Source organism: Cygnus olor, chromosome 3 (assembly GCF_009769625.2).
Source record: "Cygnus olor isolate bCygOlo1 chromosome 3, bCygOlo1.pri.v2, whole genome shotgun sequence".
NCBI lineage: Eukaryota > Metazoa > Chordata > Aves > Anseriformes > Anatidae > Cygnus > Cygnus olor.
Genome location: NC_049171.1, coordinates 15,648,073 through 15,792,251, shown reverse-complemented (window position 1 = coordinate 15,792,251; position 144,179 = coordinate 15,648,073). Strand labels below are relative to the sequence as shown.

The 144,179-nt window shown below is 41.8% G+C and overlaps 3 protein-coding genes and 1 long non-coding RNA gene across 8 annotated transcripts; 1 reads left to right on the top strand and 3 right to left on the bottom strand.

Annotated features, from left to right (window-relative positions):
- Positions 1-30,783: 30,783 nt before the first annotated feature.
- LOC121068819 lies at positions 30,784-37,991 on the bottom strand. The gene is made up of 3 exons (XR_005819101.1): positions 37,561-37,991; positions 33,052-33,147; positions 30,784-32,017 (listed from the first exon to the last, which is right to left on the bottom strand). It is a non-coding gene; the product is annotated as an uncharacterized LOC121068819 (long non-coding RNA).
- A 3,141-nt stretch (positions 37,992-41,132) lies between these two features.
- NOL10 (nucleolar protein 10) lies at positions 41,133-90,101 on the bottom strand. Its single transcript, XM_040554380.1, has 21 exons — positions 89,960-90,101; positions 89,432-89,477; positions 87,970-88,068; positions 87,176-87,253; positions 85,353-85,390; positions 83,498-83,634; positions 82,817-82,882; positions 81,247-81,307; positions 80,652-80,737; positions 80,217-80,295; positions 78,836-78,985; positions 76,471-76,537; positions 71,540-71,592; positions 55,089-55,215; positions 53,507-53,586; positions 53,290-53,388; positions 52,805-52,891; positions 50,359-50,532; positions 49,730-49,977; positions 44,427-44,529; positions 41,133-41,908 (listed from the first exon to the last, which is right to left on the bottom strand). Exons 1-21 carry the CDS (start codon positions 90,023-90,025, stop codon positions 41,789-41,791), a joined length of 2,064 nt encoding a protein of 687 aa, XP_040410314.1. The 5' UTR covers positions 90,026-90,101; the 3' UTR covers positions 41,133-41,788.
- Positions 90,102-90,193: 92 nt separating this feature from the next.
- On the top strand, positions 90,194-116,410 carry ATP6V1C2 (ATPase H+ transporting V1 subunit C2). Of its 5 annotated transcripts, XM_040554382.1 has the most exons (14): positions 95,050-95,154; positions 95,335-95,704; positions 95,860-96,018; positions 97,580-97,647; positions 102,295-102,380; positions 107,206-107,300; positions 108,015-108,106; positions 109,641-109,739; positions 111,493-111,561; positions 112,518-112,610; positions 113,025-113,118; positions 113,436-113,533; positions 113,920-114,049; positions 114,813-116,410. In XM_040554382.1, exons 3-14 carry the CDS (start codon positions 95,890-95,892, stop codon positions 114,906-114,908), a joined length of 1,149 nt encoding a protein of 382 aa, XP_040410316.1. In that variant the 5' UTR covers positions 95,050-95,154; positions 95,335-95,704; positions 95,860-95,889; the 3' UTR covers positions 114,909-116,410. The 5 variants fall into 5 exon arrangements, with proteins under 5 accessions (XP_040410321.1, XP_040410316.1, XP_040410319.1 ...); XM_040554387.1 differs by lacking the exons at positions 95,050-95,154; positions 95,335-95,704 and adding an exon at positions 90,194-90,330; XM_040554385.1 differs by having other exon boundaries at positions 95,058-95,154; positions 95,335-96,018.
- Positions 116,281-130,212, bottom strand: PDIA6 (protein disulfide isomerase family A member 6). The gene is made up of 13 exons (XM_040554381.1): positions 130,074-130,212; positions 127,264-127,405; positions 126,093-126,150; positions 125,273-125,399; positions 124,664-124,770; positions 122,691-122,824; positions 122,156-122,270; positions 121,073-121,213; positions 119,745-119,829; positions 119,581-119,653; positions 118,369-118,527; positions 117,504-117,600; positions 116,281-116,773 (listed from the first exon to the last, which is right to left on the bottom strand). Exons 1-13 carry the CDS (start codon positions 130,105-130,107, stop codon positions 116,705-116,707), a joined length of 1,341 nt encoding a protein of 446 aa, XP_040410315.1. The 5' UTR covers positions 130,108-130,212; the 3' UTR covers positions 116,281-116,704.
- Between the last annotated feature and the right edge of the window lie 13,967 nt (positions 130,213-144,179).

Sequence of the window (144,179 nt, the reverse complement as noted above, 5' to 3'; positions counted from 1 at the left end):
CACTTTGACTTAAAATGGGAAATAGGCCCTCAGCCAGAGTTTAGATCTAAATTCAAATCTACAGAGTGGTGCTCTTTCCATCTTTGTTTGTATTTGGGCCTGTCTGGCTTCCTAGGGTGAAACTCCTCTTCCAGATCTGCACAGCAAATACCAGCTCTGCTATTGTGTTCTCTGCTCCCCCTTTGGCATACGACTTGCTGGAAATCAGCACATCTACGGAGATCAGTCCAAACTGCCATGGGAAACTGGCTATTTTTCTAAAATACATGATACAGATCAACCACAGGTTACTGCCTAGATTACTAGCTTGTGGTACTCATGAGATCAGACTAGGTGATCATAAAGGTGCCTCCTGGCTTTCAAATCTATCAGCCCTAAATAATGCAGTAATGAAGTAACATGGAACAAAGCCACATTTGTTCATGTGCAAGGCATGTTAATGATGTTCCTTTTAAAGATGGGTAGATGGAGCAGCGGATTGATGCACTGAATTTCACCTCTAGGGACTCTGAGTTTGGTTACGAGACAAATGAGTTTGATAGCATCAAGTAAATACTCAATGGATATTCGTCTCCATCCCCAAAACCGCCATGCAATTTGGCAGGAGCAGCAGTCTGTGCTCACGAGACGTCTAGAGGTGCTCAGGGCATTGGCAGTCCTTTGGGAGGAAGCATCTGACTGCGCTGTGCCTGGCCTTAGCCAGCACCCTCACCCTCTTGCTTCCCCACGTGCTGGCAACGGGCTACTCCCCAGAACCTCTGCAAAGAAAGCACGAAATTAGAACTGAAAGAAGGGGGAAAGAGACGTATTTGGGTTCACAAGGTGAGCTAATGCTGGAGACTAGCTGAACTGCATACGGTATCGGCTTTGATGCATTATTAGAATTGTGAAAACTTGCAGTGTTTCAAGGAAAAGATTTTTTCCAGGCGTGAGATCAAAGCAAAAGCTAAATAATATTGGGTTACAGAAGAGGGAACTTTCAAATGGCTGGTCTTGACTGTTTATGTATCTAGAAATGTTGTGATAGGAGCAGCCCTTTTCTATAAGGCCCAGTAACAACAGCGTAAATCAAGCATTAACCAGAAGTAGACAGCAATTTATCTGTTTTTTAAAGAGACTTCCAATGAGCTGCTTTTTAGGGAAGGAGAAAGGGGTTCTGTTTTTAGTAGCAGAAAAACACTCATCCAGGAGGCACCACTGTATCTTTGTCCCAAAGCATAACAATGTAAGATATAAAATAACAGCTCTGAAACAGCTGATAAAACTACAAACGGGCATGTTTTGACACAGAGGCACGAGGACACAGCTCAAAGTGATCTTCTCCCTTGTTTGATGGCTTCACCCTTCTCAATGTCAAAAATGCAATCTGATCTAATTGCACATGTTTCCTCAATAGGTATGGCAGGGACAAACACCTCTGGAGAGCCAGCCATCCCATCCCAAGACAGGTGCTTAAGGCAGGGGATGAACTGCCCAGCAAAGGTGCCTCTTTCCCCTCCACCAGCTCCTGGAGCCAAGGTGCCTCGTGGAGCCAAGACGCATAATTGCCAGGTGGCTAAGACAAAGCAAGATGCATCACCCCCACAGCTAACTTACCTAATCATCATGACTCTTGTTATGTTTCCAGACGGGAAGAACAGCCAAATACTTTCAGTCTTGGATATGTTTATACGAAGGAACACAAGAAAGAACAAAAGTAAGGTCTCCCTCCAGGACACGGCCACAGTTTGTCTCTCTTCTGAAAGGCTTTTGGTGAACAGAGTAAAATGTCTGCTTCCCCAAACTGGGGAGAACTTTGTTTTTCCCTGTGAGGTTAAAAACAAGCTTTTTGTATAGAGTCCACCTTGCCTGGATGGTATCACTGTCTGAACGACACTGTTCAAGCCCATTCATAAAGCCAAGAAAAAGAAACCTGAAGATCTGCTTCCTCCATTAATTGCAGACTACCATACTTCCAGGCCAAATTCAATTGTTGTTGCAGAGAAGAGAATCCAAAAGTAGCATAGACTCTTTCCTTAGCCCATTAAGGAAACACTGGCTGTTCTGAGAGTGACTTTTTCAATGACAAAGACCAAAACCGCAGATGAGGATGAGGAATTTAAAAAAGACATTTAAAAATATCTCCTTAATTCCAACGTCTCTATAAAAAAGATGGTGCAATTTGCATCCCTCTACTTACAGCCAGACTAGTGGGTTTTAAGGAGCAAACATACCAGGCTTGGCCATCAACCTATAATTCCTAACTGTGGCACAAGTGATACCCAGCCACCAAAACTCAACAAACTCACTTGGTAGATGTGGTCATTATGGCTTACTGACAGCGTGTAGCCATTGAGCTCATGGTCAGACCTTTCCTCCTGCACGATGCTCCATCACACTGAATGTCCCAAACCTGCCCTTCTCCCTGGGGAAGGAAGTGCTGAGCCCCTCTGAACGTGGCGTTGAACTCTGCTGAACAGAAGGCCAGCAGCAGAGCTTGTGTCTACAGATGAATGTGCCTTCAGGGTGAGAACAGGTGGATCCTCACGATCATGTTTAGAGGAATACAAGGCTGCATTCAGTTCATTCACAATGAGACGGTGTTTACTTGTTTCTTGACTGACGTCTCGAAATGCAAGTCAAGCAATGCCAAAACATTTCAGAGATCCAGTTTCCATAGCAAGAATGGCGTTGTGAAAATATTTATGCATACATTTATATGATTAGACATATATTTATAAAAGTATATACATGCATACATGTTTGTCTAGAATGAGATTTGTTCATAAGACGAGAGGCCAGAAAGAGTGTACCTCTATGTGCACACATGCATTTGCTTATCTGTATAAATAAACAAAGTAAAAGAAGGAAAATAACATAGGGAAAATCAAGAAAGAGGCAAAACAAAGAACAGTATGAGACAGACAGGAAAGCCATAGAGTAGCTGAAGTTGTAAACCTGTCTTGGCTCATACATCCTGTGTGACTAGGATGCTCCCTCGTCGGAGGAGGGAGCAGCACTGAACACTGCAGGGCCCTGATGTAGATGTAAATCTGCAAGGTGTTACAGCAACACCCAGACATGGTCCTGGAGAGCAGAGACTTGAGTGCTGTTGCTCTCTCTTGCTCAGCCCTAGATCTGGAACAACTTTGTTGGAGTCAGTGGAGTTACTCCAGAATTGTACCTGTGGCAGAGATAAAATCTTCTGTGCGATGGATTAGGATTTATGTATTCCAAGAAAAGGAATCTGTCAAAGGAAGCAAGGAAGAAACAAAGGAGGAATGTGGGCACTCTGCTTCACACTCTTTGAAGTGCTGTGTCTTTTACAAGGGAGTAACCTAACCCACATTTATTCCAGTGTTTTTCTTCCACGATTTACTCCAGAGATTTTCTTTAAACAATAAATAGGAAATACTCTCACATACAGCTGTGCAGGATATCTAGTTTACAAGCCTTTTTTTTCCAGGGTGGGAGCTTGTCTGTTAGGCATCAGAGTCATGGAAAGAAACTACTGAACGTGATGCAGGAAGCAACAATGCTGGCTTTCTAATTTAGCGTCCATTCCATACCAAAGTTCAGTGGAGCAGATATCCCTAGGTGACTACCTGCATGAAAACTAGATGAGCTCCAGCTACAACCATCCAGTGAAAATGCTATCAACCTCCCTGCAGGGGTCTCCTTAATGTTCAAAACAAATTAATCAGTGTAAAATGCAAACCTTCTGAAGTTGCTCTGCAACGGCACGCAGTCTTGCAGACCATTCACTAGAAATATAAGTGATAACTTGGAAATTCCTAAGAGGATGCTCAAAATGTCCTGGTCTGGACAGAGAAGTGGAAAAGACTGGATAAGCTCTCAGATTTAGACACTAGAAGCCCCTAAAATGTATTATGGGTCTGAGTTGGCAGGTGTGCTCAAGCAAAGCCTACCCAGAGGAAGGCTATGTGCAGCCTGGACGGCAAGATTTATCACATCAGAAGGTGACCAGGTAAGAAGCAGCCTTGTCATCAGGGGACTGAGATAGACCAGGCTACGTCCAGAGACTGATCACACTGACTTGGAAACACATTTGATAGAAAGCTGGATGTGCTTCTGAGCTGTGTCCAGCTGGCCTCCATTCAGGCTTACAGGACGGAGGTGAGTCTGAACCAGCTGGGTACCTCCTTCTAGTCTGCAGGTAGCACAGCGTTGCATTTCAGGTACCTGGATGGGCTGTATGTTAGGCAGATTTTTAAAGTGTGATGCTGTTCTGAAAAGCAAGGAGGTTAAAGTGGGATGGTAGGTCTTTGAGCTGATTCCCTCTGTGACTCAGATCAGATACGCCCAGCTTGCAAAGGAAGATGATGAGGAGGTTCTCCCTCACCTTAATCTGGGAGCCAGGTTGGTTATTTTACACTGTAGTCATTAATTCTGCCTGATTTTGCCCAGGGAAAACAGACAGCCATTTATCAAAGAATTATTCAGATGATGCAGTAAAGAGCTAAAATACAGCTTTCTACCCATGAAAACAGGGGCAATCCTCCATGGCGAACATTAACAGAGAGCGAGTAAGTGTGTATTTATATGCTGCGGTGATCAGCGGATAGCAGCCTCAACGCACACAGGATATGGTTTTAAGAAATTATTATTTTCCTCAGCCACTTTTGCAGTCACACTAGGATTGCCCAGTCACTTCGGAAGATCTGCTTCAGCTCCAGACATGGGCTTTCTTCTCCACAAGGCTTTCATTTGTAGCTGTGCAGCATTTCAAGCTTTGTGTGTACCTGTGGCCCCGTGCACCAGGCAGGGGAAGGACTGAGCCCAGATTTAAAGTCCTGAGCCTGGGAATTTGGTAGGAGGCAGGGGAGCTACATTTGAGCCGTAGCGTCTGCAGCCAGCCACATTGTTTTTGAAGTGTTCCCAAACACACTCACAGGAATACCATTAGCTGTCCCTGCTTGGCTGAGACACTCTTGATATATCCCATTAAATTCAGGCAAATTAGTGCTGTTAACTCACCAAGCCGTCCCCGCTTTTGCTTGCAGGAGGCAAACCAGATGAGGTGGCTGACATCCTGCCACACTGCCCAAGTGGCATTGCCACTGCCAGAGTGACAGGGTCGGCACAAGCCACCGTTTGCCGGGTCCAGGTCTGGTTTTGCTCCATGACTACAAAAGGAGAGAAGCTAATTCAGGCAGGAAGAATATTCTGGCACTGGTTCCTGGCAAGCACCAGAGCCTTATTTATTATTTCATGCATTTTCTTTCTTCTGCTCATACAGTCAGTTCAGATCACATTTTGTCTTCCAGAGATAAATTAGAACCCGCAATGGGCTTCAGACCAACCTAGATGGAAGCTGCTTAAACAGAGCATGAATTTGCCCCTCTACCTTTGCTCTGATTTAAGGAAACATGCATGCCCAGATTATTTCACCTGAGGTAGCCAAGCATTAATTAATTACATAAAAGCATTTGTGAACCTGTTAAAACTATCTATTAGATGAGCAGCACTGCTATCTCCACCATCGCTCTAAACGTTTTAATTAATTTGGGGGAATTTACACATGCACGCTGTCTGCCAAATTCAACAAAAACTTGCTTTATAAACTAATAATAGCATTTGCTTTCACTGTGAAGGAGTTATGCAAGCTCTGTATGTGCATGTAAGGGGAGAGGGTGCTGGGTTCTGCACAGAGCCAACCGCTGCTTGGTGATTTACCAGCAAAGCTTGGTGATTTACCAACAAAACCAGCTTTCTCATCAATATCACATTCACGTTAATGTCAGCAGAGGTGCTGACAAATGTGTGCTCAGCATCTGACAGGATCAAGCCAATCAAAATAGTCAAATATATACATATATATTTAACATACTGAGAAAAATAGCAATTTGCTTTTGCAGAGGCATCGGTGAGGCAGCAGTGGCTGATGCTACCCCCTTTTTCTGCTGCAGATTTCACATTGCATGTAGATAACATAATTATAACTGCACATCTGGGCTCAGATGCTGGGAATTTATGGCTGGTGCACGACTTTTAAAAGGAAAAATTACTTCTCAGTTTGACAGAATTTAAGAGGATAACCCATTCATTAGGTAGCCTGGAAAACAAAATAAAATCCTAATCATCTTTGGTGGATTAGCCACACGGGGCAAGAAGCAAGGCCTGGACAGATGTGAGGAAGCTTTGCTAGATGGGGCAATCTCAGCATGAGGAAGGAAGGCGCAGTGCCTGCTCTGGTGGCACTTTCCTCCATGGCCACAGGAGGAGGAGATGGCCTGACAGCCAGGCCGGGTGGCATGGGAACACTTGCTATGGTATTCCCCCATGCCCCAGCACTGCCGCCCATGCTGGCCCCGCTTCTCCATGTGCCCCACCGTCCTCCATCTGGAGGTGGATGTCCTGCAAGCACCCCAAAGATCCCCCTGTCCCCACATGTCCCCACACCGGGGCAGGCCTGGCAGCCTCCAGGCCTGGTTGCCCCTCAGCCTGTCCTCACACAACCTCTGCCCGCTGCTGTCCCGTTCCACAGCATGGAGGCGCAGGTATTTTCGGGAGCACTTAGACGTCGAGATAGGTATCTGGCCCCAGCCCTTCAAAGGTGCCGAGGTGGTGCCGTGCTGCAGATTGGGTTAAACCCACTGCAGCGGGAGCAGGAGTGCCCCTGCGCTTGAGGTTTCTCTCCAGTTTAACTACATCACTCCAAATCCACCTAGATAAACCGATACAACTCTTCTTGTATAGACAAGACCATAATCTCTGCGTTTCATCTCTTCTCGCTATTGTTACTCCTGGCCTGGGCCTCCTGGCAGCCTTGAGCACTAATCACAGTCAGGTACAAGGATTCCTAGGGACGAGCAGAAAACTACCCCGCAAATTCATTTCCACTTGTGCCTGGCACAGGACTGGCGTTCCAGTCCCCTGAGGCAACCTCAGTTTCAACATTTCCAGCCTGCAAGACTCAAATTTAACATTCAAAACGCATCTCCTTAATTTATCTTCTTCCCTGGATATTATCTTCCCCGTGCTTCTCAGTGATTTGTTTGTCATTATACCTACAGTGGTTTTGACGAAGATCCCCCTTCTCCAGCATCCCGGGACTCAGTACACCACATCACACCACTGCTCTGTCAGATTGCATCTCCTCTCTTTGAGGGGCCCTGCAAGTACAATTTTTAGAGAAATGTGGGGAATCCCACCCACCATCAGGCCTGTTACGGTCACCAATGCTGTGCTGCCTGCCCAGCACGTCCTGCTGGTGTGAAGGGGGCCCCAAGATGGTCCTGCTGCCTTGGGCAGCTCTGTCCTTCGTGGTCATCCCACCTCAACTGCTTGTGCACGTCATATTGTGCACAAATGAGAAGTTCCCAGCAATGCCGTGCAAGGACTGTGTTAGTGCCCCTACAGATGTTCACTCTGGCCAGATCCTCTTCATCCCCTGCATACCGGGAGCTCACACCCCGAGCCAGCCTTCACCTGATGCCTCTCACAGCTCTATCCTTTTAATCTTTTGATTAGGCAGATGGCTCTGGATGTATCAAAATGAGGTTGGGGGTGTTGCTCGAGGTGACCACTGAGCTCTCTCCTGCTCTGACCTCAACCTGGGGAAAGCAGAGGAGACAAATGGGAGTCACATCTGACTTGGGTCAGACTCTGGCCTGGTGGAGGTAGAAGTTGTGTTTTGTAGAAACTGCCATAATAGAGGCTCATGACCACATCTTCAGGGCCTAGGTTATTACAAAAAAGTAATCACCAGAACCTTTAAACCAGTCAATATTTATGCAACCCCCGTGCCCTCCTAGCCTCACTTCCCGTGCAATGTTTCCCAACAGTACCTGCAACTCAATGTGCAGCTGATACCCTTGGAAAGACCAACAAAAAGAATGATTTCCGTTTAAACAAGATTCGGAAATCAACTTGGAAATCTTCTGCAGGATGGTTCCCATACCTCAGCAGGCTCCATTCTAACAACAGGCACACATGTGAGGAGATGTCAGGAGACATGCAGCAGCTCTCAGGGCTGTGTGAATATCATTTCTCACTTGCAAAAGCTCTGGGCTCGCAGCAGGGAACCATTTGCAGTTGCTTAGAAAGCTAGGAACAACACATGGCATGCGGTCTGTGGGCGTACATGGGTGCACGGAGTCACATCCCCTTCCTCACGCTGTTTCACGGCCAGTAGTTATTTCACTTACCATTAACTGCACTTGCTCTTCATCCAGGTAAATGTGTGCCTGCGCTTGACGTACCGTGTCAGCGGGAAATACCAGAAGGGAAATTTGAGCAGACACATCTGCAGGATGTGCAAATCAGCACAGAAACGAGGAATTTGGCAAGTCTCTCGGAAATGATGATAGCGGTGTTTTCTTTTTTTACATCTCATGCCTTTTACTCATTCTGCTGGGACGCTATTTCCTATTTCACGACATTTCCACATTGCATATCTACTGGGAATGTAAACACGTTCCAGGATTCAACTGCAGCTTTTTTCGGGAGAGAAGTCACAAACATCTGCTTTCTAGTGTCATGGCCGGGGAGGCACTGCCTGGGTGGAGAAGCGCTCAGCGGAGGAGTGACGCAGACTGAGACAGCCCTGATGGTGAGCCCCGTACCTTGGGGCCAGGCAGTATGAGCTCCACGACCCGTCCAGGGCTCTGCAGCTCCTTGCAAGGAGAGGAGCTGCTCTGGGATCAGCAATGGCAAAGCCAGGGCCTACAAATGGAAAAAGCAGGGGTGCTTGTCGACAGCACGGAGGGGGAAAATAAGTGTCACAACCTAGGATGCTGGAAAAGGTGATGGGTAGAGGCTCAATGGACAGAGATGCATTTTTTTTCCCATAGGAATTAATGTAACTGAAGGGGGAATGAATGCTTGCAGAGGCTTGTAAAATGCACATTGTTTCAGTGCCCAGGGACAGTACTGAGGGTGCAGAGGATGTGGACACGGGGACAGGACCATCAGGACCTTTGAGAGTTTTCAGAGACTGTTTCTGGGGAAAAATGTGGGTGTCCCTAGGCCCTCGTGGCTGTATTCCAGGGAGCAGAAGCACCACTGGAACCACCATCCCTCCCCACTGACTCCTTTGAGGATCAGTGAGCCAGCCAAAGGAGAGCAGGATAATCCCCGTGCCCTCACAGGACAGCACAATATTTCCCTGCAAGGCGTGCTTCCTTCCAAGGACCACAGCCTGTATGGTGTAACACAGGCAGGGCCGTGCACAGGCCTTAGTTTATAGCTTTCCTCATTTATATGATCTCATTTAGTCTCTCCTGCACTCTCCCCAGTTAGGTATGATGCTACCAGAGCACTTTGCTGTCCCCTCCATAGTCGATCTTGCACTTTACACATACACTCCCTTCCCCGATATTAAATTTCGGCTCCATTTTCTGCTTCTGCAGAGACACGTTCTCTTCAAGGCAGTGCAATGCCATCACGTGGCAAATTTTTGAAGGTTTGGCCCTAAAAATCCAGTCAAGAGGGCTTCTGAATTGTTGAGGAATCCAGGATTGCTGTTCCAGCTGACTGCTCTGTCCCCGAGCTCTGCCTGCTGCTGGGCTGTGTGGGCACCTCCTCTGCCTCGTGCTGCCTTTGCTGACGGAGGAGGTCACCCCTTCTCCTGCGGGCCTAATTCTGGCTAATAGTAATGCAAGCTCACTGGATTCTGGCACGGACATGGCTTATAGAAAACATGGAAGAAATGAGAGTGGGTGCTCCGACAAATCACAAAATATCCCAGGTTGGAAGGGACCCACAAGGATCATCGAGTCCAACTCCTGGGTCCCCAAAGGACCACCCAAAAAATCATACCATGTGTCTGAGAGCATTATCCAAATGCTTTTTGAGCTCTGATGGGCTAATACAGGAAATTCATGCCATCTGCTATTTCCTAGCAGACATTACTGTTCCTTGCCACTTTGGCCAAAGCACATTGAGTCTTCAGCCAACAAAGTTTGCAGCCAGGTACCTTAGATTTAAACTGGTATCAATCCCTGCTCCATAAAACATGGCTGGGGATGGTGACCTGTGGCCAACGGAGGACAGCAGCCTCCTGAAGCACCCCACGATTCATGCCAGTCACCAGCTCAGCCACCACCAAATCAGGCAGTTGTGGTCACTGCCACAGGACCTTCTATATGTAGTCTTAAATAAGCTCTGAGGTTAAAAACTGAGCAAAGCATCTCACAGAGAACCCTGATACATCTGCTAATTACCCACACAAGAATTAAGTTGTGATAATTAGAAGATCAGATAATGGTGTCTGGGAAACACCAGAGGAGCAACAGTAGAAATGTTGGTTCAGTAATGAAATGCGTGTTAAGTACCTCATTAATATCTGGGGTGTGATTGCCAGCACCAGCCTCAGTGTGCTAACAGCAATAAGACTCGTTGACCTCCAAACTGAAGTGGACATTTTCTCACTGATTTTTTTTTTTTAATATATATATTTTGGCAAATGAGTCAAATGAAATCATGTGGAAAAACTTGTTTTTCACAGTTTTCAGCATGAACCAGTTTTCACTTTTCAGCACTGTGAACATCACTGAGTTGCACTCCTTGGAGTTGATTAACTTTCTCCTCCCTCCCAAGAGACATGGGGACAACCCAAAGGGACTTGAAAAACCCGGGCAAGAAGATGATGGGAGGATTCAGCATCGCAGTGGGAGAGTCCCTTTAGCCACCAAAGGGAAAGTGTCACAGGAGAGTGATCTCATGCTCTAACTTCACCCCCAACTCAAAAAACTTCAGGAGGAAATAGCACAAGCGAAATACATTAAGTGGGTAGGAGGGAGTGAAATAAATATAAGGTCCAGTACACCTGTAACAGGGTTATGACCAAGTTCTCAAAAAGAGACTAGCTGCTGGAGTAGCCTCTTCTTGTATACCATTTATGGCATCTTAAAGAGACTCCCATTTCAGAAAGTTCTGGAGCAACAGAAGAGGTTGTCCAGAGAGACGGTGGGGTCTCCTCCTTGGAGATATCCAAAAGCCACCTGGATGTGGTCCTGGGCACCCTGCTCTGGGTGGCCCTGATTGAGCTGGGGATGGACCAGATGCTTCCAGAGCTCCCTGCCAACTTCAACCACTCTGTGATCCAGTGATTCTGTGATACATTTGCTTGAAAAGTGAGCTAAATTCAGGCAATTAATGAATCCTTTTTGGAAACTTTGGCCAGCCTACTGTAGGGTATTCAGAAAACAAAGTACTTCATGCCAAACAGTCTGTAGTTGGTAAAAGCAACACTTCAAGTATCTACGATAAAGCCAAAATCAAATAATGAGAATAGCTACATCAGGGGTGTTAAGCCTTCTTAAACCAAACCAAAGGAAAGGGAGGGGTAGAAACACCAGCCACTGAAGTAAGTGGAGAGGTTATCCACCTCTGGAAAACCTACAAAAGAGGGATTCAGCACAAAAGCTGAACCCACCCCTACAGGTGGACTACCATCTTCAGTTTGCTCAAGCTCAGAGCACGTCTGGCCAGAGGTGGGTGAGCTCCTGCTCTGGAGTACCACCTACCCTGCCCAGTTTTGTTTTGCTAGTTATGATGCCATAAAAACTTGTCTGTCAGAGAAGGGACTTCCTTGCTGTCATCTGCTGGCTGTGTGACTGCCCTCTGGCCAGATTTGCCACTGTGGCAATACCAGGTAACTTCCTCTGAAAAACACAGCTCAGTTTTTTATCCAAATACTTTGCAGACTTCTGAATGGATTCAAATACCATACAAGCAAACAAGCTCAGGAAGCTACAGGACACAATTCAGGACAAATTCTTAAGCAATCTATCATCGAAGGAGATGGACCGTGGCAAAGGATTTTCCAGCTGTGCCCACTTAACAACATCCCTCAAAGACAATGCTATTATGAGTGTGCATTTGCAGCCATGTACACAAGACTGTGACGAAGGCCCTTTTATTGTGTTGAATCTTAAAGTCACTCCCTGGAGAAGAATTGGCCTTCCTGTCCAAAGCATGGTTATTAAACTACCAAGCACTTTATAGCTGGGGAAGGGAGTTCATTATGAGTATTCCTCAAAGCTTATGAAGACCCAGAAAATGCTGAAAAGTATTTCTTCAGCAGCTGTAGATATTACTTATAGATTAAAATAGGAGTATATACTACAGAGTCATTTGGGGTTTTTCTTAAATCACTGAAGGATGCTAAATTGCCAAATGCTTGCTCTGCTCCGGACATACTTTGATAGCTAACTGGCAGAACATTAGGATTATGGGATAGGGATCAAGATATTTAATCATTAGAAGCCTGTGTCTCCAGCCCCTGATTCTAAAGGTAACATCAGTCCGTACTTAATTAAAAAGTGATACAACTTCTAACTTGTAAGCCAGTGTTTTGGGTTGGGTGAGATTGCAGAAAGGGTACTTTCCAACTGAAGATTTCTCCTGCTCAGCAGATTTCTGTCCAGAATATTTTGTCTACTCCATGATTTTTATGAGAGGACACTGAACTGAAACCACGATTTGGACAAAACAGAAGCATATATATCTGAGAGTGGTACCTATAAATGGGTCCAACATTATAAACTGTGACCTGGTGGGCTCCCTGGGATTACACAGAGGATCTCTCCATGTACAGATCATGAATTCAGGCTGGTAACATGAAATTGCGATATCAGAGTGTCTTAGCGTCCATGCCAAGGCTGTGTCACCTAGACTGAAGAGAATCTTTAAAAATTAAAACCAAAATGAAATATTATTTTTGGAATAAAACGTATCTAAATAAAAATAAAATGCTAGATCAAATGTTTTCTTCCTGATGTTGCTACAGAATAATGAGGGTTGGCAAGCAATCCCAACAGAGAATGACAAAGCAATTGGATTAGTTCTGCTTTTTAAAAACTGCAGTTCTCAAGAGGGTGCAGGAGACCTCAGAAGGAGCAGGGAGTCCCAGCACGGGCAGGTCATAATATCACAGCAGAAGACCAGCCACATTGATGCAGTCTGTCCCAGAAGAAGGATTTTGTGAGGCAGGGGATGCTGCTCTTCGCTCATTGAATACCCAAGAAGAAACTGAACATGGAGCCACACATGGACATACACACACACATGTTCTATCTAACTGAATTTTCCATGCTAGCTCATTAAACGCTGATTGTCTTGTTATGGTGTTTACAACATCCATTATGGCTTTTTCACGTCCCTGAGCATGTGAAATCTAACCCCAGGACTGGGGCTGTTATAGGCCCAAAGGAGCTAGTCCCACTTCTAGGAAAAGGTGAGTAAGAAATCTGCTGTTTAAAAGGGGGGTTAAGTGGGTGAAGAAAAGGATTGTGTCGTAGCCTTCTCAGAAGAAGGGAAATGGAAGAGAAAAAAGGTCCATCACAGTGCATCCAAACACACGGGCCTGAAGACCTTCTGCCTAAAAGAGCTTTTTGAGAAACCCCAGGAGACGAAATGCTGGCACCCAGTGTTGGTGCCTGCCCTCAGAGAGAGGCTCAAATGCTCCTGCACCCAGGGTTTCACTGTGGCTGGCTCCGGATGGCCTCCACCTCAGCCCTCCTGCTTGCTGCATCGCTCCCCAACCAAACAAAGCTCAGCAGGACAGAGTAGTGCCTACAGCACCAGTGTGAGAGTCCCTGGGGAAGGCCAATTAGAGCTGAACAATGAGTTGGACACCATCAGCCCCTGCACAGAAATAACAGCCCTGCGAGCGGCCTAGCTCACCTCAGGGAAATGTGTAACGCCAAGAGCTGCATCCCTCACCATAACACAGCCATGGGCAGCAGGAGCCACAAAGCACGGACCCAGGGAAGTCATCTCTCCTTGACTTGTGTAACACAGAACAAAATGAGGTCGTTCCCATGAGCAGCACAGCTGTGTAGGACTGGGCTTTAGCACAGTGCTCCTCCAGCATTGTCTTCCTGAAATGAAGCCTACCTCGCCATTCCTCTTGCTGTGTTTGGTAAAAGAGAGGACAAGAAAAGAAATGATGCTCTACCTGATTATCCTTTTGTCAGAAGTGACTGCACCTTTGTGTTATAAAGCCTAAGGCTGCTTTCAAGAAGCTGTCAGCTGCTTTTGGTGCAACTTTTGCTGCTACCGGAGCCTGATGTAGGCTACTGAGTTACCATACAAGCTGGCACAGAAATGTAAAGCAATAAAAAGCTTACCCGTCATAAGGTACTAAGCAGTGGTAGGAAAATTGACTAATTAAAAAGCTTTTTAAGCTGTCCTGTCATGGTTGTTTTATTTGAAAACCATTTACTGAAAATGAGCATTTCCTCTCTAATTTGTGCTCCTTCATAGGGGATTATCATCTCGTTGCCACAGTTTGCACCGCTTGCCTACGTCTGCGTGATGTGGCACGGAATGATTTTCGGGGCTGCATCATCCACCCCAGAGAGGCAAGATGCCAGGCAGGGGGAAGGTGGAAGTTCAGAGCCGAGCTCCCTGCTAGCTTGCATCTTTAGCTCTGCCATAGCCACAACCATCCTGCAAACAAACTGCACCATAGAAAGGAGTGCAACCAGAAAAAGGCCAGGAAATAATGTAGCACAAGAACTAAAAGCTTACTTTTAGCAGATGACCCAGGACTTGTGATGACCCAGGACTTGTGATGGCTTGTTTAATAGTCCTATTCTTCAAAGGCTATTTCATCTGGCCCTTTGGGGAAGGGAATGTGTTTCCGGGCCCTCCTGTTTCATGTCAGACAGTACGTGGGGCATTTCCACACAGCCTTTCACATCAGGCATGAGTGATTTTTGTTCCTGTTCCACGTGGATCCATTATAGACCAGGTGCAGCCAGAGCTATACGGCTGCAGAAAGCTCCAGCACACTGTGCTCCAACTGCCATGGCCTGACTTCCACTTACGGGTTGGTTTGGATGGTGGCAGGAGAACTTTTCCATGTCGCATCAATCTGAAAAAGACTGATATTGCCTCAGACTAAGATCTTCAGGAAAAACAAACAAACAAACAAACAAACAAACAAACTCTATCTTCAAAGAGCCAGGCTCACGTGCCTAGTGGAGGGTTTTCTGATGTGCCAAGCACTTTGGTTTGTGGATGTGTAGGCCTCGGAGAAAGATGAAAGTGCCTCTTTGTGGGTCCAAAAAATAAGAGCCCGCTTTCTAAAATACTTGTGAAGGGATCTTCCACCGAGTGCTCTTCTGGGACAAGTAGGAATAAGTGCAAGTCTAAAGGCCCTGCAGGAAAAGTTCAGTTACTTCTAGTAATTGGATTTTAGGGAAGTCTGCTCCTGAAAAAAAATACTAGTTGTTGACCAGAGTCTTTTAAGTATTCTTAGTCTACGGATTGCAGGGTCACGAGGTAGTGCCTCATGTTACACTAGGCTCATTGCCAAGGCACCAACAGGGGATGAGTTAAGTCTAATTGAAAAGCACTGGCCCAGCTGTTTTTACACTTGCATGGCTTATTCCAGGTCTTGAAGAGCAAGAATCACCCCTCTGAGCACAAATAAATAAATAAATAAAGAGCTATAAGAGTGTGAGGATAAATTAGGGCCCCTCGACATCCCAAACATGCAAAACAGCTATTGTTTTTTTTTTCTGGACATAAATAGCAAACCCGATTAATTGTTACTCCCTCAGTAGGTGCTAATGATACACTTGGCTTTCTGGGCATGTTCTGGAATAAAAAGGAGCATGTTATTAATTAACTGCAATCAAGATATTCATTACGCTATGCGGGACCTGGATGAGTCCGTTGCTCATTTTAAATTTAAACTGTTGCAGAATTTGGCAAATCGAATGGGGTTCTGAGGTAATGTAAGGTAATTAATTGCTCTCTCAAGATTCCTCTCTTCTTGCAGCATCCTCATGGACAGCAAACATGTGGAATTGCTTACATGAGGATGTGGATGAAAGACAGGTCTTTAGCACTCCAGCCAACGGCCCTCCACCTTAAATGACCCATGAGCCTCATTACACTGGACAGATTTATAGGGTGAAGATGCCAAAGTAGCTTGCACATAGCTAGCTAATACCAGGCATGACACTGGAGAAATGCCTCACGTGGTGACTGCTCCAGCTTGCAGCAAGGCAGACCCATGCTTTTCCAGGGTGCAGAATGGTGGTGATCAATCAGAGGGTGACACGGGTTAAGAGAGGGCATCTGCAACTGCACATGCCAAGGTATCAATCCCAAAGGAAATAAAGAAAATGGAATAACGATGGTGCAATTAAATTTTCCTCCAATTACCTACATTGCTTTGAAAAGAGTTGCTGAATATGATTGCTACTAGATAAGGAATGACAGTTCTTCAGCATGTTGGTCCAAATTCTCTTCCAATACAGGCAGAAACACAGAAAACAGTGTGTGTGACAAGTGAGAGAAAAAAAAAAAAAAGGCACCACAGGTTAATTCATTGTAGACATTTTCACAGCAGAATGCAAAATGGCATATAAATCAATAGCTGCACTGAGTGCTGGATGGCTGTGGGGTGAAATTCATATTGCTTTGACTCTTGTCAAGGAAATAAGACATTCCCAGATCAAATACACTCTGCCTCATTCATCACAGAGCTTATAACTGGGGGACTGCCATCACAAAACAAACTCTAAGGTACCATAGTGTAGATAACCTGCAGTCTCTCTCCTATTCACAGGAGCAGGAACCAGAGCCTAAATTTCCCTATCTCCTAGTCATTCAAGGGCTAGAATTGTTCTTTTCTCCTGCGGATTGATCATGATTTAAGTTACCATAGAGAAAGCAGAAGTTCCAACATGAGGGATGAGGGTGCACACTAATTCAGAGCTGGTGGCTTGGGCAATGTCCTTGTGGGCGGGAGGTGCAGTTTCAAATTCCCTCGGCAGAGGACTCAGTCAACCCCAAGGTCTCCCACATCCCAGCCCCAACTACCAACTTACCTACTACAGCTAGTGACCATGTGCTGGGCTGTAGTGTCTGAGCCTAACCTCGCAAAGATCCTTTAACTCCTCAAACAAAGAAGTTCTTTGTGGATGTCAGATCATCTGCTCTTCCTGAAAGGTTAAATAGGGCCTCGACTCCTTCAATTACTTGGCTTGGAGACAATGAGCTTTAGCAGGCTAAGCAAAGTTCTGCGTGTGAAAACAACTGAACTGACATGTATTTAGTATGTTGCTGGCTTCTCCTCCCAGCAGCTTTGATCAATGTTCAGAGAGCAGGTAAAATGTGTGGTGCATGCCCAGAACTAGGATGCCGGTGGCAGTTCCAAGAAGACACCCAGGCAAAAAAACCCTTCATCGGACAAAAAGGGAGGTCTGCGATGCAAATAATGAATACCACACAAACTCTTCCATCTGCTGATCTAAGGAACTCTCTGCTGATGGCTCCTCAATGAGTTTTGCAGTCATCATGGGAGTAAAGTATTTCCTCTATTTTAAATGCCAAGAGACTGAAGCTGGGAGAAATTTGGCTAAAGCCATGCAGCAAATCTGCCACGCCAGAAAAAAAGCTCCAAACTTTAAGCTCCTCTTCATGTTTCAGCTCCTTTGGTCTCGTTAGCTGGGACTCTCGTAAAGCTACTTGTAAATATGACTGGAGACCACACTGCTCCAGCCCTGCTTGTCTAATCCAGTCCATCTCCTTTGGTCCCTTAAAAACACATTGCATAGGGTGACCTCCGGGGTGCAGAAACCACCCAAGAGATGCTGCCTCCCTGGGTACTAAACAACCAGTCTGATTTCAGGTCTCTGCATATTGCCTTTGGATGACAAATATGTCTTTAGGATTCAGAAACTGGGGTGTGGATCTGGGCTCAGACCCGTTATTTAATCCAGAGGTCAGTGGACAACTGGACAGTATCTGCCCAGCTTAGCTTTAAGCAGGGTGGCCGCATCCAGACCTCTCAGAGAGACTGGGTCCAAGCTGATCCCCAAGCCAGGACCTGGGCAAGGAGAAAGTCCAGACAGGACAGATACCTCCAGAGGCTCTCACCATAGCAGTAGGGATCGGGATCAGGTTGAGAGCGGGTTAATTCAGTTGTGGTGGTGATTTCTGACAAATGGGATTCAGTTTAAATGAACAAATCATATCAAACAGACCACTAGAAAGCTACTGAAGAAAAGCATGTTTCAGTCATGACTGATCTGATTCACAGCCAAATTAGCAACTCAGAGGGTGAAAGGCGCCATATCCCACTACCATCCAGCCCAGAAGCTATCTTCAGACACAGTAGAAGCTCTGTCCTGTCTGCAGACCATCCTAAATCTCTGGGGGTGAGTGAGAGGAGGCAAGAACAGGAAATGCACCATGAAAAAGATAAAGGATACTTTTTAGGCTTGTGGACTGGAAGTGGGAAAGAGATCATAAAGGAGCATAGCCAAAGTCCACTGGCAAAAAGGAAACATTGGACCTTGAAAAGATAAATAGATTTAATGGCGTTGTGAAAGTATTTTTAATACTCATAAGCTCTTTGTGTTGCTTTATAGCATATGAAGAAGGGTGGATATTTCTTGGTTGTGCTTCCTTCCTTTTTTAAAGCTTGTCTTCCCAAGATTTTTTTCAGCACATTCTTAAATAAAAAGAACAAGATCTGAGATTTTACCAAATTAATTTTCCAAATGTCAAAGAAGTATTTTGTCTTCCGAACTGAACTGCCCTGTTGTACAAGTAAAAGCTGGTCTAATGCAGTGCAAAGAAACAAGAGAACGTATCTGTACAGATTTCTGCAGCAGTGACATGCTTGAAAGACTGATTTAGAAAATGACTTAAGCAAAACCGTGTTCAAGCCTGACCAATTTGACAATATTAGAAAATGGGCTTTAAATTGCATTTGTTAAATCAGCGCTAAACTACCTGTAGATGATGCTTGAGAGTCTCTACAATGAACTTTGTTGCTGTAAGGCTGGGCATAGAGCAGGATCAGGCTGGGGAACACTGCATGAGCCCGCAGTGTGGGGGAGTGGGGGCTGTGGTCAGTCCCTGACACTTCGTCTCCACTGCTCCTTCACGGTCACTCTCTGCCCCTGCTGCACGTGGGGTCCCTCCCACGGGATGCCGTCCTGCCCGAACTGAGCCTGCGGGGGCTGCCCACAGGCAGCAGCTCTTCAAGAACTGCTCCCACACGGCTCCGTACCACGGGGTCCATCCCCCAGGAGCAAACTGCTCCAGCACGGGTCCCCCACGGGCGGCAGCTCCCCCCAGACCCCCTGCTCCTGCGTGGGCTCCTCTCCACGGGCTGCAGCTCCGGCCCGGGGCCTGCTCCTGCGGGGGCTCTCCATGGGCCGCAGCCTCCTCCAGGCCACATCCACCTGTTCCACTGGGGGCTCCTCCACAGGCTGCAGTGTGGAGATCTGCTCCATGTGGGACCCATGGGCTGCAGGGGGACAGCCTGCTCCACCAGGGGCCTCTCCACGGGCCGCAGGGGAACTTCTGCTGCGTGCCTGGAGCACCTCCTGCCCTCCTGCTGCACTGACCGTGGGGGCTGCAGGGCTGCTTCTCTCACATGTTCTCACTCCTCTCTCCCAGCTGCAGTTGCACAGCAGTTTTTTTTTTTTTTCCTTTCTTCAATCTGCTCTCCCAGAGGCTCACCCAGCGTTGCTCCCTGGTGGCTTGGCTCTGGCCAGCACCAGGTCCCTTTTGGAGCCATCTGGAGCTGGCTCTCATCTGACATGGGGCAGCTGCTGGGCTCTGCTCACAGAGGCCACCCCTGCAGCCCTCCGCTGTACCAAACCGTGCCATGAAGCCCAGCACACCTGGTTTAGAAGCATGTTTCTATCCCTGCGTATAGAAGAGCCTTTGAAAACATGGGCTTAAGCAAACCCAGAGCAGAACTGTTAACAGCTAAAGCAAAGCAACTTAATCATTTTAACCATTAACTGCAGAAACACGTTCTGTTTGGAAATAGGAGGAGCAGTTTGAGAAGCTGGTGCCCCTCACAGCTGGCCACCTCTCTACAAGGAGATCAGTAAGATCAAGCAGAAGCAAGGGCACATTCAATGTGTCGGTGTTGGCAAATTCAACATGTTCATGTTCCTCAAAACACGAAGGAAGCTGTTGTGGCTGAGGCTGCTTGCAGAGGGAGGGCCATCTCAGACGTCAACCTTCCTGCTGGAGCAGCTTGGCGTGCAGCCTGGAGCACTGGCAGAGAGATGGGGCTGATGCCTGGGAAACACAGGCACCTTAAAATGCTCAGTCAAGGTTCACTGGAATACAGCTGTCAGTTGGTTCACATGAGAGGGCCTCCTTCATAAACCACACCAAAGCATCCTCAAGTCCCCTTCTGACCTTACTATTTATATTTAAGGTGTCTCCTCTAAAGAAAAAAATAGAGAGAATTCAGTTTGTAATATTATCAATTCCTAATGAGCTCTAGAAGAAAATCAACAGTTTTCAAACTGTTGGCTCGCTCTCCATGGAGGGAGAGGGCCTGTCCAAGACAGGACAGCTGACTTGGAAAGAGCACCAACTTTGGCTGAGAGTATGGCTTTGTCACAGCCCACTGCTGCTCCCAAAGGGCTTGTCATACCCGAAATCATTTATGTGCCTTCCCTTCTGGCTCCTTGTTCTGTGCTCTGCAGCAAAACCATTCCCTACTCTGATCTTATCAACACTGTTTTATTGAATGGGAAAAAAGCCCCACTTAAAAACGCCTTCCATTGAGCAAAACACAGCGATGGGAAAAGCTCTATCAAAACCACTAATCACGGTGAAATTCAAGCACCATCCAAGGCTGCCAAACAATCCTCCACAGTGCCATCTCAGCTTCCTCGCTGGTGGGGCAAGGGCAGCTAATCAGTGTCCATCCATATTATACAGCAGGTCTGGATGCCTGCTCCTCAGAACGGGTTCACCTGAAATAGAGGTTTTTAAACAGATTGGCAAATGCCTGATCTGTCTGCCAGTGACGGCAATGGTTGTGGGAGCACACCATCACGGCAGCCGTGTGCTAACCTCAAAGAAGGCCTTCCCTTCATGGGCAGATCTGCCTGCACGTAGATAGATCTTTGAAAGTTAGACAAAACTGGGTAATGTCCCCCCTTGGTTTTAGGCTGTAATGCCTACAAAAAGTTGAACTTCAGGTGTCTGTGGGAGACACCTAAGGACAAGAAAACACAACAAACTCCGAGGATTTCTGTCACTGTGATACCTTCACGCCCAAGTGCCCCAGCCTACAAGCTTTGCCTCCTCTCGCACACTTGTTACATAATCTCATGAGCATGTTCTCCATTTAATCCACAAACTTTCAAGACATTTTCTCCTCTGAGACAGAGAATCACTGCTGTTCCTAACATGCAACAAGATGAGGCAGAATTTGAGCGACTTCCTCCAAATCCCACGGGAAAGAGCAGGTAGAAAACAGATCTGAAGTTTATTCCTACCAGTCCAGCATCCTAGCTGTAAGCCCATCCTTCCTTCCAGATGCTCAGATCTAACAGGAAGCGGAGATAAAAAGGAGGCTACCAGCAGCGCTTCCATGCCCCAGCACCGCCTGCCCGTGGCGGCGCAGGAAGCACCATTGTTATTTTGAGCTGGGAGATCCACACACATCAATCTCTGCAGTGAAAACACAGCCACTGGCAGCCGCCACAGCCAAGGACACCGCTGATGGAGATGCCATGTCAAAACGGATGTCCAGGATGTTTGTGATCCTCAGGGTTGTGGGGGTCTCTGCATCTGCACCTGGACCAGTTCCAACGCGCGGTTTTATGGTCTTCAGAGCCTGCATAGGAGCTTGCCCCGCTTCCTGGTCCCCGGCTGCTCTGTAGTTTAGGGTGACAGCATTTTTTGCTCGTGTGGGGAAATAAAGGCACACAGAGGAATGTCCTTCACAATGCATCACGTAAATAGAAACACTACACTTCCACTCCTACCTTCCTCAGTAGACCTGAGAGACCTAATTCCTATGGCAACTGAGACAGGGTCCTGTGACCCTTTGTGCATCTGAGCTTGCACGGGTAAAATTCCTGCCGCCTTCCACAGTCGGCTGCATTTTTGCAGCGTGCAGAACAAACAGATACCCATCGCAACAAGCAGGCCTTTCTGCCGAAAGGCTCGATCACGCAAGCAGGCTCGCCGACCTTGCGGGGGCTGATCCGATGAGTAAGGACAAGTCCCATGAGTAAGACCCACAGGACTGGACGCAGCTTGTCATTTTTTCAAGTGCGTGCAGGCCTCCTGAAGCTGACCTGCAAATTAGGCACGAAAATGAACGTTAAAGGTTACAGTCTCCTCTCTTCCAAAGCAAATGCCATTTTTTTCTGAGCGTACTTCCTTGGTCTCTCCGGGCAGCCCCAAACTTGGAGTTACAGTGCCCTGTCTGAAATGGGAATATTTCCTGACAATTTAGACAAGTTTGTCCAATTTCCCAAACCTTCTTTCCTCTCCTTGCTTTACCTGGAGCCCCTCCAGTGTGGTAGTCAACACCCTGAATGCCCAGCACATAAAAGCAGTCTTCTTTACAAAGCCTGTGCAGGCAGACAGCACAGCCGCCTTTCCTCTGGTCGGATATTCCCTTCTCCCTTTTGCTGGAGTGGGTCTGAACAGAGCTGACCTCTCGCTATGGTTCATTGGATGAATCCTCTTTCTTTAGAAATGTTTTTACTGATTCTACAGCATCTTAAAAAAAAATATAGATGAGGAGAGTTTGCTGGAGGCAGGTGTGCAATCCAGATTGCCTGCACTTTCCATAACCCATTCCACAATACAGGTAAGTTTACCATAACGTATGTGCACCACATGCAACCAGGAACAAACTGTAACCTCTGCTGTGTCAGCAGTATCGTTAACATCCAGGGAACAAAGAGCAAACAAAAGAACACTGTAAATACTAGTTTAGTAGGGAATGCCCCAAGATGGGAGTCACTGGGATTTGCCATGTGCTAAATCTCAAGGAAGTTGTGTTTAAATTCTTCTTACTCATCTTTGCATACTGGTCTCAGATTTGTCATCACCGAACAGCACATGCACGCAAGATGTGTATTATCAGCTCTTGTAGGCACCCACGATCGTTTCATTTCCTGCTCGCTCTGAAATGCCTCCTGCCACACGGCTGACACAGGGCAGGAGAGAAGAGAAGAGAGACATCAGTGGTGGCACTGACCTACTAAAAGGTTTGCTGCAGCCGGTCTGTTTACGGGGGATTACTCCAGCGTGCTGATTAAAGAGATTGCGATGATCTCTTTAGAAGAGATTTATCTGCTGTGATTGTGTGCACGCAAGAACCTCACTGCAAGTAGCTGGAGGAAATGCAGTAGTCAGATAATGCCAGATACAAGAGCAAAGTATTTGAGATGAGTAACGACAAATCTCTCAGAAAGCACAGAACATCTAGCCAGATGCCACTAAGTCTTGGCTAGGTAGTATTTCATCTGAAAAAGTCCAATCCCCATCTGGCAGGAAGGGGCAAAGCTCCAGTGACGAGCTGAGGAGCTGGCCTCTATGCTACAGAAATCCCATCTTTCCCTTTCTGCAGGAAACTTTGCAAAGTGGTAGAAGTGAGCTAATGGCTATTACGGGTTGAGGTAGGTTGCATAAATCAGCGTTCAACTGGCCCTTGTGAGGCCCTCTGGGGCTGTGATCACATCTAGTGCACGGCACGCCAGGCTGTGGCAGCAGGTCACGTTGGATCTGTGATGTTGCAGTGGGGAAGCAGGAGGAAAAATCCAGACACCTAATTTTTATGCTACTATTCCACTATAATCCAGACCACTGTTTTACATCACTATAGCCCGTGTATCATTTCAGCCTTAAAAAACAAATTAAAAAAAAAAAAAAAAAAAGGATTTTAAGATTAGATGTCACACTGAAGTGATGGGGAAAATGCCTCTTTCAACTCTGGACTCTGACAGAGCAGCCCCAGCAAATGTTGCCACCGTGTTTTAAGGTGTTTCCTTTATCTTTCAGTGCACCCACACAGATGGGGCTGCACGCTGCTCCTTGGCTATCCAGGTAGCTGGAGCCAGCCTGTGACCAGGTGGGCTCATGCTGAGGGAGGCTGTGACCTGGCACGGTAGGGGTCCGCCACAGGGGCAAAAAAACAGCCTAGGGGATCCCCACCGCTCCACCACCACATTGCTGGGGCCAGCACACCCACTCAGGGGTGATGAAAAAGAGCTGCGCTGAAGTGATCGAGGTGAACTGCTCAGGGCTGAAAATAACCCTGTCAAGGTGAAGGTGACATCCACAACCCATAACTGGTGCTGCTGTTGGTGGTGGCTGCGTGACCGAGGGGGTGGCTGGTGGGCTGCAGTGTGGTGCCGAGAGGGGAACTACGGAAACCAGCAGCTGCCGTTTGGAAATTAAGCTCACTGTATGAGGAAATAGAAGTGCGCAAGCTGATGATTCAGTAACGCTCTATTTAGCCAGTTAGTTACTTCAGCCTTTCACCAGGAAGACCAAAGGGATGTCCCGCACCACGTGGCGTCATGCTGAGCCATAGACCCGGGGTGGTTGGTGGGTCACCGCTCGGGGACAGGCTGGGCATCACTCAGTGAGTGGTGAGCAACTGCATTGTGCATCACTTGCTTTGTATTCCTTTATCATTAATATTATTATTTTTTCCCTGTCTTTTCTGTTCTATTAAACTGTCTTTATCTCAGCTCATGAGCTTTTTATCTCTCTTTTTTTTTTTTTTTTTTCCAATTCTCTTCCCCATCCCACAATGGGGAGCAAAGGGCTGTGTGGTGCTGAGCTGCCTGCCGGGTGAAGCCACAGCAGGGCTGAGGGGTCCTACTCCAGCCTTGACCTGAGCAGTGGGATTCTGCCTTAAGGTGGGAGTTCAAAGACCCTTGGGCTCACTGGCGTCCCAGGCAAGAGTCATAACCACCAGGTGCAACTTCCCAAACCTGGGCACTCTCCCTCTTCCCCCAGAGGGAAGCAGCTTCAGGCACAACTTTCAGCTTTACTGACTCCAGGCAAGAAGGAGTTTCAGACACACTCTTCTGATCACTGTTGATTTGCTGTCCTGCTTACGCTACCTGGAGGCAAAGCTAAAGGTTAGGTGGCGTGCACCAGATGATACCATCCCTCCCTGGCCAGATCTTTTCTGAAGCCCATGCTTTGCACTTCTGGGTCCCCACAGCAAAGCCCCACAGTTAATCTGGCTTCTGCCTCCTTTCGTGCTTGCTGCTAATTACAAGGGGCATAAGCAGGATGCGGGATGTCCCAGGACAGGCTGGCAGGACCAGAGCTCCATCGGCCACATGCTGGATGCTCCATGTCCCCTTGCCCCCCTGCCCTAGGTGTGCTCCATTATGTGCTGTAGCCGGCAAGCTCTGCTTCAGACCTTCATCATCATCATCATCAGAGCCTCCGAGCCAGCGGTGGGTCCAGGGCAGCATTTTGCCTCATATATGGTTGTTCAGCCTAGATTTGAAGGCCATGAAGTTTCTTTACCAGAGCTAGGATCTGAAAAGGCAGATGCTTTCTCTGGGGAGCAGGGCTTGAACACAGAAATACTTTAAAAGAAAGGGATTTTTATCTTCTAGTTCAGGGAGAGCAAATGATTTGCAATTGCCTTTTCCCCTATATTAATGAGACATTTTACTCCCCGTCCCCCTCTTCATTTCCACCTTCTACATTCACCACTCCTTAGTTCTGAAACACTTAATTATGACAGCTGGCAACTCCTCCCTGTACTTATCGAAATCTTCTCTTCAGAAGACCAAACCGTAGCACTTTCTTTTCCTCTTACTTGTACCAATACAGAACAAATTAACATCTGTTACCAAGCCATGTGATAAAAGGAGACCCTTGCAAAAAGAGTCTCTAACACTGAATACAGAATTTTATTAGAATAAGGAAAAAAAATTATTAACACTATTCTGCCTCTCTCCGTGCTCCTGCCAGGGACGTACCCAAATTACTCCCATCTGCCACCCTGCTGCAAATTTAAAAGCGGCAATAATCCATATATCCTTGCAGCTATGATTAATTCTATCTGGGAAGGAAAAAAAAACACAATTCAATGAAGAAGTTACCACATACAAAAGAGATGTTGCCTAATAGTGGCCCGCTTTTATTTTATTAGAACTATAACACTGAAATTAGTTGTTAATGTTTTGAGGTCTGCCTTTGATCTTAATAATATATGTGGTGAGAATTGGACAAATCAGTAATTGTCTCCAGCTGGAGACAAAGCAGTTGGAAAAGAAGCCATTTCAGGATCCTCTGTACTTGCTTAAGTAAATCCTAGGATTAGGGACATGCACATTTTACTGGGGAAGGGGGAAGAGGAGATGGGCTTGCAGTATTGAACAGAAAATAAATAAAAATTATTTTAGGTGGGCCAGAAACCCAAAATGCTTCATTTTATTTAATTTCTTGAAAATGGAAAACTCTATTTTGGTGTGGCCTATCTGCAGTGCAAGTGAATGGCCAAGTTCAGAGCTGCAGGTGGGGGATACCTGTCCAAAGGGTTTGCCAGAGCTAGTCCTAAGAGGGTGAAGAGGCACAGAGGAGAGCTGGTTTTGGAGGTCTCCTCCACTACGTCAGAGTAGATGTGTGAACTGAGACCTCCCTCCGAGCGGCATCTGATAATCCACTCTCATATACCATTGAGTGGAGTTATCCCAACCTCTCCTGATCAAAGTGTGCTGGGGTCTGCAAAATACATCAGTATTAATTAGGGAACAGGTAAGTAACACTTCCTAGAGGAAGGTTTTGACCAACAAGCTATAGAATACTTGTTTCCTTCTGCAGTCCAAGCTAAATTTTTGTGTAAAGTACACCTGTTCTGCTTGCTGAGCAAGGGGAGCCCTACCTCAAAATGCTTTGGTCCTCAGAGGTGAAGAGAAGGCGACAGCTCCAGCTAGCTTGTATAAGAGACCCTGGTCTCCTTACCACTTGTGAGCAGTGCCTTAAATCCTTCAGGAGTCCAGCCTAAAAAATCTAGGGAATACAGATCAGAGCTTAGATGGGCCAAAACTGCGCTTCTTAACAATAATTTGCTCCCTATAAACACTCATCCCAGTTAGGATGTTGCAACATAATCTTTGATTTTGCTAATGCTGGGAGCTAACGAGGACAAGCAAACAATAATGGGCTAATACCACATTGACTCCCTCCTGCATCTGTCGTGCCATTGCTCCAGGATGCATCTAAGTTGGACATTATTCCTTCTGTCTGTTGGTGCTAAATGCAGAAGAACTGTTGGAACAGCAGAGGTGTGTTATGATCCTTCATGCTCTATTTTTCAGCAGGATTACAGAAACACCACCTTCAAGACTACCAGCAGTCAGACACATTCTTCCAAACACGTTTTATTCCACAACCACATCCTTTATGCTCCTTTTTTTTTTTTTTTTTTTTTTTTCTGTGTGTGTGTGCTACACCTGGATTTCATGAAGGCAATAACAAATCAACAAGCAAACAAAACCACACCACGCTCTCTAATCAGTTCAGAAGTTGTCAGCAACAGTTGAAAACAAGATGGAAATATTTTCAATTGTTGCTCTGGTTTCAAGTGCGTTAGAATTTTGCCCCATATGAAAAGAAGAGAGATTGTGGCACTGGAACATATTTATGGACTGCAGGGAGCTGTTTGCAATTATTATTTGTAGAACATACCTTAATGGAACTACACTGAAGTGGTTTACCTGTGGTTCAAAGGCTGGGTGTTACTCATGCTTTACATGTGGTAGACACTCTGAGGTTGACTTGGCCAGGAGCCATCGAACGCTTCTGACTGCTCAGCCTCATAACATTCGTGAGGCAGCCATGGAAGAAGCTTCATGCTTCTGCACAACAGTCAGCCAGGGCCTGGAATCTGTTTTGCCTCTGAGGAGGGATTTCCAGGCTTAGACATTTGTGGTTAGATGCAGCTCCGGCCTCCTGGATGCAGGGCCGATGAGCTGGACTGAAAGTCAGAGATTCAGCTATCCTCCTGTCAGTCCTACTCGTCTGTGAATAACAGAGGAACACAGAGCAAGACCCTAGGAGGAAAAAAAAAAAGGCAAAAAAAAAAGCTCATAAATCTTCAGACAGGTTTAGAGAGGAGATGGTGGCATATACAGAAATGCACTGTTTGCTTGTACCTTTTCCTGCAGGTAGTGATTTTCAAATGCCAGTTCTTGCCATGGTCTTTGAGTAACTTGGGAGCTCAGTTACTCTCCATAACTGCAAATACATAACTCAGTGTTTTTGTTTTGTTTTTGTTTTTTATCTTTTTCTCCCAGCATAGTCTGATACCTGTCCATATTCAATGCTATCTACGATGATTGGTTTCTTTTGCAGAGAGGGAGCGGGAGGGAGACTCAGCCTGCAGTAGCTTCCCCACGGCATTGCCTCAGTAGGGATGAGACTGCCATCTGTCATGTACGCCATTCCTGTTCTGTCCTTTCTCCCATGGAAAGATCAGGGGTCAGATGTGTTGTGAAATTGCTCCCTAGGTGCTTCATCTGGGCCTTCGTCACCCGTGCTGTGACCTTATAACGACAGCTCAGGCCTGCGGACTCAGTGACTGCAATTCCCACCTTCCAGGGCTCAAAGCAACCTCCCTGTGCCACGTGCACCCGTGGGCAGGCTGCTGGTAGCACAGCAGACCAGCACAACTTTGACTCCAACGCCTACAACCCCGGCTTATGGCTTAGCCTGGCTTTTGAGTCACATCCTGGCAAGTCTGCTCTGGTGTACTTCAGCTCGGCCCCCAGGGAGAGTACACTGGAGTTACAGGGAGAGTAACACTGGAAAGATTACATAAAGTTTTATAGCCTTCCCCGGCACAGATGCAGTGCTTCGGTGTTCTCCCAGCAGCATACAAACACCCACAGACCACTGTCACCTGCCCCACAGCAGATCATGTAAGGAAGAATATAAGAAACAGGACAAGGCCAGAGTGATATTTTTCTCAGTCCATGCTCCCAGCTTCAGGCAATCACTGATTTTGTGAGCTGGAGGTGGCAGCCGGGGTCTCAGGTAGAGTAAGCATCAAAGCATTTTTCACTGGTGAGCATCTCACCCCTTCTAGGACTGCTAAATACATTTGGCCTCATAATAGCCTAAAACAACCAGCTCCAGAATGTGCCTATACATCGGACACACAAAGCCTCCACGTGTTTGTCTTAAACTTGCTACCTGGTAATTTCATTGATGGCACGCAGATATTACCATATAAAGAATATTTAACAATAGTTTTGCATTCGTCTTCTACAAAACATTCAAACCATTTTATAGACTTCTATCGCACGTCTGCTCAGCTGTCCTTATTTCCAAGCTAATTAGTCCCACACTGTGTAATCTGTACTTGCAAGGAAGCTCTTAATGTCTCTTATGAAATTCTTGTTCTTCTTCAGTTGTACCATGCCCCTTCTTAAAGTTAGGTGACCAGAACTAAACATAACACTCAAGGTACAGTAGCACTGGGTGTTTGTATATGGCACAATATTTTTTTTTCTCTTCCTTTCCTTCTGTTTCCAATAACATTTGTCTATTGCTGAAATCAATGATTTCAGAGAACTTTCTCCAGTCACAATATCTTTGCTGGGTACCAATAACCAGTGTGGATCTCACTTCTGTGTCTCTGCAACAAAGCATTTTCCTGCCCGTCCATATAGCTCCTCATAGCTGACATGCCACCCTCATGTCACAGCGTGCCACAGTGACAGCTGTCACCTTGGTTCCTCCCCACGTTTGCTGAATTCTCTTACAGCTCTTCGTGGTCTTCTTTATTTTTGACTTTCCTGGGTGATAATTTATCTTCCCAAAGCACTTATAAATACAAGGAAGAGCACAGGGCTCCACACAGACCCCTGGGAAACCCCACCGCTCCCCTCCTTCTGGAAGGGACATTGCCTGTTTATTGTTACCCTTTCTTTCCTCTTATCTATAATAACTTACCAATTCCTAGGAGGACCTTTCCTCTTACTCCCATAACAACTGAGAGAAACCAAGCCTAGTTTCCAAGCAAAAGGGAAAATACTTCATTAATAGCTTTTCAGAAAACCAACTGCACTGCACGATTTGCATGTTTACAGAAATGCCAGATATTGGGCAACTTCTGTACGAGGAGTCACTGGATGGTTTACAACTTCAGTCTGGAAAAGAGATGACTTAAACAGTTATGAAAGAAGCCTAAAAAAAATAAAAAATATGAAAAAAAAATCAAGAGTGTTGTGAGTGTTGTCACAAAGAGGATGTCAATGAAACAGCTATCTTTCTATTTCCTCCAGTCAAGGACTGGAAGAGAGCTCAAGCGAAGCCCCCAGAGCCAGGCTGAGCACAGGCAGAAGGACGGGGCTCACCATGCCATGGCAGTAGGTGATGAGGATGCTAAAAGTCTGCAGGCTTCAAGAGGAAGCTGGATGAGTGCACAGGAACTAAAGCACAAGGGCACAAAACCCATACCCAGCTAAATTTGTCCCCAAGAGAAATACTGCTGACAGCTAGGTGACTATTAGGCATAAACTACTGCTGTAGAAAGAAAGAAGTGTCACAGCCTTAAGCAGATGTGGACCATACCATAACTGTACACAGCTCAAAGGAAAGTGTTGCAATAGTTCTTTAAAAGGTCACTGTAAGCCTGAAGTCCCAACCCATCCGAATCTGCAAGCATTCATAGGATTTTCCTCTCTCCCTAAACACTCTGTTTGCAGTCCCATTGCCCTTGTCTAATCCTATAACAACGTAAGTGATCCTATGCGATCACCTACAGATACTGAGCCTGTTCCCCAGGGGAAAATTCAAAGCGTTCTGCATATAAAACCCAAACAACAATGGCATTTCAGACCCAATCTGTTACTGAATGTGGCAGCAGACATCTTGGTGAGTGGGTTCCATACAATTTCAAGGGCACAAGCCACAAAAAATTGGCTCTGCTGATCTCCCTCAGCTCATGAGAAGTTCAAACAAAAGGGAGAAAAAAAGTAAATTGTTTTATTTATTTAAAAATATTTTTAAAGATTCTTTATTTTTTCCACAGTATGTACCTTCCTCGGTATTTCCTCAGTATTGTACCTTCTCAGAGAAAGAGGTGTCTTTGGTTAAAATCCCTAGTAACAGCAACTGGGGCACAGAGATGTTTTGACAAATACCATCTCTAATTAGATCACAAATTTCAGAGAGCAGGGAATGTACCTTTTTCTGCCTTCCGTGTAAGGCAGAACCCATTTGCATTTAACTGCTAGTAAATAACTCTCATGAAAATTTCGGCTGAATAGCATGAGCAATGACTCAGGGCCAAAAAATGTCTTTGCTGCATTAGCAATAATCCCCACAACACGTTAAGAAGGCTGCCATGGCGGCCATGGAGGAAACAATCACCTTATGCCTCGCCTGATCGTGGCTGGGGGCAACCACAATCTGGACAACAATACCAGCATATACCCATGCTATTATAGTAAGGGGGACTTATGCATGAGTGTGCATTTCCCCTTAGCCCTTATTATTTGTTAATAACGATTTCAGTGTCTTTTCACTGTCTTAGTTCACCCTCTACCTTCCTCTCCTGACCCAGAAGGTTAGATGTATGATACGCCGGCCTGTCAGGAAATCAGAACAAAGATGCAAAAAGTCTTGTCCATCGGGATGGATGGAAATTTAATCTCTTTCTCATGCCCAGACAGGGCTCTGAATAGAACTGCCCCGTGGATTCAGAAAAAGTTACCTTCCTCTTCTGGGATGCAGTCCTCATCTCATCTCCTATTTTGAGACCCACTGTAGCACCTACATTGGGAATGAGTGTGAAGAGAGGGAACAGCAAAAGTCATACAGAGCCTCCGGTGTGGTCCTGCATCCTCCTTCCTCTTTGGGAGATTGTTTGCAACCAGGAACTGGGTCTGTGCAAAGCACATAACAGACTTGAGCATGACTCCACCTGGGGCCTCTGCCCCAGAGTGGGAATCACAGGCTGCTCTACACAGCATCGTTCGGGGACAGGCAGCTGCCATTGGAGCTCACCACACCTAGAGGGACATTTTCCCTTGTCCCACTGTGATATACTTCTCCTCCCCCTATCTCCATGCACCAAAATCACCCAGACCTGTGCACAATCAATAAGCCAGACAGTAACTTGCAGTTGTCACAGTAAACGTGCAGCCAACACCATCTCAATGCCTTTGGTGACAATCCCTTTGGTGACAGCGTGGCCTGTGTCAAAGCAGCAGGATTGACTCTGATGTCTGGGGGCTGTGTAGGTAGAAAAGACAAGACCTGCAGTCAGAATCAAAGCCTGAAGAAAATGAATTGAGAAATTATTCAGGAACAGTTCAAAGCCCTGCATGTGCGATGAAAGCCAACTTAAGTTTAATGAATCTAAGAAATGATTCAGTAGTAGTTCATCCTCTGCAATGGGATCCCTGTAATTAATGTAAGCAGCATCCACGAGAGCCAATACAAATTAAGTACTGGTCGCTCAAATTAATTCTCTGCCTTTGGGCAGCTTTAGCTATGTGCCCAAGTTAAAAGTTTTAACAGAGAAAAGCGAGTCTTTCTTCATGAGCACGGTCACTGTAGCTAGCTCTCACGGTATCTTGCCTCCCTGGTAAAAACACACGCAATCCCTTCAAAATAACAGATTTTCCCTCTTTCAGTGCTCTGAAATCCACATTGAAAAGGTGTGTCTAAAGATAGCTTTGCAATTGAGGAGCTCTCAAATTTCTTCCTTCATTTTGAGGCATGCATCACTGCATTGAGAGACTGACACTGAAATATCTCAGCATCGTTGTTATCCCTTGTTTATTTCTGTCCTTCTAACTTAGGGCTTAGCCCTCCTTTCCCTGAGCCTGGCGGTCAGTTTTTCCCTACTTTCGGAGCCCACAATATTTATGTGAGGAAAATAACATCAGCTATGGACAGGTTCAGTTTAATGCTCCTCAGAGCAGTGATCAGAAATATTGCTTCAGGGAGTGGGTGGTACCTTACTGAAACACTGAAGATATTTCTAGACACATTGGTCTCAAAACATGCTTTTAGGTATTGAAGGCTTTCAAGAAGGAGGAGGAAGACTGCTCAGAGAATGCACTGTAGGAAGGCCAAAAGCACTGGCCTTGCCAAGCTCTTCAGACAGCCTTGCTCTGATGACTTCAGAGCTGTGGTCAAAGCAGGAATAAGTGCATGCTTTTAGGTTCAAACATCTTTGAATTCTGAGCAAGCCCAGAGGGCAGTCCAAGATCTGGAGAAATGCCTTAGCCAAGAAACAGAAGTTGTGACCTAAGGGACTGCAACCTAATACAGTAGAAATCTGTGGCCGTAGGTGTACCTTACCCAGTGACAGACTCTTAAGCCCATCTGCTTCTCCAGCCTGGTTTATATCTTGCTGTTATTTGTTTGGATGTCTTGAACGCATTAGTCAGCGTGAACCTGAAGGAATGCATGGAAAGCAAGAGTTAGGGTTGACTCAAAGTCAGAAGCTGCAAAACTTCCTGTAGTTAAGACATTATTTCAACTCAGCTCCTATCAGTTCTCAACAAATCCTAACTGCACTAGGGGAGAAAACAAACAAACAAACAAACAAACAAACAAAACCATCAGTATTGATGAGAAACTGGTTTGCTCTTAGGACTTAGTAGCTAGCAGCATCTTGAAGAAATGAAGTGGTTGTCTATCAAACTTCCTATTTTGCTCTCTGAATAGTATTCACTAAAGCCATTTTTGGCCAGCTGAAAGAAGTCTGGGAAACCTGTTGCTGACAGCTGCTGTTGGTCACTTTCTTGATGCTGTCAGTGTCAAACTATGCCCACCCAGAAGAAACGGAAGATAGGGCTCGAACAGCTCAGCACTTCAGTGGTCACAGGCTGGAGGCACTTCAGACCGCTGCTCCGCACAGCACTCACTGACTCAGGCCTGGCGATTAGATAGTGCCCAATTATCTAATCCCCAGAAACTCCACAGGTCAAGGGGAGGTGAGGGGGGAACAAACAAACAAACAAACAAACAAAAGGGTTTGAAAGAAGTTACATTACCATTTGGATCTGGCCAACTCCAACAACCTTGTCGTTTTGGTTGGAGGAATTCACTGGGTTTTGCTGTTTTTTGTTTTTTACAAGACACCAAAGCAAAAAGCAAAACAAAAAAAAATCCAACACACACACACACAAAAAAAACCCACACAAAATCCCAGAAAACAAACAAAAAACAAGAAAAGCAGAAAACAATGAAAAACGAAAAACCAAGAAAACAAAAAAAAGAGAGCAGAAAAAATGCCAGAAAACAACAAAACAGAAAACAACTCCCCCAAAGACAACAACAAAAAAGAAAATAACAACAACAAAAAAGGAAACAGAAAACAAAACAAAACACACAAACACAAAAAAAAAAAAAAAAGGAAAGAAAAAAAGAAAAACACACCAGAAAACAAAAACAAGAACAGAGCAGGTCAGGACAAGATTCTACCCTGTAGGAGAAAATGGTGGTAAAATTAAAAGCTAGAAAGTCTTCACTGAAAACCAAAAAACAGAACAGATTAGTTTCAGCTCTTGAAGCTTTGACAGTTGCATTGATAAGCTCTTTTCTGTTGGAAAGTGTTTTAAGAGAAAGATTTGGCCAGATCCCAAATGATTTTCTAGGTCTCTCTCACTTCATTCCCAGCTGCTTTATTTACGCTAGTCTGTCTTTCTTTTTTTTTTTTTCAAATTATCTCTTTCTGTGAGAAATTCATTTAATTTCACAGGGAGTGGTGACTTCTTTGCTCTGCTTACCAAGATCTTCAGAGGCAAGGAGCAATACTAAATCTTAACTGACATGATGGGTCTATTGCTTCTTCGTGACCAGGATGAAACGTAAATCTCAGTAGAGGCCCAGACATCTATCTATCCACTGCTGGACGTGCCTTTCTAGAAATCCCTTCAGTAGACATCATAAACACTTCACACAACAAGGGAGGCTAAGAAAGCTTCTCTGGAAATACACTGGAGAGAGCAAGCTGCCTGCTTGGTTATTTCACCCTTGGTTACACCGAGGTGCAGCGCTCTGCCTGAACTTAAAATCTCCCTTGTTTGGCCACATTAAATATCCCCCACGTCTCACCCCCGCATCCAAAATGCCACCGTTGAAGTCAGCTTTCATTCCCACCACTCCAGGGAGGTCAAGTGCTTGCTGGATGCCTAAAATAGCCTCCTGTCTCATCTCTGCTCTGGAGCAGCTTCTGCCTTCGTTCAGTTTCAACTGGGGCCTCCCATGGTTTGTGAGACCACACAGGAAAATAAAGAATTGTCTCCTTTGACTCCTCCTAAAATACCCTTCCCTAAACTTATTGGTACTTCTGATTTCCTCCCTTAACTTGCTAAACGACAGTTAATTTGATGATACCAGTCCCCAGCGACCTGCACCCGTTGAACGCGATGTTCCTCGCCCGCGTCTGTACTTGCACACCGCACCGCGCCAGGCCCGGGCCTAGGCGCTGGAGCACAACCCTCTCCTCTCTGCTTCTACGAGTATTTCAACTGCAGCAACGCAGTTACCACGGCATTGTGCAAAAGAGATTTGTTGTAACATGTCTAAAATATCTCAGATAGAGGATATGTATTTGCTGTGGAGATCTGTTTAAAAATATTGCCTCATATTTTCAGTGCAACCGTGTCACAGTCTTGTTGGGAAACCTCCCATGTGTATCTGGGAAAGGAGGAAAACAAAGTAGCTATGGCAGGACCGTCACAAACTTCCCCCCAATCCATATACTACAGACAAGATAATTACTTTTCACTACGTGGTCATTTGCATAAGAAGACAAAATAGTTACATGTGAGCAAGCAGTCTGTTATGACTCCCACTGCATGCACTTCACGTGAGGTGTAAAGCTGCAACATTTCAAAGGTTAAAATATAGAAGAAAATACATTTACAGGAGAAACGTAAGTAAACGGTATGGATCTAACATTCATTACTGAAGTAAGATGATGTATAATTGCTCTTCTGAATGTTGAACTTTCCGTGTAATTGTACATAATGTAATGTAATTGTACATGTATGTAATTGTACATAATGCTCCAAGAGCTTGGCCCACTTCTACTAATGCAAAGTTCTTGAAAAATTATAACACGCAAACAACCCCACCCAGAACAGCCAGACCCTTACTAAAGTAGGCTAAAGCAGTGGTACAGAAGCACACTGAGCAGCGAAAGTGGGATTTTTTTGGGGGGTTCAAATGGCATTCCCCCTGCCTATCCCAAAAGACTTGTACAGGAGCGTACGCCAGCTCTCTGAACCCTCACCATACACTTTGATGTCCTAGCACTCCAGATCTGAGTTCATATAAATCCATTCTGTCCAACAAGTGACTGTACGCAACCCATCCACTACTGCCATTTTAGTGTGCATTCTCAAAGCTGTGCTATATCTGTACAAATTTTTACTAAAGATCCTGATAATAATAGAAAAAACATAGCATAGATACAGGCACCCCCCAAGAAATAGCCATATGTTATAACAAGAGATAAGTAGGAGAGACAGAACAGCTTTGGCAGAAACCGCTGTAGGGAAGGGAAGGGTGGTTCCAGGAATTGGGAGTATAAATTTTGATTAGGGCTGGGCTGGTATTTCCCACTTCAACTGCCTAGTTTTTTCTTTAATGAGGAAATGGGATTTTCACTTTTGCCCCACTCAATGAGTGATTAAGCGGGAACAAGGACTTGCCTTCATTGGTAAGCTGACCCAAATGTCACTCGTAAAGCATGCCCACGCTGGGAACAGCAGTGTTTTAAACTTATTCCTGATCTTGCTGTAAAGCGATTAGACTTTAACTGAATGTAACTGTCAAAGAAAACGCAGCACTTCTCTCTGCAACTGCTTCTTCCAAATGGTGAGAGAAAAATGACTCTTTTCTGAAGAGCAGCTGTGTTTGGGGTCAATCTTCACTCCCTGCAAACGCACTGGAAACACTAAGCAAACAGAAAATAGAAGTTGAGATCCTGAAAAACAAGGTCAGCAACAGATAGGCACAATTCTGAATTTACACCAGAAGCGGTATGGGTGATTCTTATACAAGTGAATGAAAATCACAATGACTGAATTTACTTACTTCTGCTATGTGGGAATGGCAAACGAGTCTGTACCATAGGATGCTCACAAGTATTTCGTAGAGAAATGCCACTTATGGTACAAACACAGGATAACGTGTGCCGCTTTATCAATAGAAATTTGCCAACAGGCTCCACGTAAATCGTGGATCTGGGCCAGATTCAACAACAAAAGAGGAAGGAAGCTATACTAAAATGCCATTAACAGGAGCACAGTCATCAAAGAGAGGAAAGGGGCAGAGAGTGAGAGCCTAAATTATAGGTTGGGGAATGGGTGTGGGAATCAGCAATACCCAGTTTTATAGACAGAATGACTTCAGAACAGTGTAGCAAGGTTTACATTTATCCATCTGCAAAGTCTCTTAAATGTGGGCATTCCTTTTGCTCCAGTTGTGTAAACTACAAGCTTTGATAAAGCTATTTTCTGCAGGCTGTACTGTTCTGTTTGGTGGTACGATAGGACTGCTTCTTCAGCTCATCAGAGAGAGTCAGTTGTTGAGCAATATGGGCTTTGAAACACAGAGATAATGATCAAGAGCCAAAGTTTATTAATAGATTTATGTGCTTTCATTCAGCTTATAAAGCCCATACTTCCCAAGATCAGACAAAATATATTAGCTATGGACACAAGCCAAAAAAAGTATTTAATCTTTATGAAAGAGATAAAAAGATAAAACAGCCAGTGAGTGATGCAGTTGAAGGATGGGACAAAGGGGAAAAATGACGCCAGTCAGTTAACACGGCATGCCTGTTCCTCGTACCCCACAACCAGCAGCAGGATCACCAGGCTCGGGAGGTCCTCTCAAGTTCACTCATCCCTTCCTCCTCCTCAGGCAGACTCCGCTGTACCTCTGCGGATCCTGCAGCTGTTTAATCTGACATCACAGAACTTTCAGGGGACATCACACAACCTCCCCAGGCAAGCTGTTCTACGCCTTGCAGACACGTTTGAAAGCCTGCCCTTTGAGTCTTTCTTCCTTGAATTCAAGTCTATTACTCTTTTTCCCATCTAGGGCAAACATAAAGAACAAAAATATAAAAGGCTGCTGCAAAAGATGGAGTACGTTGAAAGCTGTTACACCCTCCCTCACAACTCTTGAAGTAGGCAATTTCAAGTCATACCTACTTCGATGTCCGTACATAAGCAAACAACTTGAGTATAAAAATGTGTAAATACATTTTACACACACGTGCAATTACGCAGGGGAATATTTAAAATCATATTACACTCTTTTGTTCAGATACTTAGAGAGCCATGTGGTATAGTAAATTCTTTCACTCGTGTGTGTAAATCGGTGGATGATCTCCATTTCAGAAAATTATACCAACCTACAGGAACACAGCATGCTTCTCGGTTTGTTAATAGCATTTGGGACAGAAAATTACACAAGTAATTTTGGTTCAATGTCTGTTCAATGACTAATAGCCTACCTGAAGTAAATTATGTTACTTGTGGAATAAGGAAGTACTGAAGTATAGGTGACACTTCAGATTCAGATCTCTTGCTAGTACTTCACTCAAGTTTAACCACTGACTGGAAATTTACTTACAGTGAACTTTTCTAAACCTGGTCATCACCAAAAATTCCAGTACACATGAAACAATCAGTGTTCCCACAATGCTACAGATCTTACCTTAGAGCAGGAACCTTAAATGTCAAAAAGGATCTCAGCAGCTGCTGAGCTTCTAGGAATGGCAATACTGGATCACTACTGATTCCTGTACTATGGAAAATGGTACGGTTGACTGAAAAAAAAGTTTATGTAATCAGAACAATAACTAAGAAATGCCTTTTTTGGTTGCATTATGAAGTCAAGTGATTGCAATGATGTTGCATTAACACGTCAACTTCTGTTGAGGCTCTCAGTTCTTCCCCCAGATAGCTGTTCAAGGACAATAACTTGCTTTTGATCAGTCTCAAGAATCTGAACATGCTTCATTCCAGGTCCCTAAGAGTACTAACAGGCTCTGCTCTTCCCTTCTTGCTAAGGGTTTGGCTGCCTGCACTCAAAGCCACCTCTGACACAGATTGATCAAATAAGGGGATCAGACTGCTATGAGAAGAGCTGTGCAAGAAAGAGCTCTGAAAAGCCTCGCCAGAGGCTTTGTCTGTCTGCGAGCTGCAGCATCCTTGGTCCTTACCTAGGCTACGTCGCAGGTGTGCCCACGCCTACCCACATACCCCACTGCTCCTGACCTGCTGACTTGACGTTGGACCTCTCTCGTCCTACAGGCATGTCGGTCTGGTCTGCTGGCTGAACCTCATTACTGCCAGCTCATGTGCCCTGCTCTTGGTCACTGCCACGATTGATCAACCCTATTTCACTGAAAAGCTCTTGGACTTGAATGCACATCAGGCAGCGGGGCACAGGCCACCAATAGCTCATCCATGTTCCAGAGTTCAAGTGCCGGACACCCTGAAGTATCAGGCCCAACTCAGCAAAATGCAAACATCTAACACTTCTCCTGAAGCGTATATAAAGAACACTGCCATCTTTCAAACATTTCATAAATTAAAGCTAGGAAATCCACTTCTGTGGGTATCACTGACTAACAAGCTGCTGGTTCATGGGAAAAGGTAGCCTCAGATTAAATATTCATTCAATTAATTCTTTTTTTATTTTTTTATTTTTTAATTTTCTGCTTTAGAGACATGCTGGTTATCCATCTACCTCAGTCAGAACAATGTGTCCTTCCTTCAGGAATATAGCTGCAGCAGGAAACCACTTTTGGCACAGAGACCTTTTACCTATGGACCTTTTGTACTACAAACCTGTTTCTGATTAATTCTCTCTGGTCTTTCAAAATCTACATCAGCCACTAGTCATCTAGCAGAGCACGAATTCAGTTAGAGCTAAGATGGAGATTGCATAGAGCTTTGCATCTCCTGCATTTCACACAGTTGCCCTATTCCACCATGATCTCATGCAAGCCCTGGGCAATCAAGTGCACAAATGAAGAAACTGTTGCATGAAGAACCATCCTGGGCAAAGACGAGCAGAATTTGCAACCCAGTACAATCTCCCTTCTCAATAGGGTACATCACAAGCGGTGAGTTTACGTATGCCATTCCTGAATATTCAGATTCTTGAGCCAACTCTAACGTTCTCATTCACAAATACCATCTGCGATCTCCAGTCTTCTAGGATTACTCCCAGGAATGACTGGTATCCATTCCTCACACTTTGATCTCAAGTTAAATTTGCTATAGCAGTACTGTTTATACATGGTGTATACACACACACACACAGTTTATGTACATTGCACAATTACAGACAAAGCCTGCAGTGCTTTGCAAAACTCAAACAGTATGGACTATCTAGTATGTTTTATACCAAATAAGCTTCTCAGTGCATTAAGTCTGTCTTCCAGTTTCCATATTTGCTTCCTAAAATATTCTAATCACCTTATCTTTATATCTTTCCAGGCATTTCACTGGTTATGCCTAGTATATTTAAACACCATTTCATATGTATCCCAAACATCCTTTATGTGAACTGAAGGATGATTGACAACCTCACTCCTTCAGGAAAACGGAACTAGATGTTGCACTAGTAAAAACTTCATCACTTCACTTGGATTTCAAAGGTTTGAATGTCACCAAAAGACAAGACTCCGAAAAGAGGGATGTACCTGCAACTGCATTGCATTTTCTCAGTGGCTAAATGGAAGTAGAAGTAACAAGGATATTTCTTAACATAAAGCATAGCTGAGACAGACACTGGAATAATAGTTCTGTGTTAAACAGAAAGCACAAGAAGCATACGGACAATGCAGAAATTTGAGATCTGGAGAAAAAAATAGGTATTGAGAGTTTGTTCCTTTAGTTGAGTGAAAAGACAGAGGTGACAACTGCAATGCATATTTTAAAGAAGCAAATACCATGTGCAAAAGACATTTTAAAATTGAACAATGTAATTACAACCAGAAGGAAAGTATTAAAGAAAGAATTAAGGAAAGAATTAAATCAGAGGGAAGGAAATAAATTCAACTGTGACCAATTATTCTACATCCAATAGACAATCAACCTTGATTCAGAAAAAAACATCAGGCTATGAAAAAGCAAGGTTTCCCCCTAACCAGTTAGGTTCAATTGTAACCACATAATTGTTACATTTTTACCTACATTCTATGGTAAATACTGTTCAAGAGACCTGACCAAAATTAATAGTCTCTCTGGTTTATAAAGCAAAACACTTAAGCACCTCCAAGCCTCAAAATGATTTACTGTGATGGGTAGATTCATTGATTTTTTTCTGGATCCACAGTTCAGTTTCTTGGATTTAGCAGAGACAATTTATAAAACCTTCGAAAAAACAATACACAAAGGTCAAAAGTAAAAATTAATTTATTTGCTCAAGTAGCGAACAACTCATGTAGATGAAGGGTTTGTGACATTAAAAAAAAGTGTTCTATCCTTTTTAGCAACAAGCATTCTGTTGGTATTCAAGAAGACAACATACAAAATTATTTTCTTAACGTAGGTTCTAGGCAACCCAAGAACACAAAAGACAAAGTCATTTTTTGAAAAACAAGGTTGTATGTCATACTTCAAGATGCACAGAAGAAAAATTTCTTGTGCCCTTGTAAAGGTAAGTTTTTAGACAAAATAACCCACCCTTGATCTTGTATCTAAGAAGTTACAAATAAAAATTTCAGAAAGCAAAAACCCACTTCTCTTAAGTTAAAAGACAGGCAGCTTCACTGTCGACAAAAATTCTTATATCAAAAACATCCAGGGTTACACAATAACCAGTTGCTGTTTATTTCTGGACAAATACAGTTCACTCTAGAGTCTACAACATACCATAGTCATGGTGTCCCTTAGACAATACTTATACTTTCATAAGCTTCTCAATAATTAAGACGTCATTTAGCAAGTTCTGTTTTCTGTTCATCCGTGTAACAAAATACAAATACATTGCTATTGCAAAGTCCCTTTTTCAGAGGAAAAGTGATAAAAAAAAGTTCCTTAAAAAATAACATATATCAATGAAACCGTTGCCCTCTTCCACGTCTACTCTTGAGGTGACCAGCAGAACGCCTAAGAGCTTTCCTCTCTTGACGATGTTGTTTCTCAGCTTCCTGCTGCTTCTTTTGCTGCTCTGACTGGAATATTGAAAGAAAAAAAGGCTCAGGTTCTTGCAAACTTACATATCACCTCATTGATGAAGTACTTCTATATCAAGTCAGAAATCCTTGCGAGAAATCTGGAAATGCTACTATAAATGGTCCCATTACCTTGTCTTATACTGTACCTACTGGTTCTGGCTATCCCCCGACATTACAATTCAAAGTAAGTCAGAGTAAATGTTTAAGACAAAGATACTGAAAAGCACTGAATAAAATCATGTATTTCAGATGAAAACCAATGTCTAACAATAGACTAAAATTACAATCCAGAATTCAGGTTTTAATGTCCTTAAGAAGGTAGACCAGAATTTCAGGCTATTTAGTACCTACTCTGGTTAACTGGTATTACCACCTTGAATATTTGCACAAGTGTATTTTAAAGTGACAGACGGGACAATTATTAATTTTGCTGAAACATACAGGTTTTCTAAAATGTGTTCTTAGCATTTCTTGGAAGTATTTGATATACTGTATACAATTATAGAAATACTTTTTACAGGAAAATAATTGAAAATCTCCACTCCAGTGGCACATGCTCTATTAATGTTTTTTCTCTTCATCAAAAATGCCCTGAAAGGGTTTAATTTACATACTACACAGATAAAAAGGCTCCTACAGACACAAACTTCTCTTTTCTTGGGAAGACTAAGGCTTGTTTTCAAACTAAGCATAAACTGGAACTAGCAGACTTGAACTACCCACTCTCAGACAAGTGTCCATGCTATAAAATACTCCATCAATTAGAGTGATTTCCACTGTATGTAGCAATAAACCCATGCCCATATTATGGTAATAAAAGATAGCAGTCTTTAGACTTTTATTGACTCCTGTTTCCACTGCAAGTAGGGATAAAGAAACCCACTATGTGAAAATGTAAGTGGTTTCTCTCCGTCTCTAGGTGTCATCTGAAACAGTCATGACAAATCTTACTTAATGTTTCCTGATACAGCTGGTATGCTGAAATTGAATGATCTCCATTTGCACTTGGAGCACTGTTCCTCTGTACTGTAAGTACTTGGGCTGTCTATAAAACTTTTTTTTTTTTTTTATATTTAAAATCCCCTGAAAACTAAACTGCAAAATATCAATGACAAAAATCCATTGCAAGATCCGTCCATATACATTATCAGCAAAGAATTAAAAAACTCAAAGCTGTAGCATATCTGACGGAGTCATGTAAAATTGGCACTCTGAACAACTGCTTTCTTCCTCCTTACTCCCACCCAAATCTTCACAAAACTGTTAGCGAAAGATGATAGTTCATTGTTCACCATCAACTGCAAGAAATCTTGTGGCTCAGCACTTCCCCATTTAAAGCTGCTATGAAAGAGACTGTGCTTTAAAAGTCCCCAAAAGCCTATTTACTTAGCTGCAAGACACTAACATATCAGTTACAGCAGTTGGTAAAATCCCCAGAACAGTTATCCTACAGAGCACTGCAGAGGAACCTATAACTTGTTTAACAGCCAACACACTTTAAATTCCAGAAATACAGGAATCAAGCCAGGATGAAACAGTCAATAATCAAGTCAAGCAAGTGTTGTAGAACTATTCCAATAAATTTGGATGTTTAAAAATTTTATTCAGGTATACCTAAAGTGATCACTTAACTATTTTCTCGTATTATCAGTTGTACCGATGAGAAGAATATTTGACTACTGGTAAGGAGAAATTTATTACAGTGCAAAAAAAGTTCGCTCGAGGAAAAACTGAAGTACATTTTGTCAACTGAAGTATCAATTAATATGGACCTTCAGCTTTTATAACGTGTCCTTGGTTCAATTCTAAAACTTTTTTTTTTTTAAAGCAAAAAAACCCTAAGTGTTCTACAACAGTAGCAGATGCACACATGGATTTCAATATTCCTGCATTATAGGGTGATCAGCTGTCTATGATCTACAAAATACCTTAGGACAGGAAATAAAAACCCTTTGGGAAAGGTAGTTAGGCAGCCGTCAACTACACATTTCCAATGGAATTTGGCAAGTACACCAGGACCAGAGCTCATTCTTGTGATCTGCGTTACAAAGTTCAGTAACAGAAGTGGTTAGGAGCTCTGTTTTTATCATGCTGAGACCTAACAACCTCACCAGCCAAGAGAAAAACTGTCACCTACAGCAACCTGATTGTGTTTGGACCTGCAAACCAAGATCTGATCAGTCCTGGCAGTGATGTCAGGTAAGGTCACAAGCTTCTGATGATATGTCTGCGAATGAACTATTAAAAGATGGAAGCCAGTATTTTCCACCGGAACATAAGATTTTATGAGTGCTGCCTGAGTTATAAGGGTATAAACACACAGAGCACTACCGGAGGCTTTCATTCTCTTGGCAAGAAGCAGCAGAGTTGGCAGCATATGAAGAAACGAAGAGGGACATTTGTTTGACAGTTTTAAAGTTCCTGTTCCTTCATGCAAAAACTAAAGTTACTTGTGTATTATCTTAAAAGAAAAATAATAAAATAATAAAAAGTTATACATATATATACAGCTCACCTTCTTTAACCTGAATGTTGCCTGCTTGCTGCCTACTGTGGTATCAGACACATTTAACGTGCCAAGTTTTTCTTCAAGCTTTAAACGATCTCCAAGAGTTTTCCTGCGGAGAATAATTAACATTAGTCCCTGTTCTTGCCATCTTTTCACTACAATAAATGCTGATAATGCAGTCAAAACTAATCTCAGTTTCTCTGAAACCCCAAAATGCCATGTCTAAAAAATAAGCACTCAGTAAACAGAGAAGAAACACAGGCTCAAATCATTCCCTCCAGATACTGTTTACATAAATTTAAAAAATGTTTCTACTGAAAAGTTCATTGTCTTCTAAAAAAGCATCAGGCCTCTAGCTGAGAAAGAGACCACACCCTACTATTGCTATAGTTTTCTATGACATTTCAGAAAAAATCAGGTATTCAGCTGCAGTAACAGATATAAACAAAGGAAAAAAAGCTTTAAAGCATAATATACCCAGTTTGCTTAATAACTTATAATTTCTGATTTGAGAAACACAGTTGAGGGAAGGAGATAATCTTGGCTATACATTAAAATTAATTCATCACAGAATGAATCATGACTTCACCGACAGAAACTACATAGCCCAATTAAAAATGATTATTCAGACACTGCGTCCCATAACTGTCTAATATGTTTTCTAAATAAAAGAACGCAAACAAGTGAGTCTGATTAAAAAAAGAGAACCTGACCCCACAGAAGAGTGCCACATGAGCGTACACCTTCCCCTGCATGGTGCTCATCACTCAGTTTCTGTGAGTTATTTGGTCTCAGGCACCAAATTGCAGTATTTCTCTATGCTGACTTCAATAAGGGGGTTGTAAATTGGAGCAGCCGCGGAGTGAAGACCTCGAAGGACCTGAAGGACCTCCAGCGCAGGGGTGAGGCAGACAGAGACGGGACTTGCTCGATCCAGTCTTGCTAAACGCTACCTGTGATTCCTACCGTAGCAAACCCTTCATCTGTAATTTGGTGCCTACAAGTAGGCAAGGCTATCTGAGAACACGACATCACTGGGAGGACCAAACTTACTCTGTGACACACTCAGAAAGCATTCACCTAACTGTAAATGAATTTAGGTACTGCAAATTGAGATGCTGCTATTAGGTAGATCTTTCTGAAGAGGGGTAAGAAACATTTTTTTGGACAAGTTTTAAAGTGCATGCATTAGCTGAATGCTAGCATATACATTTCTGCAATTTTTTACTTTAAGGGAAAGACGGAAAATAAATCGTCATAAAAATACACGTGATTAGCAGCCACCCAAAGTCAATGGAGTTTCTAAGGCTGAAAGGCTCACAGATTGTGCCCCACGTATGAAGCCTCTGAAGCCTGCAGAATTTTGGTTAATGAGCCATTTATGTAACAAAGACTCTTCAGATTAACAATGAAAAATTACTGTCAAGAATTACTTTATTTCTCATGACTAGGTACTTTGATTGTATTTTTTCTGTAGTATATTTTTCATTCAGTACATGTAAAAACTTGTTCCATCTGTGTGAATCGGGAAGACAAGCTAAGCCTTAGAGCTAACTATGGCAGAAGATCAGTCACCGACATCGTGGTGGGATTTCTACATGCAAGTGGAGTTCCATTTTTTCTCCCCTTTGAAATTGCACCAGAGAAATATGGCTACTACCCAGCAATTATTTAGCATGACTGCCTAGATACTGCTTCAGTCAGGAGAAAAACTAAAATAGGGAGATATCAGGAAAATGCTTTCGGTTTGCAATTTTACTGAGTAAATGCAGGTATGGCTGTACTTATCTGAAGATGTGCACACCCAAATCACAGTGAATTGCGCACAAACTTACAATAGCTAGGGTCTTTTTTTTCCTACATCACCCTCAACAAATTGATCCAATGGATTCCTTTAAGAGTGTTATTAAAATCAACTTCCCCTACACCCTTCAGTACAAAACCAAAAAATTAAAAAATTGACCAGGCACTTATTTTTTCCTCCTCATAAAGCAAAAGAGAAGAGTTTTCCAGGACTTTTCCTTTCCTGCCATGATACTTTAGCTGACTTTCCCAGATATTGCGATGTTTTTGTTGGCTTTTGTTGACTTTCTTGCCCATCTCAGAAGATGTAAGCACTAATTTATACTTTGCAAAGTAGGATTACTGCAGTTTTTAGTTTTCACGTGCTTTAACTTCAATTACAAAGATTTTAAAGGGAAATCAAGAAAATCTAAAGAGCTCTTAGCACACTGATAAAAACCCTCACCTTTTATGTATTCCTTTTAAGCTGTTATGCAAGGAAATTATGCAGAAAGTAAACAAAACTTTTGTATCTTTACTAGTACGTTCAGCAGGTTTTCACGCGTAAGCAGAAGAACAGAAAAGGGGGAAGAGAAATGTGGACAACTTTGAGACAAGGTGTTTGTTATGATCACGGCTAAGTTTTGCAGCTTTCCTGCGCAAAGAAATGTGTAGACTGTTGGTCTGCTAAGAAATTTATAGTATGCACCCCTGCTTTAGAAGTTGGGCTTGGAGCCGTGCTGAGTCAGGAACATGTCAAAAGCAACACCCAGTTTTATGTAAGTCATAAACTGTTTCCTCAGGTAGAACATTATACGATTAGAGAAAAAAAAGAACACCTAGCCATTAAGTGCATAGTGAAGGTATTAAGGTACTTAATTACATTGGTCACAGACCATCATTCCATTGCTTGAATAAATCAAATCAAAGACAAACATGCCAGCCTCACCAGATTGTACATGCCACTACAGTCTTTCCAATTTTCAGTACATTAGCTGAATTAATTATTTTTTATGCTGACTACTTATCACTCAATAAGGCCAGCAGAAAACATTATTTAGGTATTTTTTATCAAAAAAATTCTACTGTGTAAAAATGCTTAACAGAACAGGTTAGGTCTCAACAGAGACTAAGTCATTATGATTCTGTAATCGTATTGGCTATGTGGTACAACAACTGGACACCTGCTGTTAATTTTGAGTTTCCTCCCAGAATTTGAGGAGTATACATAGTCAGAACAATGCCTGGATGAGCCCAAACAGGGTCACTGAGTACAGCAATTACTGCCCAGACCGAAAAAAAAAAAGGGGGGGAAAGACAATTCAGAGACAGCAACTCAAAGAAAAACAAAGGCAGTAGTGCTGTCACATTTTTGTCATGCTGTTCTATCTTAAATCTCCCCCCCCTTTTTAAACATTTTACATTACATCCCACCTGTGCTACTATTGCACAGAGGATATCTAACCTAAGCAGCCCTAATTACACATCGTATCTTGCAAAATATTCTGCACAGAACTATGAATCTTAAGACAGATGCTCTCTTCCCTAAAAGGAATCTTTTAAAAGATCTTTCCATGGTTTATGTCATCACTGATATTCTTCCATCCACTGGACAAGACTGTGGTATTTGATTTCATTTTTTCCTAGCTGAAGCAATGATCTTTCTCCCACTGAACACCAGATGAAAGATTTAACTTCATTCTGTGTCACTATTATTTTTTTCTAAATGTTTCTCTTCTTTATAGCTGTGTTGGCTTATTTATCTAACTTTCTGTATCCTTGCACATGTTTTGAACAAAATGAAATCTTAATATTTCAAATGAGAGTCCTTGAGAATTTTGTTTAGATGTCAGTAGCTCAATTTCTCTAAAAGAACAAAGCGCAACAGGCTGCAGCCATACTGCTTTAAAGGGAAGCATTTCAATGTCAGTGAGAACACAGTGCCATTTGACCGCTCTTTCAGGCTCCTTTCAAGTCACTTTCTAACATGACTATGAATTTAACGTGAGAAATATCTTTATCCTAGGACATTTCCTAGGACAGTGTTCTCTGTCAGAGTGTCCAGAACGGCTATTTTCCTTCTGACAAAGCAGAAGAACTGACAAAAGGAAAAAGCTGCATCATCGTCTATAACAGAAAGAAAAATAATCAGAACAATGCTGGAAAAATCTCAGCAAGCTAAAGTCCAGAATGAATGGGTGTATTTACTTTAGAGAACAAAGGAAAACCCTGTGTGTGTAAACATTTGCTGATAAACAGTTAACACAAATATCACTTCTGCAGAACTACTACCAACCTAGAACTACGTAAAATCGTACTATTTGTGTTTAAAGAGATTTTACTGGTACAACACAGAAATCATAGACTACTGCAGGAACAATGTACCAGTAATGCTCAAGAGACCATTTTATATGGTAACTCTAGTTAAAAACTTGAACATTTAAGAGAAAGGCTGAATTTTACCATGTTTCTCTATGTATCTCCAGCAAAAGTCCAGCATGAAACATCTAGGCTGCATTATCAGTTCCTACTGACATAAAAAGCAGCCCCATTATATATGTTATTCACCTTGAATGTACCATTTTATTCTAAATAAAAAAAAGGCTATTATGAGATCCATCCAACACAGCAAGTTGTTTCCAACATTAGTCCAAATTCTGCTCTGCCTCCAATGTGCTGCAAGAACTTTGAACCTATTGTCCCTCAAGGTTTTAATATTAGTGTCTGCTCTCCAACTAATAAAAGGCTATTAAATCTCATCTTCTGAAGGCCTAAACTCACCTCTGGAAAAAAAAAAAAAAGTCAATGAGATTTACAGGCATTAAGCACCTCAGAGCCAAGTCCTTTAGTTTGCAAGCCTAAAGGATAAGCATGCCCTTTATGCAGTACCCAATTATTTCAGTTGATCAACAATTTAAAGAAATCCAAATAAGAAAACTGACTCCATTTTTTTTCATTGCAAAAATAAAAACAAAAAGTTAGACCTGACAACAAAAGGACAGCATATTTTTTGAAAATTTCTGGACGCCATAAAAATACCCAGACCAAATTATTTTTTCTTTTACTATACCTGGAACCTGCCCCCAAATAGTGGCTGATCATGCAGTACTAGACAGCCTTTTAAAGGGTCAGCTCAAAAACGTCCAAAATGTCAACCTCATGTTGACATTGGTGGAGTAATATAACCAGTCTCAGAGACATCAGTGCTGTTATTTGTGTAAGCAGCAATTCACTGACACTGAAAAAAAATGGATGCCCAAATCAGGCTCAGAATATGAATCTCTTACTCATCTCATTTGCATTGTCTCTCTGGCATACTTAAAATGTTATATTTGTTTAGCAATAACAAAAGACTTTCAACAATTATGTCCCTCTAAGTCATATCCTTGAATCACCAGATGTGGCCTTATTAGTAAGTGCTTCCAAGACTATCATGCTAACTAACCAAAATGCCATTGGCCTGCGCTCTAGAGAAATACTTGAGAATCTTCCACCCCCAGATGTTAAAATAGGAACTTTAGTCTTACTTCATTAATTTTTGTTTTTTGGCAGAGTCTTTGAAGCTTCTGAATTCCTCTCCTTCTTTAATCTCAAAAAACTGAGGTTTTAGTAATGTTTGCTGATCCTCCTTGAACCTTTCCTGCCGCTTTACTTTTTCCTCTTGGCGTAGAAGCTTGCGCTGTTTCCTGACCTCTTCAACCCAACCTTTTTCATCATCTGAACTCTCAGACCTTTCTGCATCACTTGGTTTTCCTTCTGGTTCTTCTTCCTCTTCCTGCAGACAAAAATAGAATAAAATGAAAAATCATCAACTAATTTTCTTTTCAAACCATTTCTGCAACGAGAGTACGTCAGCTTTTACTTAGATTCACTTGAAGAGATCTAAAACCTGAACAAAAGCACTAACAGCAAATGAAGCAGAAATATTAAAAAATTACCTCCACCTACATATTATATGTTTTTCAAACCTAAATTCATGTAGACATACACCTGAAAACTTGGATGATAATATTGTAAATTACATCTAACTAATTTATCTGGTAAGACATTCTTGCATTCCCTTCCTCTTTCCTTCTTTCTAAGGTAAAAAAATCTGAAAGAATAACACAAAGGTAAAAATATGTCTTTTTCATAAACCAAAAGGAAAATATTTTACCTGTTCTTTTGCCTCTTGTTCCTGTAGGAGCTTTAGTTTCTTCTTTCTTTTCTCGCTTATTTTAGAAACAAGTGGGTTAAGTAGCCTGAATTCTTCACTCTGCTCATCTACCTGGAAATCTGGATTCTCAAACATGACTTTAAAACGATCGTCTTTGAGAAGGCTAGGGAGATTCTGGAAAAGAATCGAAGCATGAGTTAGTTATAAAATATCAAAACAGACACTGGTAAAAATACCTAACACCGCTTTAATTAAACAAAGCTCAAAAACTGAATGCAAAGTATCAGTTGCTTTATCCTTCCAGGTCACATAAATCAAGATTCATGGTTATTATACTTTACTACGTTCACAAAGATCAAATAAATATCATTCTAAGCTACCTGTAAGCAAGACAGGCTTTTATGCACACTACAGACACCGTAAATACACAATTACTACTATTTTTGAGCTAATGTATCTCCTACATTCACAGCCAGCTAGTCTGGAGACATGTTGATATCCATTGACTAACTACAAGTACCTCTGAGGCAAATACCTTGCCTGATCAGGATGACTCTACAACATGTAAAACAAATTATCAGAGTAAACATGTCTTCATACAATACTACTATTGTTTTACTGTAAATATATAACAGTAAGTATTTCTGTACATCTTACTACAATTTCTTCACTGCCCTCACATAAAGGATGGAAAAGGCAGTTTCATTCATGTTGGAAATAAGAAGAACCCAATGTAAATTACGCTACTGTTGAATTAAGAACAGTTCAAACTACAACTACAGTTCATATGAGTACTTGTCATTGTTTCAGATAATTGAATACATGGCTTTTTGTAATAAAAGCTGATCTTATAATTTAACATTTCCAAACTTCTACCAGCAGATTGAACACACCCCAGCATTATATTTTCATTGTTACCTACAAAGTAGGGGAAAAAGATAGAGTAAACAGGTGTAAATTTCAAGTGCAGAAGCTGTTGCAAACGTGCGACTTGCAATTTCATTTGGAAGCTAGAAGTTCAATCTCAAAGCCAAAAATAAATGGATCTTCACAAGACTCCTAGAGCCATTTCAGGAAAATAATCAGACCACACATTTTAATGTACTCTTTTTAATGTACTTTGAGATGCCATCTATCTGTATTCCTAGACAAATCACTCCCCATTTATTAAACTCATTTCCACTCCAACACTGGCTTAGAAATTCTGCATCTAAGGTTTTACCACCACCTTCTTTTTCAGTAGTTCATGGTTCCTAACCATCTCAACCGAATCACACTAGCTTTCATTGGATGCCACATGAAGCTAATACATGCCTTTCACGAATCATAGAATGGTTTGGGTTGGAAAGGACCTTAAAGACTATCTAGTTCCAACCCTCCTGCCATAGGCAGGGACACCTCCCACCAAACCAGGTTGCCCAAAGCCCCATCCAACCTGGCCCTGAACATCTCCAAGGATGGAGAATCCACAGCTTCTCTGGGCAACCTGTGCCAGTATCTCACCACCCTCTGAGTGAAGAATTTCCTCCTAACATCTAATCTAAATCTCCAGTTTTGAGTTAAAAACCTCTTGTCCTATTGCTGTCTGCCCATGTAAAAAGTTGTTCTCCATCTTTTTTATAAGCCCTCTTTATGTACTGAAAGGCCACAAATAAGGTCTCCCCAGAGCCTTCTCTTCTCCAGGTTGAACAGGCCCCAGCTCTCTCAACCTTCCGTCACAGGAGAGGTGCTCCAGCCCTCTGACCATCTTTGTAGCCCCCCCTCTGGATCCACTCTATCAGCCCCACATCCTTCTTGTGCCGGGGGCCCCAGACCTGGATGCAGCACTCCAGGCGGGGCCTCACAAGGGCAGAGTAGAGGGGGACAATCACTTCCCTTCACCTGCTGGCCACTCCTCTGTTGATGCAGCCCAGGATGCAGTTGGCCTTCTGGGCTGCAAGTGCACACTCCTGGCTCACATCGAGCATTTTGTCCACCAGAACCCCCAAGTCCTTCTCTGCAGGGCTGCGCTCAATGAGTTCTTCTCCCAGTCTGTATTCCTGTCTGGAATTGCCCTGGTGCAGACCTGCCCAGCTGCAGACCTTGCACTAAAATACTAACAAATGAAAAAAAGTTTTGTTTTTTTCCCTGAACAGCTTTGATATCAATTCTGCACTTAACTAGATTCTGGACTCCTACAAGGCCCATCATCGTCTTCAACAGGGAGTATTTCAGCATTTTAAACTGTTAATATAGATGACAAGGTTATTACATGGTCTTTTTGGTGTTTCAGCCACACGAGTCCACTTTACAGTCACCTAGTGTAGTAAGCTATTTATGAGACAAGAAATAGAGTTCTGAAAACAGAGTTCTGAATCTATTTGGCCAGGTAACAACAAATCAGTAACAATAAGCATTATTATTTCTGTGTTCCTAGTTAGGGAAGATTTTAAAAACAAAAGCTTACCTTTTGTTTCCTTTTTCTGGCAACCTGTTGTTCTTCTTCTTCTTCAATCAGTTTGAGTGCAAGCTCTTTATTGACTTTTGGAAGTTTCTAAAGAATATAGAAATAAAGAGAATACATGTATAAACACAATATTATTTACATATGTTTCTTTCCAGAGTATTGCATTTCAATGGCCTGAGTCATTTAGTTTAATGGCAAGCAGAAACTGGAAGTTTTACCTCTGGGTTATCTGCTCAAGCAGCAAATGGGATGAGAGCTGCTCTTTTACAGTTTGGTATCAGACTTTCTCATCTGTGGGATTCATATGCATGAGAATTTTATGTTTCCATTCAAAAAGTTCTATAAATTAAAGCTAACTTTACTTTTTGTCTCTAATGATAAACAGAATCAAATCCTAAGTAATTACATTTCTGAGATACACTTAAGAATATACTATTTTTTATGAATAGTTCTTCCAGAGCATATTCATTGTTCATGGGATTTACCTTCAGCTGTACCCTCTGTGCACGTGTTTCTTCTATCTTCTGTCTTATTTTCTCTCTTCTGTATTCTTCATAGGCAAAGGGGTTGGCCATCATTTTTGCCTTTGAACAAGCAGAAGGAAAAACTATATATCATTAACACAGGATACAGTCCTCTTTGTCGGAAAAAAAAAACACATTTTATTGTTAAGAGCAACAGTTTACAAGCATCATTTTTTACCTTATGATAAAGTCTTATGTCCATGAAAAAGCCATGCATATATGCTCTGAGCAGTGTCGATCCAATGAGATGAGCAAGGCCTGGGAAAAAAATTTACAGAGGATTTCAAAGAGCTTTCACAGATGAAGAACTCCTATTCCAAGCTAGCCACTTCACTTACTCGGTTGAAGACAAACAAGCACTGCCAATGCAACACATCAATCTCTCTGATAGTCACATCCAGTACATCAAGACTAAGTAAACCCACAAAAAATCAAGTTAGGCCAGCAAGAAATCCTAGCTACTTTGGAGCAACAAAATCCATTTTTGTTGTCATAATACATGTTACTATGCACTTTTTATAGATGCCTGCATGTACTGTGCACCACAGGAAGTCTACAAAGAAAAAAAATTTTTTTGGAAAGTCTGTACATGTTTGACAAGCGCTTTTTTCGTGTGGTATACTGAATTTATAATGAAGGATTTCGTCTTGGGTCCCTGTCTTTGAAGAATCAATGTGCTGAAAGAAATAGAGTACCACATCAGGTTATAAAACTGTCACCCTATGCCCTAACCGAGAGTAAGAATGAAAATACTGAACAGTTGTCAGATTGTCCTTCCTTGTATCTTCACAAAATTCCAAAACTGAGAAAAAGGGAACCCTTTTATAGAAAAATATCCTCTACAGACCCCCAAATCTTTAGAAATTTAAAATTAATCTTATTCTAGAACTAAAAGGCAAAAAAAAAAAAAGAAAAAAAAAGAGAGAGAAAGTTCCGTGTATCTCAGAAAGCAAAGTTCTTATTTATGTTATTTTTTAACTGTTTCCAGGAAACAATCCTCCTGCATACTCCAAAATAAGAGTACTTCAGATAACGGGTACTATACAAAGAACACTGATGTATGAAATGCAGAATATAACTTAAGTTGGTTCTTCATTTGAAAGCTTGCATTTATGGGGAAGTGAATTTTACTAAGTTATTGTGAATTTAAAGCAGAAGAACTATTTCCAGTCAAGTCTCTGTGTTGATAACGCTACACTGCCTAATTCCCTTAAGTTTTGAATAGGGATCTATGGGCTACATTCAGACCACCTCCTTCAGAAGTTAAGAGAGAAGTTAAGAGTGTTTTGGAAGACCTCCTCCTTGTCCTGCCATATTCAGAGGTAAATGAATTAAACTGGAGTAAAACACTACAATCAAAATATGTAATGGAATGAAAAAGAATCAACTGCCTTGAGTCAAACATGCTAACTCTCTCTGCTACGTCATTTTTAGTATTCTAGTTCCACGAAACCATTTTTCCATTAACCCTAGAATGGAGTTTTATTTTCTGGAAAATACTACACTCAATTAGGGTATCCTTTGGCAGGTGAATCATTTCTCAACACAAACATCTAGTGTTGCACTGGTTGGGAACCAATGAACAGAAAGTCATTAGTCTGGTATACTAATAACCAAGACGACTGGAAGAAACTACTGCCAATAAATTTCAAACAGTTCTCCGCATTTCTCACTGATAAGTCACATCTGAACTAATAAACTTGCAAGTGTGATTAAAAAAAAAAATAAATAAATAAACAAGTCAGCTAAAGAGATTTTACCTAAATTTTCAAGGTCTTTTCTGGTCACGAACTTGTAGTCATCGTAAACTGTGCTCTCTGGATTCTCTTCCAGTTCTTCAGTCAAGTTGTCCAAGAAGGAACACCATCTGGGGGCAGGTCCTAAAACCTGGGGATATTACAGAAAGGTACAAAATCGTATATAGATACAGAAAAAAAATGACACCTAATGTTAGGCTCTCAGCTGCTGTGCTGGAAAAATAAATGAATCTCCCTGAAAGCAAATACACCTTAAGAACAACAGCAGTTAGAGAACACAATTAAATCTACTACTTACATTACCAATAAGGAGTACTATTGATTATGCAAGTGTTCTGTTAACGCAGGTAATTTATTTGAGACCAACAATTGAGAGGTTTCATATTCAACTGTTTCAAGAGATCCTAGTCTGACCAATTAATTTATTAAAAGCTCAGAGCTAAACATTATAGATACAATTAACAACTTAACTAATGGCAATAGATATCAACTAATCTGTACAGCACAGCTGGACCATGATCTCATTAGTTCACTACACAATCACGTTGATTAAAATAAGTAGGGCAGAACAGGATTTTAAACAGAACATCACAGGTATATTTCATGTACTTTTGTTCAAGGAAAAAATCCAGACTATATGGACAAATAATGGAAAATATTAGAAAAGGACTGCATATTTCCACCATGAGGCAAAGGATTTATTTGAACAATATTACGTTGCACTATCAATTTACTTTTCCATATATGCTTCCTCCAACTTCCCAAGTCAATAATTATCTCCCTTAACTTTTCCCTCCTGCTGTTCTGATTGAAATTCCTCCCTATCCTGATGCACACTGACATACTCAACTGTTCCAGCATTATTTTTTTAGTAGGTGGACTAGCAGAATGGAAAAATCCAACATTACATTTTTCTCTCCAGAGCAAATCAGATGACATTTTAGGATGTAAAGTGGCCAGTTAACTCATGGAGTGGGACTTCTAACGAGGCTTCCATTTTGTTCACTAAAAATTCACATGAAAAACTCAAATCACAAAACAACAGTAGTAACGGTTGCAATTCGAACCTAAATGTCACTCTTCCATATTAATAACAAAGCAGTCTAGAAATATTAAATGTGCTATTGTTTTTCATGCCATTGTAGAAACCAGTAACTGGTGCTTCATTACCAGACCATCAAAACATGACTGGACTGGGGGAATCATCTTTAAAGTTTACCTGTTTTTGTGTTTTGGATGAAACTGTTTGTCCTTCTTGTAAAAAAAAAAACAACAACAACAACAACAACAAACAAGTTGTTTATTAACTAACAAAACTTTTCCTGTAATCGAATGTAAGTATAAATTTGTCTGCTAAAGATTATTAGAAATGAGATTAGAGAATCCTTGACTCACTTCCATTCCAATTAAATAAAAAGTTCCCCTTCATTCCATCTTGCTGACGCATTATGTAAAGATCTCTATCGCTTCAATAAACTTTTTTCATCACTTCCATTTCTGTGGCACTATCTGTTCAAGCCTTCCACAGTGCACATTACTCATTAGAATTCAAACAACTGTAACCAATTAGGGTAATCCCCAGATGTGATCTTGACTGGTGTAAATCTTTAAAAAAATAATTAAAGCAGAAGTCTCAGAAATAAAGGAAAACAGTTTATCCGCTCTTCAGCTGTAACTCCGCTCACCATTCATGTATTCCTGTACTCAAAACCCGATACTAAGATTAAAACTTCTATGGCAAAACGTCAGTCAGTGATGAGACACCTAAAAGTTACACAACCTGAAGTTTCCCTCTGATCTATGAAGCAAGTTGCAGGACCACATCATAGAAAACAACGGAGAAAGTGAGATAATTAACGGAAAAAAGCTGTGGCAGAATACCAGGAAAAAATATAGAGTTGAGCCATTATTCAAATTTTGCATGTAAACTAACAAAAAGGAAAACCCTACAGAGATGTTTGTGTAAGTTTTATTGCCTCGTTTCCCTCTCTCCCACCCTACTAAAACCGCTTGCCTACCTATTCCAGAACACCTCTAGGAAACCTCTAGGACTTTTGCTTGGTATGTTAAAAGGGAACATTTTTTAAAGCTTAGGACAAAAATTAAAAATAAAAAAGGCAAACGATACCAGACACAGTGCCAAAAATATCAACAAGAAATTTCTTTCCCCTGCAACTGTAAATTCTGTAAATTCTTCACGGGCCACTGCGCTTCAATTGCAGAGTGATCCACTACCAACATACTCATCCCCTGTGAAATATGAGGCTCTGCTGTCCCTGTAGCCAGGTACAAACTCCACAGCTCAGGGGATTTGTCTGCAGCAGGCAAACACGTATGAGGCAGACACTGGGAACCCTGCCAGCTGACGCTGGTATGGTCACAGCATGCCGTACAGTATTTTGTAGGGGTATAAGTTTTAGGGAATGGCCTCAAGTTGTGCCAGGAGATGTTTAGGTTGGAAATGAGGAGACATTTCTTCTCAGAAAGAGCAGTCAGGCATTGGGATGGGTGCCCAGGGAGGTGGTGGAGTCACCGTCCCTGGGGGTGTTCAAGGAGAGGTTGGACCTGGTGCTTAGGGACATGGTTTAGTGGGTGATGTTGGTGGTGGGGGGATGGTTGGACCAGATGATCTTGGAGGTCTCTTCCAACCTTGATGATTCTATGATTAAATGTAGGTAATCACATGCAACTAAACTGACAGGTCTCACGTTTACCATACTTATAACAAATAGGTTTCTCTGCAAGTTTTAGAGAAGTTACGTATAGCTAGTCGGAAAATCATTATTAAATGAGTGCACATCTAAACTTGGCTCACACTCAAATATTTCTTCAGCTAAGAAGCCAGACATCATCATCAACAGCAATCAAAACAATATTTTTACTATTTTCCTTATGATTCCATTTTCAGCCGAATTACCACTTCTTGAAACAATCTCCGACAATTTCCAGTGAAAGTCAAGACGACCGTCTTTGAAAATATTTTTGTCTATCAACAGAAGGGTCTGGCCTCGAGGCTGGAGCCAGCAGGCAGCAGGCCGGGTGGGATCCCTCCTGCCTTCCCTCCTCCTCCTCTTTCTTCCTGAAGGGCCCGGAGCTACCACCTGTGCCAGGACTGAGGCAGGGATCCTCCACCACAGGGCCAGGCATCCTGGCACCGTGTTGGGAGGCAAGGGTGGCAGCTGGGTCACGCGAGGGAAAGGCCTGAGCAGGAGACACGGAGGGCAAGGGCTGGCCTGCTGTAGCGCCCCTCAGCACAAGTAATGCAGATAGCCTGATGTTGCCTTGGATGTGTTACACCAAACCATGGGAAGTATGGATGCATATTTCTTAATTATCAGTACCATGCCATCAAATGCCGAACTTTTGTTAGCACATATTAGAACGTCTTTATTTATTTACCCTAGACACAGAAGACGTACGATGAGTAACTAAGCATGCGACTCATCTGAGTTGACAAGCTGCTAATATGGCAAGGCCAAACTGTTCAAGAAAAGGAGGAAGAAAAAAAAATCTGACAAATATTTTGAAAATATTGCAAAGCAACTTCAAAAAACACCCTTTTTGTGTTCTATTTTAAAAGACATTTAAAGTAAAAGTTTTATAGCACCCCTTATCTTGCTCTGTAAAACACCATACTTCTGATCGTGCCTAATTCCTGAGCACTTCTGTGGAAAATATTCCATCATCATTCTGTATTTCCCCTGAAATTAATAAATGTTAGGACTAACTGGGTGTTATTACCAACCCACAACACATGTTCCTTATCTTCAATCTGGAAGACCAGACAGCACTTATCCACTTCTAAGTGCCACTCAACAATTTGTCAGCCAGCTCTGCAGAGCCACCAAAAGACTGGGTCTAATCCTGACTACCATTAAGCATGTAACCCACTCAACTTAAAAGCAGCCTGGGATGCTTAGGAGATTCTACAGCCAGATGCTATGAGATTTAAGTGAAACAATTCTGAATTCACACACAAATGGGTATTGTTAAGCATCTCTTTGAAGACTAGAGGGACAAATTCGACAAAATTGAACCAAACAGTTGGTCTTCTCTCAGGGAGTCAGAACAGGTTCCAAAATCCAAGTTTTTCAAAACATTAATGACTAAGCCCCTGGAAGACTTCATTCAAGGCAGTGATTAGCTCCTAAGTTGCAAATAAAATGTCAAAAATGTGTTGAGTCAAACAGCAGAAACTCCTCCCAAGTTTTATTGATGTATTTTAGCAATTAAAAACATGCAAAAATGCTATATATGCGGCCCAGATCAGATTTGAAATAACTAAACTAAATTTGCCAAGTTTAGATTGCCTAAGTTCCCTCTGGAAGACTAATTTCATGTATGTGGACATCATTCAGCAGAACACTTAAGAGCTTCCAGAGAGCTTTTGTAAAGCAGAAACACTGGTTTCCTTAGACAGCAACATGCAGTTTCACAGAAATTAGCACTGTAAAGCTGTATCGCTCCATACCTATGGGAATAGGGTTACCAACAAATAAATATGAAAATATATTGTATCACTGCTCTTTCATAAGAGAACTTAAAAGTAAAACCTTTGAAAAATCTTGGAATTGTTCATTGTTGTATCTTCTACGGATTTTGAGTTAGGCTGTAAGATCTTTACCAGGTAGCAAAAATGTACTACTACAGTTAAATCATTCACTGCCATTCTTTTTGAATAATGTTGATTACAACAAAAATAGCATGTATTTAAGGTCCTCAACAGAGCTCTGGTCTCAGTGTACTGTGTAAAATTACTAGTCGGATGATAATTTTAATAACCATAAGGCATGATAGGAACTAGCTAATGAGAAATAGTTTATGCTGAAAGGGGAATTACTGCACAGAAAGGAGGTTACAAGTGAAGCTCAAGGACTATCCTATTAAACATTTTCACTAATGATTGCCATATATAGTGGGAAGATGCCTGTGAAATGTACTGATTACAGACTGTGTGAAAAGAAGGGTCAAAATCTCTCAGTGGAAAAAGCAGATACCTTGAAAACTAAAAAAGCTGCAAATCAGATGAAACTTATAGCCAATTACTACCTGATGTAAACAACAGAAGAGGAAAAAAGTGATACTATCTGAGCACAAGACAATAAAGTAGTCTTAAAACCATTGTAGTAGTGTAGGATAAGGATAACGACTCAGGGAAGATATCTTGTACAACGTCAGGCAATCATGTTCAGGATCCATGAATGCAAAGTTTAATAAGCACAGTGAAAAGCTACTGGGATGATATGTGAAGCAATAGTGCTCACATAAGATTGTGTACATTCAAGTTAACACAGTTACAGCACAGGGTTAGCTGAACATCAGGTGGATGTGAATGTCAAACAGTCTTTTAATGAAATAATGAGGAAAAACCAACTAATTTTAAGGTGAAATCTGACATTCATGGAAAAGATTATACAATCCGATTGCCTGTGATAAGATAGGCTGGGACTCCATGACCCAAGAAAGCTCCTCCATTCCTCTGTTAACATTTAAAAAAATGCCTTAAAGCAGTTTAACAAAGAAAAAATCTTTTCTAGATTATAATTTCTAGAAATTATATGTATTTTATGTATGTGAAAGCATTGAGTCATGTATATCTACCTGTAGGAGACAGACAAAAGGAAATATTTTAAATAAAATGGCACACAATCACTTTACATTTTTAGCCACACATTTGCTGGAGAAAGCAAATGCACATCTGTGTGTACATATTCTCAGCTTCAATTATGCCATGTAACAGCAGAGGAAGATTACAGAAGGTCTAATGAGGGAGGAGAAGAAACTGGGTGATCCCCAGGGTGTGGGCAGTGATTGAAATGTGCAATTGCGTTTTCAACATAATTAGCTCCCTAATTGCATAGCCAGGTTTAATTAATGCAATTACATGAGTAATTAATTACTATTCATTTTAAGAGTACTGTTTTTAATGTTTTGTTCTCTAATTTTAAGAATTAGACAGATCTCAGTATGTAATAATTTTGAAAAGTTTCCATCACATGCATCGAAAAGGGAAGAGAAGAAAGAATACCTCCTTATACCTTTGTACAAATCAAGGTTACATCAACTGCAACCTGTAGCTCTCAAAACCCCAATGTATTATTTCTAGCTTGCAAATATGAAAAACTGCATCTCTCCATTCTTGTTTCTGTGCTTTATGGGCTTCAGGTATGTCCAGGCCAACAACTTCAGGGAAACCATGAGATTAGCTTGTGCTAGAAAAGAGCCTTGGGATGACGTTACCTTGTTATGTTTCTGTCTACTATGTTTCCATATACAGTACATTTCCCTCAGGAACCAGCGTGCTCCAAACAATTTGTGATTTTCAATATTATTCTGGCATTCCTTTCTATTCTACTTTTCCCCCTATGAACACTCCACAATCAGCTCCAATTGTGCCCTGTTCATCTCAGGAGTAATCCCACTTAATTTAGTGAGTAAAATTTTTTCATTTTCTAAATTAAATGGGTTTGGGGAATATACTCCAAACAAATCTCCCATACACTTACATTTTACTTAATTTCATGCTTTCATTTACCCTATGTCATACAGCGTGGATTTGATGCTTTTACAATAACTGAACTTCTGTGGCCATCAAGTAGCTCACTGGAGTACAGCTATGACCAAGAGACAGAATAGCACTTTTTTTCTTTTCCAGTTTGTTACTAACAACAGCATTGCGTTTGGTTTTAAGCCCACGCACTCATAAATTTCACTGAACTATACAACGAATTGGCTCCTTCTCTCATCCCAACTCCAGCACATCCAGACATTTTTGGCAGATTCACTAATCTGAGAGAGGTTGGTTTTCCTACCTTTCACTGTGCTATGGGAGCTGCCAAATCAACCACTTGGAGGTTTTACTCCTTAGAGAGCATGTTAAAGGAAATGCTGCTTTTAAGATCTTTCCAGTGTTAAACAAAAACTGCTGCAGGAACTTGCACACATCTTCTAGGAATGAGATACTAAATCTTTCTGCCCTGGTAGTTATCAGATAGTAAGTATTCTTTTTCTAATCCCAAACAGTCTAGATTCATATGTGTTTTTTTTGGGTTCTTGTTTAATCTCATGTTGTCTGATCCAACAGATATTAGTCACTTAACCAGCCAGAGGCCTGTTCTCACTACGACTGTCTTCCCAGTGAAGCCACCACCTTTTGAAGAAGGCAATAATCCTGTTGCTTGTAATGTCAAGGAAAAAAAGTGCCCTCCAGGATAGGAATAGCAAATAAATTTTCAGCAAAGACAGAAAATTACTCCTTAAAACTGTAAATGAAATCAACAATATTTCTCTTTCTCACTAGACAGGAAGAAAAAGGGATGCTTCTCAAGTCAGTTACCAGCAGTGGCATTAAGAATTAAGCAGCCTAATGCTTTCATCAATATCCCTGTCATGTTCTGACATGCTGACACAAGTAAAAGATAAACACTAGTCACTCTTGCTATGGATCTCTTTATTTCTCAAACTCCGTATGCTTTTTTTGTGGTCTCGAGACAATTAGCGTTGAGAAGATTTGGTGTCAGAAGAACAATAAATAAAAATGAAGTGCAAGAACCTACTACTTTCATTTTAAGTCACCTAATCAAATGAAGCTAAGGAGGAGTGGCTTCTAAAAGCATGTGTTACAAAGCACGATCTGCTTCAAACACTATCCCATAAATATCAGCTGGTAATGAATCAGAAGTTCCCCAAAATTCCCTAAACACACCACCACCCCTGAACCCTGCCTGGTTAGAGAGCTGGATCAGCAAGCAAAGCTCGAACAAACTCCACAACCACCAGCAGGAACCGAGCCACCACCCTGAGCAGAAGGAAGCCTCCGACCACCAGCCGAGCGCTCCTGGCAGACTGAATCCCGACACCTCATTGGCACGGCACCGCAGAGTGTTTTCTTAACAGAGGAGAGAAAGCGAGCTTAAATACTCCTAAAGCTTTTTAATCTGACAGCATGTTACAATCATCACTTTTTTAAACCCGTTTTTACCCTTTCCTCCCACAAGAATTCCTCCTGGATTCCAGGATTTTGAGAAATGTTCCACAGTCTGCGAAATGTTCAAGCTTCACTAACCAAAATACTTAAGGACTGCAGTAATTAGTACGACTTCCAAATTCACAGAAGAATGACAAATAGGAGTGCCCTCCACATTTTACATGAAGTCTAACAACAATAAAAAACCTAGCACAATATTCTTCAAATAATACACCCCTCACAGAGCTCTCCCGCACCATTTACAGTTGTGATGGGGAGGGAACAGATAAGGCAGGTGGGAGACTTCACAGATGCCCTGTTATTAGATAGGCACAGATGCCTATTATTATTTACTTTAACAGAAAAGAGCTCCATGCCGGTTCTGCCTGTCCCAACGAGGTCAGAAACCTGCATCTCAAAATACAACAGCATCTCTTGCAACAGTAAGGACACAGGCCTACAATGGACAGCACTTCCAAAACTAAGAGGGATGAGGGACACGTACATTGATTTTAGTATGTATGCAATAGCCACTGATTGCAACCTAAATTAACAAGTTAGAAGAACTCAGAATAAGCTAGAAATGCAAAATCTTGGCAAGCCATCTTGTCTGTCTCTCTGACGGCACAGGAAACTTCTCAATCGTCACCCTGCGTGGTGACTTGCCCCTTCTTAACGTCACTACAAACAGCTGGACTCTTGCAATACGAGCCACATAGCAAGTACTTTTACAGTGTAAATATCTTAAAATTCATGAAAACAAAACTGACTGTACTGGAGTTAAGAGCATGCCCTGTGTTTTAAGGAAATTTGAGGGATGCTACAGAAAAAAAAGTAATGGTGAGTCTAGCTGCACTTCTACCTTATGTAACAGACAAGCTACTGGAAATCCATGAGATAATTGCCTCTCGTGGCAGTTTAGCTGCTCTTTGCAGAGCTGGGAGCAAGGCTGGTCTGGGTGTTTACTCAGGCAACATCCAGGAACGGGACAGCAGCTACCTGTTGGGAACGTGGAGCTCCTCCAGAGATACCTTCAACACAAACCAATCTACTCCTTCCAGAGTCCTATTTCAGCACGAAGTTTTACTTAACTTAGGAAATGCTTTGATAGATATGTCCTACTCAAAGGAAATTAATTCCTAATGCTAGCTTTCATACATTTGATTGGCTTTATTTATCTATCTGCTTTGTGCGATAGAAATCCTAAATCCTCACAGCTTTTAAACTACTTTTGTATACTTTTTTTTTTTTTAAACTCAACACACACTTTGGTTCACTAATGAGTTCAGCCAGAGGATGACACAAATAAGCCACGATACTCTACTTTCAAAAAATATGAAATATTTAGTTGAAATTATCACAGAATTCTCTCATTGTCTTTTCTGATCCAAAAGAAAAAAAAAAACAAAACACGATCCCCCACTAATTCTTATAACATGCTGGCAGACTCTAATAGGGTATAAAACTTCCTTCTCAGAAATTATTATATACACATATATTTTTTTACATTACTTGTGATATGGTGCTGCCCATTAAAGAAAACTGGACAAGTGCTGTCTATCATATTATCACCCATAAGAGCAGGAAGCAGAGCCCATACTCCTTCATAATCTATTCACGATGTTGAACTACTACACCAGCAGCACCAAAAACATCTCTAGCAAATTTTACAGGAAGATCAGAAATTGTTTTCCAATTATCACACGTTGGTGTTTTTCTTCTGTGTATGTGTGAAAAGCGGTCGTTTCTCTCAGCCAGCACATGGGAAACGGAGGATATCCTTTGTTGGGAATAAGCCCAGTGTGTTATTTTTCAGTTTGAAAGTGTTTAGGTTAAAAGGAGGAAGCTCACATTTCTGTTTGTCAGGATAAACAATTTTTTCCTAAGCTTGTTAGTACTGTGAGATAAGTAATGTATCATTCATTAGACAGCCTTCTTCTATTTTATACTGTTTGCATGATTTTACGTATAAAGGATTAGAATGTTCTGAATGGAAAACCAAGCTCTAGAAGGATGACACACCGAGACTCTGAATTAGCTTAAAGGCCAAAGCTGCACTGAACTGTCTTTTTGTTAACGGAAAGTTTTCTTTCAACACCACTGTCCTTCACGGTCCCAAAGCACAACTGTAATACGTGATGCCATAATCTCTCTGCTTTCTAGTCATTTTGCAGTTCTTGAAAAAAAAAATAAAACCATGGTTAAGACCAACATTTCCCATTGTATGCCATAACTGCTGCATTTTTATTTTACCTTTTTTTTTTTAATTATTTTTAATTTATTTATTTATTTTTTAATTTTTACCCCCAGGGAATGAAACACTGTTTTTGGATAGAGAGAAACTCTTAGCGCAATTCAATTTCATGGTTGTTTTCCACCTTACATAAAACTTCTGAGGTAATGGTTACGTTGAAGTAGATGAACAACTCTAAAAAATTCACCCTTGCCATACAATCTTCAAGAAGACAGTTGAGGCAGCATTAATTCACAGCGACCTAACACTGCCAATAAGACATGAAAACATCCTAAAAGAAATCAAAATCTCACAGGCTAACACTAACCTGCTCCAGTACTGTCAAAATGCCAGTCACAAATACGAAAACAATTGCATTATTTACTTCATAGCATTTGCCATGCTGAGGCCAAAACTCAAGGTTAGATGATTTTGATGCAACTCCAAGCTGATCCTATGAACCACTCGAATGTGGGCTGACAATACACAACATCGGTCTCAAGTCCGACCTGTGGTGAGGTGTTCGCCTCTAATTGCATCCCCACCGTATGAAGACCCAAGAAAGAAAGGACAAGAGTTAGCAGATCCCAAAATAATGAAAGGATGAGCAAGGAACTGTTGTGAAAGGTCATGACCATAGAGGTTAAGTGTGGTGCATGCCTCATGAGAAGCTTCTCAGACCTTTTTTTAAGTGAAAAACAGAATGTTGGAAGGAATGAGTGTAAGGAGAGATATCCAATGGTTACAACCCCTTGTACAGCACCAGCTGATAGCACTCTGTCACCAGGCTGACAAAATCTCTTCAGTAAATTCAATCACACGTAGCAGCTAATCTGCAAACCTACAATCCAACCAAGCCATGTTCATCTTTAATTTATAACCCAGGACTGTCCCAAACTAGTATCAAGAGAGAAGTAAAAAGAATGAATTAAGGTATAAAATAAAACTGCCTTCACTTGTATTTGCCTCAGTACAAATTCCATCTACTGATTTGTTTCATCTAATATAAAGCACATTAAATTTAAAGCATTTAATTAAAAAATAAAAACATATTAGCTAGTAGAATTTGGTGCCTTAATCTGTGGATCTGTGATTATATTATCTCAGGTAACTACTAAGGAAACCTGTAGGTTTGCCTACAGGTTTCAAAATTGTTGTGTTTTTTTTTTTCCCCTAAAATTAAGATTTTTTTTTTTAAAAGAATGTGCATTATTGAGGGCGATCAACAAAGAAATGGTGATAAGTTGTTATTCGTATAGGCAAGTAGAGGATCTAAAAAAAGGAGAAATAAAATAATTTAAAACAGCACATACGAAGGGGAAGTACCACCAGTAATGGCTGGTTTAGTTGAAAAGCCACCCAATTTGATGAGGGGAAAGGTCATAAGCATTTCTAGCAATAAAAAGATTGACACATCCAAAGAGGGTATTGTATTAGAAACCAGACCCTAACTATAAAGATATTCTTGGAGAAACTGGATCATTGAGCAGGCAAGAAATACTTGCCCTTGAAACATTTCCACTTTGTAACTCCAACAGCCCTGAACTAGGAGAGCACTAGGGTATCAAATGATTTTCCAAAACCACCTGAAAAGAAGCCAGAGACGCTCCAGGATTTATTTTTTCTTAAAGAGCTTAATATCTTCCCTACACCAAAAGTACATTGCTTCTAGCCTCAACAGGGTGTTTTCTGCCAAGACTGCAGGAAAGTAAAAAAACATCCAGAACACAGAATATTACACTCAATTAATTACAGTCTTAATTGCTCTCTTCTTTTAACAGCCTAATGAATAGAGCAAGTTTCAGTTTCAGTATGTATATGTAGCCCAAAGTTTCAAGTCCAATAAAGGAGACAAGACTGGCTTGAAATGTCTGTGCTAAGATCAGACATGTTCCCGTAACCAGTAGTAAACACTCAAAATAAATAACGTATATACCCCTTGCTTTCTTCCCAAAGGATCCAGAAGGTAATATGTAGGCTTTTCTCTGTACAACCTGGAAAGTGAAACTCACATGTCATGGAAGCTGACAGCTTAGCTTAAATTTAGGAGAATCTGGCTCATCTTAGGTCCCAGTCCATCAAGCCACCTTGTGTCAGTGGAGCTTCTTCCTCCCATTTCTTTGGGCAGAACCTGGGTGCACTATTGACTCAACTGACATTTCTGAGTCAGTAGTCTGAAAAGTATCCCAGGGCACATACAACTTTCATTTCAACCTTCCCGAGACACACTTCAAAGTGAGGTACCAGGAAGCCAGCTGGCAAGAGGCAGGTTTCAAATGTTTGCATAAACTGCAAGTTAACTATTAAACTATTGGCAAACAGCCCAATTCTAGGCAGAGGCACTTGCCTTCATTAAAGCCCAACAAAATAAAACAAAAACAAAGTTTCTAAGCTAAGCCACTCAAGATGTTACCTGTGTAAAACCAACATTTCATTTCAGCAGTCATTTTAACAATAAATTTGCCTTTTACTCACCCTCTGCATTGGGTACCTGCACAAGGCAACTTCTTGCTATTTAAAACCAAATCTGCCTGTCATTTCTAGCAAACCAAAAACCACCTTCTTTTCCTTCTAACAGTTTGCACACTAAAGGAACAACTGCTGTGATTTTTTTTTTTTTTTTTTAAGAAAAGCATAGTTCTCTCAGACATTCCTAGTCTTAAATGTCATACCTATCTTGTTGAAAATCCTGCAGTGAAAGCTGAAGCACGCCATTTACAGACAATATTATGATAGCTGTTGTCAACTCCTTCATAATCTTGAAGTTCAAGAGACAGTCATTTTTTAGGTTTGCAATGGAAATTCAGCTTTGGCATGAACAATGGAGAGAACAGGCACATGTAGACAGATAATTCATTCAGACATGAGCTCAGCCAGAGCGTACTCCAAGCTAGCCAGACACAAGCCAGCTCCGGTTCAGAAGTCATAGAGCTGTGTTAGCACAGCACTGTGCCCACACTAATAAAACCTGCTGAGAGGCCGGGTATATTAGGCTGGGCACAGTCCTGCGCTGTCTGGCCAACTTGAATCGAGGACAGAGGATTCTGGGTCTGTCTGCACCCAGCCATGGGGATGCACACTCCTGTGCTGTTAAGACTTCTGTGCACCTCTTCTACAAAATATGAAAAAAACATTTCAAACTAGAAGGGCTAGAGTACAGCACCATACATTCAAGAATTTAAGCATCTACCTCAACCATCACCATGATATTGCCTTGTCCTCGTTCCAGTGAAGACTTAAAAAAGAGCAATCGTTACTAGCACTACAGGGCAGTAAGTGCTGGGGCAATCAGGTGAATCCTGTTCACAAAAATGCACTTCCAACAGTTCTGAAACACAACTGTCCTCCATAGCTGGAGCTTTTCCCTCAGGCATTTATTCTGTTGTGGAATATAAGAATTGTAATTTAGTTCTTGTCAACATCTCAAAAAGACAGGACACCTCTTAAAGGTTATTCATGTCTATTTCAAAGTAAACAAACAAATAGAAAATTAGGCTGTTCTTTGGAAAAATGGTGAATCCTAGTTCTTATGAAAAGCCAGAAAACTTTTCTGTGAAAAGAGATCAGGCAAAGCAGCAAATCATTAGTTCTTTAGTTTTGCTCCAAAAATGCACACAACTAAACTCATCTTTGTCTGTACAAAGGAAATTACTCAGAGTTCCAAGTACAGGAAGAAAATGTGTCTTAATAATCTACTGACATACAAACCAAAGGACAGGTGTGCATCTGAGCTCAAATAACTAGCCCAAAAGATCAAGGAATAGAAGCGTTAAAATGAACACATTAATAACATTGAGTTTTTCTTAATAACAAATGCCCCGGAGCAGCTTAAGGCTGACACGACTTCTCCATTTTATTTTTTCTTCATTTGAAGAGGAGATTTAAAAAAAGCCAACAAAAACAGATTTAGTGAGCTACATACTTGATTTTTAGGAAATGCAGTAAGTAACCCTTCAATTATACAATACTATTTGTGCCAGACCTTTCATTCTTGCAGGGCAAAATGAAAAAGGCAAATGGGGTAAAACAGTAAGTTAGCAGAGTGTGAAACTTCTGTTCAAAAAAAAAAAAAAAGTCTTCTACCTTTGGCTTTTCTATTGTCTAAAATTAATATTCCATGTTTTTATACTATCTGAAAATATTCACTTGCAATGAACAATAGATTTTTGAATGAAAAAATCACGTCAATACTTAACATGTCTTCAGCAGCCTTCAGATGTGAAGCCACTGACAGGAACTCCAGAAGTTCAGCTTATTCAAAAGCAAATCTAGCCTGGGTAGTACATTTTAAATCAAACTTTAGGTTCTCTTTATACACAACAGCATTAAAAAAAAAAGAGGAGAGAGAATTCTTATATGTATTTATGCTTTAGCATTCATCATTTGGGAATTAATCATGGGTCCACTTTTATGCTCATGTGTCACTGTGACCATAAAACCCATAAAAAGGTATGATTGAGAGAAGTTCAGGTGGACTCAGGTACCCATAATCAAAGAACAATGACAAAGGAATACAGCATAATGTTGATTTTCATGGGAATAGCCCGTACTCCACAAAAATAATAAGACAATGTTAGGCACTATTTAAGTTTGTAGTTTATGTCTGTTAAATGTAATCTGAGATCAAAAATAATGTTTATTAGCTAAAAAATCCATATCTGACTTCAGAAACATACATACAATATTCCAAGAGCCTTCTACAAAAGTGAGACTTTAAGAGAGCAAAAAATGAGTATTTTCTGTTTGATTTATAATATGTGCAAGAATATTCAAAATAATACTTGCTGGAACAAGTTCCGACAACACCCATTGCTGGTGACAAATCAAGTCTGAAATATTTTTTTGGCTAAGTGGCAATGTTGGATATGTACCTCTAATGTGCTATACCAGTCAGGTTCATATATCATGCACACTTGCACAAAAAAAGTCAATGCTCAATTTCCAGAGAAAAGCTGAACCATAGGCTTAGTGACAGGAGGAATGCAGGTGTTTTTTTTTTTCTTCCATCTGAATTACTTAAATTCAGTAACTAGTCTATTCAAGTTTTAAAAACTGAACAGACTTTGAAATTATGGGAGTTTGTCTTCTCCAATCCCCTAATTAAAAGGGAGATAGATAAAGGCTTGGAGAGCTCTCCTTAAACTTTGCAAAGAACAAGATAAATAGAAACACTGTGTTCAGCTTCTAACTACAGCTAATGCTTGGTCTTAAATACAGAAATATTTGTTGTCCCTATTCCCATTGTTATCTCAAGCATGGAATAGCTCCAGTAAACAAAATGGTTAGAAATGGGTTCAAGAAATTGACAATTTCCATCTGAAAAACCACCTGATATAAACGACACACAAAAACTTGGTGCATAAAAACATACATTTCTTGGAATGCAAAAATTTCTCTCTGTTAGCTACTTATATAGTTTAAAATATTTTTCAAAATTAACGAACTTTGCAGTTTGTCCAGTATGTGAAGAAAGTGACTTATGGAGCGGTGTACATAATATTGGAGTTCAGTCTGCTCTTCTGCCTGGAACATTTGCTTATGTCCCCTAGTATTTATCTCCTTCCAGGCCATAAAAAATCCTAGAGTGTACTGTAGAATCAAAAACACAACTAGAGTGAAATGCTGGTGTAGTTTTCTGTGGAGTTCCCTAGCACCAGAAGGCCTGCTGTTAAGTCTCCCTAAAATCAACCCACAGGAAGAAAATGCACGCTTAACTGTTAAGCTTTTTGAGTGAAAAGCTTCTCAAGTGAAAAGCTCCAATTCAAGTATTGCACTGAGCAGAAGCTACTGCTAAGAATCACGCACAAAACCACACAGTATTTCCTCGTCAGGACACAGAAAAATATTTAGTCCATGGTATACAGTGATACAGTCATGGCATTAAAGACACTAATGAAATATTTTTCAACAAAGCAAAACTATTACCTCAAAAGCAAACTATACAGCCTCCTTTTAGGAATTCTTTTCTCATTAGCTATCTAAAGCAATTTTTTCCCATCAAAGCTCTACCTGAACTTCCTGCTGCCACTAGCCAGTTCTGGAACTGTTAGGAAAAGACATTGCAAGCTTTTGTTTTTATAAATAATAATTCAGTATATAATATAAATAATTTATGGCTATCTTAACTTTATCATGAAAAGTCAGAGAATCTAGACAGGAATCTGCAGAAATCATTTTCCAACATGAAAACCTGACTGGCACCAAATTACTGACAGTTTTAAATGAGCAGTATCAGCAACAATTTGTATTACTTACTGGCATGTAATAGATATTCATTTTAGGGGCTTCATTGGCAGTCATTAGCATTCCTAAAAAGAGATTTCCACGTTAAAAAATGTTGGTCACAAGAGGATAATGTTACTTTATATAAGTATGTATACACACAAACACACAAAGTATTTAATTCACATGAAGTAGGTTTGTACACAGGACTAGGAAAGACAAGCCTGATAGCAGGGCAATTAATAAAGCTTAATTTCCTATATATTTGTGCCTTTTGTTCTCTATCTTAAAAATGCTCAGCACAACTTAACAAAGTTCTAACACCTGCAGACTGCCAATTTTCATAACAAATTTAAACAGTTCATCCCATAAAACCGTTTAGAAGAAATCCAGGTAGTACTACTTAAAACCTACCTTGGGCATAAACCGGTGTTATTAACACAAGGGGGTTTTGGGGATTTGTTTTGCTTTGTTTTTAAACACACATCCATAGTCTAAACAATGTCGTAAATCATAATATGGTTTGTTGCTTTATTCATATTTCATCTTGGAAATCAACAGTAGATTGTCAACACAAAACGTGAGGCAGGATATTGTGGCTTCAAATGCAAGTGATTATTAGCCAGGTGGAACAAACACAAAATTTGAAATATTTATGAATATACCTAGGGAATGCTGTGAATACTCTGGATATAAAAGAACTATTGCAGAAATATTAAAATCTATGGAATATCTGGAACTGTCACAAGACTTGGTATACATTCAAAATCAGAAACTCTCAGTTTCATCCTCCATAAGAGCTTTTTAAGGACATTTGGCCTGTACGTTTAATTCAACTTTGACTTTCCCGCATAGGTGATCACCATGTAATACAAGAAGATGCAGCACGAAGAAGAGAAGAGCAATCAAGTTAGATAACATTCTGATCCAGAAGTAACATATGCCATTGAGACTATGAATAATTGGGGCAGTTACCACATACCCAGAGGGCAGAAATATAATTTACACCCAACTAGAGGAACGCAATTAACATGGGTGGAGTAATCCTTCCTACCTAATCCTTTTTATTAAAAATACACAACCAAGCTGGACTTTTAATGTTAGAAAAAAGGGGGCTTGCTTTCCTGGCAAAGCAAGAAATTTTTGAAAGCTTAGTCAGCAAACTGAGGCTTAAAACCAAACCTGGAAATGGTTACAGGCAGTTTAAGGAAAAAGCACAAATTCATAGTATATTTTGATAAATTTTGTGCTCCCTTAACTTATCAACGTGTTTGGTACTACTACAGGAGACAAAGCATTTCTCCATTGACTGAATATGAATCACTAGAGATAAACCGATAGAAATTAATTCTGCAGGTGCTTCAAAGATGACAGTAAAGGGAAAACCTCCTCTTTGGGAGTCTTCCACCAATAATTGAAGGCGGGAAAGTCGTCTTCAGAACAGTACAGGGGTGGGTGTGTATTAAGGGGAAATACAGAAACCAAAAAAAAAAAAAGGAACAAGTCTGTGAAAGGAGAAGTCTACTGTGCACTATTCATTGTTTCAGCTCATTATTTCTAACCAATTTTTACGGGAAGGGAGACCACACCCTAATAAACTACACAGCGGTCTAGTGCGATCACTTAAAAAGGGAAATAAACGAGAACTCTTCTATCACAGAAGCCATTTTAACAAGACTGCATATAGAAAGTGATCAATAATACAGTATCATTCATTTAAAGAAATGAAAAAATGGGTATGAAGTGGTAGTAAATGGGAGAGGATGTTTTAGAAAATGCAAAGTTTTTACCTGTAAAAAAATAATTTTACAATAATAGAAACAAATGATGTACAAATTTCTATACACTGAAAACACTTAAGTTGCAAAAGGGTTTGCTTCCCATAGAAGGTAGTAGTACTGAAAATGGCTGCTAAAATAATTTAATTAAAAACAAAAATAAAGCAATAAAAAAACAGAAACACAGCTACTGAGAAAGATTAATTCACATTATTCTGATCCACATCTTACCATATTTCAGAATGTTGTTACAAAATGGTTTCACTTCTCCATTTTTTTATTGCTTTCGTAATTGAGACAACACAGCGTTAAAACTATTTCATTACTGCACATGCAGCAGACATTTTTACGTAAAAAGGGCTGCAACTAATACAAAGTAGCAGCTGCTTTCTGTGTTTTTAAAACAAAAACTTGAATATTACAACTATTAGAACAAGATTATAAATAGAAAATGTAAAAGTAAAATATCTACGTGTACTAGATAGCAATTTTCCCCAAAGAAAAGCATTCTAAATGGAGGTTCAATGACTTCTGCTTTGTGACATTTCTGACATTATTCTCTTCAAGTCTGAAACACAATCTGTGTATTTCTCATGAATCAAATTCTGAATTCTGACCCACATCAGTGAAATTAAGTAGGTAAATGGGTATTGTTCCATGCAGTGATGAACAGCAGAGCTGTTTTAAGGGAATGAAAGAGCGTAAGGGAAAGATTAGGTTACAGGCTTTCTGAGCAGTAGTTTCACATGAAGTCTAAGCACAGACTGGGCAAAGGTCCTGGGACTTGCTGTGCCACGCCAGCTTCTAAACATCCTGGGGTGCCCTGAGAATGCTGAGACCCCAGTGACAACACTGAGCTACACTCATACTATCAATTAAATGTTATTGCCTTTCCTGCTTTCCTCAGCTGCAACATTTGTATTACTGGAAGTATTTCCTTATTTTCAGATGTAATCATTCTTTACATTCTAAACTTGCATGAGGCAGTGCCAGGCATCCTAAATTTTGTAGAAACAGTATTTATTACAAACGTGAATGCACCACCTCTCACCTTAAATCTCTTCGTTTTCACTGAAACACCTTCAAGTTTTTCCCCTCTGCCTTCACAAGGTTATAAATTACAACCTAATTTTCAGGCCACAACAGCTCTTACAAAAGGCTCAAACCTGCCCTCCCTAAAGACATGGTCAAAGAAGAAAGAAAAAGCAAAACTGACTCGTGAGGAGACATGGAACAGAGGACTGCAATGCACACTCTAGATGACTGGGATCAGACCTGTAGAAAACCAATGTCCCATAAGCAACATTAAATAGACAGGTGCATTTAATTCTGTGCTACGAGATTCGTCCTGCAGAGTCTCACAAAAATCATTTAAGCCCAAATCAGCACTTGAGGTACATCTACATACCACACAGACTGTAGAACGTCCATAGCTGTGTAACATCCATCCTTATAGATATTTAAACTTGACTGGTTATGACCAGAGCAACCTGTCCAGGCTTTGAAGTAGGATCTTACTTAAAAATTGGCCTTGCTTTGAGCAGAGAACATACAGCCCCCAGAGGTCCTTTCTAAATTATGCTAAGATTCTACATAACTTTGTTATCTTTCCCTCCATATCATGACCCCTTCGTTATCAATCCTGCACGGATGTTAATTCACTCCAGGACTCTCATTTGGATCAAACCGATAAGCTCAAAGGTGAAACCTGGATGAGATGCTATATGTAATTCACTTCAATGACCTTTTTCTGTAATGCTCTTCCTGTGGCCTCTATGGAAGAGGGAGGACCAGGTTTGGCTACCTCCACGTTGCACAGCCCACACTGTTACACAGCTGCTCTCCAACACCCCCAGAAGAACTCATGCGTACAACCAGAGCACGCAAGATGCGCCCTCAGCGCCACGCCATAAGCTCCCTTTTTGGCAGGCTTCAATTTTTTGCCTAAAGTATTTCTGGCACATTAATCTGGGAAAAACAAATATATGGAACACAAATTAGAATGCTATTGATACATTTTTTTGAAGACTCAGAAAAAAAAACAAAAAAAAACCAGTCCAATTGCTAAGTACTGTAACACCATTCTTTTTCAGAGGGGGGAAAACCTGAGCAGCATGGAAGGGAGCTAGTAATTTCACCAAGATCCTGCAGACCCTTATGTTGCTGCTGCTGCATAAAGTCAAAACGGCTTACCATCTCAGCAGAACTTGAATACTAAGTTCTCATCTTACCAAAAAAAAAAAAGACATTCTTAACTGAAGTTGGCAGAAAAGGCAAGATAAGTTTTAACTCGTTAGAAATCTCACTTATCTACAATCTTGAAATTGAGCTGCTGGTATGAATCAAAGTCTAAGTCGCTCTGTCTTCACTGCTACCTCTCTGAAATTAAGATAATAGCAGAGTGCAACACAGGCATTCTCTGATCAAGAATTTTGTCCTCTGACATCTTAAAGGCCCTAATTTTTCTTTCATCTTTTTCAGTGCTGCTTTCTAAACAGGAAATGGGTGTCATACTGCTTCAGAACTAAGCAACTAAAAATTAAAAGTTTTAGTGCAGTAGACACAAAAATATTTTACACAATACGACCACCACTGTATAAAATATTTTTTCTTCACTAAGTAGGATCTGGAAACTAGTTAAAAGTGGACCTCTTTTTTGCCTTCAAAACATAATGCCATGAGACACATCAAATTTGAGATGCACAGATCTGTGCATTTAGAATTCTACACTTACAAAGAAAAGTATTCCAGCTTAACTAGGGCACAGTAAGTACTGTAACTAAAAAACACAAAAGATCAAATGGCCATAAACACTTGTAAAAATTTGTAAACTCATTGTAAAGAGGTTTTTTCCTAGCTCTAGAAAGCAAGCTCTAACTGATCTGGAGCTTAGCCTAGACAAAAGGCCAAAATTCCTTCTCTTATGAAAGACTTAAAATATTTGAAAGGGCAAAAGAGGTCAATCACTCAATTGACAGCACAACAGCTTCCAACTGCAAAGGGTCTTCGATTTAATAAAGATGAAGAGAAACCAATGACACTAAATAGCAAGTAACTATTTTTCCTAGCCCTACCACAAGGAGAAAAATAGACTTAATTTACATCACCTAAATAAAAAAACCACAGTTTGGGTTAACACACGCTTTCCCTTTTGAACTTAACAAGACATTAATATATCTAATGTACCTGAATTTGGATAAAGACAGACATCATTGATGTCATATTCTGGCTCCATTGAAGTAAATATCTTCCCCTGTAATTGAAGGAAGATAATAGATTATAAAGAATTCCAAACAATATAATGAAATTTAGTAAATATAAACATTATGAATAGCCATTATAGAAGCTAAGAAATATGATGGCATCAAGATGGCAGAGATTTTGCAGAACAATAAAATGTTATTAAAGTATCTGATCATAACATAGGAACTTTGTACTGTGCTCTGTCTCCTATCAGATCTCTTACAAGGGAGTGTTGTCTACTGCTTATCGAGGACACAGCAATGTACTGTGGCACCTCTGATTTCTTGGCTCACACTTCTGTGTTGAAAAATTATGGCAGTTCAGCTTCATTTTATTTTCTGTTAAAGGAGGATGAGGTCCGTAAGTTCCTGGTACATTGCCAGTGCAACCCTTGTTTTGTTCAAGTCTGAATACGGTAGTTTTAAGTAATTTCATTTTGTTAAGTACATTAGCTGAAATGATGGATGGGGAGTGGAATTTTATTCTGGAGCTTGGTTCTTCCACCCTGCCCATGTCTACCTAAAATGAAGTATGGCTCAGCGCTTTATTTGTAAATTACAAACTCAGTATTAAAGAGGTCTAAACACAAAATTATATAAAAATAATAAAAGTATCCACTGGTATGTAGCTTAGGTCAGAAATGAAGTTTTAATGGTTATTTAAGAAAATGGTATAAGCAAGAAACATTTAAGAAAAATAAGAATTGGAACAGAGTCTGAAAAACACAGACAAAATACAGGTGCTCTTGTAAGCCAAGATGCAAGACAGCCAGTTAAAGAAGTGTGTCTAGCAACTGGGCCACAGAATCTGAAGCATGAGAGTACATGCCTACACGGTTCTAAACGAGGGACAGGAACAGAGCAAATTTTCATCCTATTCCTCTTTTCTCTTTCCCTGCAGCAATCCCACCTACCTTTCTGGGCCCTTCCTTTCCCTCCCAGTTATATGCTGTTACCCCACCCACCTCTGGTCTCTCCCCGATGATTAATAAGAGTCCTCCCCCACGCCAGTCTTAGCAGACAAAAGCCTCATACTCCCCACCCCAAGGCACGTCTCAGCATGGGGCTATTCTGGTATCAAAGCCATATGCTCTCCACCCCACAGTCTGCCTCTGCAGTTGGTTCCCAGCCAGAGATAGTCAAGAACCAACATCTGGGAGAGGTGGAGCCAGCTGGAACATACTCTAGGAAGGAGTCCAAAGCTATCTTTGCCTTCCAGCGGTAAGAAACCCTCCCTTTTCCCACTGCAGAGGCCACCTGACAAACCTTAGAGTTTCATTCTCAGTGAGGAAAATATCTATACCTAGGAAAAATGAAGAGAGGCCACTGCAGATGTTTTAAATAATAACCAATAATTTATTTGCCCTTTAAAACAATAAAAAGTAACTGCAGAAGAGCTTACAAAAATAAAAACAACTGCTTGCAATCACAGAAAAAGAGGCTGTTGAAAGTTCATGAAGAAATACAACAATAGAGAAATGACTGCCTGAAATAGTTAGAAAATAAGCGCCTCTAAACTACTGTAACTGCTCCTGATATGTTACTGTTACATTACACAGCTAGAAAAGCATAGATACTGAATGGAGCAAGTTTTAAGGACTAGAATGACTAATGATAGCCCCTTAGACCAAACCAAATGACAGTAGTATTACTGTGAATCTATAGGGTAAGATATCTTGTGCAAGCTGCATTGATCGGAGACAAGAATAGCATAAGGTAAGAAAGGAAAGTCTTAATTAGATCGCAACTTCACTTATAGGTGCAAAAGACAGGTATAAAGATACTGTCTCTTGAAACATAATCCATTAATGTAGCATAATACACATTGTTATTTGAAGCAGATATTATAGATCCAAAATTTAAATAAATTTTGGTGAAAACAAGCGGGACCTGATTTTAACACTTCATAAACTGATCTACCATTGAAGCTGCCCTTTTTGGAGCAGAGAACTGAAATGACCAATTTTTCTCTGATGAAAAATCAGAATCGGATGTTTCTAAGCACACTAAGAAACATACAAACTAGAGCAACGGCTAAGGTACTTTGTGTTTAAATCCCTCTACTGAAAGAAGCTTCTTAAGCAGACATATACAAACAGCTAAAAAAAACCTAAAGTCTGTATCTTTATACCTGACAGGCTGTAAAATACCTTCCCAGATACCGGCTTGTTTAGCCAGACAAGGCAAAACATGTAAATTAGGACACATTCAAAACACAACTTCCCACCCTGAATTTCAGCTTCATTATTCAAGTTGAAGGAAAAAAAAAAAGTGAAAAGATCTGGATGCAGCAGCAGAGAAATACTTACTGTATCTTTGTTCCACATTTTTATGATTCGAGAATCTGCAGAGATAATTAAATCCAACTGATGCTGAAACTGAATTGACTTTATAGGCAGGCCATATTGGTGATCTTTGACTATTAATGGGTTACTAGACCGGAGGTCATATAATAAAACCTTGAAGAATAAGAGACAGATTAAACTTACGATATTATAAGATCAAGAGGAAATCACACACACTAGGTCTTCACTAATGTTTTAACTCAGATTTGTTTGCTTGTTTGTTTAAATACATGGACAGGATTTCCATAAAAGAAATCATTTCAAGTTCTGAAAATGACTTACTAAGTGAGCCCTGCTTATTCTTACAATATATTAACTACAAAATCTTTCAGTCTAGAAAAATTAAATTTGAATTCAAGAGATTGCCATCTTTCTAAAGTCCTTCTAATTTCTATTGGAATTAAAATTGAAAAAATGAACTATTTTCAAGACTCTTAGTATTTCTTAATTATTACTAATTTTTCACTTTTCAATTATTGCATTATTCTCACTCACAAGATTTAAATTTTCAGATGCCCTTCTAGATTCTGTGAGTATCGCTTTCACTCAGCAAAACACTACAGAACGCAATTATTCTTTTAGAGAAGTGCAGGCCATCTTCCAGAAACCCGTGTTTTTAATCTCAAAAATTTCCTTTGCAACTTGAGAAAGACCTCAAATCTTTTATATGCCAAGTATGAATATTAATAATTTTGGGGAAAAAAATATATATACATAAACTAAACAAAATGATAATTTCCAATAAAGTTTGCCTGACATACATACTAACATTATGACACCTACAACTCTTGCTTATGCATCTGTCTTCAACAAGCTACAGTTTTCTAAACCCATGAAAGGACCACTAATGGCAGAAAAACCCTCATACTCCACTTGACAAATGGGATGGCAACAACACAGAAATGAATCAAAATGATCTTTTATAGAAAGATAAGACATAAAAAACAGTAGTTGAAAGATAATTAATTCTGCTTCTTCAGCCACCATCAAGATACAGCATATATTTTGCATTGAGATGGCACTGGCAGAATCTAAAAAAGCTGTAACTTCCTCACATAATTGACTGTTAAGTCTTAAGAAAACTGCAGAATTTGAAGTTACCTAGGTTGGAGGTTGCAATGATTTTAAGCCAACCCTACAGTAATTCTGAAGAACAAGATCATTTGTTAAACTGCAAATTAATTTTGTCAATGTCTATCGTTGCACTATACATGTAGTTTATGGTCTTAAAAATACTTATCGTATATCTATCTTACATTAAGTGCACTCAATGTACAAGAGACCTGGACTGGCAACTGCAAGAAAAGGATCTCATAAGAACTGTTGCAGAAAAAGTTAAATCTACCTGCCCAGTAGACGTTCCAACAGCCATATTCAAAGCTCCATTAAATTTCAGCGCTGAAATAGATGGTAAACAATCTATCCTGCAAAGCACAATGCTTACAGTTAGACTTTCTTTCTGTAAAAGATGCAAATACTTTTTTAAATGTCAAAAATAGCTAAAGTAGTTACTGTAAATTAATTTACAGATACCACTCAGAAATACTACTTCAACAAGCGAAACTGTTTCCAATCACAACTTGCATAGAAAATTAGTTATTTATCTGAGCAGTAATGGCTCAGTTTCTTTGTGACTAAGAAAACCCTCTATTCACACTAGCAATGAGAGATTTTGATGCAAAATGGGAATGGTTTCTAAAAGCAAAGCTTAAAAAACAAAACAAACAAAAAAAAACACAAAAACAGAAGAATGCACTTTGAAAAGGCAGCCTTTACTCACTCTGTATCTGCTGTCACGCTGCTTAAAGCACAATCCAGCTGCCCAACTCGATTTCTAGTTCTAGGATCCCAGCATTCCACTTTACCCTGAACAGTTCAGAAAATATATTTTAAGCTTATGAAACAAATACCTGATATTGTGTTTAAATACAATTATGAATTATTCCATCTATGAATAATTAATCAAATTCCCTAGTTTGACATGAGTTGTACTAATAAGTGCATATAAGCTCCATACATTTTATCCTGTATTTAAACAAATGTAATCTGAATGAAAATGATTAATGCTAAGTTCTCCAATATTAACTGGGTACAGAGGCTAGCTAATTTCTACAGATAGCTATATTCTTAACACAAAGCTATTTTCTCTCATCTGCAAAATCTCACGCATCTCAGCAACGAAGACAGTTCTGAAATTATATCTTCACTACACTCTAAAAAGTCATCTTGTTTAACAGATCTATACTTAACACAGCAAATGAGATCAAATTAATTACGTAGGTTCCTGTTGTGATTTCTTCTTATCCTCATGCAAACCAATATTAAAGAGATACAAACACTGCTGCCCTTTTAATAAAAGGAATGCAAACATTTACCTCAGCTGTCCCCGTAGCAAACAAGAAGTGTACGGGATTTATGTCACAGACATTATTCTCTCTAAAACAGAAAAATGAGTAAGTTTAATGACCTCAGAATAATGTAACTAGAAAGATTTCTGTAATCACATATTGTTTAGCCTCGAGAAGCAAAAGTGGCGGGGGGAGGAGGGAGTGCATGTGCGGATGGCAACCTAATAACAGATTCTCATACTTAAGAGGAGTTTATCAAGAATTCTGAGCTACCAGAGAAAATCAGAGACAGTGCTGATAATTTGAGATGGATGAGGTTCCAACTGGATGTAAAGATAATATTTTTTATGCCTTGAGGATAATTAACTATTGGAATGAGCTGCCAAAAGAAGCTCTGGAATTTCTATACTCAGAGCTTTCAAGACCTTGTGGGCAAACTCATTTGAATTCAATGTTGACCATGTCTTGAGTAGGACTCAGGTTCTTTCCAACCTGAATGATTCTACAATCCTCTGCCCATGGCCACCATCCACCACCAAGCCTTGATATATTGCTCTGCTCACTGTAGTCTTAAATGACTCAATTACATCAAAAGGTCTTCCTGACGACATAAGTTAGAAGCATACATCTCCAACATATTCTGATAAACAGCCCGTCCTCTTTTCTCTCAACAGCTCCACATGGAGCCCTCTATTTCTCCAACAATTTTTTCAAAATACAAATATTTCTGATTATACTCATCCCAAAAAATTACAACTCCTTCTATTCCAAGACCTCCACATATAATACTATAACTCATCCAGTTCCCCTCCCTCACAACCTTTTCACATCTTCAAGTTTCTTCTCCCTGATTCAGATTTCATGCATGATGACCTAGCTCTCCCGGTCCAGGACTCTCCCCCACCCCTCTTTTTCTTTTTGCTGCTACTCAGTTTATATAGTAGAGCCTGCCCAAATACTGCTTCTTCCCATAAGCTCTCCTACCCACTGAACATCAGCTGTTGCTCACTAACTAGCCACTTTATCTGCTCAAGTCAGTTCTTCTCATCTGCCTCTCCCCACACAAAAGCAGCCCAGCTCCTGCTACGGAATGGTTTTCAAAAGAATCAGATATTAAAAAATATATTAATATATAATATATATATATATATAATATAATGATATATATAATACATAATGATATATTATGATATTAAAAAAATATATCTCTTTGGGCTACTCCAAGAGCAGAAGGACAAAGACATATCTAGGAAAGTACACAACCTGTGGGCAGACCTCTATATGACAACTAAATTGAGCAGTAATGGCGAAGTTTTAATGAAACGCTCTGAAGATCAAGTTATATAATACCTATTACATGTCTATATTAAGCAATTTTAATTGAGTTTTCTTCTGTGAATGTTTTAAAATGTAAAAACTTGAACAAAGAATTACAGAACACAAAATAAAATCAGGCTCAGGCTCAGCATATGTTCCCTTTCAACTCTGCAACGTATTTGGGAATATTCAGACATACTAGAGATGGAGAGCATATTAGGAGTTTGGTTCCACCTGGTGGAAAGAAGACAAACGGACATTTTGCATTACAGACACTTACGAAGCATCAGTTTGCAGGGGGTTGAGAAACCTTCCTTGTTCCAGATTTAGCCTGTATACTTCAGAACTACGAAAAAAAAATAGATCAAATTGACTCCTTTCTCTTACAAATACTGAAAAGAGGATAATGTGTATGTTCACCAATGATATTTACTACAGTGCAGTATCCTATCAGTTACTCTTTTGCCACAGAAAAGATACATTAATCCCTCTTTTAACATCCTTAAATTTCCTACAGTTTACACTACAGCTTGGATTACTAAAAGCTTTTCTCAAAATTTGCTTCAGACTTTGAAGATCTCATTTTATTTTTACTGTCTTCTCACAAATTCCGTTAATTATATGTGATTTTACTCCTATTCTAACAGCTTTTTCTATCTTGGTTGTTTTTTTACTATCTCATTTTCCTTACTTAGATGTCAAACACTTAAAACAGTACACTGATTGTAATTTTGTCAATAAAATTTGCAAACACATCATTCAAAGAATGAAAGTCTTAAAGAAAAACTGAATTAATCTTAGATTTCCACTTTTTTTTTACTCTTCATACACAGTCTCTATTTGGAAAGAACAGCTATTTTTTTCAATAACATTTTTAACTTTTCTGGTATTTTAATATTCATCCTGTTCTTGGAACACATTCCTAACAGAAGTGAAACAAAACAATCTATGTAATCAATACCTTGCTCCTACAAAATACAGGTCACATGATGGATAATGATAAGAGAAATCTCTACCAAATTTTGGTATTCTTGTCCTGTAGTAATGGCCATGTTGTGAATGAAACTCCACAAATCTGTCACACTGCAGGAAGACAATCTGTAAATGAAACAAAGAACTGAAGCATACAAAAGCAGATGACTGCAGCTCCTCAACTTGTCTCATAACACAGCCTCCAGGGATTTTTCCGAGCTCACACAGGTTAACCATAACCCACTTAAATAATTTCTATTAAAATAATAGAATTGACTAGTACTTCTTCATTCTCACCATCCACAGCCAAAGCTCCATTAATAAAGATATCACTCTCTCCTAAGACTTAGTCCAAGTCTTAATTTTAGGAAAGCAGTGAAATGTAACTGGCCTTATGGATATCAACATGAATGAGAGCCAAGTGTGCTCTCACTGTGAAAATGCCAACAACCCTCAAAATGATACCTTAGGAGGTTAGTGGGAGCAGACTGGGGAGGATGTGTTTTCATTTCTCCACACAGTGCTCATTACAACAATTTATTCAGTGAATTTGTGGAACCTCAATGCTTGCAGTTTTTGAGATTACTGGCAAAAGTACTGCTTCAAGCATTAAATGAACCCTAGATGTCCCCTTCCAATGAATATTTTTATATTTTTAATGAAATACCATTCCCTCTTTTTACCATACTTAAAAAATTAAGACAGCTACCTGGAATTAATTTTCTTTCTAGCTATTTAGTAAGTTTTGGGAAAATGAAATTGAAGCTAAGGTTGTCAAGACAGGGCTTCCGTCTGAAATACAATACCAATTTCACTTTCAAAAAACACAGAAGCCTTACTGTTAGCAATCAGTCAAAAATACTGCTGAACACAATGCGAATACATTCCTCAGCCTCTCAAATAACTGTTTGGTCTTTACAACCAGAAACTTTCTCTCACAGACAGGCAGGAGACTACTCTATTGTATCAGTCACCTTCTTCATCCATTTGAGTTCACACACATTCTTGGAAAACTCACAGGGAAAAACTTTGAAAAGACTAGAGTTAAAAGGTTAGATGATAATGCCTCTGATTAAATGAAAATTTTTATTATGACAAGCCTGTACCAGTAATGCTAAGGTCTCTTCTAAGAAAAAAGATACAATTACAAATTAAAAATGTCTTGTCCTAATGAAAACAGCAGAATTATGTGCTTAAATTTTGTATTTCATTTGGCACATAACACCTTGATGAATCAACAGAGCAAAGTTTATAGGACGAGGCAATCTGCTACAATGTTTTACATTTTTTGGGTCCTGAACAAAATTTGAATTGATAACTACGAACCTGAAAAAGGCTAACAGTTCTAAGAACTCATCTGTTTCTTCCAGGTACAGGAGTTCATAAAACAAGACATTACTTTCCTCCAGTTTTTGCCTCATTCGTATGCTTATAATTATCATTTCTACAGCAAATCAATCTAACCCAGTGGTACCTATCCCACCTCTCAAAAAAAGATGTACGTGGGCTACTGTCACAAGCAATTATAACTAAATGTTACCCCGGCAAGAATAACTAATTATGTTTTTCACATTAGTTTGGTTATAGGATAGATCATTATTTGAAGCTTTTCTCTACTGCAGACAAAAGACTTTAAAAGTGGTAAGGCAAATTATAATACAAAGAGGTAAAGAAAACAAAAAACATTTTAAAGGTACAAAAAATGTTTATCCTGTTTGATTTGTGTTTTTTTTTTAATCTGTTCCAAAAGTTCTTGATTGACTGCCTTTACTATATATGAAAATATATTTTAATATACATATTACACAATTTTCTCATTTACACATTGAAAACATTAAACATACCTTTGAGTAATCATCTGATAAAATCTCAAATGTAACCACTAGAGGAGAGAGCAAGAGAATTTCAAGTTAACTAAGTAAGCAAATTTATTTGCAAACATTGGCATATATCCTGAAAATATTTATACTTATTCTAACCTTTAGTCATATAAGTATTCCCCACAGGTGTCAATGCATAATACAGACATTGTGATAAAATCTTTAATTATATAACTTTATTTGCAAAATAATAAGTAATTTTAGAAAACTTTAGAAACATATGAAGCATCTTGTAATGTTTTTTGTCATTCTTGTACATTTGACATGTTCCTCAACACAACGCTCAACCATGTACTTATTGGCTCAGGGAACGTTTAATGAAATAGTTTTGAGTGAGCATGTGGTCCATGGATCTTTGGTAAACTGTCAAAAATGATAAAAAATAATATGGGGTCAGATGTACTACATGCAGATCTGCAGACACGACCTTTCTAAGGAGTCAGCTTCCACAGAAAAAGCTTTAGGGGTCCAAAATTTAAAAGCTACTATCTATGCTGAAGACCGCAACGTATTGAACTTTGCCTAGTTTTAAATAAGGTGGGTCAGGAACATTAGGGAGTAGCTGCTTCATCTAAACTGTTTCCATTTAAATGAGGTAACTCATTTAGGATTACCTGAAGTGACTCCATGCTACAATTCAAGCTAAACATACTTGACAGTGTAGAAGCCAGTTCGGAAAAATTAACTTCAAGCTCTAATTAACTGCAAGCATTTACTATTACAGTGACTTCTCTTTCCAAGTGGGTCTCTCTTGCCACACCTTCCTCTCCCCAGCTTCTCCTACAGTCTCCCCTCATACTACTCTGTAGCACCTTCTCTTTACTGTACAAGACTCCTTGTAGTACTCAGGCACCACGTACGGAAACGCCACCATGCTCTACCCCTCTTTTCCTGACCTAATTCAGTAGTTTTCATTTTTATTTTTTTACATCACATATCAAAGTAAGACCAGTTCCATTTCTCAGTAGTGATTCAAGTCTTCCTCTGTATTAGTCTTCTGCCATTGGTCTAACAATAACAAACAAAATCCTTCGCCAATGCTATATACCATAAAAATTCAAGCTGCAAAGCTGAGGCAGCTCTGACCTCCTCCCCTAGTCCAAGTTTCAGCAGATTCTCCCTTTTCATTGTCTAGATGACTCCTCGCTTTCACCACCATGGTTGTTCTCCCTCCAAAATACTCCCAAACAAGGTGAAGTTAGAGCCTTCCCCATGCTACCATTTAGGCCTTGCTTCCAAAAAAAATAAATAAAAATATATTAAAAAAAAAAAAAGAAAAACCAACCAACCAACCAAAAACCAACCAACCAAAAAATAACCCAAGAGAATTCTCTTTATCCTAACTGACCTAGCTTGGGCTCCAGCAGAAAAACATGAGAATTCATTTCAGTAACAGTGGTGCAACCACAGTGCATTCTGCTACCGTACTGCTTCACAGAGGCAAGAAAAAAAAAAAAAAAAAAAGAGAACTGGACACTAACTAACCATCATAAGCACACAGCACTCCCCCAAACAGAGCAGCCTTCAGCCACATTCACTCTGAGCCCCACACTTACTGGCTCAGGGTAGATCTTACTCTCTTCATACAGCTCCAACAGAAGAAAGAACTTTATAGAAAAAGAAGGGAAAATACAGAAATAAAGACTAGGTGAGATTTTACTCTAAACTCTTGTGTTTCTCCAAAATATAATCTGTCCCCTCAGCACAGGGAAAGAAATTTCTATTTAAGTCCAACTTGAATTATATATGAAATACATCATGCACTAGCAGCCATAGCTTATACTAACCTTCAGCATCTAAACATCTTTCAAATTTCTGGGATAACTGATAGGTATCATAACAGCGGATCCTTGGCTTATAAGTTCCTGAAAGAACAAATTGATCTTTAGTAAAACACTTGAACAAAAAGATAACACTAAAGCATATATCAAAAAAAAACCACCTTATGCATACAGTCTTTAACGCACCTCAACTATAAATATTCTCATCTTAACAAGGCCTCAGAAACTGGAAAAACAATCCCTAAGGTTGTATTAGCAGAAAGCCTGTTTTGTTCTTTGTTGTTGTTTTTTTTTTTTTTTGGCTTTGGTGTCTGAAAGTACCTTCTATGTACTTTCTTGTGCTGAATACATCACACAGTACTTAGTAATACCTTCCAGTAAGTCTGAAAGACCAAGTCTCTCTGTGCTATTAAATCCAACTAAAGTATTCATGTTAGGATCCTCCTTTGACAGTTATAAAATATAGCATAATCTTCCATCCTTTAAAAAAATACTCAAACAATGACATTCAGAAGTTATTAAAGCAACTTTATTAACACACAATAAAAACAGTTAAGAACTTAGTGTTCAACTGTGTTACAAATAGAAGAGTATCTGTATTCTAAAAATAAGCCTTTCACAACATCACTATCAAAACATTCATTCTATCACATCTTAAGAGTAGGCTTCCAAAACTCCATTCAATGCTATATTTAAACAGTGAACTCTGTCAATTTTACCTGAAATATTAAAATCATTCTGCAATAAAAAATTTCTAGTACTTTTGGCCTCTGCTACAGAGGGACCCTTAGTTAACTCACCAACTGCCATAATATACTGTCCATCTCTTGATACCTTAATCTTTGTGCTAACTGTGGGCATTTCAAAGTCTTGAATAAGTTCAATTCTTCTACGGATATCTACAAAGAAAAGAAACAGCAAAAAATAGAATTATTTTTAAAGCTAGTAGTATTATACCAGTCCAAAAAACTACAACGATTTCTTATAGAAACATGCTGAGTTCATTGAACACAGGGAATATCTTTCATGATCTTTTAAATGATACTTAAATATTTACCTTTACCACACGCTATAAGAATAATAATAAAGTTTGCTAACACCGAGAAGCAGATTATCACCGTGCAAAACATGGTGTCTATTAATATGGTGTCTAATAGACATCCTGAGATGTCTATTCTGAGGTGGTAATTAGGTTACAAATTATATAAAGTATTAGTGAATATGTATCACACATTTTACACAACAAAAATGTTGTATAATATATTCCATCATCATGTTAAACTTACGCATTTTTTTTAGTTGTTTTATACCATGCTTCTTATGGTATGTTAATAGCCATATTTTACTTCATATCACAGAACGTTAGGGATTGGAAGGGACCTTGAAAGGTCACCTAGTCCAATCTCCCTGCCGGAGCAGGAATACCTAGATCAAGTCACACAGGAACACGTCCAGGTGAGTTTTGAATGTCTCCGTAGAAGGAGACTCCACGACCCCCCTAGGCAGCCTGTTCCAGTGTTCTGTCACCCTCACCATAAAAAAGTTTGTGCTTAAATATGAGAATTTAAGCAGAACCTCATACGTTCCAGCTTGCACCCATTATCCCTTGTCTTATCATTAGATGTCACTGAGAAGAGCCTGGCTCCATCCTCCTGATGCTCACTCTTTACATATTTATAAACATTAATAATGTCATGTCTCAGTCTCCTCTTCTCCAAGCTAGAGACACAGCTCCCTCAGCCTTTCCTCATAAGGGAGATGCTCCACTCCCTTAATCATCCTTGTGGCTCTCTGCTGGACTCTCTTAAGCAGTTCCCTCTCCTTCTTGAACTGAGGGGCCCAGAACTGGACACAATATTCCAGATAATAATATAATATAACAATATTCCATATAACAAGTTTAGCCTAAAACGATGAAGTTCCTGCACTCTAAGTTGAGTTTAAAATGCAAAAAGGAGTCTATAGTCAGACGTTATCATGAACTACACATGAATGCATCCATCACGTTTCAGTATGATCTACAATCTCTCAATATCTAATGCCAGAAATTTAAAACAATAGCAGTAATGTACTATTCACACAGCACTACGTAGGAAGCTGAAGTATGGCCTTCTAACGTTACCTATAGCTTTATATTTGCACTTACTAAAATGAGTTATGCGTAACCGTCCTGTACTTATTAACTGCCTGCTTCTGGACTTGCGTGTCATGTATGTATGTGCCACCTAGTACTACTGAGGACCAAGTGATGGAGAAACTCACCCACATCTTTCTTCTGTAACGCTCTTTTCTTCCTGTCTGAGAGCCACTGTACAGAAACACATAAATCACTGTTAAGTTTATTACACGTAATGGACCCAGAGAACTGTTAAAGCCTATCACATCGAAAAACGTAGGAAGTTTAGGATCTGTCTGGAACATTAGGCTTTTTTCCTTAATTATATTAAAAATTCTAGTGGTAAGTTTAATCATTCTTAAAGACATTTAAAAATTAGTCTTTAAGAATCTGTAGAATAGCACACCTAAAGCAAGAGACACACGTGTTCAAACCGTACTTTAACATAAGAAACATTTACAACCGTTTTTCAGCTAAAAATCCTCCCCCTTCAACACAAGAGGGTCTGGCCAGGTTTGTGAGCCGCTCTGGGCCAAAACACCACCCCAAATATTTTCGCAGCACGGGGGCCAACAACTCGAAGGGCTACGGCTGGCCTCGGCCCCCTCACAGCGGGCGGCGAGCGCACCCCTGTCCGCCGCGGGGCGGCCCTTGGGGGGCGGCCCCTCGCTCACCTCCGGGAGGCTCCTGCCGGCGCTGAGGCTGTAGATCTTCACGTCGTTGAGGCTGGAGACCTGCATGGCGACGGCCTCGCACGCCTCTTCCTCCCGGGTAGAGGGGAAGCGGAAAGCGGCTGTTTTTCCGGGCTGCTGCTTTAACCCGGCAGCAGTGCGCCGTGAGGCGGGCGGTGCTGTGGGTTGTGTGGCGGCTGTGCTGCGCCACAGCTCGTACGGAGGGATTGGGGACATTCTCAACCCGCCCCGAAGTGTAGATAAGTTATCACTGAATGAGGGAGTTGTTAGGCAAAATCCCATTTTATCACCTTAACGCTTAGCGGCTGCTCTCTGCCCGAAGTGTTGCCATTCCGCACAGCCACATCGCAAAGGTAGGAGCTGCCTGTGCAGTTGTGGCTGAGGAGATTGATTTTCTTGCCCTACAGCGAACCCTGCCCACTATCGATGGAAATCAATCAATCTAGAATTTGGTTGAGCGGCATCTTGCCAGCAAACATAAAAAGACAGGTTGTTAGTGCTTTGTACCATCACCGTCTGAACAAGACTGGACATGCAAAAGTAATACCATTCCTATTTTAGCTTACAAGAACAACAACTAAGACAAAAATTATGTGTATCTAATTTGTGTATATTTTCTAGAAATAATGAAAATCACAACTGAGTTTGTATCAACACAATTCTGCTACAAGTTGCAACAACTGAATTTGTATCACAACAACACATAATTCTGCTACAAGTTATGAACTGAAGCTGTGTCAAGTAAATCTTTTGTATGATATTCCCTGGATGATGTATTTCAACAACAGTACCAATATCATGCCTAGAAGGAACTGTTCAACTTCATATCATTAGAGGGTCTTATAGCTGAGATTCACGCAATATCAACACACCAACATATAGGTGTTTGTGTGGGTGCTAAGCTCCCGTTTCAGAGAGCTAAGTCTTCACTTGCTTAAATGTAGGTTGTCTAGAGGCATTTGAGATGCTGTACGGTATCCAAGACACCTAGATGGGGCTGACACAAGACCTACGGAAAACCCACGCCCTTCTGCAGCATGACCTAGAGGCCAGGCAAGACGTGCAAGGACATCTCAAATGGCACTAGAAGCTCACACCTGAATCTCATCCCTAGTGAATGCAGTTAATGATGCCTGAGGAGCAATGTAGCACGTTAGCCACCAGGTGTCTACTTCGGGCTGAGCTCAATCTTTTCCTAGGTTCTACTGTCTAATTACTTAGACCATTACTAGGTTATTAATAGGCACTTAAAGCTGAATGCATTTATCCGCAGAGAAGTGTCTCATGCAGTTCAGGATGCCCTAGGGAATTCCAGACATCCTGACCCGGTTGTTTGATGTGGCACAGTGACACCTCAAAAGGCAGGGTCAGGAGGACTGAACCGACAAAGAACTTAGAGGTACAAATCCTGGAGGTTCTGATATATTGGGGAACTACTAGACATTGTTTTGGTGAGGCTGTCCAAAGATTCCCGATCCTTTCCTCAGTCCTCCAGATGCATTTCAATGACCGCAATGCAGAAAAAAGAAAGAAAAAAAAAAAGATGGAAGATCGGGAGAATCCAGAGATTCGGGCTGCATAGCAGGAAGCTAAATTTTATTTCAAGTTTCTAGATTTTATTTTTGACAAATTCAGAAATTCAGTTCTCAGGCAAAGCTGATAAATCTGACACATTTAAGACTTTTTAGAAAGTTTAAAGGTAAAAAGACCAACTAGAACATGAAAGTTTCAGTCCAGATAACTTTGGAGCAGCAGATCTGCTTGTTACACTTACTACAGATAAGTTCAAAAAATCAAACTCTGAATGATGCAGTTGAAGCTTTGATGAAGCTTTTTGCTTCATATGTACAATGAATCTTTCTTGCAAGTAGTAATGATTTACTTTCAGATTTTCAGTTCAATGAACATAGCTGAGGTGTGCTGACTGCAAATAGGTGTGAGAGAATGCTTTCAACTAGGAGCAAATAATTTTTCTTGTGTTTTTTTTTTTTTTCTTTTCTCTTCTAGCGTCAGAATCTACTGTGTGCATTACCTTGTGACATACAAGATACAGTGTTCTGGAACAATGTAGTGATAAGCAAACTGAAAGTAATCTTTACTGGTTTTAATAATTTTAATGGTAACTAGACAATGTCCATTCAGTATATAAATGCATACAGCTAAGGAATTATAATAGAGAAATAATTTGCATATTAATCCTAAAATATGTGGAAATGTTTTCATTTAAATAACAGAGTTTTACTATCTCTATCAAGTCATTTTAAGAGTTCCTTCACTGAGATATTTTATACTAATTTCAATACATTACTACAGTAATACACTTGCAGGACTAGGAAATGGGATTTTAAAAGATTCTTTTTAAGCAGGGGGAAAAAAAGACATTACTGGAAGACTATGCAGATAATGTATGTAGTAGCTGTATAAATTGTTTTATAGAGAACAACAGCTCTGTGGTTGCTGTTTTACAAGACAATACTTAAAACATAAGCTTTCCCATTAATATCAATGTCATAACTGTCTAGGTAATTAAGTTTGATTACCTGTTAGAGAAATTTGCCTGGGGAGATATTTCAAATAAGGTATTAATGCTTTTAAGGACTATTTGGAGGCTGTGTTTTGCACATTAGTGTGACATATGAAGAAGTACTCATAAACATAGAGAAAGGCAAAGTCACACAAAGCTTCCTTTCATTGATGGATCAAAGGGAACAGAAAGACACATGATGGTCACAAGGGAATGAAGTGGCTTTGAGGTCACATGGCACAGCACACAGTCCAAGCTAGGGAAATGGCAGGGGACACAGGAGCTACCATAGCTGTGTTAGCAGCAGTGTGCAGCACACTCCTGTATCCCGTGGTAGGAGCTATGTCGCTGCGTGATCCTTCCTTCCACTGCCTTCATTGCTGCTTCATCCGGAACTGAAAAATTTATAATGGGGGGTGGGGGGAGATTAAATGGTCAGAATAAAAGTGGAAAATGTGGTAATAGAAAACAGTACTATTTTGCCTAGGTATTAACATCATGTTTCCTTGAAGATTTCCTATCAAATCAATAAGTAGCATAATATTTTTCACTATAGTAAAAGGAACCAAGGCAAATGATTACATATGAAACTATAAGAAACCAAAAAGTGACATTGCTACAAAACATTTACAAAAACATTTAGGAAGGAAATAGCTTGAATTGTAGAATCCATAAATCTGACAACCCTTCAGCTTGGATGTTACCTTATTCACTATAATATCCATGCATACAGAGGTATCCCCAACAGCTAGCACCACTGCAGCAAATAGCATTTCTCATCTGTTAGCACTAGTGTCAGCTGACACAATTCTAACCTTAAGAAGCTTATGAGAATATAACTTTTCTAAAATTAAGCATGAAAAGCATTTTTTTGGCTTGAGACTACAGCTAGGATCTAATGCAAACTCTGTACTTAGTTTGAAATGGGAAAGAACTAAAGAACTGCCTTAACTAGATGATACGGTTTACTACACCTCTACACCTTTCAGACCTCTATTCTGTAGGTTGAAATATATGATGTACTTACCTGAACTAACTAGTTTTCATTATTAAAATTAAATGTACAGTCTAAAGAAACAACAACAAAAAGGAAGATTAAAAAAAATCAGTTTCTTTGAATGACAGACACATTGATTTTTTTTTTTTTTTTATAACTTCACAAAAGTCCTTTTGCTGTGCCCTAGAGAACACCTTTTTTGAAAAGAACTAGAATAATTACAATCATGAACACTAAATTTTTAATTACCCTAGAAAGGAAAAAGAATAAACCAAATAAGCAAGCAGACAAAGTGAAACAGTGGTTATTTCAACTCCAAATCTTTGTGTTTCTTTTTGGAGAGCTTTTAGTAGAGACTCTCCTCCTCCACAGAAGTATTTCTTTTTATATACCACTAAAAATGTTAAAAAGAAGCAAAGGAGGATGAATCCTGATGGTATATCTTGCCTAATGTAAAGAACCTGTAAACCTTAACTCTTACATGAGCTACCTGAAGCATGATTTAGATGGAACTATCCAAGTCTAAGACTACAGACTTGTCCGTGTCTAGAACTTCTCCCATCAGCTGCTTCTATCTCATGCTGGAGATACTCACACCCATTAGGGGTCTTAGAGTAATTGCAAACATCAGGAGGTCTGAGTTTATGCATGACCAGAACTGCCTGGACCAAGCCATTCAAATGCCCTCAGTTTAAGACAGATCATGTGGAAAAACAAGGGCCATCCTTTTTGAATTCAATTTCTTGTGGGGCTTCATCTATGTTTGGGACACAGGACCATGAATAGGTCCAGAGGAAAATGCACTGTCTTCTAAAGAAAGTAAAACACGAACTACAGGTTGTTGGAACGAGTTGCCCAGGGAGGTGGTGGCATCCCTGGGGATGTTCAAGGAAAGGTTGGACCTGGTTCTTAGGGACATGGTGACATTTGTGGTAGTCGGATGGTTGGACCAGATGGTCTGGTAGGTCTTTTCCAACCTTAACGATTCTATGATTGTACAGGAAAGATTGCCCAAGTGACAGCACGGTGATTAGAGCACTCTGTCAGAAAATGAGAACTGGATGCACCACGTAGTATCTAGGAGGAGGCTGAATTCCCAACTGCAGAGGTGCCCCTCGCAGGCAGGTACTCAGGTATTTAGATGCTCCTTTCCTTTAGAGCACATCTAGTTCAAAAGAGTCTCCAGAACATTACTCCAGATGAGCTACAAAACACTCCCAAGATCTCAAGGAAATTTAAGGCAATTTATGACAAACTTAAGACTGAGGACTAAAAGCCACGACTGTATTTTGCCAACGAAGCATCACCTTACAGGCTGCATAAGCATTTGCTACATTAACCACCCAGGGCAGCCCCAGAAACAGAAGCTGCCTCAGAATTTAATTATTCCAAGTCCTTCCGGCTCGCTCAAGTCAGTTTTTATTGAAAGCGAGTGGCATCCGTGTTATGTCTCCGAGTTTAAAAGCGCCGAGGCCTCTGTCAACAGGGACACCCCCCTGCGCCGCCTCGCCTCAGCTTCCCGCCTGGCCCGGCCCTACCCCGGCCGCCTCACCGAGCATGTCCGCGCCCGCCCCGCGGCGCCCGGCCGGGGTGAGGAGGTGGGCACGGTGAGGGGGGACACGGGTGAGGAGAAGGAGGAGGCGGAGGAGGACACTGGTGAGGACACGGGCGAGGAGGTGGGTACGGCGGGAGGGGAGCCCCGGAGAGCCGCCCGGGAGAAGAACTGGAGATCTCCGTGTGTGGTTTGTGCTTCTCCGATCTGTTCACAGAGTAACCGCGGAGTAGCTGTCGGCCAGCGGTTTTTTTTAACTGTTTTATGTCTTATTCTGCTGACAGCATCTCTGCGCATCTTCCTCCTGCTCCTTCCTGTCCAGCTGGAAGGAAAAACACAGGAAGAGCAATATTCCAGTGGCGTCTTTTGCAGCCTCCAAGTTCAGCAGTCTTTCTACATCTTGTTTCCACATCTGCCTATGAGCGCCCGAAGAAGTGAGAGGCAATATTGATCAAGCAGAAGTCCTGCATGATGTTCAGATGTCAGCGAAGTCCACAAACCCTGTGACGATGGAGACTGCGCTCAGCGATGCGGGTGGACCGGCATGGGAGGGACAAGGGGAGGAGGAAGCTTCAGCTCCTCGTCCAGAAACTGGAGGGAACAGCCCTGAGAAAGGAGGAACTGCTGCGCTCTCTCTGTGACATTGTGCAGAAGGTCGTGTTCCAGTTCAGTCTGAGACATAGGGTGACTCACTGTACTTGTGTTTCAGAAAATAAATCAGTAATTCACCCTAACTCTGTCAGTTCTTAGGGAAGAGCACGTTTTATGCGGGACTTTGTTAGCCTCTTACCTGCCTTGTGTTTCTACAGTGACCAGGAGTGAAGGGAAAACATCAGAGCATGTCGGAGTTCTGGCTAATTTCTGCCCCAGGAGATAAAACAAATCTGCAGGCATGGGAAAGAATGAATACGGTGACACTGAAATCCAACTTGTCCAGCAACAGCAAATTCCATATTCCAGACTTAAAGGTAAGTGGGGAAGCGGTTTGGTTATGGGTGATGAAACAGCCCCAGACAGGACTAAAGATTTCTGTGGGATTTTTCATTTGGGATAATGTGCAGAGAGCTGAAGAGGATTGCGACTGGGGAATGAGTTGTGTTCAGTCAATTGAAAATCGATCAGAAAGGAACAGGAGTTGTTTTGCTTGAAGCTGACTTTTGCAATGGAAGGATGTACATGTAAGGAGTGAGGGTGACCAGTTAAATAACTAATGTATTGCATTTGGTGTACTATTTGCTTCCAGCTGTGACAATCATACAGCATTATACATCTTGGATCACTAATGCACAGGGAGTAGTGAAGTATCTAGAACCATGTCAGTAAGACCACTGACAGAGAAGACAGTCCTATAATGCACATTTTTCTATGGGAAATAGATGTGTGTGGATATTCAGCTACACTAACAGCTTCATAGCATCGTATAAATAGGGAGAGTATTAATCCTTGATTTTATTACATCTTTGCCTTATTTAATCCTTCTTTCATAAGATTTTCACCTTATTTTTGTTTCATTTGCGGCTGTGAAAAGTCCAAATATGCTTCATTAAAGTCAGTGGAGCTACAACAGATGTAGAACTTGGTTCCCTGGGGAGCTGCCATCATCCATCACTTACAAAGCTACACTTAGTGCATCCAAGATCTGGCTTTAATCCAGAAAGATTGTTAATGGTTATAATTTGAGCTATTTATGTTACATAAGGATGCAAACGAAAGGGGATTGTGGCCTCTTCTCAAGTAAATAACCTACTGAATTAGCACATGAATGCTACAGACTGGAGGTGCTGCTTTTTACATGTGCCCAGAGATTGCTATGATTTTACCTTCTGTTCGCCTTACAGTCACTGACCCAGCCAGCGTTGGTGAGAGTCCATTAATGTTAAAGGAAATAAAGTGTTTGCAGCATCTGAAGATGCTAATTGTTCTATGTAAAATTTGTTTCTTTGTTCCTTTTTTCCTTCAGCTTGACCCTTCGTAATGTTGAGCTGTCAACAGTGCAAGAAAAGGTTCGGCAATATATTGTAACACCATACAATCACATCCTAAACATAGGATTGTGACAGTGACGGAGTCACACCAAAAGCAGATGTTGGTGTTGGAGGAAATGTCTTTGTGAGAGGCTTAGCCTTTGGCAATAGGAAAGAATGAGAATGAAGAACCTCTTAAATACATACTGCTTTGCTTGGTTCTCTCAGTACATCAGATTTGTTTTGTATGTATGTTGGGCACGTTTCTACTCAGCGTTTTATCGGGAAAAAGGCCAATATGTTCTACAAGATCATTCAGGAATGAAAACAGGAAGGAAAACTTTGATGTATAATCTTGTTGCCGTATACAGCTCTTCCTTTATTGAAAAAGGCTTTTTGTACCCTAGGCTTTGAGAAAAGGAATTGCTTCTATTTTCTACTGAGTGAATGAAATTCTGCAAAACTGTTGAATTCACATGTGCTAAATACAAGTCAAAGTCCCTAAGAAAGCCAACAGAAGCCTTAGACTTGTGTATCTTTCACCTACTTCTCGTCTCTTGCACAGGTGGGGACACTGGATGCTCTTGTTGGTCTGTCAGATGAGTTGGGAAAACTTGATAGCTTTGCTGAAAGGTAAAATAGAACTTATTTACTACCTACAAATGAGAAACAGACATTGTTTTTATGGGATGGTATGTCCTTGTGTTCACCTCAGTCTGACTCAGTTTAACCCAGACTACAACCTGACTAAAGTGGATAGGTTTGTTTAACCCTTCTGTCAATTGCCACAGAGTCATCACAGAGAAAGGGCTATTTCTTAAAACCTGGCTGCAGGAAGAGAGTGGAACATTTGTCTGTACGGTGATGTCTGAGTGGCAATACTAGGGAAGCTGTTTCTCAAAGGGAAACTGCTAAAAATTGTTGTTTCTTTATTTTATTTTATACAGCAACCTTGACCCTATCCAGAATCTCAAATTAATAAAGCAACATTTAGACAACATGAAGCCCTCCCTGATTTTCTTTTTTTCAGAATATTCTTCTTGAGATTTCTCTCTTCCAACCAGAGGTAGGAGTTCTAAGCAGTCAGTTCTCCTGAATGAAATCTGGGACTCTCCCTCTTAGCCTCTTAAACTCCCAGAATATTGACTCATGTTGTATCAAACCTATTTATGCAAAGACTTGCGTGATCTCCTTGCTGATCATCACCAAGTTTGCCGTTAGGGCCAAGTTGACCTGGATGTACAAAGGAGAGAGAACAGCAAGCTGAGGAAATGTCAGGTTTTGAGATACTTCATGGCACAAAAAAGGCTTTGTTGAGGAAGCAATGAAAGTACAAGCTGCTGCTTCTCTTTTCTTTTTTAGCTTTGGAGGCATACCTCACATATTGCTGTGGTCTTGGCCACAGAGGCATATGTTAGCTCTGAGGCTTTTTGCCTTTATCCCCCAGCCAGGACTGATAAGGAGTTGCTTGTCTAAATATGCTTGGTACTTTTCGTGAATTTTGTCTGGTGGATGCAAATGCTTACAGAGACACTGATATAAGCTGTTTACATCTATGTTAGGCAGTTTGGATAGAAGTAAGTCTGCCAGAATACATTTCTCCATAGGACAGTGTAATGATTTTACTGGTACTCACAGCAGCACTGAATTAAGATGATTTGATCACCCTGGGTTACACGCATTTTTGATCTTTTTAGAATTGCTTTTTCAGGAATTTTTAGCAGGAGAGACCAGCTTAATAGTTAATTCATCAAAAAAACCTTCTCTGTTGCGACTCTGTCCATCTGGCAGGGAAAACTACCCTGAAATCTTTGTAAACACGTCCAGGTCCCTGGTTCATACTGCAGAGATTGTCCATAGAATCGTATGCTGAAATAAAGTGGGAATGGGGGTAAATTTGGAGAGACCCAATAGCAGCTACCTGTTCTAATGCAAGATTTCTCTATTTCAGGGCAGCAGATAGCCAAGCAATTGTGTGATCTTGGTTTAAGCATTGTAAAAATCATGCAGAAATGATTTTCAGAAGGGCTTAAGTAATTCCAGACTTTGTGCTGAATTAGGACTTCTGCAAAGCCTGCTATAGGATCAGTGAAAGATCACTGAGGGTAGTTTATTCGATATATCATTATGAGCTTCCCAGGCTCACCGTCTCCCACTGTTACCTTTGTCTTAACTCTTTAACATAGCGTATAGCTCCTTGTTCAAGCTGAATGCCACTTTAATCCAGTAACTGTCCCTTTAGTGCCAGTAGTGACACTCACCATATGACACGCATATGCACTGAGCAAAGGAGGCAGTGAAACTTTTGCAGAGTAAGCTACTGAGGTAAGGACTCTTCCTATTTGTCTTCTTTGAGCTAACTAATCAAGAAGACACAATAAGACTTAAAAATAAGAAAAACATGCTTAAAAAAAGAAAAGAAAAATGAGTTAGAGGAGAGCAATAGCAGAGAATAATCAACACAAATGTACAGGAAGTCCAAAAGTGTTTAGTGTTAAATATATGCCAAAGGTTTGGAGTATGAATTGGAAGTCAAGGGTTAAAATGCCAAGCACTTGTACTTAGTGGAAGCAAATGGCTTCCAGAGGGTTACAAGGCTGTTAAATGACCTGAGCATTTACATTCCTGCTCCTCTGTGGCAGCTAGCTACCTGCTGCACTGTTGCTAGATAAACAAAACTGCCCATAAAGCCAGGCAGCACAAACCTGTCAGCACTGCCTCCTGCCAGGGCAGCAGAGAAGGGGCAAGAGTTTGCAGGATCTACTGTTTCCATGTACTTTCATTATTTATTTACACAGGAGGCGGAGTGTTTTTCCATGTCACCGTATGGTAGGTACCATGGTGCTCTCCAAAGCTGACGTTCCACTCCCTTACTCTTACCCAGGGACTCTCCAGGATCCAACCTCTGCAGAGCCTGAAGGCTTCTGCTGCCTGCAGCCTTTGGAGACCTAGCTGCTAGTGCCAGTTAATACACAGTATCATTTAAAGACTAATAGACTTTTTTTTTTTTAATTAAGTAATGACATTGCAGCATTTTCACAAGCAAAATGTGTGGTTCTTCCAAGCTATAATAATAAGCTACATGGAGTTATTTTTGTAGCTTTTCTCTCTACAGGTTTTTATTACTACTTTTTAAAGGCAGTCTGCTTGAAACCCTCTCCTTTTATAACGCAGCATTTGAAGGTGATATTTGCTCAAGGTGAGATTCACCTCATCAAATGGAGAGCTTTAAGGGCTGGTCGTGAAAGCTGTGCACTGTTGGATGCTGCTATAGTCAACGGGGCTTCTCCAGGCGTCTGATTCCTCTCCTTTGCCTCAGCCATCAGTGGCATGCAGGGTGTGCTCTCTTTCTTTGCTTTCTTTGCCCAGGGAATGTATTAGGTGAGTGAGGCCCAGCTGCATTTCCCAGGATGGAAGGCAAGGTGCAGAGACCAACCTGGGGCAGGAGAACATCTCTGTGGCCCAACTTGTTCTGGCCATACCCTGCCCGAGGGGACCCTGCGGCACTTGGGCTGGAAGGGCAGGGAGCCAAGCCTTGGCTGGGCAACTAGATCTGTAGGGTGCACGAGAGCACATACCTGCCCCATCATCAGTCTCTAAGGTGAGAGACCAAAGCTGACCGTCTCCCAGCTATCAGGTTAGCCACCAGCTGCACTCACCTGTAATTAAAACAGTTCAGTCCCCTTGGAAAAATTACTGCTTTATATGCTTTCATGTTGGCTGCTTTCTCTGTTACATCCTCAGCCTCCTGCTATGCGTTGTTTTGCTCCAAGTTCCTTTGGGCTCCCTGAGCATCAGGAAGGAGCTGAAAACCAGCTGCATCTGCCAGCTGAAAATTGCAGAAGTATTTGGCAAGGAGGCAGCTGACGCAGAACGGCTTGGTGGGTCCCTGCACTCTCCCCTCGGCCTGAGTGTGGGCAAAACACAGTCCTCTACCAGCAGCACTCAGCCCGCATGGGGTCCCTAAGTGTCTGCAGCTGGACAGCGAAGACCAGCGCAGCCCTTAAAGGGCTGTGAGCTGGTGTAAATTCCTTCCAGGGAATGGGGCAGCTCTGTTTGGTGCACCAAGCCTAGACTCTGAACTGCTCCTGTCTGGCGTCGTGAGAACAGCAGCAATTCTGACCACTGTATTTTTGGCAGCATCGGCAGTCCCTGATCTTTCCTCCCTGTCACAGGACTAGAAAACCTTTCCAGAAACTGTGAGTTTGTTCCCAGGAATGGAGGTGGGGGAAATCTTTACCTCTAGGAATTCCTTCTTTTAAATGCCCTGTAAATCAGCTTTGCAGCACATCAGAGAATCTTTATCTCTGGTACTTTCACAATATCTGTACCTGAAATCCCTTTCCTTAGCTTCTGAAAGTCACAGGATGTCTCAAGGCACACTGCCAGTTTGTCGCCATCCCATGGTCTGCTTCATGTCCCTGCAAATGTCATGATCAGGCAGTCAATTTTTAGCTGTAGCTTTATTTACAAGGTGTAGTAAACCTGGAACTGTTAGGGAGCTGAAGGCCAAATTCTGAGAATACTTCTGAGTACAGAAAGATACAGAAACAACCAGAAATGCACTTTGGCCTTTATGAAAGAGGTACTTTGTCTAGCATCAAATGAATCTACTGCTGAAGGGTTGTGATGAAACTTTTTTTTTTAAAAAAAAAAAGAAACTGTCTAGAGAAAATCTTCAGGAGGAGAAGACTTGTCCAAATCACTGCTCAGAATCAAAGGAGGATTTGAACCTTGTTCTCACACATCTTAAAGTAATGTCCACCATGCTAAAGAGAGGAGAGAAAGAGAGTCCCCTAAAGAAGAGGAATAAGATGGAAATTCTCACTGTCAAACAAGAGAACATTGTTGTTTTCCCCTAAGTACCCAGTCAGAACCTTATCTCAGCAACCACAAAGGTTTATTCAGCATCCTGTGGACCATATTTTCAAGCAGGACTAGACTGGGTGGTTCTGTGTGTGGTCTTGTCACTCCATCACTTTCAGAGCTGTGAACATGGGTTTCTTGTCTTCTGGTTTCTGCTGCAAGTATCATGACTTACAGTGTATTTTTAGGAAGCCTAGAGCACTGGGAAGGTGATATTACCTCTGTTTTTACAGAAATCAGTGTATTTTAATTCTGCTATATGCCATAGTGTTTATTACCATTTTAATTGCAAATTGACCTGCCTTGCTTCAGAATTGTTTTGTTTGGGGATCTCCATGTTTATCAGATCATTGTGGTAACTATTTTATATTGACGTTTTTTCTTCACTAACAATGTTTCTCTGTTACACTTAAGCGTAATAAAGAAAATAGCCCAGTATATAGGAGAAGTTATGGAGGACTCCAAAGACAAAGTCCAGGAAAATCTTCTGGCCAATGGAGGTAGGTGCTGTGAATGGGGATATCTTAATGCATTGATGCTACCGGTATTTGCTTCAGAGTACGAACGCTTAGAATTGAAACACTCACACATTAGTACGGACAACAATCAGGGATACTTCTTAAGAATATATCTGGCCAGATCCCTTTTTTTTTTCTTCTCCAAAGTTCAGAGAAGCTTTATCCAGTTCTAGCTTTGCTTCCAGGACACTATCCAGTGGCTGGTACCCCTCTGTGGAATAAATATTTCTAGCACCAGAGCTAAGGAATGAAGAGCAAAGAAAGAGACATCCTCCTTCATTCCTAAAATGATCTAGCACCTTTTTTGGTCTCCATGGACTGGATCACTTCCAGACAGCTAAACTGTATTCTATACAGCAGCACGGCATCCATGAGTATTTTGCTTTCCCTCCCTCAGTGCTGGGATAGATCCTGTGCTCTGTTAACAGTGGATTTCTGACACCACAGGTAGACATTTGAGGCATTGGCTCCAAAAACATGACGCATTTCACCTCCTGGGGAGTTAGGAGTTTGTTGTGAGCAGCAAGACCGAAAATACCACGTTATACTCAGTGCTGCAGTTACAACCAAAGCCTGAGCAGTTTCCTACACTGATAACTTGGCGTATGTAGGTTCTGTAGTGGAGCTGTGATGCTGTTCAGCAGTCGGGTGGGTAAGGACTTTCCAGGCTGGCACAGGCAGCAGGACATGAGTTCTCCATAGTCCCTGCAGTAAGAGTCCCTCTTGCTGCCCTGTCCATAAGTTGCAACCTCAGGGGAGAATGAGCTGCACTCACTAGGTCATGCCAGCAGCCGCTGGGATGTGCATGCGCTGCTCCTGTTAAGAGCAACTTCACATTGGTTTCCCTTGTGATGTCCTGCCCTGGCTGGCAGCTGTCGCATAGCAAAGAAGAGCAGGCAGTGACAGCAGGGACGCTTCTGACATGATGAATTTGGAGGCCAGTGCTCCCCTGCATTGTCTCTAGGCACTCAGTGTGGTGTTTTTGTAACCTCCAAGAACTTATTTCCCAGCTTTATCACTTAGTATGGTACTCAAGGCCCTAAAGGGAGCCTGTATCAAGGGCAAAGTTAACATTTAGGAACAAATCCCTGCACATTTTGTGAGACCCTCAGTGGGTTTCAGAGCTGCTGCAGAGCATATTCTTCCCGAGCCATCCTGGACTTGTAGAGTGAAGCTGGACGTGTTACATGTGCTACATACAGGCTTGTAGAGGAACGCTTTGAACTGTCAGACAGGTAAGCTAACAGCACACGCTCCATCACCCTTCGATTGTCTGCAGTGCTGTGCTTCAAATCTGTATGAGTAAAGGATAAGGAGGAAGTTCTTTCAGAAATGCCCTTCGTGCATGAAATAAGACTGACATTTGATGTGCGCAACTACTTAACAAGTACCATAATCCCACTTATTATGTTACAGGGCTAAAGGATAAAATGAAATGTCTGAAAAGTATGTTGAGAATTGCTGATTGCGGTGGTGTTACAAGCATGCATCTGTGTGTAGTAGTGCTAGAAACAAGTCTTGGTCTGGTTGTAGAGATACAGTGATCAGGTTACGATGGATTTCTCAAGTAACAACCTCGTAGCTTGATCACGATATCCCTATGACTTGAGAAACAACAGGTTCAGCTTATTTCCTTTGTTTCCTCTTTTTACACCCTTTTCCTTTCCTGTCAGCTCTGCATGTGCTGTAATAGAAGGATGTGGAAATTATTTGCGTATGTTACTAGTTTCTGTCCTTTGGTCATCCAAGTGAGTCATATTGTATAACTTTTCAAATGTTACTGGCTGCTTCTTAAAGAAAAATGGATCAATTTTAATATACAAATACATATATTTAGGATTGCCCTAATACAATCCTGTGTCATTCCTCATAATCAGCAGCAATACTGCTGTAAAAATTCTTCCTTCCCCCTCTCTGGTTAACAAAAGGACCCTAGAAAAGGTCACAAAATCAGAAACAAAATCGTAAGACATGATTTCTTGCTGCCTGGTCCCATTTCAGACAGTGAGACTGTCCAAATTCAGGTTTTGTTTTTCAGTTATACCATACAAATGGTCAGGTTTTAGCTCAGATGTGTATATTGCTGACAGCACTTTGGTCCTCCAGCTGATTAAAATGTTGGCTGTGCGTTGCAGTTGTCTGATTAGGTATGTGTGAAGGAAAATGAAAATACCAGAAAATACAGCACTTTCGGTTAAGTGAGCACACAGACTGCATGCCAGTGGGCAACAACTGGAAGCAGTCACGTAGAGATGTCTCTCTTATAGAAGGAAAACTTGGATTTGTGTATACAGGGAATTTTAGCGTATCACAATAGCAGGAAGTGCTTTCTTGCTTATGACAATCAAAAATGTAAAATGTAAGTAAAGCTTTTCTTAAAAGATTTAGAGCAAATTCTGTTCCCTTTGTAGTAACGCTGACCCAAAAATAATTTTAAAATTTGGTTAGTAGTGGAATAACTCCGTTCTTTATAACGAGCTCAAAACTGAAATGGACAAAAAAGCAAAACGGGAGGCGTAACCATTTTGAAGAATTCAGCATTTTGTAGGGAAAGCTGTTAAAGTTGCTGCCTAGAGCTGGGTGAGTGAAGCAGAGCTAGGAAGGACTCAGGCTGTGGGGTTCCTGGGCAGCTGTGAGCACGCTGGGGAGGAGGCATCTCTCCTGGGCGGGCACCAGGGAGAGCTCTTGGAGGAGGGAAGCGACTTGAGAGCTCTGCTGAGGGGTAGGCCTGTGAGATGGGAGGAAGACTCACGCTGTGCTTAACTGCCTGACACCTGATTTCTGCTGAGACTGGAGGAATGCAGGGATAGAAGGGACACGTGTATGTCTTTAGGGAACTTTTATATCTCTGCAGCTATAAATACCTCAGTGATTGTCTTTAAAGAGCCTGTGAATGCACTGTTGTTCTGCTCAGCAGAACAGGTCCATACTGTGCTCTTTGCAGGTCTCATTCCCACTGAATTCAGCAAAGCCTAAGCAAGAGCGCTTTGAAGAGAGGCAGCAGCTTGAAATCCCTGTGTCACGTACCCTGTGCCTTAAGGGCTCCTGTGAACTTCAGGTGTTTTGACGCCCCTGCCTCTTCTCCGGAGGTCTAAGCAAGCACTGCCCGAGGATGAGGCGTGCAGCAGCCCTGCTGCAGCTTTGCCCTGCTCCTGCACACCCCCTGTGCTGGAGGATTTGCCAATTCCTGGTCAGAGGTTGGCAGGAGGGGCTGGATCTTTGCCTCATGACTCCTGTGCTTTGGATGTGTGGGAGATTTACATAGCTGTGGTTTGCAAAGAAAGGGAGGGAGAACGTGGTCACGCCAATGCTCTCTGCCTCCTGGGCAGTTTATCCTTTGATAAGAAGCTGGTTTCCTCCTAATGTAAGACTTTCCATGCTTTGGAAATCTAATAGGGTAAACTGACTCTGTTGTGGGGTGAGAGAAGCCCATGGAAAGGATAGCGCTCTCCTGCCAGGGTGTTCGGTGTCACACGAGGCAGGGCAGCACCCTCAGCCTGGCAGTACAGCAGTTAAACACCTTTTTACATTCCTCTTTGTGCATCTTGGTTCATACAGCATTCCTCACACCCTGGAAGTCCATCCCACAAGAAACTGTGCTCGGACCTCGCTGTGGGAATGAGTTAACTCTCTGGACAAGGCACCAAAGAGCACTGAGCAGCCCCAGCGTGCCCCTCCTTTCCTTAGCACCTTGATCCTATTCTGCTTCCCATCTCCCCAGAGCAGCTTCCCAGATATTCTCCATCCTTGCTGGTCTGGAAGGAAGCCCATCCTGCAGCTGACAACGCCTCTGGCATCTTTGTCTGGCCACTGAGACCGTGCCTGCTGCCTTTCTCTACCCTTCCTAACCTGCAGGTTAGATCCCAGCCCCTCTGCTTCTTGTGGCAGGGTGTGTGGGCTTATCCCATCCCATAAAGCTGCCCGAGAGCACTATGTGGGGGTGTGGGTGGTATCCTAAAGGCTCTCAGGACTCAGTGTAGGTGAGGAGTTGTCTGAATTCATGAGCTGCTGGAGGAGAATTTTAACTTGGTGCCGTAATGCGCCAAGCTTAATGTTCTGAGGTTAAGGAGCCGTGGATTTCAGAAGTGAAGCAGTGCCATCCTCTTCTAGGGGATGTCATATGCATCATTTCCCCTTAATTCTGGAAGACACCAAGGCTCCCAGCGGTCCGAGTGTGTCTTATTTTGGAGGGCTGCATGCACACAGGGCCTTGCTGTGAATTTCTGATGTAGCGTGCTCTGGCTGGACATTTATTTGGATTTATCCACGTAGAGAAACACTGTATGGCTTTGTGTGAGATGGGGAGCTTTGTGTGCATAGTGAGTGAAGAATTCCCCATCGCATCTGGATTGGTTTGATTTCTAGTGAGAGTTTGACTGGATCACAGATAGGCAACATCAGCTATGCTCTGAATATGTTTGCTCAGACTCTCAGTAACCCTGAGTGTTACTGCAGATCCTGCGAGCAAAATACTTTTCTGATATCTCTTACTGTGAGGAACGGTTGCATGTTGCTGTGCCCTGCTGATACAGCTAATGTTATGGTAATGCTTGCTCTGTACTGCTAGGTGTAGTGCAAAAAAAGACTTCTGTTTCAAATATTTCTTATTTTGGGGGTGTTGATTAGATTGGACGTACGATTTGTGCAGATTTGATCAAATTTCTGTGAGGATTCAGAGCAGAGCTTCTGGTTCACACCCATCTCTAATGCTAATCAAAGTTATGTGTAGGCTATAGCGAGGGAAGACCCCAGTTCTTATTACTTATTTGGGAAGCTGTCGCATTAATGCATTTGTTTGTATTTTCAGTTGACCTAATCAGCTACCTGACCCGGTTTGAGTGGGACATGGCCAAATACCCCATAAAGCAGCCGCTGAAGAATATATCGGAAGCATTAGCAAAGGTAAATTGTACTCCAGATTGCAAGAAGATATTAGAATGGGGAGTCATGTCTTTTGACAGTTTTTGGTCCCTCCTATCATGGCAGTCAGTGAGTTTTGCCTTTGGTGCAAAACAGGAGCAGGCTCAGAAACACACTGCACTGAATCAGTTAACTTAATTGCTACTGTAGTAACACTGATCACATATATGTATATAAAATAAGTATATAGACCTATTGACGACATAAATATGTCACTTTATCAGATTTACTAGGACATATTGATACGCTTTCTGCATTTTAGTCCCTTTACAGTTACATAGAAACAATAAAATATTACAATAATATTATTCTCCATGTCAGTTTTCTTGTGAAATCACTGACCTTACCTTAAATCACACACACTGCTGGTCAGAAGAATTGCTTACACTGCCAGTCTATTCAGGAAGGAGTGGTCTGTTGTTTGATGTAGATAACAAATGAAATGGTGAACTAGCTCCTTAGGTACACCCATGATACACACAGTAACAGCTAACCAAGTCCTTCTGGCTGCAGGGCCCATTGCCACAGGGCACCTGCAAAACCCAGAAGTGATGTGGGTTCCCTCTCAGCCATGATCAGCTGGTTTGCGGGGGGCTGACATTTCTGTCCCCTCGCTACAGGGCAGAGGTGGAAGGAGGAGCAGGAGGACAATGCCTCAAGCACCTAGTTGACTCAAATCTTTTTACTTTGTTTTAGCAAATGACTCAAATAGAAACAGACCTAAAGACCCGATCAGCTGCATACAACAACATTAAAGGAAATTTGCAGAACCTGGAGAAAAAAACTGTGTAAGTATAGCATGTGTCTGTTCACCTCTGGAATGCTGCATGGCTCAGCTGAGGACAGTTCATGCCCACATCCACTCCTGTCCAGTGGACCATGTGTGTTCTGATGGGAGCAAACTTAGTGCCTGGCTTTGGGACATGCTGAACATCCACAGCTGCGGGGGAAGCTGAGGGGTAGCTGGTGTGATCAGCCTGTCTTACAATCAGCTCAGGGGAGACTGCAGTTCCTAATATGATTTTATTGGCAGGGGGAGCAAACAGCCTTGGGAAAGGGTCAAAACCGAATGCCACTGTATTGCTCTAATGAGATTTCAGGGAGTCAGAAATCAGATCATCTGAGTCAACTGGCAGATTCCTTTGCAACACAGAGCCCTTTCCTAGGGGAGCTCTGCAAATGCTTTTCAGAAAGTCGACTACAATATTCCAGGCAAAAGCATTTATTTTCCTTCCCTGCTGTGCCTACCTCACTAGCATCCCACTTTCATTTTTCTTCTCTTTATTTCATTCTGCTGGTCCAGGCAAGGGCTAGCAGAATTCTGCAAGTCTCTGCCAGGGCTTCTCTCTCCCGCCTTTAGTTGCTTATGATCTTTGCCTATGTGCTGCTACCTGGATTTTTCTGCTACCAGTTCTGTTAATCTGGATTTTCTCTAGGGCATCACCGGGGAGAAGAGTAAATTTCAGTAAGTGGTACATTTAGAGCAACTTAAAAGATGCTCTGCAAGCCCTTATCCAACACTTGCTCATATGTGCCACTCTCACAGGGGCTAAAACCCCAACCCAGAACGGCTGTAATTTTGTTCTGCTTGCTTCACACTGAGCAAGTCAGGCACCAACTCAGCTGAACCCAACCAGAAACCACAGAAAAAAATACTTCAAGGAATTGGCTCAGAATGTTTGTCAAAAAATGCCACTGTCCCTTGTGGAAGCCTGCTCAACACGGGGACTGCAGTGCCCCCGAGGGTCAGAAGAGCCATATCACAGTTGCAGGCCTCTCTGCTGAGTTTGTGCCCCGTGCCTCATCACTGCCAGCCAACCCCACTGCCTGTGCTTCCAGCTTGGTATGGATGGTGTTAGATGTGATTGTCTTGGGCTGCATGAATATGCATAATCATGGACAGGAGGCACTAATGGGACAAAAAGCTCTCATTTTCCTTTTGTCTTCTCAGCCTGTTCCTGCAGCATCTCTCCAGCTCCACAACTCCCAGGTCAGGTTAAGCCCCAGGAGAGAGGCAGCTGCTCTGTATGGGCAACGTGAGCAGTGCTGGACCTAGAGCAAGGGGGTGAGGGACAAGAGCTGAGACCTCATGGTTCAGGCCCATCTTCCTCTCTCAGTGCTGCCCACCTTTGAATGCTGGTGCCTCTGGCGTGCACCAGTGCCAGCTAGCATAGATGTGTCCTCTAGGCACTGCATTCCTGATGCTTTTCTACCCCGGTATGCACTGTTGGCAACCATACTTACAGCATGATACCTCCAGCGTGCTGCTGCTGGGTTCCTGCTAATGTCCTGTTTTTTTTTTCTTTGTCTTGTTTACTTTAGGGGAAACCTGCTGACTCGGACCCTAGCAGACATTGTGCATAAAGAAGACTTTGTTCTGAATTCGGAGTACCTTATCACACTGCTGGTCGTAGTGCCAAAGTAAGGCAATAGCGTGGGCACGTACGCTCAGGTGCGGCATTGAGTTTCAGGCCTAAATACTGGATCCAGTCAGTACTGGATCAGGCTGGGGAAGCTGATCCTCACTGTGTCTGGGGAATGGGTGGATTTCTTAGCAAAGAGAACAGTTTCTGCCAAGGGTGGTGCTGGCACGAAAGAAAGAGACAAACTGATCCAAACTCACAGCAGGACAGAAGTGGGATGTAGGTTTTTAACTGTTACAGAGCAGGTTCTCAAACAGCCTCCTGGTAGGAAGAGTAAGAGTTTAAAAAAAAAAAAAAAAAAAAAACAACAACCAAATAAACAGAAGAACAGATTTTTACTGGAGTTTAGCCAGTTTATAAAAGGAATTAGACCTGTCATACTCACAGGGCCTCTGCTGGTCACGTAGTAGTTAGTGCCTGCGTGTGGGATGGTTGCTATCACCACCAGTTGTGAAGGTACAAGATGTCCTTCTTAGAAGCCTACACAGAACTTGTCCTCTCAGTATAGCCCTATCCCAACACACGCACAGTACCATCATTTTTCTGTCTGTGGAAAACATGTTATGAAAACCTGTTTGAAGTAAGTTTGCTGAGTTTATTATTGGCATGTTCTCTTGGATTCCCCCTATAAACAGATGTCTCACTTTGCAAACTCACCCTTCCCTTGACCCTGTTCTCTGAGTGCTGGCACTTGCCGTGTTTCCAGCATAGCACCGGATCAGCTCTGGGTCTGTGCGCACCAGATGTACCACACCTGCCCACGGACCAGAGGCATCATGCATGGAGGTCCTGGAGCACGGGACGCCATGTGACAGCCTGTACATGTGTGCCAAAAGCCTTGTTCTTCCCACCTTCAGCTTCCTGCTTCAGACCCTTCCTCATCCCAAGACACAACATGAGGACTGGGGGTGTAACAGTGAAGAAACATCTCTCTAGCTGGTGACTAGGACAGGAAAGGATAGAAGGATGGTCAATAGCCAGCTGAATATGAGCCAGCAGTGTGCTCAGGTGGCCAAGAAGGCCAACAACATCCTGGCTTGTATCAGAAATAGTGTGGCCAGCAGGGCCAGGGAAGCGATTGTCCCCCTGTACTCGGCTCTGGTGAGACCATGCCTGAAAAACTGTGTTCAGTTTTGGGCCCCTCACTATAAGGAAGACATTGAGGTGCTGGAGCACGTCCAAAGAAGGGCAACAAAGCTGGTGAAGGGTCTAGAGAACAAGTCTTACAAGGAGCTGCTGGGGTTGTTTAGCTCGGAGAAGAGAAGGTTTAGGGGAGACCTTATTGTACTTTGCAATTACCTTAAAGGAGGTTGTAGCAAGGTGGGGACTGGGCTCTTCTTCCAAGCACCAGCTGATAAGATAAGGAGAAATGGCCTCAATTTGCACCAGGGGAGGTTTAGGTTGAATTTTAGGAGAAATTTCTTCACTGAAAGGGTTGTGCAGCATTGGAACAGGGTGCCTAGGAAAGTGGTTGAGTCACTGTCCCTGGAGGTCTTCAAGAAAGATGTAGAGTTAGAACTTAATAGCATGGTTTAGTGGTGGACTTTAGGTTAGAGGTTGGACTAGATGACCTTAGAGGTCTTTTCCAACCTGAATGATTCTATGATTCTAAGAAGTTTTGTGTGTCTTTATCACATAACCCAGCATGAAGAGCTCATACTCCACGCCATTACCTTAATTAACTATGATTATCAATACATTTTTTTCTACTGTACAGTATTTAATTACTCTGCTTTGTTTTGTGCTCAAAGGTCAAGCTACATACAGTGGCAGAAGACGTATGAATCCCTCTCTGATATGGTAGTGCCTCGCTCCACCAAGTAAGTGAATTTCTGAATTAAGGTCCTGGCTGGCTTCAGAGATCCCTGCTGTATTTCAGTCCCTCAAGTTGCTAAAGAATGACTTGTATAACACATAGGCTCCCTGTTAACATATAGATTTGCTCAATCTCATTTGAAATAAAAAAAATTACACTGTTGAAGGAAAATACAGCTAAAAGAAAAAATAAAACAACAACTGTTTTTTCTCTATAATTAGCATGTGGTTCCCTTTTCCAGTAATCTAGTTCTTTCCACTTGCAGTACTCACATGAGCAATGCTCGTTGTATAACAGAGACAAAAAACTAGTTACGATAATCCAGGCATAATTCAGACACATGTAATCACATACAACTTTAAAAAAACCTACTTTTTACAGAGATCAAACAGTATTTTTGCATCTGTAATTGTTTTCTGCAGTAGAATAGAATGATCCAGTATACTGCCATTTGCATAATCCTTTCACCTAGAGTAAAAAATCCTTACAAGGAATTAAATATTCCACTGCTCAGCTCAAGGCAGACATGAGGTCCAATCCAGGGCGTAAAAGGTGACAGTGATATTAGCTGAAACGGAAGAAGCAGAAAGCACACAGAAAGAGGAAAGCTGTGTGCTACTGCCTGTTGTAAAAACACACGTGCATGTAAGTGAAGGAACATATTAGGAAACATGGGGAAAAAAAAGCTAGTCAGAATGTATGTGTACTATAACGGGTTCAGAAACTTAAGTCATGGGCTGTCCTCTCCTATGGCTTCCCAACTTAAGTCATCTCCAGTGTATTGGAGGTACTGTGGTTGGTGCTAGTAAAGTCTTTGTTCTTTATTTCAGTTACAGCAGGTCTTGAAAGGCAGGGCGTTGTTCAGTACCATAAGTGAAAGAAAGAACTGCAAAAGGAAGGTGAAGAAAGCACAAGAGGCTTGCAATGTCGAATCACAGCAGCTTTTTTTCCCTCCCACAGAATGATCGCTGAGGATGCTGAGGGAGGACTCTTCACTGTGACCCTATTTAGAAAAGTGATGGATGACTTCAAGGCTAAAGCCAGGGAGAACAGGTAGGCAGTCACGGATTGCGAGGCACGTCAGGCTAACAGATGATGAGGGTAAAGGCACTTGTTCTCCGTGCAGTACAGCTGAAATCATTGCTGTTTTTTAGGACTTTGCTGTTTGGCCTTCTGCTGGCCCTGAAGCCACTGAGAAGGCAGTGGGGAGGGAAGGAGCTGTGACTAGATAGAGCAATTCTTTTCTTTGAACACCAAACTGCAGATCCTGGAATTGTTCTTCCTGCTCTCTGACAGCAGGAAGTTTGCTTTCAGGGAGTGACTTCAGCTCCTACCCTCCAGATACTTTAGATGGCTAAATGGCTAGCACCTTTAAACATCCCAATCCTGCTTCTCCAGATGCAAAAGAAATAAGTGTGCATATTGCTTGGACTACAGCTTGTGAGAGCAAATGTCATTCAATTACAGGTTCATGGTTCGAGAATTTTATTTTGATGAGAAGGAACTGAAATGTGAAAAGGAAGAGCTGATGAAATTAGCTTCTGATAAGAAACAGCAATACGTAAGTAGCACATCAAGTTGATGGCCCGTGTATTGATGGCCCTTGGTATTGGTGTGTGTGTAAGGATCTCACTCGGGAATGGCTTTATGGTTCCAGCAGATTCCTGTGAGCTCTATCTAGCACTGAAAACCAAGGCATAGGATACATAACAGAATTTGCCTTTTGCCCAAGGTTACTCGAGTTTCTGATAAGCTGGGAGCCAATAATGGGTTGCCTGAGAATTAACTCAGCAGCCCATGGTGGTTTCCATGGTGTTAGCTATGGAGCAGCTTCAGGTAGTGAAGGGCATCACGGTACCGTTATGTCTGTTCTCATAGGGCCCTTTACTCCGCTGGCTGAAAGTGAACTTCAGTGAAGCGTTCGTGGCTTGGATTCACGTGAAAGCCTTGAGAGTTTTTGTTGAATCTGTCCTGAGGTAAGTGGGTACGCATGCAGTGCCGGCAGAGTCCTGGAGAAGTCAGAACGTGCAGCTCGCTTCCTGCAGCTGTTCCTTCATGGGAGGGAACATCCCTCGCACACATTTCCAGGAGCTCACGGGAGATGACAGATGACTGCAAAAAGGGTGACATGCAGAACTGATACGGTTCTTTGGGGTCACTTACAGGGAAAACAGGACACCGTTTAGTTCCCTTATGGCTTCAAAATGAAAATGCTTCCAGATACGGAGGCAGCACAGCACCACTGAGGTTGTGCGCTGCAGATGCTAGCTACTGGTGCACCATGAGTTGCCGAGGCAGAAGGCAGGGGTGGAAAGGCATGCCCCCTCCTGGGAAATGACCCTGTGTGTTGATGTGTCCCAAGGTATGGCCTCCCGGTGAATTTCCAAGCAATGTTGCTGCAGCCAAATAGGAAGTCCGTAAAGCGCCTGAGAGATGTCCTAAACGTGGTCTTCAAACACCTGGACGAAGTTGCAGCAGCAAGTATAATGGATGTATGTATTTAGGCTACAACTGCATGTGCTGTAGCAGTTCAGTCAGGATCCCTGGATACAGCTGTAGCCTCTGGTGGCTACAGAATGGATTGGGGCGTCAGGCAGGGGCAGGTTATCATGGAGATGTACAGAGATCGTACAGCTTCCATTGAAGCAGCCAACGTTAACAGCTACCAGGCTGAAATAGGTCTGCTCAGTTATGGCAGTTTCTTCAGGTGAAAAGCTTCATGCCTTCTATAAGCTTTCAGATCAACACAAGGAACAAAAATTCAAAACGAATGCTAGGACTATGATAGCTCCCTGCCCTGTAAACGGCTGTCACTGACTAAACATCTCAACCTGGGCCTTCAGCAGGCAGCAGTACTTGCTTTGTCCCCCCCACGTCTTTCGTGCACAAAGGATTTAGGATAAACCATTGGAAACCAATGGCTTAAAACCAAGAGCTTAAAACTGCATAAGACCAGGCAGGCCTAAGATTCCCAGTGCATGAATCGAGGAGAAAGAAATACGTTGTTTTAGAGCTGAAGCACCCAGAAATGCTGCAGTACACGTTCATAAAGTTGCAACCGAGTGTGACCTCTCAATGCATTAGACAGCCTAAAAATACCAAGCACACCAGATTCTGTGTGAATTCCCTGTGTTAAGCACAGCAAGTATGTCTCCACTCCACCTAAGAAAGCAAAGCAAAAAGCAATCCTCGTTAGCTTAGAACAGTGCAACGCTTTCTTTACTGGTACTAAAGTCGTGTTGTTTCCTTTTGCAGCCTGGCATGGACATCCCCGGTTTACAACTGAGTAATCAAGAATACTATCCTTATGTCTATTTCAAGATTGACCTCAGTCTTCTTGACTGCAGTTAAAAAAAATCACTCAAGCTTAACCTATTCAAGACCCTAATGTTATGATAAAAGAATCGTTAGCTGTTGAAAGTCAAATTAAAATGCAGAAGCTGTAGGATAACCACATAAGATTTTCCTAACACTTCCAGTAACATTTAAGCGACTTCAGTATAAACACCTTTTGTTCATAGTGTTACAGAAATACATTTCCGAGGCAGGAGGTACTATGGTAGTATTTATTATTTTGTTAAGTTACAAAGATGGAGTCTCTACTGGACTGGAAATAAAACAGTTTTAAATGTGTGGTGGCTGATGGGTCTGTTAGGCTTGTACAGTCCTGGTATTGTTAACAAAAACTAAAAAACAGGAAAAAAAGCATCAAAGCAGGATCCCAAGTTTTTTTGTTTTCTTTTTCTTTCTCTAATTTAAGTACTTAAGAAGATTCACCAGGATTGCTTTGAACCTTATTGTGGTATGACTTACAGGCCCAAGCAATCAGAACTTTAGTTTTTGCCAAGACACTTCAGTTAGAACCTGTCATTAGGAGAGCTCATCTGCTGGGACGACTTGAGTTGGAGCACAGCTCCTGCCCCACATCAGTGGTCAAGTTATTACTGGCTGCCAGCAGTTACTACATCGACTTTCAGAGGAACGAACTAAGGGCAATCCTTTACAGACACCACTAGATCACGAATATCCACATTTTAAATTATTTCCTTGAAAGGATGGGAACTTTCAGTTCCTTCATTCCGTACTTATAAACAAGCTGATCACATGAGGGTCACTCTTCTAGACACTGACACACAAGACATGGAGAGCAATATAATGTAATAGTGTCTTTATTTAAAAAAAAGCAGCAGTATAACCATACCCATGCCCAATCCTGCTTCCTCTTGCAAGGAAATTGCTATTTCAAATCCAAACAGTGCCAGATGGGAAGTGAAGAAGTATCAGATCCAATCTGCTGGAGACAGCACCTCGGTTTTTTACTGTTAGCACCTCATGCTCTAAAATGGGGATTAATTTCACTGCTGATCCTGGGGAAAAAAAAAAAGTACCAGCTCTCAGTTCAGCAGCATTTTCTACTGGATGGTGTCTCCCACTACAGCAGCAACACAAGTTCCATTGTACTATCAATCATATGAAGTCTGGCACAAAGAAAGAGAAAGCCCCTGAGAAAGAATAGGAAAAGGAAGACTAAAGAACATTTAAACTAAGATCGTCTCTCTAACCAAGCTTGAGGCCAAACTGCCAAGACCTTTCGCAGCACGGAGGTAAAGTTTAGGACTCCCTCATTCTCCAGGCTCTCTTCTGCCATTCATTTTTCAAGAGTCATCCAAAACAGGATAGCTTTTACCATGCACACCTCTGTTACTCTGTACAAGACTAACACTGTGTGTCAAAAATATTGTTTTATTCTTTAATTGAAACAGAAGCTGACCAGGTTCCACCTCAATGGAAAAGAAAAAAAAAATCACATTTAAAATTGGTTACACTAACAGCCTTCAGCAACACTCGAACAGCACACCATCAACAAAATAAACCCCAAGATGTTTCAAAGAAAAAAAAAAAATCCATGTTGTCCTCAAAATATTTGTTACACAGAATACAATCAAGTTTACTGGTTATGACAATTCATAGAATTTCTGCAATGTTTTCTTGAGTTGCGTACAGTTCACTGCTGCAGTGCATCACGTAGCACAGTGTGTCGTGTGCTACTTCTCCATAAAAAGGCCACTGGAATATCCATCTGAATGTGAACCAGGTTGCAAACTGCTGCGCAAGCTCTTCCCAAGAAAAGAAGTCTCCTGAAGATCTCACAGCTCATCTTTATCCCAGTCATCCAGATCGACGTCACTGAGATCTATATCATCTTCAACTGGAAGCTGTGAAAACGTGAAAAGGCAAGAATTCTGAGCAAATGTGCGTCAGCACACAACACCAAAACATTACTAGCTTAGATCCTCCCTTCATCCTAAATGTAAAGCTCCCTCCTGTTATCCTTCACTCCTAAGAACTCAGTGGTATTAAGCAATGGATAACTGATCAAAGTTTAGACTAGAAAAAAGATTTTTTCTACTAATTATATATACTCCAGATAAAGTCAAATACAAATAGACCATGTAACAGAACTACTACCATATTCTATATCTTAATTCCATTGAAGTTGACCAAAGCATGGTAGTAACTGATTTTTACAGCAGTGCTGAACCTTATGTAAGAACACAGTCACTGCGTGGGGCTTTACCTTACGAGCTTTCCAACACTAAGACTTTGGTATTAAGGTCAGCACATCGCAGAGCCAAAACCTCCACAATGTTTGGGTCTTGCATGCATATATGCCTTGCTTACTCGTCATGGGTAGTAGAACATGTTTCACTCTCAAGTAACTGAACTTTCAGATTGCATCCTAACAGCCAGACAGGAGTGCCATGTTTGTGTCAGACAATCAACCTGGTGTCTGTTTTCCCATTACCTAAATCCTGCCGCCAGACCACCAAAATGATTTGTTATAGTTGTTAAAAAAAGAATTTTCACACTACTAGTTCTTATTCTGCCCAGTTGCTTCTGAACCTTGCAAAGCAACAGCACTTCAACAGAGAAAGCATTTCTTACCTCACCATCTTTGCCATCCCAAGGTTCAACTGTGTAAATTTTAGGGAAAGCTCCGCCACCCACTGGTGCTGTTGAGCCACGACCAACAGATAGTTCCCTGAGATGAGACAAGTAAAAATTAATTTTAAGAATTTTCTCCAGTGTCCATCCACCTGAACAGTCTGGTTCAACTCTACCTTAGAACAGCTAGAGATCAAGTTTCTTTTAAGTGGACTCTTAAGCCTCTACTGACTACAAGGGTTACAAAACCAGCTCCTGCTGTGAAGCACCCCATCTTGCACTTGTTGGTTTATGCTTGCTCAAAAGGCTTAACATTAAAAAGCCGAAGAGCTAACCCTTCTGCATTTTCAGGGACAAATCAGACACAGCACAGGACCAGAAAGATGACTAGCAATAGATAAAACCTCAAGAACCTCAACAGCACCGATTTAGATCCGTTTATATCATTGCAGAATGACACTGCTAGCAATTCCCAAATCAGGAACTTCCCAATTACAAATTATTAATCAGATCACACCATTTGAATTAAACAGCATTGATTACCACATCCCAATTTACCAGCTTACTAGAGAAACAGAATTTTTCAAGATCAAAGTTCACTTCTGTTTTCAAACTATTTTCAAAAGTCTTTGCAGAACTACCATTAAATTCCAAACAGCCAACTTCCTGACGGTACCTGTCCGTTACACAAACGTAGACCGCTTTAGTAATTGCAATCCCATTGAAATCATTCCCTTCCTCCAGTGAATGCCTTTTATATTTAACTGTGCAAGTATCATCTCATCCATGACAGCCTGATTTTGGTCCAGAGAGTCACAGCACCAGATATTGAAAGATTTAACTCACTTAAATAAAGATTTAATACCTGAGAAACTCATTGATCCCTTGCTCACTGAACGATCCTTTCAGAAGGGCGAATTTCATTTTCCGAGCATTAATAGCTGCCATTGCTGGATACCCAAAGCCTCCAATTCCCAAAGAGCTCTCAAGATCTGACTGAGCGCCTGCTTCTGTCCACAGCCACCTTGAGAAAAAAATAAGATAATGGATAATTTAAAACAATTGCAATACTTATTTTTGAGTCACACATACCCTGCAAAGTTTGCACTGGTCTCTGAACTGCCCTCAACAGTGCCAACCCATCCCCGTTCGTTACTCCAGTCAGCAGGGAATAGCGGGGTCCCAGATTTGAACCATGCAACAGAAGCAAGCCCCTCCTGAACAGCAGCACTTCTAGTCTAGCCCCACGTTCACAGCTACTTTTCCGGTCAATCGGAACAGCCACATAAGCCATTCTAAGGCAAGAACAACGCTGCCAGCCTGAACAAATGGCTGCACTCTAGCTTATAATAAGCAACATTTAAAATGGCTCAAGTCGCTGATCTCAAACATGACAGAGTGCTTGCTGCCCACGTCCCACTGTAGAGGATTTCTGGCCGAAGACTGGATGACTAACATTTCACCCAGTATTATTTTCTCACTGGTCAAGTCTCAGTTCCTCTAATGCTTAACAAGTCTGCTGAGGATCCTGTGGAACCAGCTCATCTCAGCATTTTCCTCCAGGCTTTCAAGCCATTTTGCCCCTTTTTCACAGCAGTCAGTGTCAGAACAACTCTCACTTCCCATAGAAGTCAACGTGCACTCTAGAGAGGAGGAAAAAGAAGTTGAACCTGCTTGGCCTGCTCCTTCAGGAACATGAAAACTATTAGCAATTTTTTTTTTTTTTTTGAGAATGCCAGTCACACTGACAGACTTAACCATCAGTCCAAAATATTGCCCTAAAATACTGTAGCATTCATGATAAGAGTAAAACATGCTTAATCTGATCTCATAATGCTTGGATAGCTCTTGTAAACGCAGGGCTTGAGAGATGCACAAAGACAAGAACAATACAGCCGTTTATTTTAGAGCCACAAGCCACCTCCAGCCCCAGCACAGTTAGTGAAATACCAGGATAGCGGATCCAGAACAAGGAACAACTCTCTGCAGATAAATCACTACCATACAAGAATCTCTCCCATTACCTCTAAAAATGCCCGCGTCTTTTCCAAAAAGATGAAGCCACAATGCCACTCACCCCCACATCTTCTTTTTGTATTTTTCAGCCATTTTTAACATGACATCCAGGTAAGAATTCCTCCCCGAAGCTCCTGTTTTTCAGACAGAATTAAAAATTAAAAAACATTTCTACATGCTTTAACGGACAAGTTCGTATAGAAGACTGCTTGCTTGTATGTTTACCTGTGTCAAGAATATGAGGCAGGACAGAAATGATGCACAGCTGATGAGCATCACAGGTACTCTTCAGAACATCCTCACTAATTATCTAGAAGACAGACAGACACAAAGTCAATGAAAGACTTTTGATTACCCAGCTGTGTCTGCACTTCCCTCCAGCAACCCGCTGACTCCATCCTACCAGGTAATAAGCACATGAAACAACACAAAAGCTTGCAAGCCCCACCTACTTCACTGGTCCCCCAAGGTACAACTAATTACAAAGAGTTCACAAAGCTTTCTGTTAGGACTTGAAGCAAATTAAGCAGTATCAAACAAGGCTTGGAGGGAGCACAGTAAGATGCCACTTCTAGCTCCAAATCAGTGCCCTTGAACCAGGGCTTGTGTAAAACAAACCGCTGGTCTCTTTGCAAATCACCGCAGACTGCACACCCAGACATACGCCTGTGCCTGCAGTTCCCATTCACACTGTTGTTAGCATCAGGAGAGCCAGCAGGGAGCACCATTTGCTAAATACAAGGAAATTTAACTGACATCTGATGGAGCAATACCACTTCTATTTGATCTACCACCTTAAAAAACAAAGGAATCTATCCATTTATGTAAATCAGTGGTCACCAAACTTTGACTCTGCACCCTATCAGTAAAAAATGTTTTCAGCACATAGCCCCAATATACGTATACAAGTAACATATCTGTTATTCTACTAATACCTTATGTATATAATTAAATAAACAGATTAAAAATGGATGGGATAAGGGTGAAATAATCACTATTTAAGAATATATATTTTTATTTATTTCATTAATTGTACAGAAAGTTTTTCTTCCCACACCTCAATGTCTTTGCACAGCCACAGAGGTGCACATGCCCCACTCCGGAGACAACCGATCTCGACCACCATTTCAATTCTACCCCCATCAAGCCAAAACCAGAAATCACCATACTGAGCGTAGAATCTTTCGGACCACAAGTTGGGTCAATCTGCATGCAACTCCTAATGGAGAGCATACAGATGCTAAAACCCTACCATCTTTTTCTACACTCAACTTTTCCTTCATTCCCCAAGAGAGGGTTCAGACATACTGGCACCAGCGCTGTCAGTGCCTTCACTGTACCAATTCCAAATATTTTAGGGAACAGCAGATTCACAGTGAGAATTAAAAACAGAAAGCAAAGTGGTCAGAATTGTTATCCTCGACTATTTCTGCCTCAAAATGGTGCAAAAGCAGCATACTTCGGCTGTTTTATTTACAGTCAACATAGTCCTATAAAAATGCTACAAAGGATATAATGGAAAAGCAATTTGAAAAAAAATGATGTAGAGGTACCTCCAAGAGCTCAGGTGGTGGTGCGTTATCAGAAAACAGATCCAGAGCACGAGCAACAATATCAGATCTGGTTCTCCCACCATCATAATCAACAGGGTCTTCTCCTTTCTGGAAGATTTTAATTGTGGGAAATCCACGAATCTGCAAGACAAGTTTAAGTCATCAACTCAGTAAATCTGGTCATCTGTGGTGGAAGACATCTGTTACACTGATGTATTCCAAATTAAGAGATTTAATATGTAGATGAGTCAAGTCTTACAACATTTTACAACTGAACTTTAACAATTTTGTAGCTTCCTACTTATTTACAAGCTGAAACACCGTTTCAAGTTTTAAGACTGATGAAGCAGCAAAGCTTTCCATCTCCCTTCAGAAGTACCAAGCACTAATGGTTAATTACAGGAGGACCACCATAACCCTTCGTATCTATTAGACATAACTTCGTATCTGTTAGACATTAGTTTCCCCCACTTAAGTCTCTCGCAAAACAGCACTATGCCTACGTGGAAAAAAAATCAAAAACCACAAAACTGAAAAAAGAAAAAGACCTTAAGCTCCCTCCTGCTCCACTTCAAATACAATTTGTTCAGTGCTCTTGCTGATTGCCAGCCACGTGCACTTACTGGGAAACTAAGCAGCACACTAAGTTCCCTCGCACTATATTAAAAATCAAGACTACCAGTTTGCTTTGGGCCCACAGCAAACCGATCTGGGTAGCATTGGTGGAGTGACCCCTGATAAATGGCTCAAAGCCACCCGTGTGTGTTCTGGAGACACCCAGACAACATACAAGTGTGAAAGGAGAGACCTCTCACTACAGTGGTAAGGCTATTCAGGATGCTATGAAAGTGCACAGCCTTTTTCATCAGCGACCAACGGGTTTATTCTTTTCCTCTCATCCCTTTTATATTGTTACTGATGTTCAGGAACGAATGAGTGGTGTAAAAATTGTATGTGTCACTTAACATTTTTAGAACAAAACATCTAAGTGGTGCCAGGCTACAATCAGTTCAGTAAGATCGAAGGAAAATCTGACTTACTAGGGAGGGAAAGGAAATTATAACCACCGCAAGGCACACTCACCCCATACCGGCTCGCCAGCATCTGATTGACTGTTGCATCTACCGCAGCCAGCTTTACTTTCCCCTTGGTTTGTTCTTTCACCTCAGTGGCAGCAGCTGCCCATTCTGGCTCCAGACTGAAAAATAAAAGATTATCAGCGCTCCAAGTCCTCTCAGAGTTAACAAAAGCATACCTCATTCCAACAGTATGAAGCATAGATCACACAGAGGGAAAAGAAACCTGCAGAGTAAGACAGCCAGCTGGATTATTCCAAATTAGACTCAAATCCTGCATCTGAAGGAGTGAAGAGGTTAATAAACTTCTGAATCTTATTCCCACTGGTAACTGGGAGTTTACTGTTAAGGGAGAGAGCAGCCAGAACAGCACCGAAGGTGGCCTGTGCTGGAGAAGCCCACACATTTTCGGTGAAAACGCCTTGTAGGTGTATCAGAAGTGTGTTTTTCTAAGATCCCTTTCAGGGGATTAAGCGTATTGCACACAAATGAGCACTAATGGGAACCAAATTGTCAAAACAAACAAAAAAAATCTCATTTACTTTTTGCAGTGCCCACACCATGGGGCATAAAACTCCACCATCCACACATCGTCACTGTTTATGACGTTCTTATCAAAGCTGTCGTCAGTCAGCTCAATCACGTCCTTCTTGTCTCCACCTCCACTCTCTCGGCTCTGTAAGAAACAAACAGACCCTCACATAAGAAGCAACCAAAATGGGTTTCCCACACAAGCTCTCCCACCTCATGCTGTACCAAACGCTCTTTATTTGAGTTAGATACAAAACAGGCAGTGTTAGGTCATACAACTTTCCCATTTTAGAACTGACAACAAATATATGCAGCCTATTCCCATGGCACTTTCAAGAAACAGCATGAAAACCTTCTCTTAAAAACAGCATTCGGGTCAAACTGACAACAGGAACATGTGGGAACGCTTCCTCAGTTCTTCATGCCCAGATCGGCCCAAGAACAAGGGGCCCTCCACAGCCTACCTGGGCCACCTCTGTGCCCTGCTTTCTGTACAGAAAATGCCAGTGGGATACACACCACACAGTGCAGTCCACCCAAGCCTTCTATCTGGCCAACCTGTGGATGTCGAGAGACTTACTCCATGATTCAGAAACTGTAGGATGAGTTAGAAGTGTTTCAATTTACCTTCAGGGAGAAATCCAGCAAGCCAACTACAGCAGAACATTACCAAATTTAAGAACAAGCAAAAAAAACACTCATCCACCTAGCTTAGACTTGGACCAGGCAAACGGTGGCCCCAATGCCAAGCAGGCTCCAACACCACCTTAATCTCTCTTAATCCTTTCTTGGTAAGGGCACAGCAGTGGATGTTCCCTGTCTTGACTTCATAAGGCTTCTGACACAGTTTCCCCCAATATCCTCCTTCCGGAACCGATAAAAGCGTAGGTTTAATAAGCAGACAGTGAGCTGCACTGCAAACAGGCTGAACTGCTGCGTTCAAAGGACTGCAATCACCAGCCCAAAGCATCGTTATTCACCACTGCTACACAGCAGGGGCCAACGCTAGGACCACACTGTCCCACATCTTCATTAATGACCTGGACAGCGGAATGGAGTGCACCCTCAGCGAATTTGCTGATGACACCAAACTGGGAGGAAGGGCTGACGCACCAGATGGGTGTGCTGCCACTTGGCGCTACCTCAGTCAGCAGCAGAAGTGGGCAACCTCAAGGTACAACAAAGGGAGAAACACCTGTGGAAGAATAACCTCCCCACCACCACATGTGGGCACAGGCTAGCTGGAAAGCAGGTTTTCCACAGGGTCCTAGTGGAGAACAAGCTGAACTTGAGCACTTCTGTGGCAAAGAAGCTCAACCACCTCCTGGGCTGCATTAGGCTGCATTAGGCAGAGCTGCCCGAAGGTCAGGGTGGGGGTGTCATCCTCCCTTCTACTCAGCACTGGTGAGGAACATCTGTAGTACTGGGCTCCCCAGTATAAGAAGGGCATGCACACACACTGGAGCGAGTCCAGCCGGGGTCAAAACTGATTAAGGGCTTCGTGCATCTGACATACGAGAGGCTGAGAGAGCTGGGATTGTTAAGCCCGAAAGAGAGAAGGCTCAGTGAAGGCCTTGCCTGTGTATATAAGTAACTGAGTGGGAGGCAGCAAAGACAAAGCCAGACTCTTCTCTGCAATGCCCAGTGTAAAGGCAAAAAGTAAGGGCCTAAGTTGAAATACAAGAAGTCCATTTCAGAGTATGAGAAAATGTTTCTAATGTGTGGGTGGTCAAACACTGGCACAGGTTGCCCAGGGAGCGCAGTCTCTGCGGCGTCCCTGTCCTTGGAAATACTCGAAACATGCCTTGACACTGCCCTGAGCAACTTGCTCTAGCTGATGCTGCATTGAGCAGGAGGCTGGAGTACACAACATCCAAAGGTCCCTTCACAACTATGCTGTGAACAGAGAACAGGGGGCACAACCCCAGCCTCCTGCACTGGACAGCCTCCAGTTCAAAGCAAAACCACACGTTTCCTCAAATACCTGTCTCCCAGAACTATATCCTCCACTTCTGCCGCTGAGACGGTCTTTCACCAGGGACCGAAGAGCACTTAGGGCAGCATCAACAATAGCTTCACTTGTCCTGCCACCTGCGACACAGCAAAATGAATGATCAGAACACCAAACAGTCTAAGGCCAGCCACTGACTAAATTACAAATTTAAGGAACACTTTCTCTCCCAAGGGGTTCTTTAGGAGAAGCAGGACTGGGTGGTGAATGATACAGCACCAGTGGTGGGACATTGTTGACTCAAAACACAAGCAGTAGGATTCACTCTCACTCTGCTTTTCAAACATCCACCTTATCTGATGGAGGGGGTGACTGTGGCAAGCTTCCACTAAACCACAGGAAAGCAGCAATTTTCTGGAGCTGCCCATCAACCTCCATCAACTAAGAACTGCTGATGGGACACGCAGCCTGAACTAAAACACGCACAACTCAGCCAACAAATCCCACCCACCTGTCTCTCCCCGTTACTAAAAGCACTAGACAGGGAGGAACTACAACACAAGACAGCACTAACAGCTAGCATAATTACTGTATTCAGGGATGATTTTAGGTGTGCAGCACATGAAAGAGGATCACATTTACCCTGATAATCTTCTGCTTTGTTTTTGTTGGCTCCAAATATCTTGATAGTTGGAAACCCTCTGACGCCGTACTGTCCACCCAAGGACTGATGTTTATCTGCATCTACTGCACCTACTTTCACTACACCCTGTGGAAGTAAAAACAAATTTAAGACAAGCCTTCTATAGTCATTTAACACATTTTATACTCTGCACATATTGGAGACAGTTATTAGGAAGCTAAGAAAAGAGTCACTGAAAGATGCTGTAACCCAAAAACATTAAACTAGGGAACACCTCGTATGCTCATTTCTTTCTTTATCCTAAGTTTTAAAATTTTTCCCCCTTAAAAAAAGGAATATATATTTTATGTAGGTAAGAGCTCATCAAATCACTGAATGACTAAGTTTTCCATAATGAAAGAAATACTCATCACCGACAGCTTACAAAGCTGTGTTCAAATACTCAGTTCACGCTGTTCCTGTATTTCAATAGCAGGGGACAGGACAGCAAGGAAGAAAAGATAAACGCGCTATTTTGGGAGATGGATGGATTCTGAAGTCTTGTGATGCTGTTAAAAGCAGACCTGGAAAACAGTAATGGAAACTTGCTAGGACAAAATCGACTTGCTTCCTCTACAACTGAACGGCTTTTTAGAAAAAGTGAACTTTTAAGTGCCTGTGTGCCACCTTTCATGTGCCACTTCTGCAGCTGGACAAGTATAATTAAAGTGCTATGATTCGGGGCATTTCCATTCTGCCTCCATGTGTCCAAGCCAGATGACAGACAAATATTCTCCTTAGTCCTCTGCCACAAGTGCATTTGTGAAAATTTAAACTTACTTTTAATGCTGTTGCGGCTTTCTTCCACTCAGGGGTTAGTCTTTGACAGTGACCACACCTTTCAGAAGGAAAAAAAACAGAACAATAATATTCATTCCGATTGTATAACTACTTCATGAAGCAGAAAGCAGCCTCGTTGGATTTGCAAACCAAAGGATTTCTACCCATGAAGAGGGGAAGAGGTTATGCCACATCACATTACTGCTCAGACAACTTTTAAAAAAAACACTCTATATATTATATAGATACATACATATATACAAATACACACAACCCCCCTTACAAGCTACTTGGCTTTCCAAACACATATGTACATGCGAGCACCAAAATCCAGATTTACACACCATCCCATCTGATGCAAGCTAAAACGGATCAGTGATGAGGACTGAAAGATTTATTCCAGAGGTAACTCCTTAACTAGCAAGGATTTTTGGTGCACCACCTCCTGGAGGGGTCTGTAGGAGAAGCCCAACAGCTGACTGGCAGCCAGTATATAATCGTGGCATCCTAGGTCTGTAGGAAAAAGGAGGTAGCCATTTGCTGATACCTATTGTACACTTTAGTCCTGCTGTTTGGCCTGGCAAGCTGCAACAGCACTAGGAAGAGGCAGCAGGTCGGCCTTCACCTAAACCTCTCTGTACAGAGGCTGTCAGGGGCTGCAATCAAAGGCCCCTTTCTTCAGGGCCTGGAAGCTTTGGACAGCAACAGTGTGGAGGAGCCATGCAAAGATGGAATATGCACGATCAGAATTTATATGCAGGACAAAGAGACTTTGTGCTGTGGACACGAGCAGGATGGGAGAAAGGGACAGTAAATTAAGGTGCGCAAAGGCACCGTTTTTCAATAGAAATTTTAAGTGTGAATTTAGCTCTGTGCTTCACATTAGATTGAGGTTAAGACAGAAATAAGTAAGGAGCCTTTTAACTTGAGGTGGTAAAACGGCACAAAGTTTCATCATTACACCCTGTTTGCCAATTTGAGACTAATTCCTCCCTTTTTCTCTAGTGAAGACATTTGAAAAAGGAACCCCAACTACAGCTGTTTTCTAGTCATGAGGCCACCAAGTTGATACCTGGACTGCCAATGAATGAAAGAAACCCTGGACTGATCAGCACCAGATTCCTACAGTGCTCCTCCAAGATAAGAGCAAGTGCACAGCTGTAATTCTCACCATGGGGCATAGAACTCGACGAGCCACAAGCTGTCACTCTGAATGACCTCCTTGTTGAAGTTGGTTGGCGTTAGCTCTATCACATCATCACTGGCCGAATATAGGCCGTTAACTGCCAGGAATAATGTGCAGCTCACTGTGCCTAGAACAAAAAGCAAAGCAATCAGCATTCCCACAGACCATTTATGGCACTCCTGTTTCCATGGCTAAATCATCTCCCCTCCCCTAAGCAAGCTTTCACATCAGAAAAAAAAAAGGGTGAGGAACTCCAGCTTCACCTGACAAAACAGGAATTAAGGCAACATATGCAGTCTCCCTACCCCCCCTCCAGTTAAATCACAGTTTAATAGGATCATGTAATACATTCTCTGTGCCTACAGCAAGGTGGACTCCTGCTAAGCTGAGGATTTCTAGAGAACATTCGGTCAAAGCTGCAACCCTAACTTTTGCTGGTACCAGACAGGCAGGACTTCCACATGGACACCCAAGATCAGCTAGAATTCCTTCTCAGTTTTCTCACAGGACCTCCTAAGCCAACTGCCCACATCTCTTGCACAACAGGCACTCAGTGGACTGCGCCACCAAACACATCTTTCATAGGACCACTTAATGCAGGAGTTAGCGCAGTTACACTGATTTTAGGACAGACCCTGATACACTGGTAGTGCATCTACCTTCACTCTTGCTCACAAGGATCCTAATCTAGCATTGATTGGTCTCTCTAGCAATAGGCTGGAGAGCAACAGCTAAATCTCTCTGGTTAACAGCTCAAACACCTTCGGCACTCTTAAAAAACACCCTATTGAAAAGGCACAAGGATATAGCTTTCTGTTAAAACATTTCTTACTTCTGGTCACTTCTGTATCTTATTATTACTTGAGACTTTCCACGTAAAGCTTCACAATCCTTCCTTCTACCTTGTCAGAGGATTAAGACCTGACTTTCTGAAAGACAAGCATCTTTGTAACAAAGTCCATAAAGCAGAAGATTTTCTTAATCCACCAAAGTCTCAGGGGAATAAAAGCTCAGACACTGAAGTCGGGACTAATGAAAAAATAGTTAGCTAGTTGGCAAGTGGTTAATAACTCGCATGGCAAGCTGCACCTTGTCTCTCTGCAAGACTGAACGTGAAAGGAAGATATGGTTCAGTGATGCAAAGCTCTGCAGCACATGGCACGCAGACTGCACAGCATCACCTACGCTTTAACAGTCCTGCTCGAGAAAAGACAGTTCCATTACACGTCTGCAGATGAGGGAAGCAGAAAGAAAAACCTTCTTTCAGATTGCTCAGCCAGAGGTCAGGACTGAATCACCCCACTGCAAACCAGCACCTTATTGAGTGCTCCACGCCCCCTCCTAACAGGATCTTCTAGCCCTCTATTAGCGTGATCCCAGCTGGTTTCCACCACCAGATTTCCATGTTAGATTGGCTCTGTCCCTTCAGTTTGCCCACGCACAAGCAGCACTTCATCAGCACAGATCAAGTGGCTTCTAGGGCAGTATGTGGCTGTTACAGCACGTTACGGTGACCTACAGTAACAACTGCCGCTGGGGCAGACTAAGAAAACAAGGATGCAAAACACTACTTGAATGCCACAGCCATTCTCAACAGAAACTCTTCCCACAATGGAAAGAGATGATTAAATTTAACCCAGCATATTTTGTCATCACCCAAGAGATCCATGGCAGAATACATTCAGAGACCGAACGGAGCTCACCCAGCCGTTTCTGTCAGTTCCCAGGCACTTCAAATAGAGAAGTTCTACCTCATGCAAAAAATACCCCAAAGAGAACTTGCAGAAGATAGCACATGGTGAAATTTACCTAGCCGCATACCACCGTGTTTTGATTTTTATTTTAACTATGACTCATGAACCAACAGTGTAATTTCCCATTCTATTGTGAAACATACACAGTTTAATTCATCTTTAGAAAGTAAAAATATTATTTTCCTACAACCCTTTAAGCCAGGAAAATGCAAACCTGTGATTGCTTGGTTCTTAGGGGGACAATCAGCCTCAGATAATCTAATTTCAGAAGTTGCTCTCTAATGTAAGCAAACTACACAGCCAGCAGCATTGTGAAACCAACGAAGGTGGCTCCACAGTGCTATTACTCGTTCCCATCGAGAAGCCAAGTTCCAAGCCAAAGGAGCTGGGCAAGAAAGCTTTTGCTGGGGGATGCCTTTGCGAACTCCCTCCTTAGGGGGCCCACACCTTCTGAGGCCCAAATTCACTCTAGTGAAGCAAGAGCCTCTCCTCACCCGCTGGGCATTACGTGCGCCTTCAGCTCTTGCACGTGGGGACCACTGAGAGGATTTAGGGATTTATTCAGCCCAGCAGGTCCAGCAACAGAGGGAGCGGGAGAGGAAGAGCAGCTCCCCTGCGACTCCTCCCTGTGGCTTCCATTTATTAATTTTCTACTGTCCTTATGGCACCGTATCCCAGCGCAGACCAACCATGCAAGTTAGAAACAAAAAAATCCAAAAATAAGATAACACACACACATACGCACAAAAAAAAAAAAGTTACTGGAAACGACACTGGCTTTTAAAAGTAGAATAAGATAAATAAGACAGGTTTTTTTTTTTGCTGCTGCCTAGGCTCCTATCACGCCCCCAACCCCTCCTCGGACGCCCCCCCCCACCACCTGGAGCCCCCGTAATGGCGGCCGGAGCCCCCCTCAGACCGCCCGGGGCCCCCGAAATGGCGGCCGGGGGCTCCCCGAAATGGCGGCGGGGGGCGCACAAAATGGCGGCCCCCCCGGTCCCCTCAGCATCTTCCCGCCCGCCCCCGGCGCGCGACTCCTACCCCACCAGAGCCGGCCCGCGGCGCGCGCCCCCATGGCTGCCCCCTGCTCCCTCCGCCGCCGCCACCACTCCTCACGGCAAGCCCCGCCCCCCCGCGCCTGTCCCCGCCGTGGCCGCCGCTCATTGGCGGAGCGGGCGCGGGCGCACTCGGCGCAGCCAATAGGGGGAGGCCGCGTCGGGAGGAGCTGGGGTGAGGGAGGGAGGGAGGCGAGGCTGGGCGGGGTGGAGGGGGGAAATGTCCGCCCAGCGCCCTGTGGTGGGCAGGGGCAGCCTGCCCTTTACAGAGCTGCGAGAGTGGGCGTGGGCCTTGGCATGGGTTAGAGGGCACGCGAGGCTCTAAGGCAGCATCTTTTGTCCCTTTTGTAGAGCCTCGCGGTGAGGCTAAATCTCACAAACCACAGAATATTAGGGATTGGAAGGGACCTTGAAAGATCATCTAGTCCAGTCCCCAAATGGGGAGCCCAAGTGGCTTTGCTGCAAAAAGCAGATTCGACAAAATGTTCTGTGCAAGCCACAAGCTTGTGTGTAAAGTAGAAATTCATCTAGCTCTACCTGCAGGCAACATTCAACACTTAAGTTGTACCAGGGGAGGTTTAGGTTGGAAATTAGGAGACATTTCTTCTCAGAAAGAGCAGTCAGGCATTGGAAGGGGTTGCCCAGGGAGGTGGTGGCGTCTCCGTCCCTGGGGTGTTCAAGGAAAAGTTGGACATGGTGCTTAGGGACATGGTTCAGTGGGTGACATTGGTGGTAGGGTGATGGTTGGACCAGATGATCTTGGAGGTCTTTTCCAACCTTAATGATTCTAAAGCTGATGAAAATAAACAGCTGATTAATGATATAGTAGTAATTCTGTTTATTATAGTAAGTAGATTGATATTATTAATTCGTTATGATGACAAGAATCACAGTGATTAGTCTACTGCATATTCAAGTTGCTAAATCTTGGCATAAATCAGGCAGCTTTAAAAATTAAAGTTTCATTTGTCAACATACGTGGTTAGTAAGGATCTCTCAACCTCGAGGGATAATTTTGAGAGGCATCCCTGCCCAAGGGGAGATCACTGCAGCCCACTGCTTCAGCAGGGAGACCTCAAATTAGGCTTTCTTTCACTGGCATATTTACACGGTAAAATGTTTGGCTTGTAGTCAAACTTATATTCCTCTTGACCTCATGCAATTCATTATTTCCCCATCAGGGATTTCAATGGTCACTTGCTCTAGAGCTGTGCCCGGCTTTGTTTGTGGTCATGGCTGTGAGCATTCACCAGGTGCTCTGTTATTAATGAGCTGTCCAGGTTAAGGAACAGTCACACCGAGGCCTACTGTGGTTCATAACCTAAGCAAGATTTATGTCAAGTGCAGACATTGAGCGTATCCATCACAATCTGCTGTAGGCCAACAGGAAGAAAAGCAGGGAAGGAGAAGACTGGTTCTTGCTGACAAGAGCACTGTTTTAGCCTGCATAGCCTGTCTGCATCCAACAGAGACATGAAAAATTTAAGTCCAGCAGCATGATATTAATATAGCTAGTTTGTATGAAAAATCGGCATCCCAGTTCAGAAGCTCTGGAAACAACTGACTGAAAAAGCTGAATGGTTTTTCCCTAATGATTGCACACCACAGGAGGGTATGTAGCTTGAGGCAATGTTGTTGGTGGGCATAGATCCAGACAAAGGCTTCTGCAGAGCTAAGATTCAGCCATTAAGTGAGCTGTGGATTTCTAGTGTAGTAGTAGCTAAACTTAATGTGCCATTGAAATAGTAAGTATCAGAAGTTGTATCTGAAGTGGTCTAAATTTTTTCCACATCCGCATGCCTGTAACACAAGTAGCACTTCTCAATGCTATCAAGTCCTGCTTTTTAAGAGTATGAAACTTAGCACAGTGGTGAGAACAGGCAGCCATTGTCAAAATCAAGTTGTTTCAGATATGGAGGAAGAGGAATGCATGACGTAAAAGTGCTTTTAGTCAGAATAGCTGCATAATATTGGCATCTTGGCATTTTCAACCATGTAAGAGCAGCCTGCAGAGCAGGCAGATGCATGTTAGTGATGATTCCTGTTTCTTAAGTTAACACATACCTCACCTCTTATTTTTATTACTCTGAATCTGTGTGAAAAAGCCATTCATTTTAGGGCAGTTTTTTATATTGGCAGCAAAATGTCTTTTCTTTACATGAGATGCTGGCTAATAAGTGAAAGTAGCAGCCTTCTGCAGTCACTTCACCGGTACATAAATCAAACAAGAGCTGCTCTGCAGACCATCCATCCTACCAAGGGAGAAGTATTTCTTTTAAGTTCTTCATACATTTCCACCAGTATGATTAAAAAAATAAATATGACGCTTTGGGGCACTACTGAGCTGTTAGTGTGACATTAGCTCCAGGCAAAATTTTCAAAAAAAAAAAAAAAAAAGGAAATAATTATAGTTTTATGGTACATAGGTGTTGTCAGAGAAAATTGATAATTTTTTTTTTTTTTTGGTTTGGCTCTAACCAAGGTCTCTTTTGTCTCTAAAAGGTACTGTATAGAGGTAGTACATTTGATTTTTTATCAGCATCATGTGACAGTAAGTTGAATGTCTGTATTTCATTCGTTCAACAGTAAGTTGAATGGCCAACATTTCCATAGCACTAAGAAGCACGTGTTGAAGTACCTATTGCCAAATAAAAAAAAAAAACTTTTAAAACATATCTTTACAGACTTGGTAAATTCCTAGTGAGTTTAGGAAACAATACACCAGCAATACACCATCAGCTTTTCAACATTTTTATCTGTATTCTGGAATTACACATAAGGTAGCGCTGAAAATGCCTGCATTAACACAAATATTAGTAAAGTGGTAAATATTGATGAAAACAGGACAAGGATACAGGCTCTTTGATGAATAAGCTGCATTCAGACACAGTACATTTAGGGTTTTAGTTTGCATGAGGCTTTTCTACCTCAGTGAAGACAGAACACTCTCCAGTACTTGAACGGTGTCTCTGAAAGAGATTTCAGTGCTGTTTCTCCATTGCAGCATGAATTTCTACTGTGGCAATAAAGCTGATGTGATTCATGGCTACATAAAAAGGGGAATAATGGAAAGATACTTTGTCTGCAGAGGTTCATGAGGCAAGTTATTGGGCCCATATTTAAAAAATATATCCATAATTACAGGGGCAGGGTTAGAAGGGACTTTGCCGGTTTCCTAGGTCAGCGCTGTGATACGTCAGCCACTGTTCCACACCTGAGTCTGTGAGGCCTCATGGATGCATCCAGGGGTGCAGGAGCCAGCTGATACAAAACCTGAAATCAGTTACCTGAGAAATTAAACACAGTGTTTGAAGAAATTCACAAGGCTCCTGACTGGGAGACCTGGCTTATGTTCTCCGTGTGTCCACAGGCTGCAGCTGTGTGCTGAGGTACATGATCTGAGTGTACATCACCCAAATGAACACACTTCCCCCCCAAAATGACCTAGAGAATGCTTGTATCTGAAGTGCTGAGAAGCTGGGTTACCAGCTCAATTTTATGCACCTCCCTGCCTATAAAGTGTTTGAAATTTGTGAAAGTCTCTTCAACCATTGTGGATGAGCTATGAGCTTAGTGTAAAATGGTCTCAGTCTGATTTCAGGGATCAGTACGGTAGAAGTGGGATGAAGTTAAAAGCCCTGTGATTTTGAGCTGTTAAGAGCTTTTAAAGGTCCCCTGTAAAACCACGAGGTTTTTCCAGTCTGGGGTAGTAAAAATGCTTGCAGACCTAGGTGTCTTTGCCAGGGTTACTGTGCTGTGGTCTGACCACTCCTGGTCATGGGAGAAAACCTGAACTTTACTGACACGGAAAGGCAGATTTTACTAACAGTTCTGCCTTTCTATCTTGGTTTTGGTTTATGCAAAATCTCATCTAGAGATCACTGAAGCAAGTACCCACGTAATACAGGCCTGGGTGCTACGTATCAGTGAATCCTCTTTGTCATTTCCCTGTTTTGCATACCCCTGTTGTTGCCAAGCCAATACTAGACAGATTGTTTAGTGCAGATCCTTTTTACAGAGCTTTACAAGCTAAGTCCCAGCTGTGAGGCATGGATGTTTTGTCCTCCCTCCTTGCGATGTCCATGTAGCACTTGTACAGACCGGATAGCAGGAGGATTAATGATAAAAAATGTGACAAATATTCTTGTATCCCAGGGATCTCACCTGGTTACTGCACTGGCAGACATGCAGGAGTATACAGTGCAGGGATTTTGGCTTTACAAGTTTTGGGTGCCTCCTAACTCCAAATCTGAGACATAGTTGAGGGCTCCTGGAATGCAGTTCGCAGTAAAGCAAAGCTCACCCAAAGGAGCATTTTTCATTTGTGCTATTAACATGCTTTTAATCTTGGTGGCCTTTAATTACTAGACAGAAGCTTTTATTGGAGACAGAAAAAAACAGGGGAAGCCTTAGAGCTAGAAAAAAGAGGTAGGGATAAGGTTGCTCCCTGAAGCAGCTGGCTTTGCTTCCAACAGAGGTGAGAGAGCTGCCACTAGGCCTCAGCAGGAACAACGGATGGAGCTTAAGACAAGCTCTTGTCTACTTAATGAGGCTAATTTTCTGCTTAGGATGAGACTGAGACAAGGGTTTGGAAGTTGGAAGAAAGCCTTTTGCTGGGATAATTTAATACACATGACCAGAACTAACCACGTTTGAAGAAGGAGGGGAAGACGTGGAGGCAGCAAAAATGTTGAGGGGCCTGCACTAGCTGGTGGGTGTAGCCCTACAAATATTCCAGGCTCCAGCATCTGCTGTTCAGAGATTCAGCAGGTCCCAGGATTAGGTACACAGGACATGAGCTTACTTTGTGAGTTGAATATGTGTGTCATTACAGGACAGGCCCTCCCTCCTCTCCCAGGAGCAAGGTGAAGCCAGTGTATCTGCTGGAGTCCAACCCCCTTTCTGATTTTTGAACAAGCACTAAACCCTGCACATATCCCAATAAAAGCCTCATATGAACATCCTTTAGAGAGCCTGCTGCTCCCAGCTCTCCCACCTGCCTGTCCTTGTGAACTGGGAGAAGGCATGCAGAGGGCAATGACCACACACAATCCACCCAGAAGTCTTGTTCCTACCTCAGACTCTGGATGGCCTCGCCTGAATCCACATCAAAAACAGAGCTGTGAGCAGTATGGGTTGGACCATCACGCTATGGTAACTTTCCTGGGTTTAATTAATGAGACGTGGGGCAAACCCTTAAGTGGCCTTGTGAGGGCTTCAGCCAGGACTTGTAGGTTTGGGGTCCCTTGCAGGGCATCTCTCCACAGCGTGTGTCCGAGCCACGTTCCCTGTGGCATGCTGAGAGCCTGCAGCAGTGTCATGCCAACAGCTGGCACAGGGCACCAGTGCTCTCTGTGGGACCCTACCCAGCAGGGAGGTGTGGATGTGCCTTGGGAGCCTTCCTGTTGACATCCTGAGGTTGGACTAGGTGATCTTGGAGGTCTCTTCCAACCTAGATGATTCTGTGATTCTGTGATCCTCAGGTCTGGAGACCTTTTGCCTTGATCACGCTGAGGCCATCACAAGGAGGAAAACCTCTTTAATATGCTAGTTCATCTTTCTCATGGGAAATCAGTTACCAGGCTTCAGCATTATCCTAAAACAGATATTTTTTAGCCATATCCCTGCCACAGCTGGGATCAGCCACCTTTCCTCTTCTATTATTTAAATGGAGCATTCACCTTTTCAGATCCAGGTCTTCTTCTCCCAAGTCTATCCTGTTATGGTCATCTGGGCCCTCAACAGGACCTGTCATGTTCTTTCTCTGTACCATAACTTATTTGGGATTAGCCTGTCACACAGCCATTTTATAACCACTCCTGGACTCTGAAAATGGCATTGAAAACTTAATGCACATAGTCTGACCTGGTCATGCTAGCTTCCTATCCTCATGTCACATGGTGCACAAACATAAGGTTTATTCTTTATGCATAACAGCAAGAAGAATCATGTTTTCCAGTGCCAGATGTTTCCTTTCTTAGGGTATATCCTGATAACAAAAGAGCTGGATAGCAAATAACACACACCGCTGTAGAAAGTCACCAACTATTCAGCTGGGCCACATGAGAAGCAGCATGACTGCAGTATCCTTCGGAAGGATTTCCTTTGGCCTTCTCCAGATCCTTGTGTGGTGGGTTGTGCCCACAAGAGGTCCATCCCCGGAGCTATGAAGCCTCTGCTACCCAGATGTCTGATGACACACCCACCCCTTTAAAACAACAACAAAAATGGTTCTTTGGGGAGGTTCTAAAAACAGTAAAAATTTGAATGGATTAAAAAAGTGACTGGACAAAAGTCATGGAAAGAAAATTCCTTCCCGACTAGTTGGCCATAAACTCTGTCTTGGAAAGTCCCCTAACCACATAATGATGGGGAGTGAGACTGTGCTGGGAAAATGGATCTATTTTTTGGTTTTATTATCTTCTTCCTAGATAGAGAGCTTGATGGCTTTTTGACCTGTTTTCATATTGCTGTTTTTGCGTTCTGAAATGCTTATCCATCTTTCATTAAGAAGGTGATTATTTGGGGAATGGAAGTGGCAAAAGCTCATGCAGGGCACTTACCACCAAGTGTTTGTAATTTCTTAGCCTGAGGTGCTAATGGGAAACAAAAACTCCTCTGCTAGCTGAATGATATATAAACCTGCATTTATTTGTACCGTGATGAAAAATTGGAATTACTTTGCTAAGAAATGCCAATATATTTAAACTGTTGTAGAGAATGGCACCAAAGTGGTGGAGGTTTAGAAAGATGAAGTGGAATTACCTATTTCCTAAATAATGAATAAACACTGTGTAGGTAGACGAAAATAAATGCCAAAAAAAAAAAAAAGTGTAGTACAAATATGCAGGTGATGGATGGCTTTTTTTGCTGGTGTATATGGACGCAGAAGGAGAGGTGGGGGAGAGACTAAATATGAGCAGATTATGGCTGGGTGCCAGTCAGTACAACAAATACCCACTAGATGCCACTGTGCCATCTCTCAATCCGTATATGCCCGTACGTCCTTGACAGACTGGAGTGGAATATGTCCCTTTTGGTGGCATCTTTCAGTGCTAACAAGACCATTGTACAATAGAAAGCAGCAGTGCCCGCTACTAAGACCTTTGTAATGATTTCCTACAAGCTCTTTGCGCTCAGCCTGTGTCTGAGCCCCTGGGATCCCCCTAAAGGCAGAAAGGCACAAGAGCTCTGTAATGCACCTAAACATTAAGAAAATAATTATGGATGGCAACTTCTTTGTTGTAACAAATTGTCAGCTATATAAACTCTTCTACCCTGCCTCAACTGCATGGGGCTGAGTCTTTCTCTCAACACCCAAGATTAGGTTGACCACTGGCCAAAGAACACTTAAATTTGTGTTGAAATCAGTGCTTCTAATTCATTTTAGCTGGTGAATCTCTGACAAGAAAACGTTAGAGTAGACTTGAATGGATGTGCATACTTGTTGAGTTTCAGAAAATTTGCAAAAGTTAACAAACTTGAAAAAAAACAACAAACCAACAGACCACAATAATATAGGTCACTCATTATGCAGCTAATACTGAGATAAATGAGGTAATAAAATGAGAATATGTAAATGTTATATGTTGGAAAATAGAAGAAAAATCATTTGTCTCATAAAGTATCTTGTGACTTTCTCCTATGCACTCTATTTTGCTCGTAGCCTCATTTGTCATAAGATTTGTGAGCTTATAGTGAGAGCTATAGGGCAGGCTCATGTCTGCATGAGTGCTATGTAAAGCATTTAAAAATAAATTAAAAACCATAAAAATGTACACACACACATATAATCTTCATACATGCAGTAATAAATTGTGACATATACTAGCTTATTACTTGTTACCTGCTATATGGAACCTCCTTGTTACATTGCCTCTGCTGCATTGCACTCTCAATTGCAGGATTATAAGAGAATGACCAAAAAAGAAAAAAAAAAGAAAAAAAAAAAAAGATTATACTACTGTTTTAAAAGTTCTAGTGAGGATCCACACTGGTATTGCTAGGTAAGTTCTGCTCTTGGTTACATCCCATATAGAGGGAATGGTCGAATCAGGACCAAAATGTACTTTGTTAGATGCCCGAATCAAAGAATTTTCCAGTAAAATCAATGTGGAAATGAGCACTGGAGCCTTGGGAGTCACCGGAAGGATGACACTTTGGCTGAGTTGTCCTATCAGACCAGAAACAGCGAGGCAGGATGCAGGCATGTTGATGCATTTATGAAGCATATATATTTGAGGAACAGGTGTAGAGGCATGACCAGTGCTGTCCCACAGTCTCTTTCTAAGAGGCAAACCAAATAGGACACAGAAACACTGACAGCTCTAAATGGAAGCTTCAATTCAGGAATGCTTGATTTTTACTTTTATTTTTTTCTTTTTTAGAAACTGCAAGACCAAGTATTGCCTTCTTGTATGTATTTAAAGCTGGGAAAATTTAGGGAATTGTGACTTAGAAAAGCAAGTATGCCTCACAGCATGACTGTTGCTGTAAAGACGGCTTGTTTTGTACCTCTCCTGGCAGTGAAAAAGGGCAGTGGTCTACTGCCACTGAGAGCATTGGTGATGAAATACGACGTCACTTGTGCACCCTGATGGGGACTGCCTAGCTGTGATATGGGTTTCCCTTTCAGAGAGTTGCTATAAGTAATCTAGCCTACCTGACTTCTGTCTTCACACCCTACCTGTGTGAAGCTCATCTTTGTGTACCACTCCAGCTCAGTGTGTATATGCTATTCATTGGCAGATTGATTTTCTTTTCAATGTGCTGTTATTACTTACTCCTTATATCAGCATTGAGCCAGCTCGGTGCCTTTGCTAGTGTCTGAATGTCACAGGACCGTGCATGAAAGCTGGTGACCTGAAACAAAGTGCTGTTAGCAGCCTGGAGAGGCATTTAAAAGGCAAGGTGAGAGGCAGATCAGCCTTTAGCAGCAAGGCAGTGTATTTATTACTTTGCTGTCTTTATTTCAAGTCAAGTGTCCTTGCTCCACGTTCAGATGCTCTGAATAACAAGCCAGCAGCAGTGACCAGCACTAAGAGCAGCAGACTGCTTGGGTCCGTGGAAAGCAGGAGGCTTTTAAAGGCAAGATGTATTTAGCTTCCATTGAATTGGATGATTGTGTGTTATCAAATATCTTTTCAATATCTTACCAGCAGCCAGTCTGCATCTGAAATAGGTTTAGAAATCTATTCAAGAATCAGGCAATAAATAACTACACTGATCAACATAAGGAAATAACAATTTCTTCGGACCTCAAAATAGATAAAGTAATAGCATTTCTAGCATTAGAACTATATTTTACTTGAATGCACAGGTCACACTGCAATTCCTGTCTTTATTACACTACCCATCATTATAAAGAGACATAAATGCAGATCTTTGGCTAAGTGAGTGGGGTAGCACAAACAAATAGGCGCAACACCCTGTAAAACAACTGTGTGTTTGATACTGTGGCAAACACATTACAGATACTGAATTTCTCAGGAAAGATACTAACATGAAACAGCAACCAGTTTCACCTGAACTCTTCCAGTGCAAAAAGACTCATGAAAGGGGAGGAAGAGAACTCAGAGCCACGATGAAAGCTTCAGGGTCTTGGGTCTTGCAGCTGCCCGGGCTGCTGGTTTGATGAACCAGAAGCTAATTATCCCAGATACCCACACGTATTTTCTGCTACTCTGTTTTATTTAATATTCCAGTAGTGAATCCTATATGACTAGAAACCCTAAGGTCCTAACTGATAGTGCTGCTCCCTGCCTATAACTCCTGGTTTAAGAGGTGGCATCCAGGCTTTCACTGGAGTGATGCCCTTTATTTTTCAACTATTGGTTCATTTGCCTTGTACGTTCTGCAGTTTCTCATTTGAGTGACAACCGAGTTACAAGCAAGAAATCAAAGCATCTTATCTCCAGACACCAGCTGGTACTCTGTCTGGACTAAACTGATGGCATTTAGGAGTATGGAGAAGAACTATGTGAAATCTGTATTAAGCATCTTGACAAGGAATGTGTTTTCCTTGTGTTAGTGGTTGGATCCTGCTGGCTCCTAGCCCTTGCTCTGCCACATTTGCTGTGCCTGAGTTTACAAGTCTGCATGCGGAGCAACTTATCTTTTCCTCTGACTTGGCCTCCCATTGTCACTAATTAAAACATGTCATTCCGGAGAAAGCTAATTATCTTTACTGTACAGAGGAGCAGGCTGAGGAAAGGGCATTTCTGGCAGATAAGATCTGTGGCGTGTTTATATTTTTTGGCAAAGGTCTGGAGAACTCTCTCTTTCTCTGCTTTCCTGGGGGTGGTGGTGGTTGTGATGGTGACTTAGGTCAAGTCCAGAAGAGTCCTGGTGTCTGTTTTCCTAACTGACCTGTTTGTGTGCTACTAGAAGATGCACTGCTTCCCAGTAAATAAATACAAATAAATAGAAAAAAAAAAAAAAAGGAAAATCTCTATCCAGCTCTACCTGTTTAGGGGAAGAGCTTCATCCAGATACACACAGCAGAAGGGATGTATCTGGGCAAAGGGAAGGAGGGAAGAAAAGGATGGACTAGTGACTCCCCCATGCTCTTTTTTAGAGCTATTCTCTGGGAGAGAAATTAGGGGACCATTTGGGACAAGGGCATATTGATTATCTATGGTCAAGTGGGGGTTGAGACATTTTCCCCAAAAGTTTTTAAACTAAACTAGCATATTGATTTGAATTATTTAATTTAATTTAATTTTATTTTATTTTATTATTTTATTTTATTTTTCCTGGAAAAATACATTGTAGTTTTGTGTATTTCACCCAAAAATTCTTGATTATTTTGAATCATTCACTGAATCAATGGCACAAGAGCCAGTATCTTTAACACAGGACATTATAGGCAAGTGAGGAGTGTGTGTGGGGGGAAATGATGTTTCGTCACTCACTGCTGCCGCAGGATTGCTCCTTGCAGTGCTCCGGAACAGCTGGCAGATGGTGCTGCTTGCCTTTGCTTTGAGTTTGTGTCTGTAGAGCTGGGGCTCTGCCCAGACAGGCTTGTTTGTTCGTGCAGGGGAGGTGTGCTGAGAAGCCGAGATCAAGGGAGGAGGAGAAGACTAAGAGGGGGTGAAGGGGAGTGAATCCTACAGTCCCTAACATCTTGATCAAAGACACCAAAAGTAGAACTGAGCTACCGTGCTAACATAAGTTGCACAGGGTCTGCTAACGTTCAACTGGAAAGTCATAGAGGCAAGATCAAACCTAGTGAGTCATATTTTTTTTTTTACTGGGTAGTCTTAAGTAGATGTAGACACCAACTTGAGGGCAAGAAGGTTTCCTTCTGATAGTCTAAACTGACCTGGGTTAAAATAAAGTTTCTAGAGCTTCTGCAAATAAATTCCTGTCTGAACCAGTCTGTATCTTACAGACAAGCAGACAACCACAGTTTAAAAACGAACAAAGGTCAAGAGTTAAATGCTATTAATTCATCCCAGCTGAGCAAATGACACTTACATTTCATGCACTGAAGTTTGCAGTGCTCCTGTAGAAGAAAAAGATCCCACTGCCTCTTATTGCGTCATATCATTGTAGGAAACAACACTGCAACACTGTAGGAACCCTATTGTAAATATGGAGGGAAAGGTTTTCTATATTTACAAAAATATTTACAAAATAAAACAATTGCTCCCATCCTCATACCCGTGTGGTCTCAAGCACCAGGACACAGGTGTCCTAGCACCCTGTCCAGCATTCAGGCACCGAGAAGGCAATCTCATGGATCAGGTGGACACTATTCCTTGTGGTGGAAAGAATTCCAAGACATGGACCAGAATCCTTGTGGTGAAAAAAAAAATGCAGAGAGGACTCCGGTTACCGAGTATTCATTACTATTCCTGTGTTCTCCTTAGGTTGATAAACATTTGATAATTTTGGATATACGCTTTTCTCCACACAGGTGCTGATGGTGATTTTGATCTTTTGCCACACCACCGTGATTCACCTCAGTCATTAGAATTTACTCATGGTCCTTTGTCTCCTTGAGGGGGGATTTTAAGGATCCAGCCCCATTAGAATCACAGAATGCTTGAGGCTGGAAAGGACCTCTGGAGGCTGCCTAGTCCCCTACCCCTGCTCAAAGCAGGATTACCCAAAACAGGTTGCTTAAGACCTTGTCTAGTTGGGTTTTGAGTGGAGACCCCCCCCACAACCACCGTGACTGACCACCCTTTCAGTTAAAAACTTTTTTCTTATGCTTAAATGGAAGTTCCTGTTCCTCAACTTCTCACCATCACCTTTTAAAAGGCTTGAATCTTTGTATTAGACTCGAAGTAGGCTCTACCCCAAAAACCAACCCAACCTGAGGGTGAAGTGTACAGAAGCTGGTGGTAGTAAATACTCGATGATCGTGATGATGCTCTAACTGAGGTGCCATCATCACCTGCCATTATTACACCTCCACTTCTTCCATGCATTCTGGTGCACCCATATCCAGACATTTCCCTTCTTTCTCCACTGGAACCCACCTTAAAGTTCCTGTTACTAATCTTAATACCATGAGTGTCACGTAAGGTCATTGATACTTGATGGGGACACTCCACTAACAGGCAAATGTTAGTGCTGTGTCGCCAGGTATAAGGGAAACTGAGATAGTAGAGTAAGAGTGAGTGGTGACATTCTCCTTTTCACCCAACTTAGGGAAATTAACTTAATTGCAGAGAAGAGGGCGATGTTTCAAATTAAAACCCATGAGTTCTGTCAGCTCGGTCTAGGACAGAGAAATAAGATCTTGAATGTTAATTTAGGAGGTTGACAACGTGATAATGAAGGGGAATGTTAGAACATGTCCTTACAACATTGCTAAAAATTGTAGCAAGTGATTTCTTGAATGTGGAGGAACATTTGTTTCACGAGCAGGGCCCTGTATGGATGCTAAGAGATTCAAAAGGAAGACTCATGAAAATGAATGTGCCCGTCAGTGACTGCTTCAGAACGTCTCTGCTCTATTCAAAGGAAATAGTAACCATGTAGGAAGGTTCATGTGCATGTAATTACCAGGACTGATCCGTATTGCCATTGTGAAAAGTGAAGTTTGAGGAACACAGTGCTCTTCTTTGCTTTTGTGAGTTACTTGGGGGGGGATGTAGAGAGAATATTTATGTACTCAGCTGATTTTCCCTGATACTGATTGGAGCACAGTCTTGAAGGAAACTTGCAGGACATTTCACTGCTTGAGACCTGAATACCACGGCTGATCACAAAATGGTTATTTTGCATTTATTGGCCTGTATTCACCTTTGGGCTTAACAGAACTCTATAGCCATACAGTTCTCAGGTCAGCAGCCATCCATATGCCGCCCTTCAACAGGGCAGAGGAGAAAACCTGACAAATTACAGCTGAGCATACCCTTGTTTTAAAGAGCTTTGTGATCTTTAATGCTCAGCAGAGAAAGAAAACGCTGGTTTTCAGAAGTCTCATCAGATGTCAGCACAGAGACTCTTTCCTGCAGAGCTGCCTGCCAGAACACTGCTCAGCTGCAAACGGGCTGCTGCACTGTGAGTGCGATTTGGTCCCTGAGTTTGCCACTGCTATGGTTTTAGGTGAGCCACCAGGCCTACTGTGCCCAGGTCAGGGTGGCTCCGGTGCCAAGGCTTCAGGGCATAAAGGAGAGGTCTGTTTTTCACAGCTCTTGTACAGCTAAAGCTGCTGAAATCACACTGGTGGTGCAGCAATATAGGAGGCAGATGGTGGATTTCAATGTCTGTCTGCTATCCCTAAGTTTAAAATTGATGGGCTTAGCCTCTGGAGGTGCCTCATAAGAAATAAACAATAAGAACATACCAGCTGGCCCCACAAGTCAGTGAGATGAATGAAAGGTTTGTGTACAAGTACGTATGATTAGGAGGCAACGTATAATTTGTACAAGTGCCACTCTTGCTAGAGCCTGTATTTGAACATCTGATTCTGTGCAGCTCCGGGGTTGCAACCTGGCTCTTTGCTCTCATGGTAAGCTGCCCAGGATACTTCTGTTAAACCACTCAGAAAGAAATCGGGTTGTTTTTCTTACATTGCTGCATGTGAAAATAGTAACACCAGCAGGGAATGCAAAATCCAGAGCTTAGATTTCAC

Excerpts from the sequence above, each read along its gene's own strand:
- NOL10 (XM_040554380.1), bottom strand. The coding sequence starts at position 90,025 with ATGCAGGTCTCCAGCCTCAACGACGTGAAGATCTACAGCCTCAGCGCC. Across the intron at positions 88,069-89,431 it reads GTTACAGAAGAAAGATGTGG|ATATCCGTAGAAGAATTGAA; the intron begins GTGAGTTTCTCC and ends TTTTCTTTGTAG. Across the intron at positions 52,892-53,289 it reads CACAGAGGGTACAGCTGAAG|AAACTTCCAAAAGTCAATAA; the intron begins GTAAATCCCATG and ends TATATTCTTTAG.
- ATP6V1C2 (XM_040554387.1), top strand. The coding sequence starts at position 95,890 with ATGTCGGAGTTCTGGCTAATTTCTGCCCCAGGAGATAAAACAAATCTG. Across the intron at positions 107,301-108,014 it reads TATCGGAAGCATTAGCAAAG|CAAATGACTCAAATAGAAAC; the intron begins GTAAATTGTACT and ends ACTTTGTTTTAG. Across the intron at positions 112,611-113,024 it reads GCTAAAGCCAGGGAGAACAG|GTTCATGGTTCGAGAATTTT; the intron begins GTAGGCAGTCAC and ends ATTCAATTACAG.
- PDIA6 (XM_040554381.1), bottom strand. The coding sequence starts at position 130,107 with ATGGGGGCGCGCGCCGCGGGCCGGCTCTGGTGGG. Across the intron at positions 122,825-124,663 it reads GATATAGTTCTGGGAGACAG|AGCCGAGAGAGTGGAGGTGG; the intron begins GTATTTGAGGAA and ends TGTTTCTTACAG. Across the intron at positions 117,601-118,368 it reads GGGATCAATGAGTTTCTCAG|GGAACTATCTGTTGGTCGTG; the intron begins GTATTAAATCTT and ends GTCTCATCTCAG.